This window comes from Emys orbicularis, chromosome 23 (assembly GCF_028017835.1).
Source record: "Emys orbicularis isolate rEmyOrb1 chromosome 23, rEmyOrb1.hap1, whole genome shotgun sequence".
NCBI classification, from domain to species: domain Eukaryota; kingdom Metazoa; phylum Chordata; order Testudines; family Emydidae; genus Emys; species Emys orbicularis.
The window spans coordinates 10,256,916-10,401,094 of record NC_088705.1 but is presented as its reverse complement, the minus strand read 5'-3'; the positions used below and the strand labels follow the sequence as shown (position 1 = coordinate 10,401,094).

At 46.3% G+C, this 144,179-nt stretch overlaps 3 protein-coding genes across 4 annotated transcripts; all 3 read right to left on the bottom strand.

Annotated features, from left to right (window-relative positions):
- Positions 1 to 62,031: 62,031 nt before the first annotated feature.
- Positions 62,032 to 66,833, bottom strand: HMGN2 (high mobility group nucleosomal binding domain 2). Its single transcript, XM_065421914.1, has 6 exons — positions 66,560 to 66,833; positions 65,243 to 65,287; positions 64,645 to 64,674; positions 64,243 to 64,293; positions 63,475 to 63,570; positions 62,032 to 62,954 (listed from the first exon to the last, which is right to left on the bottom strand). Exons 1-6 carry the CDS (start codon positions 66,572 to 66,574, stop codon positions 62,919 to 62,921), a joined length of 273 nt encoding a protein of 90 aa, XP_065277986.1. The 5' UTR covers positions 66,575 to 66,833; the 3' UTR covers positions 62,032 to 62,918.
- A 3,535-nt stretch (positions 66,834 to 70,368) lies between these two features.
- Positions 70,369 to 90,054, bottom strand: DHDDS (dehydrodolichyl diphosphate synthase subunit). Of its 2 annotated transcripts, none has more exons than XM_065421658.1 (9): positions 90,001 to 90,054; positions 88,541 to 88,667; positions 87,189 to 87,305; positions 84,581 to 84,723; positions 82,913 to 83,029; positions 82,617 to 82,718; positions 77,280 to 77,394; positions 74,798 to 74,905; positions 70,369 to 71,199 (listed from the first exon to the last, which is right to left on the bottom strand). In XM_065421658.1, the coding sequence occupies exons 2-9, from the start codon at positions 88,601 to 88,603 to the stop codon at positions 70,963 to 70,965; spliced, it is 1,002 nt and encodes a 333-aa protein (XP_065277730.1). In that variant the 5' UTR covers positions 88,604 to 88,667; positions 90,001 to 90,054; the 3' UTR covers positions 70,369 to 70,962. The 2 variants fall into 2 exon arrangements, with proteins under 2 accessions (XP_065277730.1, XP_065277731.1); XM_065421659.1 differs by having other exon boundaries at positions 88,541 to 88,620.
- Positions 90,055 to 99,029: 8,975 nt separating this feature from the next.
- LIN28A (lin-28 homolog A) lies at positions 99,030 to 134,017 on the bottom strand. Its single transcript, XM_065421822.1, has 4 exons — positions 133,987 to 134,017; positions 132,839 to 133,023; positions 101,850 to 102,034; positions 99,030 to 99,243 (listed from the first exon to the last, which is right to left on the bottom strand). The coding sequence occupies exons 1-4, from the start codon at positions 134,015 to 134,017 to the stop codon at positions 99,030 to 99,032; spliced, it is 615 nt and encodes a 204-aa protein (XP_065277894.1).
- Positions 134,018 to 144,179: the final 10,162 nt, after the last annotated feature.

Below are 144,179 nucleotides of genomic sequence, written 5' to 3'. Positions count from 1 at the left end.
CCCTGAGCCATACGATCGGCCATGTGCACACCCCGACCCAAGAGGGAGGCATCGGTAATGATAGTTATCTTGGGTGTCGGTGCAAGGAAAAGGATCCCTACCCAAACCTCTTCCGATTTTGTCCGCCAGACAAGAGAGACTAATACCTTGGGCAGAATTGGGACAGTCATTCTTGGTGCCCTTCTCTGGCAAGTACGCTGAGAGAAGCCAGGCTTGTAGGCATCATAGCTGTAGCCTGGTGACCGGCATCATGTGTGTGCAGGAAGCCACGTGGCCAAGGCGGGAAAGGCAAGTTCTGACTGACGCCCTGAGTCCGATAGTGACCTGGTGTATGAGTGCTCTCATGGCCTGAAGTCTTTTGAAAAGTAGATACATTCATGAGGGCCAACGAGGATGGATGCAGACACCTAGGAAAGGTAAAAGGCTGAACGGAACACTTGTTTAACTGATGTACTTCAAGAATTGGCCTCCATCCTCCATGGGAATCAAGAAGTAAAGAGAATAGAGTCCCTTCCCACAGTGTTAAGATAAAACCTTTTCTATGGCTCCCCAGAGGAGCAAGGAGAGTTCACCTCCTGTCATAAGATCTCCTCGTGAGAGTGGTCCCTGAAGAGAAACCAGGAAGGGGGTTTGTGGGATGGAGTTGTCAAACTATCAGATAGCCACCATGGATAATCTCTGATAACCATTTGTCTGTTGTTAAGGCCCCCCAGTTTCTAACCAATCAGGTAAGGCAGCCTCCAAACATCTGAATAGGGGAGTGAAGAGTCATCAGTAAAGAGAAGCAGGTCTTGACAGTCCCATTAAAAGAAACCCTTTGCCTGGGGTTTAGAGTACGAAGTGGCAGTGGATGTTGCAGAGGTTTGGTTCCTGGGTATATACATCCTCCATCTCTTGCATGATGGCTCCTGATCATAAAAAGGCTGAGGAGGGGGTCTTGCCTTATATCCCCATGACACTTCCTCATGGGGACAGGGGTATAAATGCCCAGTGAGCGAAGTGTTGTTCAAGTCTTTGAGGGAGTGGACAGACCCACCCTATTCCACAAGAAAACGGATGATAGTATCAAAGAGCAGAACTTGGAAAGATGCAAAGATGCATCTCCTCATGACAATGGGCATAGTCATCCCCCTTGATGCAGCATCTGCCATGTTCCATGGCATGGAGTGAAGTTTTGACCACCAATTTGCCATCATCCACTAAGGCTTGGAAGCCGGCTCTATCCTTCTCAATGAGATTGTCCTTAAACTCTAGAAATCTAGCATAATTGATAAATCATATTACCCAAGTGGGCCTGATAAAAAGAGATCCTGAACTGGAGGGAGGAGGAAGAGAGACCTTTCTTCCCAGAAGGTTGAATCTCTTGTGTCCCTTATCAGAGGGAGTAGCCTCTGAGAGCTGTTGCTTGAAATATTCTGTAGCCATCTGTGCCACCAGGGATTTTGGTGGAGGGTGAGAGAACAAGAACTCTCCCACCTTGGATGGGACAAAGTACTGCTTCTCAGCTCTCTTAGGGGTGAGAGCACAAGAAGCAGGGGTGTGTCAAACTGCCTTTGCTGGATCCATGATGGCCTTGTTGATGAGAAAGGCCACTCTACTGGGACTGGAGGGCTGCAAAATGTCTACTAAGCTGTGCTGTGGCTCCTGGATTTCCTCCAGCGGGATCTGTAGCTCTGCCACTACCCTGTGCATGAACTCTTGGCATTGTTTAAAGTCATTGGGTGGAGACGGAGAAGACGGAGTGACTGCCTGGTGACGATGACGAGGATTGCTCCTGGAACTGGCTCATCTTCCTCCACCAAATACTCCCATGGGTCAGGTTGCATATATCTGGGCAATGGCAAGTAGGACTTGCACCAATCCTGGGTGTCTGGGGTAGGGCTCCCACAGTCCCCAATGTTGACAATAAGATGGATCCACCACCGCAGGGGGACTGCATGGCAGTCTTGGCCAATTCTGTTTGGCTGGCGGTCGGAACCCTGACCTTCTAGATCTTCTGTCTGGGGCCTCCTCTCCTCTGTGCTGCAGCGACTCCTGCAGAGCCTTCAACTCAGCAGAAGAGAAGTCCGGATCCCTGATCACTGGTGAAACCAACTATAACCAATGGTTGAGCTTCAAGGCTGGGGGGTGGAATGAGGGAACGACTCTGTCTCCTTGCGATAGGCTCCTCCTCTGGTGTTACAACATCACAGAATATACACTGACCTGATTGGAGCAGTGAATGCGGATAGGGGAGAGCAAAGATGTCTTCCAGGAAGACATAGGTCTCCAACCATCCTGGAGTAACAGGAGAATCCATTGGCGAAGCCGGAGCCTCTCTGGTCACTGTGGCTGTCAGCTCCCTCTGGGGCCATGTCATTATTAATACTGCTTTGGTTCCCAAACTGGATGGAAGCACCAGGAGCGGTCTATCCTGCATCTTCACACTGGAACCGGTGTCAGAACCGTCAGATCGGTATCCTTGGGCGCCTCCTTCGCTTTTTAAGAAAATTTAGTCAGGCCTAAAACCTTAGCATCCGCACGCACTGGCTCTCCCAACTTCGACGGGGTCGGGGAGGGATCCCTTCTTTTCAGGACAGTCTTAGACATAGATGACTTGTCCTAATGTCTGTCAGAGTGCCCCTTACTTTCCTGTGAACCCTTCTCTTTAGGCTTAATAGACTTAGCCTCTGCTCCCAGGCTCATGCTCGGTGGCATGCTGCCTGCTTGTTGAGACTGATGTACCAGGGGAAGGGGGTGTTTCCCGGTCTGGATCCAACTGGGGCTTCATTGCCTTCTCCATGAGGTGTTTTTTGAGTCTCAGTTCCCAGCCCTCATGAGTTCTCGGGGTGGAAGAGCAGCAGATGGATGCTGCACTTGGCAGAAATGTGAGCTTCACCCAGGCAGTAGGTGCAGCAGCGACGTTTGTCACTCACAGAAAAGGAGCAAAGGCAAAATTCAGTTTTTGAACCCCACGACCCTGGGCATAATCCCAGACTTCTCTGGGGAAAAATCCCCAGGTGGGTTAAAAAAAAAAGCCCTATCTAAGCCATGCTATGCTATAAAAAAACTAACTAGATAAAAGTCTTACAGGAATGACGCAGTAGAAAGGAGCCGAGGACACCAAAGATTCTGACTCAGACCATGCGGTGGTAAGAAGGAACTGGGCAGGCATGGGCCTGCACTGCCTTTTATGTCCTGGAAGCACAAGGAGAGCTATGATGCATGTGGAGGCCAATGGACACTGCTCGCAAGACGTTCTGGACTCAGGCGCACACATGGGTGGTGGGTATAATAGGCCAGGGAAGGCGCCAACCTGCCGCCGGACAACTGGGCCGCGGTAGGCCCCCCCTTCCCCAAGACCCCCACTGCCTCCTCCACTCCACCCTCCACCCCCAAGGTCCCCGCTGCTCCCTGCGTCCCTCCTCCTCGGGACAGGGGAGTGAGGAGCGACGCGGGGAGCCAGTGGCCGGGGGAGTGAGGAGGCTCGGCTGAGCGCTGCTGGGGCCAGTGGCTTGGCGGGCGGGGAGGCCTTCAGGGGCGGGAGGAGCTGGCGCTCGGGGAGGCTGCCGGTGGCTCTCAGCCCAGCCCGACTGTGGCGGGGGGGAAGGCCGTCAGGGATGGGGGCACTCGGGGGGAGGGGAGTTTTGGGGCTCCAGCGTGTGGGAGTCAGAGCCTTGGGCAGAAGAGGCAGGGCCGGTGGGCTAGCCTCCCCAAAGCGGGGGTTCACCTGCTGCCCATGGGCGCATGTGGAATACACGTAGGGACCATCACTCGAAGAAGAACCATAGTCCCAGCCCATGTTGTGTCAAAGGAAATGAAGATAAAGGAAAAACGGAGGCCTCTCAAACGGCTTTGAAAATAAATGTTAACAGGCTGGTAGGGGGTGGCCTAGATGTAAGCGTTACTGACCTTATTCCATAAGCAATAAAAGGTCTGTGCCACTGATACAGAACAAGAAAGAAAAAGGCTCCTTCATTCAGTAACCCATAGGAGTCCTAGACAATTTATATAACTCCTTTGCCTGGGCAGTGTCCCTTATGTCCATCCTAAAGGCCAATAACAAATGCAGTGGGGCTTAGCAGGAATAGCAACACCAACAGTTTAAACTTTTACCCACATAATTTCCTTTTTCTAAAGCCTGCTTGGTTTAGGGTTGGATCCAAGTATTGTGGATCTGAACTAATGTTGTCTGACAATTAGACTGCAAGCTTCTTGGAGCCAGGGCAGTTCAAGTCTGTACAGTACTGGGCATGCCAACAGCACTCTGGTAAGCATGACTCTGCTTTGGGCTCATGCTCATTTATACTGTATATACGGGGTTTGTCTTCAGCCTGTGGGTTCCTTACAAGGAGGATCTGAAAGTTGGACTATTAGTTCAGATTTCTTTGCTTCTCCTGAAGAGAGTCACGCTGCCTTTCCCCAAGACTATTATGGAGTGCGAAGCAGGTCTGAACTCGGAAGTCAACAGACGTAACTCCTCCCACCCCCAGCGTCTGTTGCAGGCGCTGCCAAGGTGCTCACAGAGCAGGAGTGAGGAAGGATGCTTGCACAGACTTGCGACGGCAAGACTTTAATGGAGTCCCACCTTCAAGAACACAAGAAGAGTCATAATATGGTTCACTTCAGAACATAGGGCTCAATGCCAAGGACAGTGGAGTTACAATTACACTCATACAGTGCATCATTCCAACTGCATCGATCGGCGGCCCACTGGAAGAGACTGACTCACACCAGAGTGTGTCGAGGCTGGTCCCAATAAGGCTGTCAAGTGTACTCTCAAAATGCACATTACCCTACAACATCCACAATACCACTGTTGTACGTAGCAGCAGGTCTTAGCATAATGCTTTCATACAAGGATCACAAGAAACTTTGCAAGCAGTAACCCGCCCACGAATTATCCCCATTTTACAGATGGGGAACTAAGGCACAGTGACTTGCCCAAGACCACACAGCAAGTCAGTGCCAGAGCTGAGAATAGAACCCAGGAGCTCTGACTCCCAGCCTTGTCCACTAGCTTTTACTGTGATTCATGTCTGACAGCGAAGAGGGATCACATGCAATATCACACCACCAGAACAGTCCCTTATGAGAGTGGGAGGAAAACTACCTACTGGTAGCATAAGATTTATACAGAATCCAGTGAGGTCCCGATCTGGTTCTTTTAGATGGACATCAGCGGGTTCCTAGAGAGTGTACCTTCACTTATTGCACAACAAAAAGTACACATTTTGGCTACATAGAGTTTGTGGGGACAGAGGGAGTGGCGGGCTGCACTACATGTGGGTGCTGAGTAATCCTTGTTATCGGCTGATCTCACCGACGAAGGCTATTTTTAGGCGAGATCGCAGAATTAGGCTATGTCTAAGTAGCACTTGTCAGAATAACTTATGTCGCTAGGGGTGTGAAAAAAAACCACACCCATGAGCAACATAAGTTACCCTGTTTAATTATGTCGGTGGGAGAGCTCTCCCGTCGGCATAGAGCGGCGACAGCGGAGACCCGTCCAGTGGCACAGCTGCATCAGTACAGCTGTGCTGCTGTGAGGTGTCTGGTGTAGACGTGGCCTTAGTTGTAAGAGTGAATAAAACCCCCAAATAAAGTGTTTACTCTTACCACTATTCCAAACACAGCCACAGCAGATCAGAAAGGCATGCAACAGATGCAGAGGAATTTTTCTTAACCTAATTTTTCTTACTGACTGTAAAGGTGCAACCACCAGTTCTACAAATGCAGCAAGCAACTGCTGACAACCTGACCTCAAACTAACAGGTTCAGTGATCTGAAAACATGAAGCAAGATACCCTTGGAGATTTTTCTGCTGATATCCAGGCCTAGCACCCTGCCAGAATTGGTTGAGCTGGTTACAGGGTATTTCAGAGTTAGCCGTGCCATTTCAGAGGAAAGGGGTTTCAGTAGGGACTTCCTTTGCATGCGCTTCTGCTTGAAAACATCAGTTCTACTTTTTACAAGATAAATAAGGGGTTATTATCCCAAACAGATCTTTCACAAATTAAGTTACTGAAGCCCTGGATTGGGACGGGAAGGTTTTTGTTAGCAATGTGTAGTCGTTTATCATCAGTGTGACTGACACGGAGGCCATGGCAAATTCAGAAAGGCACAAAGAATAGTCACCCAGTGGCTTGAACAAGACAGTAGCCTTCAGGACTCCTGGGCTCCCTTCCCAGCTGCCACCAACTTGCTGTGAGCCCTTGAGCAAGTCACTTAACTTCACTCTGCCTCAGAGTCCCCCACTTGTAAAGTGGTAACATCTCTTAGCCTCATGAAGGGGGGGCTGACTTCATGATTAAGGTGCTTGCAGACCCTCTTGCAGACTGGATCAGAAGTCCCAAGCCTCACTTTCTATAGAGCGGAGTCTAAAGCAGGATCAGCTGGGTTGTCTTCCCATGTAAGATCACCATACTAAAAGAAATCCCAGATTTTTAAAGACTACTTGAGGTAGCAAGAGCTGCTGTCCTTCAGCGGCATTTACAGGAGAAGAGCTCAGTAACATGCTTGAAGATGAAAGAGGCAAGTCCCACAATGAGCCTCAGCAAGCCACTGGGAATCCAGTCAGAGGAGACACCACCTCTGTCAGGGAAGGACTCTAGCAACGCAAAGAACCAAGGGCCAGCTGTATTCTCAACACAGAGGGGTGCACATTATCACTGATCCTGAAAGGCCTGGTCCTGTGTCAGCATCAGGTTCTACATGCTACTTTTATGCCACTAAGATGACACCCCTAAGGCCTGGTCTACACTAGGCTTTTATGTCGAATTTAGCGCCGTTACATCGAATTAACCCTGCACCCGTCCACACCACGAAGCTATTTAGTTCGACATAGAGCTCTCTTAAATTCGACTTCTGTACTCCTCCAAAACGAGAGGAGTAGCGCTAAATTCGAAATGGCCATATCGAATTAGGCTAGGTGTGGATGGAAATCGACGGTAATAGCTCCGGGAGCTATCCCACAGTGCACCACTCTGTTGACGCTCTGGACAGCAGTCCGAGCTCGGATGCTCTGATCAGCCACACAGGAAAAGCCCCGGGAAAATTTGAATTCCTTTTCCTGTCTGGCCAGTTTGAATCTCATTCCCTGTTTGGACAGCGTGGCGAGCTCAGCAGCACTGGCAACGATGCAGAGCTCTCCAGCAGAGATGGTCATGCAATCTAATAGAAGGAGGGCCCCAGCATGGACTGATCGGGAAGTCTTGGATCTCATCGCTGTGTGGTGCGATGAGTCCGTGCTTTCAGAGCTGCGCTCCAAAAGACGGAATGCAAAGATCTACGAGAAGATCTCTAAAGCCATGGCAGAGAGAGGATACAGCCGGGATGCAACGCAGTGCCGCGTGAAAATCAAGGAGCTGAGACAAGGCTACCAAAAAACCAAAGAGGCAAACGGACGCTCCGGATCCCATCCCCACACATCCCGTTTCTACGAGGCACTGCATTCCATCCTAGGTGCGGCCGCCACCACTACCCCACCACTGACCGTGGACTCTGAGGATGGGATATTGTCCGCGGCAGGTTCCTCGTCGGACATGTTAGCGGACGGGGAAGATGAAGAAGGAGATGAGGAGGACGAGGCAGTCGACAGCGCTGGCACCGCTGATTTCCCCGACAGCCAGGAGCTCTTCATCACCCTTACCGAGATCCCCTACCAACCGTCCCCATCCCTTACCCCGGAGACAGAATCAGGGGAAGGATCAAGCAGTGAGTGCTTTAAATATCTAAACATTTATTTTTACAAGAACTAGAATATTTATAATATTAACAATGGCTGTTTATTAAAGTGCTTAAACATGTAAACAATTAACTGCAAAAAAACTGGAATATTTACAATCGTAACAAAGGGTTTTTCATGATTTGTCTGCCTTAGGCTCTTCACAATTTAGTCCCAAGTATTTAAAATTTTTTTTACAATGTCCGGTAAGTCATGATTATGCTGCCCAAGACGCTCCACTCTTTAGTCCCAGTGCACCTACGCGAAAATCCGGTCAATATGGCCGGGGATGGAGGCGAAATCCTCATAGGAGAACTCCTCGTAGGTCTCAAGAAGGTACATTTCCAGCCTGTTCATCAGGTTCCTGGGTAGGGCGATCTTATTGGGCCCTCCGTGGTAGGACACGTTACCGCGCCACGACACCATCAGATAGTCTGGTATCATTGCCCTGCAGAGCATAGCGGCAAACGGCCCTGGTTTCTGAAGGCTTTCTCGAAACATCCTTTCCCTCTGGGACTCCGAGATCCTCAGCAGGGTGATGTCGCTCATTACGCCCTGCTTTGAATTAGGGAGGGGAATGTTAGTATTGGGACTGCTTTACAGCCACGCGGTGGAGGGAGAGGGGCAGCATACAGGGATCTTTCCCTGGAACAGCCGCGAGGGGGTGGGACAGGGGCATAGTTCATGCTGTCCTGATTGCTGGCAGCAGAGACTGGCATTGCTTTCAATGTGAAAGGAGGCCAGTGCTACTAGTACAGTTTTAAGCAGCCAGAAGTCTACGGCTTACCATGATTGCACGCTACAGAAGTTCAGGTGTCCTGCCACGCTTCTCAGATAACTGCAAGACCACTGCAGGACCCCAGGCACTGAAGGCGATGGCCGAAAATTCGACCTTGTCCTGAGTGCGCATGTGAGAGGTGCAGTGCATGGTCTTGTTCACAGAGAAAGACTAGGTTCTTTGTACACAACTTCATTTATCTGTCTCAGGAATTCACTCCATTTTTCCCATTCACACAGACACATCTGCGACTGTCTCCCAACCCAGCCTGTCAGCACACTCCCAGAGGCTAGCGCAGATTAGGAGGAGGAAGAAGAAGACGCGGGAGGACATGTTCTCAGAACTAATGAGCTGTTCCCGAGCCCAGGCAGCCCAGCAGACACAGTGGAGGGAGAACTTGTCCCAAATGCACCGAGCAGTCATGGAACGGGAGGAGAGGTGGCGTCAGGAGGACCAGCAGGCTACTGAAAAGCTGCTTGGACTTCTGAGGGAGCAAACGGACACGCTCCGGCGCCTTGTGGATGTTCTGCAAGACCGGAGGCAGGAGGACAGAGCCCCGCTGCGGTCTATCTCTAACCGCCCTCCCCCGCCACCAAGTCCCACACCCCCCTCACCCAAAGTACAAAGAAGGAGGGGCGGCAAGGGCCGTTAAAACTTTCAGTCAACCCCTGCAGACTGCTCTAGCACTAGAAGGCTCTCATTCCCCAAAATTTTAAAAGTCCTTTCCTACACACCTCACAGAAGCCCCCGTGCAAGTTTCAACCCCCACGTTTCATGTGTGGTTCATAATAAAATATTCGTTTCTGTTAATTACTGTTTCCATGATTTTATTTTGGAGGAGAGTCTGTCTGAACGAGGGGAAGGGGCATGGTAATTGGACAGGACAGTCACCTTTACCAGGGTACAGAGGCGGGGTCAGGTCCAGGATCAGGACACATACCCAGTGCAGTGACTAGTGACCCTGTTCAATCTGGGAGGTGGTTTTCGTGTTCTGGGGGGGGGGGGGTTGCTCTGTGACTTTGTGGCGGGGGAGGGCAGTTACAGATCTAATGCATCACAGAGCCCCGCAGCAGGGGAGCTGTAACCCTCCTCCCCCTGCCAGACAGTCACATAGCCGACACATACACGCTGTCCCGCCCAGGAGGGCTGGCAGGCTCTGTTGAAACAACCAGTCCACCACTGCGGAACCCGTCATTCCTGGAGTTTAGAAGCATCATTTGCATCACAACAGTAAACCCGCACCCCGCCACAGTCTGCGTCCCAGGTTTAAAACATTCCCGCGAAAACAGTAATAAAGACAACGGTGTTCATTAACAAAACAGAACAGATTTTATTTTTTGGGAAGGGGGTGAAGGGGGTATGTAACTGGAGAGGATAGTCAACGGTAACTGGGTAAAGAAACGGTGGCAAGTTCAGGTTCTGAGTCCACAAACTTAAAATTCACTGGTGACCCTGCTCAGTCTGGAAACTGTCTTTCAAAGCCTCCCGGATGCACAGTGCGTCCCGCTGGGCTCTTCTAATCTCCCGGCTGTCTGGCTGGGAGTAATCAGCAGCCAGGCGATTTGCCTCAACCTCCCACCCCACCATAAAGGTCTCCCCCTTGCTCTCACAGAGATTGTGGAGCACACAGCAAGCTGCAATAACAATGGGGATATTGGTTTCGCTGAGATCACAGCGAGTCAGTAAGCTTCTCCATCTCCCCTTGAGACGGCCAAAAGCACACTCCACCACCATTCTGCACTTGCTGAGCCGGTAGTTGAACAGTTCTTTTTCTGTGTCCAGGGCGCCAGTATAGGGCTTCATGAGCCAGGGCATTAGCGGGTATGCTGGGTCCCCGAGGATCACTGTAGGCATCTCCACATCCCCAAGAGTTATTTTGTGGTCCGGGAAGTAAATACCTTCCTGCAGCCTTCTAAACAGACCAGAGTTCCTGAACACGCGAGCGTCATGAACCTTGCCCGGCCATCCAACGTTGATGTTAGTAAAACGTCCCTTATGGTCCACCAGTGCTTGCAGCACCATTGAAAAGTAGCCCTTTCGGTTGATGTACTGGCTGGCCTGGTGGTCCGGTCCCAGGATAGGGATGTGAGTCCCATCTATAGCCCCACCGCAGTTTGGGAATCCCATCGCGGCGAAGCCATCTATGATGGCCTGCGCGTTTCCCAGGGTCACTACCTTTGACAGCAGTACCTTCACGATTGCCTTGGCTACTTGCATGACAACAACCCCCACGGTAGACTTGCCCACGCCAAACTGGTTCGCGACTGACCGGTAGCTGTCCGGCGTTGCGAGCTTCCAGAGGGCTATGGCCACTCGCTTCTGGACAGTCAGGGCTGCTCGCATCCGGGTGTCCTTGCGCTTCAGGGCAGGGGACAGCAACTCACAAAGTTCGAGGAAAGTCCCCTTCCGCATGCGAAAGTTTCGCAGCCACTGGGATTCATCCCAGACCTGAAGCACTATGCGGTCCCACCAGTCCGTGCTTGTTTCACGGGCCCAGAATCGCCGTTCCACAGTATCCACAAGACCCATTGCCACCGTGATGTCCTCGGCACTGGGTGTCGTGGTTTCAGACAGGCGTGTGCTACTCTCGGAGTTCAGGTCCTGACCCCGGTGCCGTAGCCTCCTCGCCTGATTTCTCTCTATCTGCCTCAGTGAAAGGTCGATGATGAGCTGCGATGCGTTGACAACGGCCACAACTGCAGCGATGGTCACAGCGGGATCCATGCTCGCAGTGCTGTGGCGTCCGCGCTGTCACTGACCAGAAAAGTGCGCGAACTGATTTCCCGCCGGCGCTTTCAGGGAGGGAGGGCGGGAGTGACGGTTGGATGACGACAGTTACCCAAAAGCACCCTCGACACATTTTTTTACCCAGAAGGCAATGGCGGCTCGACCCAGAATTCCAATGGGCAGCGGGGACTGCGGGAACTGTGGGATAGCTGCCCACAGTGCACCGCTTCCAATGTCGACGCTTGCCCCGTTAGTGTGGACTGACAAAGTCGAATTACTGTCCTTAGTGTGGACACACACGTTCGACTTTGTAATATCGACTCCACATATTCGATTTAACTAAAATCGAACTACTCTCGTAGTGTAGACATACCCTAAGATCAGACTGGCAAGTTGAAGAACAGAGACCCAAAACAGTCAGGAATAAGTCAAGATACAAATGTGAATACTCGAAGTACTATACCCAGATGTACAGACACTCTTTTCTCAACCTATGTAATATATCATTTTTTAACATTAGCTTTCTGAAAAGCCAAGGCACAAGTCTGGAGAAGAGAATTGGCTTACAAGAATTGGTTCTTTCGGCATTAACCCCTAGAGAGGCAAGACAACTGCTATTCCATTTAAACTTCTTTAAATGGCACAAAATTAAATCTAAGGAAGTGGGAAACTCACTTACTGGAACACAATCAAAATCAACTTCCAGGGCCAGCAGAAAGGAAAGACAAATCCATGGAGCTGCAGGCTAAAATGCAGTGTCAGACTGAAAACTCCTCCGAGGATACACATCAGATATAGAGGGTGACTCCTGATTACGAGAGAACGTGTCGAATGAACTCTGATGGACAATCCATTCATCATGACTTGTGATAGGAGTTGCATATTCCACAATGCCTCTCTCCGCAGCCATAATATTAGCATATTGGAAAACTACATTTTAAATACTCATCTACCCATACTGAAGGGCTTATGGGACCCTGAAGGCAATCAGACAGCCATTCTTCTCCACTCCTCAGCATGAGCAACCTTGTGCAGCAGGTAGAGAAACAAGGCAGCAGCACTCGTGCAACTTAGGGTTAGACTAACAGCAAGTTGCAAGATGTCCCTGTTGGCTAAGAGGCAGAACATCAGTTTGAATCTCCTTTCTCCTACTGGATGCTAGTTCATCTCAGGGAAAACACATCCCTGAAATCAAATTCCTCAACACTATTCAGCTCACATTTAGACTAGAAAGGGCATTAGGCCTATAGAGCAGAAGGATGAGCCCCTGGTTAGCCTGAGAGGAGGTAAAATTCCCTCCTCTGTCCCTGACTTCCTGTGTGACCTTGGCAAATCCCAGCTGGTCTGTGCCTCAGTTCCCCATCTGTACAATGGGGATAATAGCACCTACCTTAGCCCTGCCTTGCAGGGGTCTGAAAACGAATGTAGAAATCACTAGTGTGTTGCAAGGATAAATAAATTAAAGACTGTGACGCACCCAGGTACAATGGTAATGGGGGCCATATACCGAAGAGATAAAGACTAGGTGTAGGGGGAAATACTTTGCACTTGGAGAACCTGAAGACAGTTGCACTGATGGTCAAGTTTCACAATATGCTTGTGGATTTCTATTAACCTTTCCAGAGATGGGGAAATGGAAGCAGAAAGGTAAAGAGACTTGCCCAAGGTCACAGGGCAAGTCAGTATCAGATCCACCAACCAATCCCAGGAGTCCGGACTGCTAGTCCTCTGCTCTAACCACTGAGCCCATCTTCAATGCATTTTGCAGCAGCTCCATTGGGAGGAGAGTGATTGAGAAGATTCAAGATGCTGGTTTGGTGAAATTGTACATGCAAGTCTAGGGGAAAGTGAGAGGGCAAGGACAGGGCATGACAGGGGCATTCAACCCTTCCCCTGCCTCCCACCCTTCCTCCCTCCCTCTACCCCGCCATCCCCAGTTAGCAACAGAGCAGCAGATTTTAAACCATCACCTCTCCATGCCCCATAAAATGAAGGATTACTCAGTTGGCTCTGGGAGAAAACCACACATAGCAGTGTAACGTACAGCGCAGATGAATGTTTCCGACTTGAAGATGCTACGTTTTTTTACCTTTGATGGATGTCTCCCGCCTTCTTCTGGTGCAACCTGCCCATTCTGCAAAATGCAAAGAAGAATCCATTGTTAGCAAATGCCAGGCACTATGAAAATGCCATTTTGGAGAGGGACAGTTAAGTTTACCCGAATAGACTTTTATACTAGGCTAGAAGATGATGAAACCTCCATAAATTGTGTGGGCCACATTTATAAGATACAGCACAATTGTGTCCTTTACACATCAGATATACATGACAAGTGGAGCTGGTCAAAAAAACCTGACATTTTAACCGAAAAAGACCTGGTATAAACAGCACCATTTTGGAACTCAGCCAAGTGAGCGTGATTTATGCACGCTTGCTGTTCTGTGAACATTGGCTGGTGAGGGCGTAGGTTAAAGGAGAGGCAGAGCTGCGTCAGCTTTACACTCTTGTATTAGCAGGAAAAGCTACACGCTGAGATGGATGCGTATGTTACACTTTTGCCTTACGAATCCCAGATCGGAAGTTAGTTTTACTGCTGATACCCATTTTAAAATGGGCTTATACTTGATATCATTTACATCACTGCTGACAGCGCCCCAGGAACTTCTGCACCAACTGCTTGGCTTGAGGCTGCATTTAGCCCTTTCCACTCAATAAATACTATCCTGCTAGCCAAACGTCTATTGCTGGAATCTGCAGTGAGGTCATGATAGGGGACTTATGCCTGTAATAACAAAGCGCTGGTCACACAGCCTGTTGCCCTGGGAATGAAAGCGGTGTCAAATTCAGCAAGATGGCAGCCCTGGAGGAGCAAGACGACTTGGGGATGAAGATGGGTGGGAGATATTTGCTTAGACACAGATATCTGATATTTAGCAGAGTGGCAAGAACACTCCGTAAAAATCCTTCCCCTGTAAAACTAATTTATCTGTGTTTTTATTAATAAACTTAGCTGAGAAGTGAAAGAATTTGAGAAATGTACTTGCCTCATCTCTGTTTATGCTCCTTTTTTTTTTTGCATCTCAACTTGAGCAACGAAAGGCAATGAAATTAAAACAACGAGGAGTCCGGTGGCAGCTTAAAGACTAACAGATTTATTTGGGCATAAGCTTTCGTGGGTAAAAAACCCACGTCACCCTCATGTTCTAAGCATTGTAATGTGAGTTTTAAACATTGTGGAGTTGGAGGGGCTTAAATCAACTTTTGTTAGGATTAAGTGTTTTTGTTTTTCCGAGATCGGTCTCAAGCTTTCATAACACTTTTAACAAGAAGTGATGTTTTGGCCCTGTTTAATTCATGCCCTTTTAAAACAAGGCAGAGAAAACTTGCATTTATTGACCCCTGGTATGACAGCTTTTGGAGTGTGACACTAACCAAGTCTCACTTTAACACTACAGGGATTCAGTTTCTACCATATCTTACTGGGGCTCCACATTTGTCATGAAATATACACACACACACACACACACACACACACACACACAATTAAATATAGTTTTGAACTTCATGCCTACCAGCTAGTGGCTAACTCATGATAAAGAGTTTAGCACAGGGAGGAGTTGGCAGACTCAGCTCTTCACATACAAGTCTAGTCTTCAAAGATAAGCGCAGGGAAAACAGCTGGTAGTCTCCAAGTTGTAGGTGATCCCCCTTTCTATGAGAGCTATGCCCCGAGCAATGTGTGAATTTAGAGCCACTCCAATTCACAGCATGGCCATGTCAGTTACAGAAGAGAGCAAATCCCTTCCTGCTAGACTGACATTAGCCCTGCAATATTTACACCTATAGGGCCCAATTCTGATCTCACACCAGTGTAGTTCCAGTTGCTTCCAGTTTACCCTAGGGAGAGATCAGTCTCAACCAGTTGCTTCTCTAAAGTGTGGACTTAAGCACATGCTTAAAAAGCTATTGACTTCAATGGGGAAAAATCAAGCACGTACCTAAGAGCTGCTGGGAACAGGGATTACTCAATTGGGGTTCGTGGAAATGACTTTAGCACCCTTGCCACATTCCTTGGCCAGAGCAGCTCAGGTAAGCAACATAAGAGAACACAAGAGCTGCCATACGGGTCAGACCATGCTCCATCTTGCCCACTATCCTGCGTGGGACAGTGGCCCGTACCAGGGCTTCAGGGAGTGGACAGACCAGGGCAATTACAGAGTGATCCACCCATCTTCCACTCCTGGTTTCTGGCAGTCGGAAGCTTAGGGTTGCCCTGAGCATGGGGTTGTTTCCCTGACCATCTTGGCTAATAGCCATTGAGGGACCTATCCGCCATGAATGTATCTAATTCTTTTTTGAACCCAGTTATACTTCTGGCCATTACAACACCCCATGGTAATGAGTTCCATGGGTTAGTTGTGCATTGTGTGAAAAAGTACTACTAGTTTGAATTAAACCTGCTGCTTGTTAATTTCATCAGGTGACCCCTGGTTTTTGTACTGTGTGAAATGCACCTCAATCTGGCCTATGCAGTCCAGTCTGGTAAAACTGGTTCCCCTAGGCTGCAGCCAGCTCAGTTGTCCTAGAGTGCTTCCTTTTGAATAGAAAACCATCCAAATGAATGACTCCCGGCTGCTTTACGCACAAGGATTTCTCTTGGCACCTCCTGGAAGCCCAGTTCAAGATGGAGGTAAAACACAACATGACAGCCCAGCACCATTTACAGTCAAAATGCCATTCACAGATGGAGTTTGTAGTTTGATACAGATACATGCAGACATATACTCTTCAGTCACATCCACCAGTTATTCATGCAGCACCCAAAAAGGCGTTGTTAGATGTGGTTTAAGGACTTAGGGCCAGATTTTCAAAGGTATCAGAGCTGCCTGTTCTAACTCAGCCACTTAGAAAGGCCCAAACCATGTTTTGTTTCCTCTCATACACTTGCGCAATTTAAAGAATCAGAAGTATTTTCAACCATAAGTGGCCAGAGAAAAATAACAGTACCACTACGGAACCAAACTAGCAGAAGAACTAACTGTTTCCAAGAGATTACAGATGTATTGTTTAGGAGAAGCTGTCAGTGGCTTTAGCCTACAAAGAATATTTAAGAAATTAAGTAAGATCTTTTCCTTGCATAGAGGAGAGTGCCTCCTTGCTATCACTAGCGTAGAAGGGTGCTCGTGTTTATTGGCTCAGCTGTTTCTGATAGACAATTCATAAGTCACTGTTCATTAAAATTCCAATTTTGTAAGGGTTGTTTATGTATTTAAAAAATAAGCCTGACAAGAGGTGGAATGCCCATTTTAAGTTGAGGAAGTTCACATTTAATGAGCAGCCACTCAGAGGCTACTAAAGGCACATGCCAGGAGAGTGAACCAAGCTTCACATGGGCCAAACTCTGCTTTCATTTGCACCCAGGCAACCCACAGTAACTGAAAATAGACTTTGGCCAACCTGAAACTCAGATGCCCTTAAATAGCCTCAGGAGGAGACACAAGGAGGTGAAGTGCAGTGGTTCTCAACAAGGGGTATGTGTACCCTTGGGGGTACACAGGGATCTTCCAGGGGGTACATCAACTCATCTAGATACCTGCCTACTTTTACAACAGGCTACATAAAAAGCAATAGCCAAGTCAGTACAAACTAAAATTTCATACAGACAATGACTTGTTTATACTACTCTATACAGTGAAATGTAAGTACAATATTTATATTCCAATTAATTTATTTGATAATTATATGGTAAAAATGAGAAAGTCAGCAATTTTTCAGTAAAAATGTGCTGTGACACTTTTGTATTTTTATGTCTGATTGTGTAAGCAAGTAGTTAGGTGAGGTGAAACTTGGGGTACGCAAGACAAATCAGACTCCCGAAAGGGGTACAGTAGCCTGGAAATGTTGAAAACCACTGACGTAGGGCACATGCGCTGCCCCCACAAGTACTGGTATACAAAGCTCTCCACAAGCTCACCTAAGTGGAACACACATCCACAACCACTCCGAGAAGAACATCTAAAAGGAGGAAAGCAAGAGAGTGTGGGTAAGGCATGTGACACCTGGGTTTGATACTCGGCTCTGCCAAAGAGTTCCTTGGGCTTTGCGATCTTTGGATGGAAGGGACTATTGAAGCACAAGGGTTCAAAGCACCGAGTGAGCTGTAACTGATAGAACCGTTAATTGAAAGGGAGTATTGTCTATCCCAGCAGCGTCTCCCCCTTTCACCCTATTGCCTCTTCCTAAGCATTTGGCATGTACCCTTAAGTACCACATTTCTGACTTCCTTCTGTCAAACAGCACGGGTTCTGCAGAAAGCTATTTGTGATGGACTGTAATCCTGCCTGGGAGTGGTAGGGATGCTGGGAGAAATCAAAACAAAGCACACATTCCAGGGGGTGCTTTGCACGCACACATGTGCTTCAACGGGGAACCAAATTCATCCAACAAATGAGTCACTTTTCAAAGTGCTGTACAACTTAGCTTTGCTGGAAGAAGCCTGCACATTTTGAGCCAAGACTCTTTCCCCCTCCCCCAAAAAAACCCTTTACCACCTCACCTGGTGGTTTCCATTTAGATCTCTGTCCTGACACGTAGAGTAGTCATCTCCCCAGGTAACATGCTGCAGTTTATTGCTTTATAAATACACCTGAACAAATGTATGGGTTTTTCAGCTTCATCTTTTTGTATTGTAAGAACCCTCTTTCAAGGCTCCATCCTACATACTATATACGTACACAGCTAACCAGCTATATGTGTGGCACAACCAAAGACAATCTAGGCAGCAAATTGTTCTCTTGTTTCCAAACATAAGGCTACATGACTGCCCCACCCCTAGGGTGACTCAGAAGAGAGCAATGCTGGTGAGAGTGTCATAGGTACTGACCAGGCAATGCCTGCTGCAAGAATTCCATTGTATGAAACTTGGCTCTTGAACTCTGAGTGTTGTGTATTAACAGGGGGCTGACACTGACTGGCCAGGAAGAGCAGTTCAAGCTACAGAAACTGCAGCTCACAGGCATCTCTGCTGGGAGTCAGCAGTCTGTTCACCCAACTTTTCCAGCAAGCGTTGCTCTGTGTCTGAGGAAAGTGCAGATTAAGAGGGTAATCTGACATACCACCTGTAGTGTTGACTTTAGTTGTCACTTGCTCCAGAAATAACCTAGTGCATCACTTTCAGAAACAAGCTTTGCAATTTGTGGCCCCTTTCATACATAGACTTTAACACCATAGGGATGTCAGTTCAATACAATCATCTATTAAGAAAGCAAATGTATATGGTTACATAACTCTCACCTAAGGCTGCACTTGGAGATGTTTATCTTAGGACATCTTGCTTTTTAAATCCCTTTAATTCCACATAATCCTTATTGCAGCCAGAAAGCAATTGCCAGAACTGAACACGGTAGCCATGGCTGCTCTGAATCAGAGAAGCAGGAAGAACTCCTCCCCTTTGGGTCATGAAAAATATGAAGTTCATTCTCTTATTGCCACTAAGACAATCAAGACATTTATTTCCTAACTAGAGTGTTCAGCAAAAGTAGAGCCTTGGACTACTGATAGATCTGTTTAGACACCCTGGTGCTATTTCTAAAGCTTTAAATTTCAACTGGTCACTATACAGATGGCCATAAAATATAACTAGACTAGGCAGAACTGGATTTTTTTAAAATAATTTCAATGGATAATATTGATTCTTTTAAAGCATTTTTGTCAGTTATTGATTTAAATTTGTACAGTTGCATAAATTTAGGGGGGGGGGGAGTCAGATGATAATTTGATGACAGTAGATGTTGAGATTCAAAAAGCAAAAGCTTTATAAGCATTAACTCACAAATTGTCAATATCACGTCAAAATATACCGAGTAAATATCCTTAAATCAAACTAAGTTCTCAAGAAGAATTTCTTACTTTGCCTAGTATAGTAATCTATATTTACAGCTATTGATGGAAATATTTTTTCATCCGTTTATGTTTGTATGGTGAAGTTAATGTTTATTGACATTTACCTATAAAAATCTAATCCTTCCATGCCTAAACATAACTAGAATATCACATATCCAGAAAGAAGCTTCCCCACTCACTTCCATGAATGGTGAAACATTAAGTGCTGATGTACAAAATCCCAACAGACTCTCTCTAAAGAGAATCAAACCCTTCCTTCAAAAGTCTTTGGTACTTTGATATGCAAACTGTTTTGTTGCTAATTTTCTTTTAAATGGAATTTGAGAGTCTTTGCTGATTGTGGTTCCAGAAAGGAAAACTCCACAAAATAAAAAGACACCCCACACAACACTGCATAGCCCAGGCGACAGACTGATGAATTAACTGTGTGACACTGGAGAAACGTATTAATAGAGATTGAGATCACATAGCTTCCTTCTTTATCTTCTGATCACTGCATAGAGCTCAGCTAAGATGTTCACAAGAGACAAGTTAGCCATGGAGAACTTTTGCTCAGTAGAGAGAGGACATGTATTTATAATGGGCAAAATAATTCCAGTTTGAAGTGACGGTCAGTTAGGTTGCTGTATGTTTGCTTAATGAAACAAGAGTTTAGCGAAAAGCATTGCCTAGAAGTTGCTTGTCATTACTATGACAATTAAGTCACGCAGATTCATTTTCTACTGCTTGCACTTTACTTCACCCACATTTCCTCATTATGTAAGCAATATTCTGATCAATGCAGAAAGCAGAAGAGGAACTGAAATATTTGTGAGGCTGAGTTAGGTGCCCAGGACTTAAGTGTTTCCCTACTTGCCTCCTGTAGTGCATTGGTCTCACACATGCTCCCATGCACACCCCACAAAGCAGCTCCACCTTCTTCACTTGAGCTGGCTGTGACAAACAGAACCAACTACGACCAGTCTCAAAAAAAAAAAAAAAAAAAGATTACTAATGCTCCTGGAGCATGAAAAAAACAATAGGTTTGATTCCTCCACGAACACTCCGATAACACCTCTGCTCCATGACTCAGAAAGCAAAGGTTTGCGGAAGCCCATTTAAAACCTTTGTGGCAAGAATCCCAGAGTAATTTACGTAACTGACGTTCCAGAAACGTCTCATTTCATAGCTACGTTAGCAGACCCTCACCCCCACTTTAATAACCTTTGAAGCCATGAGTCAGATTCGGTCTTTCAATCCTTCTCTACATTATACAGCTATATAGATATTCTGCCAGGTTAGGGGGACTGTATTGGCATCTAGCACAGAAGATGGCAGCCAGACTTAAAGGTGAAACAAAACTCCACCAACACTATCCATTTTATTACACGGGATCCAGTGCCCATGCACACAACTCCGCAATTAGTTGGGATATTAGCTCTGGGAGTTGGGTTCTACATAACACAATCACCCCAGAAGTTAAGGGACTAATTTTTAAAGGTGCTAAGAACCTGCTGGTCCCACTGATTTTATTTGGAGTTCTGGATGCTCAGCGCCCCAAAGGGGGGAGGGAAGGGGTGTATGTGTTTGGGGGGCGGGGGGCGATGACAGAAAAACAAACTAACAGGCCTTGAGACTTAAATTAGGCTACTAATGAGGGAGTAGGTGAGCACACATTAGTTTTTCTCATTCTCCCGTTGTTAGAAACAAACTTCATAGATAGGACTGATTTCCAAACATACCGGACACACGACCTCCACCACAAACAAAAAACCCCAAGACATCAGTTTCAGGTCAGCAGTATAACTCGAGTAATGTTGACACCGTCAGCAGCCGGGCATGCAACACACAAGTGCAGTCTGTCCACAGGATTAGGCAGTAAATCCCCATCCTGCCAGCAGCACTGCGTGTCATTGACACTGGCATTCATTTTTGCTCCTGTTAGAGTTTGCATTTAGTAATCAGGTATTATGAGGTCTTCCGATTCAAAAAGAAAAAAAAAAAAAAAAAGCAGACTCAAAGCACCGTGGTACTACGGCACTGTCATCTTTCAGATCTCAGTTACCTCACCGCAAAAGTCAGCCCTGAAAGCACAGCATGATAGCAGGCCTCTTGATCAAATCATTGTGGAACAAGTAACTCCCTCCTCTCCCACCCCTGTACGCGCACATGCGCTTTGATGACTCAAAACTTTACAACAGATGCTATTAGTTCACTTTGAGATGAACCCTCGGTCTATCCATGCACCCCAGATGTTCTAAGCCCACCGTAGATGGAGACCCTTAGCACTGCTGCTAACAGGCATGGTGAAGTATTGACCCAAAGCTTTGCAGGGCTTGGCTGGCAAAGAGAAGGGGCAGCTGTGACCAATGACATTCTCTCAACAGAACATTTGTTGTTATGGTCATTGCTCAGAGGTTTCTAGTCAAGTTTCTTTCTCTATCATGAAAGACCTATCAAGAGGCTAAGTGTTAGGGACTGGTCAGCTTTAGCAGGAGAACCTCAGCTTGTGCACCCCTGTGAGGTGGTGGGTAGGCAGAGAAAAAGACAAGCTGTAGAATAAAGGTGCTGGGTCTAGTTACCATTAGTAGGAGCTCAGTTTCATAGCACACAGCCATAGGTGATTCTTTAATATTCAGTTTAAATGCTCCCCAAACTTGCACCTTTCCTTTTAAAAATTTGTAGCATAAGCCTGCAACAATGCATGTTTATGGCACATGCAGTATCCTGTCCATCTAAACAAAGATTGAGTTACTGGGGGGTGGGGGTGAGGGAAGAGAGAGATTTAAGCAGGAAGGAAAGAAAAGTGTGTATGCGAGAAAGAAGTGTGTATACGTGATAGAACACCTGGGCATTTTAAATGTATGCCCATCCTAGCAAACTGGATTAGAGAAGTGTCAGTGTGCATGCTTTGAAGGGGAAGCAGTGTAGTACTCTGATGGGGACATTTCGACTTGGGACTTTGAAGCTGGAACTGCGTTTTCATCTATGTTTGGAACAATCCTAGCACACTTGCGGCACAACTGCAATCTAAATAACAAGGGATTCAGAGATAAGGTGAGAGTTCCGGACTTCATTCTGTACTTCAGAGCATTTGTTAGGTTTAATTAGGCCCTTAAATGTTGGATAGACTGCAAGCTAGATAAAAAAAAAAAAAAAAAAAAAAAAAAGAGATTAAGGGATGGAGAGTATCTAGGGTCAAATATAGCTTAAGGAGCGGTTAATACACTGATCTGACAGTTCATTACAATGCACTCAGTCTAGCAAGTATACTGGTGGATGATTTTCCTACAAATCCTCAGGAAATTTGATTAGTTGTGCATGTGTAACTTATGTATTACACACATGAGAGATACAGGGAAGAGACACTTTTTGGGGAAGTTAATTCCTCTCCAATATTGAGAAAGTAATACAGGCAAGACACTTCTAAAATGTGGTTTAAAAGATGACAGTTGTACAGTTTGTTGTTTTTATTTAAAACTTGGAGAACTCCCCCCTCACCCCTTGGCCCAAGGACTTGGTACAAAAGATTGCTTGAGGACTGATACTATTCAGCACTATGTTTTAGCCCAGGACTGGTTTGTACAGCCCAGCTGTACACCCACAAGGGGTCACCCCTGAGGGGCTCAGCAGCCTAAATATTGCAGTGCGATAGGCCAAATCAATGCAGCGGATTATGGATGGCAGCCTCAGGGCAGCACACAAAACCCACAGGATTACTGGGAATCTGCTTCTTTGCTTAAATAAAATAAATAAATAACTCCTGGCTGTTAGAACCATTGAAACCTGCTTGCAGACATGTTGATTGGATCAGGTGAGAAGTCCCTTCCTTCCCCTCTCCCCAAAAATGAATTTCTCAATTCCTTTAGCGCAGGGTTGGGGCAGAGAAGTGATCCGGAGCAGAGATCCTGGGTGCAGAATCCCTAATTGCATTCATCTGATCAATTTGGGGATTTTTATGTCTTTAATTAGTAGGCAAGCCTACAGCCAGGCTTAGCTGCCATACTCATCTGGGTGAGGTGGAGGAGGAGACCTGGGCACTTTCTTTGTTCAAAGGGAAACTTTGTGTGTGTGTGTCCCCACATACGAACACACACACACACACACACTCTTTCTCCTCAGCGCTGACCTCAGGGCTTTCAATGGGAGAGAAAAACATCCCTCCCACCAAACCTCTGGGATCTCGCCCAGCCTGGCCCTCCTGCCCTGGCTCAGACCCAGACCTACCGTGGGGCAGGCAGGCTCCCTTCAGCCCCTTCCCCGCAGTGCAGGCAGGAGTCCCGCTCCCCTTTCTGCCACGCAGGGGCTCCAAAGGCTTCCCCGGACCCCACCGTCCACTAGGGTGGGGGCTACCTCCCCCCTAGCCGGGCCCCCAGCACCCTACTGCAAGAGGGGCACGGGGGGACTGTATGCCCCTCCCCACAAATTCCCCGCCCGCATTCCATGCCCTGCGCCCCCTCCTCACCTCCGTGTCCAGCTGCACCAGCTCCATGTTGGGCCATGGATCTCCCAGCTGGGCGAGCGGCATCCTGGCGGCTTCTGGCCCCGGGAGCGGCAGGCAGGCAGGCGAGCGGGGCTGGCGCCTTCCCCTGGCGCTGCAGGTGGGTCAGGCGAGACCGCGCTGGGGCTCCAGCCCGAGCTACGCCGCCCTCCGCTCCTGAGCCAGCTCCGAACCGCCGGCACTCGGAGCGCCGCTCGCTGCCCCCATTGGGCACCGGCCTCTAGCGCCGGCCCCCTCCGCCCCATTGGCTGAGTGTCTCCGCGGGAGGGAGGGAGGTTCCGCCCGGGCCCGGGGCGCTGCATTCCCGCTGCTCCCGCGGGGAGTCGGGGCGCAGTCCCCGGACAGGGCGAGCCTGCTCCGAGAGGCCAACGCCCTGCCCAAGAGGGGTGCACTTAATCCGCAGCCCTCACAGATCCCCTCCTAGTGCTAGGGCAGGACCCCAGAGCCTCATCCTTAGGGGTACAAATTCTCGCTCCTTTCCAGGTGCTCCCCGAATCCCACTTCTATACCCCTGCTTCGGGTGCAACCAAAGTCTCATTCTTCCAAGGGGCACCTCAAAATCTGCCCCTCCCCGTGAAAATGTTCACCCCTTCCCAGGTGCCCCTCAAACGGCAGCATGGCCCAGAGACCCTCCACTTAGCTGCCTTCACAATACCCCACAATACAGAACAGCAGGGTTCGATGAATGGCAAGTTGGCAACCACGTGTCTCAAAGGAGGCTGGTGTCAGTGCAAAGCAGTTCAGTTACTATGTGTCATGCTGCTGCATCAGGAGTGGCTAAAAAAATCCAATTCCTGAGCAAAGGACACAACCTGACCCACCTCGTCTCTCCAATTCTCCAGCGACAGTCCTTGTCCCAGATAATGCAGGCGTAAAGCTCTGGGCCAGAAGATGAAGCCAGAGCAAGTCTACACTTGAGGTCTGTTGTGCTCTCCTCTCTCAACCATCTCTCTTCAACCTCTTTAACTCCTGATGCACCACAGCCCTCCATAGCCTCTTTCTAGCTGCATCTTCCCAGCTTGTGGGGTTGATGCTGAAAGTTTTTCAAGTCCCTCTTGTGAACATCCTTGAACCTGAGCCTAGGTTGGCCCAGTGGCCTTGAAGCATCCATACAGTACACACTTTGGGATGTGGCCCTTTGTCCACCTGGTGTGCAGATGAGTCTAACAGAGACATCTGAGTGTTTGAGAATAGCAATTGGACTCGGTAATTTTGTTTTCTCAAGTACTTTGGTGGCAAGAACATTGGATTCCCACTTGATGACAGTGAGTATGAAAGGTATTTAGCCTTCTCTCATGCCTGCTGTAGGCGGTCCAGGTCTCACCACAATACAGCAGTGTGCTCAAAATGTGTGTCTGATAGATCCGTATCTTGGTGTGCAGTGTCGGCCGAATGTGGTTGCTGTGCTCCGATAAAAGAATTAAATTTTTCATCTAGAGATAAGTTATCCGATACCGTCCAGGAGAGCCAAACCAGTGGTAGTAAGGCTGGGAAATGTAAAGAGCAAATGTCTACTGTCGACAAAGGCTACGTGGTTTACCCAAGGCCACCCAGCGAGTGAGTGTCAGAGTTAGGATTTGCATGTAGGAACTTGTGGCTCCCACTACCAAAGTCAGTCCACTAGACTAAGCTGCTTTGTTTACCAAGTTACAAAAAAGAGACTGAATAGTCCCTTTTTCATTTCCCCTTGACTTGCTCGATCAGAAGCTCCTCAAGGAGAAAACCAAGGGAGACTGTTTTCCTATCTGAATTATTTTTAAATTATATCTGTTTTTAATCAGGGCTGGGCTAAACAATTTTCTGATGTGGCGCCTGAGAACGAGTGATAAGAGGAGATGAAGTCAGAGTGATTAACTACTGGAATTTACTAAGGGATGTGGTAGATTCTCCCTCACCTGAAGTCTTTACATCAAGACTGGATGTTTTAAAAACAAAAACATCCTTGATCACAAGATTAAGCGCTTGATGCAGGAATTCCTGGTTAAAAATCTATGGTCCGTGTTATACAGGAGGTATCATCGGTCTAGATGATCATAATGGTGTCTTCTGGCCTTAAGAGCTATGAATTTACAGACTTAGATGTGGGAGGAAAAGGAGAAATCAAGGTCAAGGAATAAAGTTATTGAGAGTGGAGGCAAACAAAGGTCTAAATCAAAGAAGGAGATGGAGGATATATGAATATGCTTACCCAGGAAAATCGCTTCTGTTGTCTTTCAAGAATTAAGCAGAAGGAAGTGGAGATGAAGCCTCAAGATTTCTTGGCCAAAATAGGTAGAGGGAGGACAGATCGAATCAACCTGTCAGAAGATATGTATAGTTGAAGACATAAAACAGACCAGTATCTCAACATATGGTAACGTCTTTAAAGACAAAGCTCAGTGCATAGGCATTTACATGCATTGTTTGAAAAGTAACACTGGTCAGTGACAGGATCTTTCCTAATATATTCGAAAATAACTGAGCACATACAGAAGGTACCATATTCACAGGAGTCCCTGGATTCCTTACACCATAAAGCCAGTCGTGGTTTTGGATGGTTTTAAGTACTGTTTAAGTACCGTTATGTGTACATATTTCTACTGGTAAGGGAGATTTTCAAAGGCACAAAAGGCAGCTAGATGCTCACTCCCACTGCCCAATTGGAGTGAGGTGCCCAACTGCCATGTGTGCCATGGAAAATCTCCCCCCTAAGCGTTAAGCTGAGTTGTATGCTGCCTTCACTGTATATAGAACACTGGAAAATACCCCCACAAGAAGGGCATAGTGAGGTTAAATTGGTGGGAGGCAGTACAGGCTAGTGATTAGAGCAGGAGATGGACAGGCCAACAATCTGGGTTCTGTTTTCTGAGTCTGACATTAACTCACTGTTCAACCTTGTGCAAGTCGCATTCTTCAGTTTCTCCATAAACTAGGGACATTGATACATATCCAGCTTTGTAGGGTTTATAGAGAGAGACTCAGATGACAGGTGCTTTAGGAATGTGAAGTATTAATTATAAATTGCTATTCTTATCTGCTATCCCGCCCAGTAGAAAAATGTAACACTCTGCTCCTTCTGTCCACCTTCTGCAAAAAACATTTTTGTATTTCATTATAAAACTATTTATTAAATAAACAATTTTTTAAAAGATAGGTACAGCCAAGGGTCGAACATAATAATGTGGGAGCTAAAAGTATTTTCCTATCGTTTGTTAAGAACCAGCAATGTACAAAGCACAAAAATATAGTTTCTGCCCCAAGGAGCTAACAATCTAAGGTCCCGATGCTGCATTCTCATTGGCCTGGGCAATTGACTCAAGGGGATCAGAATTAGGTCAGCACCGATCACTTTTGAAAATCCCACTTTTAATCTTCACAACAGGCCAGTGAGGTGGGTCCATATTATCATCTGTTGTACAGAAACTGAAGCAGAGAATTCCCCAAGATCATTGAGAGACAGTGTCAGAGCCAAGCTTAAGATTTCCTGGCCCCCAGTCCTGTGCTTAGACCACACCTCAGTACTGTAAATCCACAAGCCTGAGATGAAAGTCTTGTGGAGTACAAAACAGCCAGAATAGTACTAGTGAATTCTTGTTATGGACAATTAGGCCCCATATCAATTACTGTGAGAGCAAGTTGAGATGAGTTTTGTCTAGGATAATTTCATTTAACTCCACAGCTTTCTAGGAGTGCTCCTTGTTGTTTGATATGCATAGGGCAGCATGGCTAGGATCATCCTCCAGCTGGTGCAGAATTAAACCTGCTTTAAATAGCATATTAAAGAGATAGCATCAATGCTGGAAGACCTAACATCTGACTTATTTTCCTTTCATTTGTTTGCAAAGTCCATGTAACTTTTAGTACTTCTTTATGTTCTTAAATTGTATCAGACTGACTTATATGATGAATGCAGACAGAAGCATGCATGGCATGGGGCTTTTGAGCAGGAGAGCAAAGTGGCTATTTCCAACCCTCTAAGATCAAATCTAGGCCCCATGAAGCTGACCTTTGGCAATTCCACCATGGTGGCACTGGCCTTGATTCCTCCACACTTTAGGAATCATCCAGCCCTGGTGTTAAACTGAAGTGATATATTTAAGGCATTAAGGGCAGAGAGGGCATTTCCCACCAGTTGGCATGCAGAACTCCTATTGACTTCAAAGAGGAGATCTGCCTGGAAGTCTTGCAAGAGCAGGTCTTTAACAATCATGTGGAGCAACTGAGGATATAACCTTGACCCAGCTGGCTATTAACTGCTGTGAATTTTCTGACCCAGAAATCAATATTGCTATTGTAAAGAGTGAAAATATGTTAAAAATAAAGTAGTTTCCTTTTGGTGCATTAAAAAGTTGGCATGCACATGGCCCCAGATGGGGTGTTCTGTTTGGTATTTTTCTAGCACTGAATAGTGGTACAGTAATCAGTAAGAATGCAAGACAATTTTCAAGATTATTGTGGGAGGTTAATGGCCACTATCCAGAGGGATTCTATTTGAAACGCAGAGCAAAGCGTGTTGGAATTCAAGTAGATAGGGAGAGAATTCACTACTGACTCCATCCCCCGATGACTCTACTGAGACGCTGAAATTTGCTCATATTTCACAGCAGAAAGATTTGCAAGTTGACCACATGCTTGACAAAAGACAGGAAATATTGAGCTTTATGGAAATGAAGATTTCTTTAATTTGAAGGGAACAGAAAGATCCACACCCAGGGATGCCAAAGAGTCTAGACAAAGTACCAAATCACACAAGCCACAGTTTCACAGTAAAACTGTAAATTCAAGATTTTTTTTTACTGAAAAATACACTGCATGAGTATTAGCACGATAGTGCTTGTGTTCTGTTTATTGTTTCATTTACACAAAGACCTCAAATAACTTTGCAAAGGTGGATATTTAGTATCCCCAAATTAGATTAGATAACTCTCATAGCAATTCAGTGGCGGATCTCAGCATAGAACGCAAGAATCCTGAACCCAAGTCTGCTGCTGTAACCAATAGGCCACACTGCCTCCTGCAGCAGACAACCCTGAAAGATACAGGAGATTGGTAACAGAATATGGAGCCTCATTATTAGGTTGCCAGGTGAGCCCAGGGCAAAGGTGACTGAAAGTGTTTTCTTGATAGGTGAAATGAGGTAGTGGTCTCAGCTCAATTAGTATTTCTCAGTTAAAAGGCTACCAAAGCAGGTGGCTCCAATGTTGGCACCCAAGAGAGCACAATGGCTAAATGAAGCTAAACAACCTTCTTCCTTTCCAAGTATTCTCTTCAGGTAAGTGCGGAGGTCTTTGTTTGGGGGCAGTGTTATGGCTTTGATGGAGACACACAGGTCTCCAAAGCTCTCAAATGGCCCCTTTCACAGTTCACTGAAAAACTCAAAATACTGCATTGCTGTTTGTTTTCTCCAGTTTCAAAATCCAAATCCTCTTCATTTACAGCAGGAGACATTTTAGCATCTGAAGCTGGCTGACTTTTGGTTTATAAATGTGTTCCCATTCAGAGTGATTGTGATGTATGTGAAAGTAACATCCACTGAAACAACAAACAACCAGCTTTCCCACAGGTACAGTTCTCCCCTTCGCATTAAAAGCTGTTTGATTTGCTGGCCCCTTTGTGATCCCTGTATAAGAATGCACAGACCACAGCTACTCAGCCTAGCTGCCTAGGAATAGTGATACCCTGAGTCACCTTATCTGTCCGCTTCTCCTTTCTGGAGCCAAGATGCAACAGGAACATCTTTTTAACTGTGTGTTGTACTAGATGATTGTATTGTAAGTTAGGAGGTGTACGGATAATGTGTACCTCTTTATTCTCCTGTATATTTCTATACTTTCTGAGACTCAGAATTGTATCCCTGTCTTCCTATATAATGTTTATCAGGCAGTCTCAGATCATTTTACAAACTTCAAGCCAGATCCCACCAGCCTTTACTCACACAAATAAATGTAATGGGATTGCAAGCACAAATTTTCAGGGTGAGTCCCATTACCAAGGTTATTATTTACTGAGCAAGATCAGTGTGGTCTGCAGTCTACATGCATTCAGACATTGTTAATTAAGCCTTACAACAACCCTGTGCAGTAGGTATTTATGTATTTTTGTTTTTAAAATGGGCTAATCTGAAATGATCTTCTAGTATATTGCTGTTATTCCTGTTGTGCAGATGGGGAAACTGAGGAACATGTCATGGAGCAAATCAGTGGCAGAGCCAGGATTAGAACTCAGGAGTCCCGTCATCCTCTCATAAGAGCAGAACATAAGAATGGCCATACTGGGTCAGACCAAAGGTCCATCTAGCCCAGTATCCTGTCTTCCAACAGTGGCCAATGCCAGGTGCTTCAGAGGGAATGAACAGAACAGGGAATCATCAAATGATCCATCCCCTGTCGCCCATTCCCAGCTTCTGGCAAATAGCCACTGATGGATCTATCCTCCAAAATTATCTAGTTCTTTTTTGAACCCTGTTATAGTCTTGGCCTTCACAACATCCTCTGGCAAAGAGTTCCACAGGTTGACTGTGCGTTGTGTGAAGAAATACTTCCTTTTGTTTGTTTTAAACCTCCTGCCTATTAATTTCATTTGGTGACCCCTAGTTCTTGTGTTATGAGAAGGAGTAAATAACACCTCCTTATTTACTTTCTCCACACCAGTCATGATTTTATAGACCTCAATCATAACTCCCCCTTAGTCATCTCTTTTCCAAGCTGAAAAGTCCCAGTCTCCCCTCCTCTTACCATCATAATGGGATAACATCTTGTTTTGATCCCAGAGACATTTTTCCTTTGCGTGGTGCAAGTGTCACTTTTTAGACATAAAACAGGCGCTCTGTAAATGAGAAACTTTGGCTGGCGTTTTTAATGACCGATTACTTTTTCCTTTTGTGGCGGATTTCTTTCCGTTGTTGTACTCACCGCCGTGTGTGATTACAGCTGCCTGAAATGCCACTGCTTTCCGAGGCAGGTCCAGGCAGCAGCCGGAATGCGGAAAACACATCACTGCAGATTATGGTACAGTGAGTTCCTTAGGGAACGTGATCAGTTCTCTAACTCTGATTCCCCTGGAAGAGAGTGTTCAATGTGTAGTGAGGGCCTATTAACAGGACAAATACCTGCATCTTCTGTAAACACAAACATGTGCCTCACACTCCCAACTGATGTTGCTCATGTGGCCAGGTCTTGCAAGAATTACGTCGTCTCATCTACTCAAACCAAGTTTCTTATGGCACCATTTACTGTATTTTCCTTTGAAGAAGGTTCCTGGTTCTGTGACGTGATTGTGGGATCACTGACCCCATCCAGTCCACTGCTTTCACATTAATTATTATTAGAAGTATCACAATAGCACCTAGGAGCTCTAGTCATGGACCAGAGTTTTAGACCTGAGCCCCAGAAATCTGAAGGAGGATTGTTTGGCATGGGCACATGCAGCCTAAGGTGGGTTTTGCTAAAAGAGCATGCATTGGTTAAACTGATGCCTAGGAGAGCCTCTTTTTATTTGGGAATTTGCCACCTGTGTCTCCAGAGCACCAAGTTGGAGACAATAGGTGTCCTGAGCAAAGGGACCCATTGGGGTTGGGAACACATCCTGGGAGGACATGGGAACCAATCAGGCACCAGCCATCTGGGCAGCAAGGCCATATCTGCTGGTTGTCATGGATACAATCTTTCCGTCAGTCTTCCCCAATATCAGTTACCTTCCGTTTCCTGGATGCAAAGAAATGAGCTGTGAGTCTAGTCTAATTTCCATGCAGAGCAGAACACTTGACATCCAAACAAAAAGAAAAATTATTTTTTCAAAGCTCAGACATCTCTTCCTAGCACGAACTGAACCCGGAGCTGAAGCTAACTTGCTTTTTGGTATTTCAACTATGTGAGCCTGCTAATGCTCTGACTAATTCCAGTTTGGTGCTGCTGTTACCTTCAAATATCTCATAGGACCTCAGAGGAGTTGTTTTCACTGCCTGTTCATATTTTTCTCTTGTTTAGCATTTTGGATCCAGGATAAGCCACTGTGGAGTCTCCTTATTGCCTGATTACTGCACAGACATGCAGCTTAATTTACTTCAACTGCTCATTAGAAAGTTCAAGCTAATAACATCAAGAAACTGGCTCAGCCTTTCAGATCCTAGCTGCTTTCAGCTCCCTGTGTGGATGAGACAATGGTGGGTCAAATGTGGCTTCAACGTTTTATAGAAGAGAAGCCCGTACAAAACCTAAAGCCAATTCCAATGGAAACAGCTGGTGGGGATAGCGACGTATTCACAGTGTATAGTTTATCTAATGAAGTTGGCAAATTTTGTTGAATCATTGGCACTCAGAGGTGTTCATCATACAGTCAGCTCTCACTGCAGCACCATGCCAGCCAGTGAGAATGTGAAAGGGAAAATGACTAGAAACTGTAAACAAAGAGTGAAACTGACAGATGTGCTTTCATTGTCCCCAGCTGGGGAGAATGCAGAGTAAACAGTACAAATCCAGGTGCCTGCGTCATGAGGCAGGTCTGCCAGGGATATTGGGGGACCTGGCAACGTAAAACAAAAGCACACTCCAGCAGAAGCACAATCTGAGTTAGCTGAAAATCTCAAATGAGCTATTAACCGTACAGTGCCTACAACGCACAACTGGGCAGTTCTCATCCCACTGTGTAGAGGGCACTGGTGTGCATTACATCCATTCATTCCAAATTAAACAATTTTACACTTTGGGAAATGCCACCCACCTCAACAGGTGGGAAACTTGAGAAGGCCTGCAGCGATTGGGGAAGAGAACACATGCTGGGGGGGGGGATGCAGGGTGGCCTCTCTGGCTCCTGAGCTACTCACTGGCCAGCTTGTGGAAGATGGCAGCTGATTAGTCCCTCATCCTCCTCTTTCATTTTAATTTAAACCCTAGCCCAGGTCATGTGGAGCTACTTTTTGCTATGTTTCAACAGACGCAGAGAAGTTAAGTCAGTTGTTCAAAGTCATGCAGTGAATCAGTTTCACAGCTGAGAAGAAAACCTAAAAGTCCTGACTCCGAGATCCTTGGCTCTAACCCCTAAGCCACACAAACCAAATAAACTACCCAGACTCATTGGAAATCCATGCCCTTAGCAACTATTCTTTCTCTCTGACTCTCCACTGTCTCCAAGAGGTGGCATTTTCACATAAGTGGCACTTCATTGCTTCTTGGCTGTTGGTGCTGCTACACAGCAGGGACTAAGCCAGTAGTGAAAAGCCATGTCACAACAATAAATGGAGTGGATTAATTAATAACTTAATAATTTGGCAGCTAATGAGATCTCAGAGCAAACATATTCCCTGATCAACAGAGCTTTGATTCTGCTCCCAACTGACTCCCATTAGCCACTCTTTCTGTGATCCTACTCCTCAAATCCCAGAAGTGATCCTGCTTGAGAAATTATTTGGGATGAGCAGCTCCCCCCCTACCCCCACGGATCCCCCCCAAATCACAGAACAGTATTATAGTGTGTGGGACTTGAGTCCTTTTACATACTTTATGAGCCCTCTAGTGGAACTAACTGTATTCTGTATTTTAGAAGCCGCCTGAAACTGTTCAGAGCTGCAGTATGTATGCAGCTACTAGGCCCGTGTATAGTTAGCAAATGCAATTATTTGGGACCCAGCTGTGCCCTGTGGCTTTTTCATATTTTGTTGTACAAAGAGTAAAAGACGTAACCAGTTTAAATATGCTGGGAAATGCATTTACTTGGCCAAAGGAAAAGTAATGCCTCACAAGCTTCAAAACAACAACAACAACACAAAACCACCTGAGTTTGTGGCACTCTTGCATATTTGGCAATGCTGCAGCTCAAAGGAGCATGTGTCACCACAAAGGTAAAGTGGCTGCAACAATATAAAGCTTGTACTGTGTTGCTTCTCTGCATATTTCATAATCTTTTTCCCCAGAGGGAATGGACCAAAGTATGAAGAAGTCTACAAAGGGACTTGGCAAGTGTTTGTTTTTTTTAATTGGACGTGTGCCCTTTTTTCCTCCCTCTTCTTTACGTTAGATAAACAAAGACCTGAGAGGGGGTTGGAAGTTTTTTGGTCTCTCAGCAGCTCCCTCCTCGCAAAAGGAATTTTTCCCCCCTATTTCTTTTTTACATTAGAAATCTCAGGAACATCCAGTCTGGCCTTCCCTGGGTCTGTCAGACTGATGTTTATTCTGGCTCTTGCACCTTGACCACAGGCAGGGGGAGGGCATCGAAGCTTTTACAAAAAATGTCCTAACTCAGTCATATTCACTAGATATCAAAATGAAATAGGTATTAACAAACCCAAGTGGTTTTACACTGTGTGACTGAAAATCCCTTCCCTGCTCAGCTTCCGCTCACAGCTCTTGGCATTTCACTAGTTCTCCAGGCACCATAGACTCTTCCAAGACAGATTCTGGTCTCCCATGTTTAAGAAGGATGAATTCAAACTGTGACAGGTACAGAGAAGGGCTACTAGGATGATCCGAAGAATGGAAAACCTGTCTTATGAAAGGAGACTCAAAGAGCTTAGCTTGTTTAGCCTAACCAAAAGAAGGCTGAGGGGTGATATGATTGCTCCCTATAAATACATCAGAGGGATAAATAACAGGGAGGGAGAGGAATTATTTAAACTCAGTACCAATGTGGACACAAGAACAAATGGATATAAACTGGCCATCAGGAAGTTTAGACTTGAAATTAGACGAAGGTTTCTAACCATCAGAGGAGAGAAGTTCTGGAACAGCCTTCCAAGGGGAGCAGTGGGGGCAAAAGACATATCTGGCTTCAAGACTAAGCTTGATAAGTTTATGGAGGGGATGGTATGATGGGACAGCCTAATTTTGGCAATTAATTGATCTTTGACTATTAGCGGTAAATATGCCCAATGGCCCGTGATGGGATGTTAGATGGGGTGGGATCTGAGTTATTAAAGAGAATTCTTTCCTGGGTGTCTGGCTCGTGAGTCTTGCCCACATGCTCAGGGTTTAGCTGATCCCCATATTTGGGGTCGGGAAGGAATTTTTCTCCAGGGCAGATTGGCAGAGGCTCTGGGGGGTTTTCGCCTTCCTCTGCAGCATGGGGCACGGGTCACTTGCTGGAGGATTCTCTGCACCTTGAAGTCTTTAAACCACGATTTGAGGACTTCAATAGCTCAGACATAGGTCAGGGGTTTGTTACAGGAGTGGGTGGGTGAGATTCTGTGGCCTGCGTTGTGCAGGAGGTCAGACTAGACGATCATAATGGTCCCTTCTGACCTTAACATTTATGACTCTATGAGATCTGAATTTCTAAGATTAAAAAAAAAAAAAAAAAAATCCTGCTTGTTTTCTAACAAAAGTTTTTAGGCCTCCTGCTCCATCATAATGAAGTTGAAAAGGGAATTGCCCATTTTCCCCCCTTTGCAGCTAACTTTGCATTTGAGCCTGTGCTCCCCCTCTCCATCGCTACAAGATGAGGACAATGATAATCATTTGCAAGGTTTTAATGCTGGTGAATTTAGCCAACAGACAATTTCTAATCTGCTATATATTTTTCATGTTAGAAAAATGAAAATGTGCCCTGAGAGGCTCATATTCAAAAATTTGTAAAATAAACACAGCATTTATAAAAAGATACAAGTGCAAAGAAATATCAAGGGTGCATGTGTGTTTTTTAATGAAAATAATGCATTGCACTTAAGTAGCACCTTTCATCTAATGATTTCAAAGTGCTTCATAAAGGTAGATATCGTTATGCCATTTAGAAGATGGGGAAACTGAGGTATAGAAGTAAAACTACTTACCCAAGGTCACAAAGCTCACAGCCAGTCAGTGGCAGACTCGAGACTAAAATCCATGTCTCCTGATTCCCAGTCCTGTGCTCATATGGCAATGTACATCTGGCCATTTGTTTTATGTCAGTTTGCAAAATATGAACTTCATGCATTTTGGCCCCTGGTGGATTAGATAAAAATCTTTATTGCACCTACTTTATATTGCAGCATAATATTATAAAGCCTGTGTCCATGGAAGTCAATGAGTTTTGCCATTGACTTCAGTGAGAGCAGGGATAGCAGGGCTTGCAAGGCAGGTAAATAAAGGTTTCTTTTTGCCTACTTTCCAACAGGAGCTCAGTGAGACACTTGCTCACAAATTAGCTTTTGAAGGCCCTGGCCAAAGTGTGGTGGTGGTTTGTCTCTTTCAAAGTCTGCACAGAATCGTTTCCCCCCCCCCTCATCCTTGCATGCCACTAACTAACATGCAAGATAAACATCCCACAGCAGCAGACCGGAATAAGATATAGTGGAAATGAGGTCAGTGTGTTGGAAACAGATAATAAATAATGTTACATCAGGTAATATTTCACTCAAAAATCCTATCTACTCAAACACCAGAGTACGGTAAGAATCCTTTAAAAGGCCACAAGATCCACTGGATATTGACAGCAATAATACATTAGTAGCTGGCTGAGGGCAACGGTAATAGGTCACAAGAAAACTGGTTACTCACCTTCTCGTAACTGACAGGTTTCAGAGTAGCAGCCGTGTTAGTCTGTATCCGCAAAAAGAACAGGAGTACCTGTGGCACCTTAGAGACTAACAAATTTATTTGAGCATAAGCTTTCTTGGGCTACAGCCCACTTCATTGGATGCCCGATGAAGTGGGCTGTAGCCCACGAAAGCTTATGCTCAAATAAATTTGTTGTCTCTAAGGTGCCACAAGTACTCCTGTTCTTCTCGTAACTGTTGTTCTTCGAGATGTGTTGTTCATGTCCATTCCAATCAGGTGTGTGCACACGCACATGCACAGTAGCTGGAAGATTTTCCCCCTAGCAGCATCCGTGGGGTCGACCTGGGCACCCTCTGGAGTCGCGCCTTCATAGCGCCCAATAAAGGGCCCTGCCGACCCACCACCCCCTCAGTTCCTTCTTGCCGGCTACTCCGACAGCGGGGAAGGAGGGTGGGTATTGGAATGGACATGAACAACACATCTCGAAGAACAGCAGTTATGGGAAAGTGAGTAACCGTTTTTTCTTCTTTGAGTGCTTGTTCATGTCACTTCCAATCAGGTGACTCACAAGCCCAAGTTCAGGAGGTGGGGTCGGAGTTGTTCACTGGTTGGAGCACTGCTCATCCGAAGGCCGCATCGTCTCTGGCCTGCTGGGTAATCACATAGTGCATGGCGAAAGTGTGTATGGAGGACCACATTGCCGCCCTGCAGATTTCCTGAGTGGGAACCTGAGCCAGGAACGCTGCTGATGAGGCTTGCGCCCTGGTGGAGTGCGCAGTGATTGGAGGTGCAGGAACCCCCGCCAGGTTGTAGCCACTCACGAATGCAGGACATGATCCATGACGAAATGCGTTGTGATGACACAGGCGGACCTTTCATTCTTTCCACCACTGCCATGAATAACTGGAACGATTTTCTGAATGGCTGCATTCTCTCAATGTAGAAGGCTAGCGCCCTACGGACATCCAGTGAGTGAAGACTCTGCTCCCTGCCACTGGAATGCGGCTTAGGGTACAATACCAGGAGGAAGATGTTCTGGCTGATGTGAAACTGCGACACAACCTTTGGGAGGAAAGCAGGGTGAGGTCTGAGCTGAACCTTGTCCTTATAGAACACGGTGTAAGGAGGCTTTGATGTTAGGGCCTTAAGTTCAGACACCCTCCTGGCTGAGGTTATCGCTACCAGGAACGCCACCTTGTAAGAGAGGTAAAGCAGGAAGCATGATGCCAAGGGTTCAAAGGGGGGCGATGCCATGAGCCTAGAAAGGACCAGGTTGAGGTCCCAAGCTGGGACAGGCTGCCGGACGTAAGGGTATAACCTGTAAAGACCTTTAAGAAACCGTCTGACCATCGGGTTAGCAAACACAGAGCGTCCCTCCGCGCCCAGGTGAAAGGCCGAGATGGCTGCCAAGTGAACCCTTATTGATGACATTGAAAGCCCCTGCTGCTTCAGATAGAGGAGGTAGTCCAGAATAAGCACTGAGGCTAGCGTTGGGAACGAATGGCGCTGTGCCAACCAGATTGAAAATCTCTTCCACTTGGCAAGGTAGGTGGCTCTCGTAGAAGGTTTCCTGTGGCCCTTGATCAGCCAGTTGTCAAGGTACGGAAACATCTGTACCTGGTGCCTGCGCAGGAACACAGCAACGAGTGCCATGCACTTGGTGAAGACTCGAGGTGCTGCTGACAGGCTGAACGGAAGGACTGTACATTGGTAGTGGTTATTGTTCATCACAAACCTGAGGTACTCCCTGTGGGGCTGAGTGATCGCAATATGAAAGTAAGTGTCCTTAAAGTCGGGGGCAGCATACCAGTCTGCTGGATCCAGTGAGGGGACGATGGAGGCCAATGAGACCATGCAGAACTTGAGTTTCTTCACAAACTTGTTGAGTTCTCGCAGGTCCAGGATGGGCCTGAGGCCGCCTTTGGCTTTTGGTATTAGGAAATATCAGGAATAAAAGCCCTTGCCCCTGTGCTCCTGAGGAACCTCCTCCACTGCCCCTACTGATAGGAGCAACGGAACCTCCTGGATAAGGAGTTGCTTGTGAGAAGAGTCCCTGAAGAGGGACAGGGAAGGGGGGCGGAAGGGTAGGAGGGCACAGAATTGGATGAAGTATCCCCTCTCTACCATGCGGAGCACCCAGCGGTCCGAGGTGATATGGGACCATGCACGGTAGAAAGAGGATAGTTGGGACGAGAAGGTAAGGCGGGGTGGATCCAGTCTTTAGTGTGGTACACCGTCCTCGACCGTGCCTTCAAAAGGTCAGTATGGGCCCTGAAGACGGCTTGGGTTGTCCCGAGCCCCGGCTAGAAGGTTGATGCGGCCTTCTCCTGCCTGTCCTGTTCCTCCTTCTGGACCCATCCTGGTGGTGCTGGTGACCAAACCGCTGAGGAGGCTGCAGACGAAAGTGTCTCCGCTGTGTTGACGGTGTGTAGAGGCCCAGGGACCTGAGGGTGGCTCTGGAGTCCTTTAGGCTGTTTAGCCTCTTGTCCGTTTTCTCCGAAAAAAGAGTCTCACCCTCAAAAGGCAGGTCTTGTATGGTCTGCTGGACCTCATAGGGGAGACCAGAAACCTGGAGCCATGAGCCCCTTCTCATGGCTACTCCTGTGGCCATAACCCCGGTGGCAGCATCTGCCCCATCAAGTGCTACCTGCAGGGACGCCCTGGAGATCAGTCTCCCCTCCTTGACCAAAGCCAAAAATTCGGCACGGGAGTCTGAGGGGAGCAACTCCGTGAAGTTAACCATCGCCAAGCAGGTATTGTAGGAGTATCTGCTGACGATGGCCTGCTGGTTAGATATTCGGAGCTGTAGTCCCCCCGTTGAGTACATCTTTCGCCCGAATAGGTCTAGTTTTTTAGCATCCCTATTCTTGGGGGAAGGGCCCTGAAAGCCTGGCCTCTCCCGCTGGTTAGTAGCATCTACCACCAGAGAGTCAGGCTGGGGGTGGGAATATAAATGTTCATAACCCCTGGAGGGCACAAAATACCGCGTTCGTTACGCTTGGCGGTGGGTGGGAGCGAGGCCGGGGTCTGCCACAGGGTCTTAGTCATGTCTGTAATTGTCTTTATAAACAGTAAGGCAATACGGGAAGGGCAAGAGGGGGCCAGGATGTCAACCATAGGGTCTGCATCATCTACCACTTCCTCCGCCTTAATGCCCAGACCCTAGGCGACCCCGCGCAGCAACTGCTGCAACATCCTGGAGTCTTCCAGAGCTGGGGTTACAGAAGTGCCTGCCAGCACCTCATCTGGTGAAGAGACAGAGGAGGCCACCAGAGGAGGTGGTTGCTCTCTACCATTCCCACCCGAGGGATCTCATGACTCGGGGGGACTGTGGTTGGTTGGCCCAGTCCCAGTGCCACGAGGCATTGGTGGGTATTGGTGCCGATGTCGGGTCCCGTGCCGGTGTAGACGCCTGGTGTAGCATCTGTGCCGGGGTCTTCATCGAAGGCGCAGCCAGCACTGTAGCAGCAATCTGAGCCGCCGACGCCTCCAGTGCCAAAGGCGTCAAGGGCGGCGCCGCGGTCGGTGCCAATGTTGGTGACGGTGCCGTGGCCGACGGCATTGATGCCAGAGGTAATGGCTTGGTCGCTGGTTGTGGCGGAACAAACGTTGCAGACGCCACTGATGCAGCTCTCGAGCAGGATCCTTGGCTCCGACCCTGGCCTTGATGGAAAGCTCACCGAATCCAAAAGGGCCACTGAGCTGGTTCTGCCATTGTGCGGGCCACTGCATTGGGCGGGACTCCTTATGTTGCCTTGAACTGGACCTTCTGCTTCTACTATAGTCAGAGCAGTACAAGTCCAACTCTGACTCTGATGTTTCAGAATAGGAGGACCAGGGCGGCGCTGCACCTCTTGACGTAGAGCATCGGGAGCCTGGGGACTGACTGCACTCCCTGGATGGAGGTGCTGGCGTTGGGGGGTGCCGAGGTGACGGGGATTGGCGTGACATCATTGCCGGCTTTCCCTTTGACTGAATGGGGTGCCAGGATGGAGCCTGTGGTGCTGGCGCATCCTCCTGCCTTGGGGGCGAGAACAGCACCGTGAGTCTCAGCAGGTCCTGCACTGCCTCCAAATACTCTGGGGTGGACTGGAGTGGTAGGTGCTCTGAGGGGTTCGGCAAGCACGAGGGGCCCGGACTAGACTGCCTCACTTGGGCAGGAGTCAACGTAGCCCCACTCTGAGCTTCGGAGCCGTGGCCCGACTGAGGTGCCACTGATGGCTGGTCCCTGGATCTTTCCAAGGGGGATCGGCCTCTTTCCATTCTCTTCTTCTTCTGCGCTGGTGATTGGGACCGGTGCTGAAGGCTGGAGTGCCCCTGGGAGGGCTCTATGACGGTGCCGAGCCTCCTTGGCAGTGTCTTTCTTCGACACCGGATCTCTCTAAAGACGGCGCCGGAGTGCTCCATGCCGAAGAAGACATACTGGGAGCGGGATCTCTGGCACCTGGGTCTGACTGAGGTCGGAGAGCTGCCTCCATGAGGAGGATTTTAAGCCGCTGCTCCCTCTCTTTAAGAGTTCTCTGTTGGAATTCCCAACAGATCTTGCGGTGGTCTTTTTGGTGACTCTCGCCCAGACACCATAAACAGGAGGTGTGGGGGTCACTTTTAGACATGTACTTCACGCAGTCCTAGCAAGTCCTGGGGATCGTGGCATGGCCCGGTGACAAATAAGGGGGGGGGAGAAAAACAAGGGGGGAGGGCCACCCATAACTGAAACTTATAAGTGAACGAACTACGCTATACTAACCAACTAGAACTAACTATCTACAGCGAAAACCGAAAGTACTGTTAAGCCGCTTGCCAAAGCAAGAGCAAGGGGAAGTTCCAGCTACCGTCACTGGTGGTAAGAAGGAACGGAGGTGGTGGCAGGTCGGTACGGCCCTTTATTGGGAGCCCAGGCCAACCCCACGGATGCTGATAGGGGAAAAATCTTCTGGCTACTGTGCACATGCGCGCGCGCGCGCACACACCTGATTGGAATTGACATGAACAAGCACTCGAAGAAGAACCTTTCACCACTGTGTGCCTGTACAAAGGTATCCAAGGTCAGCAGTGATTGGAAATAGTTATCTGACAGCCATTCAATGGCCCCTGTGAAATCAGGGGGTGGATCTCTTAGTTTCTAATGGACAAGTTCTGCTCGCAAAACCACCACCACTTTTGGCACTCCGACTTTGTCTACCCTGGAACTTCGTCGGCAACATTTTTGTTGTTCAGCGGTGTTAAAAAAACACACTCCTGAATGACAAAAGCTTTACTGATGAAAAGCACCAGTGTGAACAATGCTTTGTTGGCAGGAGCACTCTCCTACCAAAGCTACCATCACTCGTGGGGGGTGGAAGCTTTTTGTCGGCATGAGAGCTTTCTCCTGCCAACAAACAGCAGCTACACTGCGCACGGCTGTAGCGGCAGAGCCGTGTCACTAAAATCTGCATGGTGTAGACAAAACCTAATTAACCAATGGCAATCTCAGCAGAGGCAAAGGTGAGCATGGAAATAGGCATGCTTGGGCACTGCCACATATATAAGGCTGGCACTATACTAGGACTTTAGAAATTCACTTAATAAAAAAGATTAGTAATGGAAAGTGAACCCCAGGCAGGGTAAATCTCCAGTTTGAGACACATTGGTGGAATGGAGCAGTGGAAACTTGGATAAGTGAACCAAGATGGTCTCAGTCTTGCAGTCCGCACCATCACCCACTTCAACAGCTTGGGATCTGCCTTTGTGTGGGATGGGGATTGTATCTCAGATCGAGAAGAGTTGCAACAGGAATGCAGAACCAGAGTGTTTTCTGTGTGTGGGGATTGCTGATGGGGGATGTGCCCAGACCCAGTGGGCGTGACTGCACAGAAGCCCAGGGCAAAGAAGTATCTGTTCTGCCTGCATGTGTATCCGGTTGTGTAATGAAGTGAGCTACCTGTTCAGTCATCAGATTGCAATTGCTCCATATCTGGGCTGGAATCCAATGCCTTAGGGAATAAATCATCCCACTGTTCCCTGCTCCGGTGCACACAGGCAGAGTGCGCACAAACCTGGTGCTGAGCATAAACATTGTTTGGTAAGGAACTTGATGACATTGGGGCTTTTTACCTTCAAGATCTGGGTCCAGGCAACCCCTGTTGTTAGCAGGGCATTATGTAAGCCAGATCTATTTCAGTGCGTCATAACAGAAGCATTCATGTCATGGCCCCTGCGAATTCTGCTACACGTCTTGTCACTAACAACTTCAAATGAAGCATAGACTGAACAGGGACACTGGATTTACAGCTTATTACAACGATCTGTAACCCACTAACCCTGTCTTTTTGTGCTATGACTGCAGAGGCGTTAATGGGCCACTCTACCTTGAATAGTCCATTACAATATGTGCTAACTATTTATGCTAAACAATCTGTTCCACCTTGCATTTAGAGTACCTTTCCCAGACCTGAAGAGCTCTGTGTGGTTCAAAAGCTTGTCTCTCTCACCAACAAAAGTTGGTCCAATAAAAGATATTACTTCACCCATCTTGTCTCTATTTATTTTTCATTTAATTTTAACAGTTTATAAATTCACTGCAGTCTTGAAGACCTTCTAGGAGCCGAAATCCTAAAACAGCTTTCAGGAAATGGTCTGTTTTGAACTAGGCCATGCGGGATTGGCACATAGTTTAATTTTAATTGTAAGTGCCTGGGGGCAGAACTGCATTTTCTATTACACTTTGACTTTGCTTGGGGAAGAAGCTAGTTTTCAGGAAGTCCAAAGCAGATTGGTGCATACACACACAAAAGTAAGTTATATTTTCTGACAGACACTGAGTTTTAAATAGGCTTGGCAAAACTCCTTTATAAAATTTTCAATGAATAATATAAATGGTTATTTTAAAGCTTTTTAAAATACTTTTATGTATTTCAATTTTCACAGCTGTAGGAAATTAGGGGGGGGGGTCAGACAATAGTTATTTAATGATGGTAGACATTGAGATTAAAAAAATTAAAGCTGTATAACCCTTAAAACACAAATTGTCAACATTACATGTCAAAATATACAAAGTAAATATCCTTAAATCAAACTCTAGTAAGTTCTCAAGCAGCATTTTTCTTACTTTGCCTATCTATACATTTTGATTATTGATGGAAATATTTTTTCGTTGGTTTGTGTGTGTATGGTGAAATCAACATTTACTAACAAAAATCTAAGCCTTCCAAGTATCAGAAAACTTGATTCAATCAGAATGTAATGTGCTTTATGAACTGGGACAACATCCTAGATCCTGCAGTGCATTTATATTGTGAAAGAAACTGGAGAGAAAGCAAACGCACACAAAATATTTGGGATGGGGTGGTTGAGTAGAAAAGTGAAGGAACACAATAATAAGTGGAGGAAGCTTGCAGTGAAGTGAGGTTTAGATAATGTGATTTATACTATAACTTCAATTTCATGATTTAGCAGTACTGACAAAATAATTTTACACTAATAAAAGCGGGATAATATTAGGCTTGCGGATACCATTTTAAATTTGGCTCTGAAATAAGGAATCCCCTGCTAATTAAGGACAGATAAGGATGATAAGGGTTCTCAGGTTGGACCGAGATCTCTAGGATCGCTCTGATAGCAGCTGTAACAACTCTTCAAGAAGGTTGATCCAGTGCTTCAGGTTCTAGCTTAGGCCTTGGGAGACCTGGATTCAATTATTTACTCCACCACAGACTTCCTGTGTGAATTTACAAACCCGAACAAAGGTCTTGCACTTCCCTACTTCACATGTGTGTTGTGAGGATAAATTAAGATTATGAGGTGCTCAGATCTTGTGGCAATGAGAGCCATATAAGTACCTTAGATAGAGAGACCACCAGGCTTTTAAGGGAGCCTCATGTTGCTTAAGTGACCAGTTGCATGATTCTGCTCTTTTCAGGCTGGAAGAACATCAGCACAATGGGGAATATTAGAGCATTCCAGAGAATTCCCTTTCTCCATCCTAAAAGAACACACACGTTAGTTTTTGTTATTAAAATGGTTTGGAAACACCTGCTTGTTGACAGGCACAGACTATGTTACAGGTTGTCAGTGTCCCAGCTTGTGACACATACAGTAGTTCCAAATACAGTATTGATTTTATGTTTGCTGGTGGTGCCACCACATGGTGAAGTGGGGAATCATCTCTTAATCATAATACAACCCTGACTCCTGTGGGACTGTCCTGAGCTTGCCAAACACAGTGCTACCCTGGCAGTATGCTTCAAACCTGACTTGCAGGGATGCCCACACTTTTAGGGGTGAGTGGTGTTCACTGAGTCCCTATGGCCCATTCAATTCTGGGCCTCTGTGAAGAGGCTAAACAAGTGACAGGGACACTTGTGAATTAAGAACCAGGCTGAGACCCAACAAAATCATTTCACATAGGCCACTTAACAGCAAATACAATTTAAAAATCTTTGGTATTATCTCCACTTTAGAGAGGAAAAAATTGAGGTAGAGGTTAAATTAATTGCTGAAGGACACAAAGGCAGTTGGTGCTAGGGCTGGGTTTACAAGCCATGGGTTTAGCATCCTTATGCTTAGATCACATTCATCTGCACCAGCATTAAGCACCAAGAGATGCCATGTTTTTAGAATAATGGCCTCTCCTATATGCCTATCTCTTACTGTCTGTATTAGTGGAGCTAGACTAGCAATTCTTGCCTAGAGGTAACTGCTGTCTTGTCTCATCTGTGACCATTGTGCTGTATCCCTCTTGTACAAGAGGGGTACAGCACAGTGAAAATGACTAGAAGAATTTAGATCTGAAAACTGTTGCTCCAGGGAAAATTTCAGTTCAAAACCCAAAGATAAACTGAGTAAGATCAGTTGAATAATGGAAGATGCTGTAACAGTAAGTGACAAAATCATCATTTAGAAGGGGAAACCAGCCCTAAAGTCTGGTTTTGAAGGACTAGTCCAGATGGCGAAAAGTCTTCCTGAACTCCGACTTAGTAGAAGTTAGAGAAGGAAAAGACCTATTAGGTTACATTGATGCCATCCCCCAGCCATTGCAAGATTGTTTCTTACACTGTTTTCTAGTGCTTTCTCCAGTCTAATTTTAAGCATCCAAAATAATAAGGTTTCTACTATTTCCCTTGGGGAGACTATTCCATTTGAATAAATCTCACCAACAGGAAGTTTTTTGTCCTACTCAGCCTAATTTTTCTTCCTTATTCCATCATGTTGCTCCCAGTTATACCACTTTTGAGCACCCTAGATAATTCCTCATAGCCAGAAGTCAATAAAAGACAGCACCAGGCTCTCTTACTACCTTGCCCCTCAGTTCAGGCAAGAGACCTTCCACACTCATACTTACTAAAGTTTTTTTCCATATAGGCCCAGATCCACACAGGGGCTTAGGCACCTAAGTCTCAGTTTTAGGCACCACTGAGATCCACAAAACCTCTACTTGGCTGCTGCCTAACTCTCTAGGTGCCTAAATTCATTTGGAGCCTAAATTTCTGCTGTAAAAGTTCCATAGGCCCCTAAGTTTCTGCCTCTGGGCAAGTGCACTGCTGCCTCCCTCTAGGCATCTGGTCACTTAATCCCTAGTGCAGGGTAGTCAACAGGCAGACTGTGGGCCAAATCTGAACTGCCAGAGGCTTTTGACTGGACTGTGAAACTGCTGGGGGGCTGTGGGCAGTTAGTTCCGGGGTGGGGGAGGTCTAGTGCAAGTAGAGGAGTGACTGGCTGTGTCCTGGCGGGCTTGGGGGAGCTGGTGCCCGAGGCTGACTTATAATGGGGGGCGGGGGCGGGAAAAGTGTCCCCTCCTGCCCTCCCTAAATGGAACCATGCTGGGTGCACTGGGGCCTCAACCCCTGCTGGGCAAGCCGGGCAGGACTCCATTTAGGGAGGGCAGGACACTTGTCCCCCCACGAGTTGAGTCACCCTCAGGTGCCTGCCGTGGCTCCTGCTATGAGCCCCATGGGGGTGGGGCTCCATTTAGGGAGGGTGGGGAGGCACCTGCCACCCTGAGTTATGTGTCAGCCCTGGGCACCAGCTCCCCAAAACCCACCACCATGCAACCAGTCACTCCTCTACCTACATTAGTTGCCCCCACCCTCACCAGCTCTCCAGAGTTTCATGGTCCGGTCAAAAGCCTCTGACAGTCTGGATTTGGCCCATGGTTTGCCTATTGACTACTCCTGCAATAGGCCCTGGGTATATTACACAGCATTTTAGGTGTTTGTTGAACAGGGGCACTTGCGGTGTGAAAAATGTTTCTCTGCAGTCCGGACCTTGACTGTACCTTGATCAAGAAATTTGGACCTTGAGAAAAAATAATTGACTATCTCTGCCCTAGTGCGATCCACAGACCAGATGAAGATAGGCATTTCTCCACCTACATTTCTGTCTTATAGGCATGCTCAGAGCACATCTAACTCCACACAAAACAGTGACCACTGGACTATAGGATATTCTGATGTAGGTCTCCCTCAGTCTTTCTGTTGAAGCCATTCCACTTTAACTCTTATCAAATATTAAATTATTAAATATTAATTGCACCAGAGACAGAATCACTTTATAGCAGTGGTTCCCAAACTTTAACAACCTCTGAACCCCTTTCACTAAAATGTCAAGTCTCGTGAACCCCCTCTTGAATATTTCCAGGGATTTTCTCCTGTACCTGAGTATAAATTATAAAAGCAGTGATCTTGGAAATATAAAATTTGTTTTTGTGACATGTTTATTACACTATGTATTATTCATTATTATTTATCATTACAGTATTTTTATTGCATTATGAAAATGGCAACACTCTTCCAAGATCTCACTTTTGTAGCTTGTATCACTTTGAATAAGCCTGTTATAAGACAAGGCTCCTATGTTTCATCAAGGAGTATCAGATATGAAACAGCATGAAGGTATTTAAGAAGCCAACTCAGAGTTCCTCCTACACAAGCATTCAGGTCTTGAGCAGTCCAGGCAAACAACGCACGTTACAACAAAGCTTAAATTAGTTCTTCATAATAATTTTAAAAATAATACTAGCTGCCTATTTAATTTTAAAAACAGCAAAAAATATCCACCTCCCTTTCCATTTCTTATAAGGAGTCTTGAAGGTTAAGTCTCCTCAGTGTCCCATGCTGCCCAGGGGCCCTAAGGACAGCTCTGTCCGCCGTTAGGGAATTTTTCCCCGAGAACCCCCTGTAACATTTCGTGAACCCCCAGGGGTTCACGAACCCCGGTTTGGGAAACACTGCTTTATAGTCCAGTGGTGAGAGCACTCAGCTCCTTGCCAGGCAGAGGGGGAAATTGAACTGTCGCGGTAAAGTATCAATGAGGCAATGCAAGTGCCAATTAATGCAACCTAACTCTGTGGGGCAGGATTATCCACCCCTAGAGGCAGGAGCCGTTACATCTTTTGGACAGTTCAATTCTTGTCCTTTCTGCCACCAATGCAGCCACCACATATAGGGGGACTACCTGTGCTATTTGAAGGGGAGTTATTTGGTTGCCCAAGTAATGCATTCTGAATCTGTACAGAATGCTTTGTCCTGTATTTCATCAAATATTTGTATATTGTGATACTGTACAACTGAAACATTACAAAAGATGCTGGCCCTTTAAAAATAAACCGTCCCATATTTTTCATGCAGTAGTCGGTTTCCTTTAAACATAGGTGGTCCCTAATGTAATGTAATCATTTTAAAAAGGATTATGAGTGTTACCTGTCTACCCCCCTTATTCCATATAACATATAAAACTGGTGATTCAAGAGCCCATGGCATTTTGCATGATTAACTTTAACAGCAGTCCTAGACAAATCCAAATTAGGGTAAATGCATTCTGTTTAACTAAATTCCACTGCATTCTCAATTCAGTATAGTATTCTGAACTTCTGCCCTAAACTGGCATATTCCACCCAGAGCTGGCTGCAATTCCACAGTAGCCAAAGTGATTTTTGTATGTGTTATTTGTAAAGTGTTTTGGGATCTTTGAGGGGGGAAAAGATATTATAAATAAGATTTCCCCAGTATAAAGTTTTTTGGAGAAAATGCATTAAAGACTATTTAAACATGTAGAGTGGACTGCTTATTGGTTTTTCATTTTCCATTAACTTTCTTCCATCTCTTCAATTATTAGCATATCACATGGCATACATCCCTGTGCAAAGCACTCAATAGATGTAGCTGTGTTTTGCTAGAGATCGAGCCAGTAGAAAACTATAGGAAAACCAGGAAAAAAGTCGCAGACAATTTTCCTGATGTTTTGCAGGGACTTTGTTTTATAGTGTTACAACAGATGGGGACAGTCACTCACAAATGTCACACGGCTAATCATACCAGGAGATCCACAAATTGATGTCCAGTAGCCTTCTGACAAAGTTAATTGCGTTAATCGGTAACATCTAACAGGAGCACCATGTGAAGGTTTTCATCTTAGGTTCAGAAGAAGCTCTTTCTAAACATCCAAGAAAGACCCTCAACTTCACCGCTATCATCGCCATATACCATACAAGAAATAAACAAGGAACTTATGACCACTAAAAGTGGTAAAGCTGCTAGAAAGGATGACATTTGTCTTGAATTCCTCAAGAATTTGGGAACAAACGGACAAGCATGGTTGAGAGACCTATTTACTGCTATACATTCAATGGGAAAGATCCCCAAAAGCTGGTATGAGGTGAGAAGTCATTATACTCTTCAAATGATAATACCAGCTATTGCCCAATAGCACTCCTTTCACTGGCCGGTCTCAACCATATCTTTGAGGTTATCCTGCTGAAGGGCTGGTTTCAGACCAGGCCATAGTTGCTGTGACCAGGTTCTCACAATTACTATTCATATTGAGACTGGCTTCCAGGGGAATCTAAAAACCACAACAGCACTGATACATTTATCTGCCACTTACAATATGGTATGGAGATATGGGCTACTGCTCAAGGCATTTATGGGCATCTAGTGCTGTAGCACTATGCAACTTCTGGCCACAATGTGGTGCAACAGAAGATACCACGCTCTTCTGAATGGGCAGATCATCAAAAAACACACTCTTGGTGACAGTCTACATCAAGGATCCATGCTGACTCCTTTACTGTTCAACATCAACTTTAGTAACTGACCTGACACAATTTTGCATAAGTTTGTTTATGCAGATAACATCGCTCTTGCGGAACCAGGCAAAAGTCTCATCACCCTCTCCACTGATCTCAAGATAATGGCACAATATTTCAATACTGGAAGCTCCATCCCAACAGCCTTTCACCTAAACAACAAAGCCATCTAGAAACACTTAATGTCACCCTTTGCAGTCAGCAGGTCTGAAATGAGCTCTATCCAAAGAACTTGGGCAGAAGAGATTGACTTTTAAAGCCCATCTGGAAAAGATATGTGAAAAGGTAAAAGCAAGAACGAGCCATGTCTGAAAACTCCTGGGGTGCTGATGTGCACACACTTCAAACAGTGACTCTAGCATTGGCATACTCCACTGCTGAATACTGCACACCAGTCTGGGTGGGCAGCTCATGTGCCAAATCTCTAGCTTAATGCCATGATGAGAATTGTAACTGGAACATTCATTAAAATCAACGCCTGCACAAGGTTGCCCACTCTGGCACATGTACCCCCACCAAAATCCAGAGACACACATGCAGTTTGTGAGTACAGTTGAACCGTGGCCAACCTTAACTTGCCAATTCATGAGGACCTCCAGAACATTCCAAAGACACCTGAAATCTCATAAACCTTTCTGGGATTGGGCTAAAACTATTAAAATGTCCTCATTCAATCCTGAGGCAGAATGGAAAGAATTCTGGGATAATTCTGGGGTTATTTGTTCCAAACACACACCTGATTGCCAACCCCACAGAAGAATTTCTAGGCTACAATCCACTCTGAAACCAGTGGTCTGCACTGAACCATTTAACATTGCATGGCAGATGCTATCATCTCTTAAACTTTGGAAGATCAGAGACAATGCACAATGTGACTGCTGTTGACTACTCTTGGGGGAATTCTTTGCCAAAAAATTTAAAATTTTGTGCTCAATATTTTAAAATTCTGCAAAATTCTGCATATTTTATTTCTCAAAATAACACAATATAATCATGCCAATTTCAATTATTTTGGTAATTTATTTCAAAATACCTGTCAGCAAGTATGTCTGTAACAATACAGATCATAAAAAAAGATTCAGGAAATGTTTTTGTGACAAACAGATTCCTTACTAGGCATATTAATACAGAACTTTGAGTAATTCATTTAAACTATGATTCAGAAACGTATTTCTCGCACCCCTAAGAAGCAGTGCAAAGGCTTGGGGGAGTGAGGGGTAATGGAGGAGCTGAGGGAGATGGAAGGAGCCTGGAAGTGAATCTAGAGGGTTGTTGGGGGTGTGTGTGGGGATTGTTAGGGAGCCTCCCCCATGCAGACCCTGGCTGACTCTGAGCCTCCCCCATTCAGTCAGGCACATCTGTCCCTGTCCCTGTCTGTCTCTGCACCCTCCACCCCCATGTGACCCTGGAGTCCCTCTCCCATTCAGCCCCTGGCTCAATACTGTCATTCCACTAGCTCCTGAGCCTGTGCCCCAGGTCTGTCCCCTCACTAGCCCTTCTGAACCCAGTCTGTGAGCCCCCAGCAGCCCCATGTGCCCCACTCTGCCGCCTACCCTGGCTAAAGGAGCAGGCTGCTGTGATGAAGACAGCTGGCTGCTAGCCATTACTACCAGACAGCTGGCTGTTCTGGCGCCACAGCGGCCTCTGATGGACAAAAGGCAGAACTGCAGCACTTCATGTGTAGAATGTATTTTTTGTGGGGGGAAAAATTCAGCTCCGGACATGAATTCTCTGTGTGTGCAGTGGTGCAGAATTCCCCCAGTAGTAAATACCAGTCACAGTTTTATGGACCACACTGTAAAGCAGTGTCTGCTTGCCAGTAGCATCTCAAACTTACATCAAGCCACTCCAAAGCTACCCACTGGCTCTCTAATCTGGATTTATTTGAACATTGCTTTTTTCACCTCTCTTGCCATATGAAAGAAGTCACTGACATTTTGGATCACAGTTATATATATCTATCTATATCGATCACACAGCTGTAATGCTAATTGTTTAAGATTTCAGAAGCAGGTACAGATCTGTCGCATCTTACCCTGGGGTTACGTTCCACAGTCAGCGCGAAAAGCGAAAATCGCGTATAGTCAAAATTACATTGAGTGTAATGGCGGGCGGAATCGCCCGCACTACAGGTACGGTATTAAAATTGTTATTTTTCTCTCTCTTTTTTTTTTTTTGCCGACCGCGTAAAGCTGAAATCGCACATGTTAAATGTGCGTAAGATGCAACAGACCTGTACTTGCAAGCAAAAATCAACTCAGCAGCTAGAAGCCATTCTAAATATCATTAACAAAAATTAACAAGAAAGCTTGAAGATAGAACACAAGCCCAAAGTTTTTGCAAGGAGTCTTCTATACTTTTTTTTCTTAAACCACACTCTCCACTCCATTATCCAAGTCATTAACGAAAATATTAATACCAGACCCAAGACTCACCCTCTAAGTTTTCCCAGTTTGACAGCAAAGCAGTAACTACTCTTTGAGTACGATCTTTCAATCAGTAGTACACCTACCTTTAGTAATTTAACCCATATCACATTTCCCTAGTTTGCTTATGAGAATGTCAAGTGGGACTGTGTCAAAAGCCTTAGTAAAAATCAAGATAGATCACATCTACTGCTTCCCCTCATCCACTACAACAGTAACCCTGTCAATGAAGAAAATTAGATTGGTATGCCAAGATTTGTTCTTGAGAAATTCATGGCTAGCTATTCCTTATAAATCTATCCTCCAGGTGCATCAAAACCATTAATTTACCTGAAGAGAGAGAGTTGAGGCTCTCTTTCAAGAAACCCTAACATTCATGTTACATTTTTATTTGGTAATTATTCTTTTATTTCAGGGGTTCTTAAACTTTTCCATAGCATGGAGAACTTTCTAATATAGAGACTGTCTTAAGGATCAACTCCTGTCATTTATGATTGTGTGGACTACCTTCCCTTCCTTCCCATTTGCAATCATATGTGGCAATCACAATTATTTACATGGAACCATAGGAAATGATTTAATGCATTTTTAGCTTGTAATGAATTTTAGCAGTTGGAAAAAAGGTAGGGTACTTATTTCAATCACCAAGAATCCATGGATCATTGTGGGAACTTCTGAACTTTTATTATTCAATTTACAAAACTGATTAACTGGACAACCTCTAAGCACACAGACTTTAATAAAAACCACATGAATAATATCTTAGTAAACAGATATTAAGTTAACATCCTTTATGCCAGGAATGGGCAAACTTTTTGGCCTGAGGGCTGCATCTGGGTATGGAAATTGTATGGCGGGCTATGAATGCCCAGTGGGGGAGGGGGACTCTATGGGCTGTAGCATGGGGGGGGGGGGGGCTCTATAAGAGATGTTACCGAGGTGGGAGAAGGAACTCATGGAGTGTGGTGGTGGGGAGTTTGCAGGGGGGATACCGGGGACTCCTAAGGGCCTGCAGCAGTGACACCAAGGCGGCCGTACCAGGCACTGCCATGGGCAGAGGCACCCTAGCTGGGACGGGTGTGGCCCCTGGGTAGTTTCGAGGCTCTCGAGGGTGGGTCCATAGGAGACTGGGAGGGCATTGGGCACACTGCTGCATGGGGGGTTCTGATCCCGGAAACAGCATGGTGAAGTCGCGCCTGTGCAGCATGACTCTACGTGCCAGAAGATGCTGCTCATCAAGAGAATTGGGAGTCGGGGGCTGAGGAGCGCCGGGCAGCTGGAGTGGGGCAAGCCCCCGACCCCACTCCCCAGTGGGAGCTCGAGATCCGGATAAAAATGTCTGACAGGCCTGAAGCGGCCCACAGGCCGTAGTTTGCTCACCCCTGCTGTATGCAGTCCAATTCCCCTGTATGAATATATGAGCTTTACACCAAGACTCAACTGTAATGGGGAAAAGGAATTCCAATGTCAAGGACCCTCCACTGAGAATGCCCTAGTATCCAGAGCGCAGATGTTCAAATCTCCCAGCTATCTCAATTCCTGCAACACCATTAAGTGGGGAAGAGAGACAGTCAGGCTCTCAGATAGCGAGGATGTGGATCATTTAGGAAATTATAACAACTACTCACTAGCACCCAGTAAGAAGGACGACAGGGCAGAGAAGACTCCTAATCTCCTTCCAATGTAGGCAGTGACAAAGTACAAGGAATAAACAGCAAGCAAAGTCTAACCTGCAATGAAGGGGAACACAAAAATAAGAGCTTTGCAGCTGGAATCCATTTGAGTATCTGGTCCCTTCCAAATTCAGTCATGCTAAGGGGACCTAGTTATGCATTTGGCCTGACACAGATATAGTAAAGCGGCACTGTCTTGCAGTGCAGCTGGGACCCAACTGGGTATGTCTACATAGCAAAAAAACCCAAAACCACACAGCAGGAAGTCTCACAGCCCCGGCCTACAAACTTGGGTACACACTAGGGTGCTACAAATAGCCTGTGTAAACATTCAGGCTGGGGCTCAAGCCCAGGGAGAGGGGTAGGGGCTCTGAGTCGCTGCCGTGGGCTTTCCCCCCCCCCCAGCTGTGTAGACATACCCATGGAGTCTGCCACCACAGTTAAATTTGCAATGTATTAATATTTAAGTTATCAAAATTAAACTTTTATATTAGCCACCAATTAAAAGGGATTAGAGAAATCACTTTCCTGCTTGTCTAGAGCAGAGGTTCCCAAACTTTTCTTACTACAGACCCCCTTCCAGATCTACCAGCTGCTGCATACTCCAACCCTTCTCATCACTGATACTTTGTGTGCTTAATAGAACCTATATTTAGCCATCCATCCATATTTCACTGTTATGTACAGATACAGTTATAGTGCGACATATACAACCAAAATAACCCTCCTAAGTTTTGAGCTCAATTAGACTGGACAGTTGCTGGGCAACTGAACTGGTGATTGGAGGTGAGGGCTTGGTACATCAGTGTCTGTGTATTTGTGTTCTCACTGGTACATCTTAAATAAACTATCATATTTTATCAAATTCCTAGAGCTTTAAAGCCTATTAGGAAAATGCAATAAAATAAATAAAATCCACCATTACACAATTTCTTCCACATACCCCTCACAGTTTGGGAACTCCTGGTCTAGAGGAAACATTCCACAAGATAAGGTAGACATAGCAGAAGTATACCTGTTTAAATACTTTTTATATTGGAAAAGGCTATATAGTACACTGTCAAAGGTGTAAGTGTTGTTTAAGGAGCAAATACTTAGGCTTCATAGTTTTACCCTCATTTCTTTTTACAGAGATATAGCAACTCTGACCATGAAGAAATATCAGTTTTCCTCAGAAGGCCTAAGAAGTATTATGCACCTGGCTTAGCATTTGAGTAGACAGACATTACATTGAAAAAAGTCCCTTCTGCACTAAGAGCATCTGTGACTGGTTCTACTGAAAGCCTGCTCCAACTCTCCTTTGCTGGAAGGGAAAGTATAACAGGCTTTTATCAAGGGAGGAAGAGGCATTTCTACAAATATTTCAGGCTCTTTCTGTATTCTCTAGCATGTATCCCAGTTAATATTTATAACAGCTCCAGTAAAATGAGAGCTAGCTGTTATGGTAAAACTAATCTAAAAAACAGTAAAGACGTAGAATAGAACCAAATCAGAATTGTACAGCATGAACTGGATAGTGTGTGAATGTGAAATTCTGTTTTGCACATAGATCGTATAGTAAAAAAGAACAGGGAATGTAATACATTGGCAAACTGCAGTTCATTATTTGAGTGCTACCTAAAGCACATGGATGCATTTCTCTTACCATACACTATGTATTGCTGGTGTATATGGCCTGGTCTTTCCTTTTATTACTTAGACTATACAATTTTGTTAAATATATAGTAACAATGAGCAGTAACAGTTGACTAGAAGTAATTCACCCCTGCACTTTTCTAGTCCAAGTGACATCAAAAGGTAATACACCAGGTAGTTTGACTCCTACACCTCTCTCTCAACACTAAATGCCTGAGATAATAAAGTTGCTATACCATTCAAAAAAGTAAGGATTTCAAATAAAATATTAAGCTAGAATTTTCCTCTGGCCCTCCTAAGACACACAATCTCTGTAGATGCACCTTCTTGAGGCAGGTTTCAGAGTAGCAGCCGTGTTAGTCTGTATCCGCAAAAAGAACAGGAGTACTTGTGGCACCTTAGAGACTAACAAATTTATTAGAGCATAAGCTTTCGTGGGCTACAGCCAACTTCTTCGGATGCATATAGAGTGGAACATATATTGAGGAGATATATATACACACATACAGAAAGCATGAACAGGTGGGAGTTGTCTTACCAACTCTGAGAGGCCAATTAAGTAAGAGAAAAAAACTTTTGAAGTGATAATCAAGATAGCTCAGTACAGACAGTTTGATAAGAAGTGTGAGAATACTTACAAGGGGAGATAGATTCAATGTTTGTAATGGCTCAGCCATTCCCAGTCCTAATTCAATCCTGAGTTGATTGTATCTAGTTTGCATATCAATTCCAGCTCAGCAGTCTCTCCTTGGAGTCTGTTTTTGAAGTTTTTCTGTTGTAAGATAGCCACCCGCAGGTCTGTCATTGAATGGCCAGACAGGTTAAAGTGTTCTCCCACTGGTTTTTGAGTATTATGATTCCTGATGTCAGATTTGTGTCCATTAATTCTTTTGCGTAGAGACTGTCCGGTTTGGCCAGTGTACATGGCAGAGGGGCATTGCTGGCACATGATGGCATATATCACATTGGTAGATGTGCAGGTGAACGAGCCCCTGACATCTTCATCATCTGGACCCATGGAAAAGAAGCCCTTGAGGAATTCCACCATGATTTCAATAATTTCCATCCCACCATCAACCTCAGCCTAGATCAGTCCACACAAGCGGTCCATTTCCTGGACACTACTGTGCTAATAAGCGATGGTCACATAAATACCACCCTATACCGGAAACCTACTGACCGCTACACTTACCTACATGCCTCCAGCTTCCATCCAGGACACACCACACGATCCATTGTCTAAAGCCAAGCTCTAAGATATAACCGCATTTGCTCCAATCCCTCAGATAGAGACAAGCATCTACAAGATCTCTATCAAGCATTCTTAAAACTACAATACCCACCTGCTGAAGTGAAAAAACAGATTGACAGAGCCAGATGAGTACCCAGAAGTCACCTCCTACAAGACAGGCCCAACAAAGAAAATAACAGAACACCACTAGCTGTCACCTTCAGCCCCCAACTAAAACCTCTCCAGCGCATCATCAGAGATCTACAACCTATCCTGAAAGATGATCCTTTACTCTCACAGATCTTGGGAGACAGACCTGTCCTTGCTTACAGACAACCCCCCAACCTAAAGCAAATACTCACCAGCAACCACACATCACTGAACAAAAACACTGACCCAGGAACCTATCCTTGTAACAAAGCCCGATGCCAACTCTGTCCACATATCTATTCAAGTGACATCATCATAGGACCTAATCACATTAGCCATACCATCAGGGGCTCGTTCACCTGCACATCTACCAATGTGATATATGCCATCATGTGCCAGCAATGCCCCTCTGCCATGCACATTGGCCAAACCGGACAGTCTCTAAGCAAAAGAATTAATGGACACAAATCTGACATCAGGAATCATAATACTCAAAAACCAGTGGGAGAACACTTTAACCTGTCTGGCCATTCAATGACAGACCTGCGGGTGGCTATCTTACAACAGAAAAACTTCAAAAACAGACTCCAACGAGAGACTGCTGAGCTGGAATTGATATGCAAACTAGATACAATCAACTCAGGATTGAATAAGGACTGGGAATGGCTGAGCCATTACAAACATTGAATCTATCTCCCCTTGTAAGTATTCTCACACTTCTTATCAAACTGTCTGTACTGAGCTATCTTGATTATCACTTCAAAAGTTTTTTTCTCTTACTTAATTGGCCTCTCAGAGTTGGTAAGACAACTCCCACCTGTTCATGCTTTCTGTATGTGTATATATATATCTCCTCAATATATGTTCCACTCTATATGCATCCGAAGAAGTGGGCTGTAGCCCACGAAAGCTTATGCTCTAATAAATTTGTTAGTCTCTAAGGTGCCACAAGTACTCCTGTTCTTCTTGAGGCAGGAATCTTCCGTATAACGTCACTGCTCAAATATGACTATACAATATTACAGTACACAAACACGCCTCAGGAAAGTTTACAAAACACTGACTTTGCTCCACTAAAGTTACTGATGCAGACAGTAACTGAATGGAATACTAAGGGAAGACTAGGTTCAAGCTGACTTGGAGCACTTTAATTAAGCGGCACAATGCAAACAAACCCTTGTCTGATTTTAACCTTTTAAAATGCTACATTTACAATAACCACAGGAATTGTTAAGGGGACAGAGAGGCAGATATACCACTTAAAATTACATAAATTCATTGTTAAAAAGATTTAAACTAGGGCTGTCAAGCGATTAAAAAAATTAATTGCAATTAATCGCACTGTTAAACAATAGATTGCCATTTATTTAAATATTTTTGGATGTTTTCTACATTTTCAAATATATTGATTTCAATTATAATACAGAATACAAAATATACAGTGCTCACTTTATATTTATTTTGATTACAAATATTTGCACTGAACAAAAGAAATAGTATTTTTCAATTCACCTAAAACAAGTACTGTAGTGCAATCTCCTTATCATGAAAGTTGAACTTACAAATGTAGAATTATGTACAAAAAAACCCTGCATTCAAAAATAAAAATATAAAACTTTAGAGACTACAAGTCCATTCAGTCCTATTTCTTGTTCAGCCAATCACTCAAACAAGTTTGTTTACATTTGCAGGAGATAATGCTGCCTGCTTCTTGTTCACAATGTCACCTGAAAGTGAGAACAGGTGTTTGCATGGCACTTTTGTAGCCGGCGTCACAAGGTATTTACATGCCAGATGCGCTAAAGATTAATATGTCCCTTCATGCTTCAACCACCATTCCAGAGGACATGCATTCATGCTGATGACAGGTTCTGCTTGATAACAATCCAAAGCAGAGCAGACCAATGAATGTTTATTTTCATCATCTGATTCAGATACTACCAGCAGGTTTTCTTTTTTGGTTTGAGTTCTGTAGTTTCTACATCAGAGTGTTGCTCTTTTAAGACTTCTGAAAGCATGCTCCATACCTCATCCATCTCAGATTTCGGAAGGCACTTCAGATTCATATATCTTGGGTCAAGTGCTATAGTTATCTTTAGAAATCTCACATTGATACCTTCTTTGCATTTTGTCAAATCTGGAACAAAAGTGTTCTTAAAATGAACATGTGCTGAGTCATCATCTGAGACATGAAATATATGGTAGAATGTGGGTAAAATAGAGCCAGAGACACAATTCTCCCGCAAGGAGTTCAGTCAGAAATTTAATTAATGCATTATTTTTTTAACGAGCGTCATCAGCATGGAAGCATGTGCTCTGGAATGGTGGCCAAAGCATTAAGGGGCATATGAATGTTTAGCATATCTGGCCTGTAAATACCTTGCAATGCTGGCTACAAAAGTGTCATGCGAATGCCTGTTCTTACTTTCTGGTGACATTGTAAATAAGAAGTGGGCAGCATTATCTCCCATAAATGTAAACAAACTTATTTGTCTTAGCAATTGTCTGAACGAGAAGTAGGACTTAGTAGACTTGTAGGCTCTAAAGTTTTGCATTGTTTTATTTGAGTGCAGTTATGTAACAAAAAAAAAATCTACATTTGTAAGTTGCACTTTCACAATAGATTGCACTACAGTACATATGAGGTGAATTGAAAAATACTATTATCATTTTTACAGTGCAAATATTTGTAATAAAAAAATATAGTGAGCAGTGTACACTTTGTATTTTGTGTTGTAATTGAAACCAATATTTGAAAATGTAGAAAAACATCCAGAAATATGTAATAAGTGTCAGTTGGAATTCTACTGATTAACAGAGCGATTAAAACTGCAATTAATTTTTTTAAGTTAATCAAGTGAGTTAACTGCAATTAATCGACAACCCTAATTTAAAGTTGAATGTATCCTTTAAGTGTGGCTCTATTTGAGAAATGACTAAACAGAAGTGACACTTTCTTACTCAACAAATCTGCTTTCTGTGCATATTCAGTTCCTAACTTGGCAAAGTAAGCTTTTGATCTAGTTATCTCTGCAGCCAACAAAATTCAGCTGGCAAGTCTTTTGCAGAGCCCATTACAACATGCTAGTAGTGTTTTCACTGTAAAAATCTAGGTTAAAATATTAGTTCGCCCTATTCTAATTCAAGCACTCATTGTATGTTAGACCATGACATTGAGGGGAACTGTTAGTTTAGTATGTTCTTACAGAGGCCCAAAAATGCAGCCTGAAGCCACATGTAACCAAAAAAAACCCTGTAGTGGAACTACCCCCTCTATGTACCAGCCCAGAATGCAATCTGGGGCCAGATATGACCCAAACAACCATGCAGTGGAGCTAGCAGATGTACTTGTATTGTAAGGGCAAGGTGACTAAATACAGCTTTTGTTTTGTGAACAGACTACTCTATGAGAGAGTATATATGAGGGCTGTCAAGCAATTAATTGCAATTGAGCACGATTACAAAAATTAATCACACTGTTAAACAATAGAATACCATTTATTTTAAATGTTTACATTTTCAAATATATTAATTTCAATTACAACACAGAATACAAAGCGTACAGTGCTCACTATACACCTCTACCCCAATATAACGCGGTCCTCCGGAGCCAAAAAAATCTTACCACGCTATGAGACTGCGTTATATTGAACTTGCTTTGGCCCCCCTGCTCCTTGTCCCGACTACCTCCTCCAGAGACCCCTCTCCCTAATCACCACCCCCTACCCAATCCCCCTGCTCCGTCCCCTATCCACACCCCCTCACAGGCACTCACCGGCAGCAGTGGGAAGCGGAGCAGCCCGGCCCCAGCCCGCTCCACTCCGCCAGCTCCCTGCCGCGGCGCTCCACTTCCTGTGGCTGGTGAGTGTGGGGAGGTTGGGGAAAGGACGCCCCCCGTACTCACCTGCAGCGGGAAACAGAGCGCCGCGGCAGGGAGCTGGCGGAGTAGAGGGGCTGGGCTGCCCCGCTTCCGGTGAGTGCAGGAAGGTTGGGGAAAGGATGCCCCCCATACTAACCTGCGGCGGGAAGTGGAGCACCGCGGCCCCAGCCCACTCCGCTTTCCTTGCCCAGGCCCCAGCCATGGCGCTGAGGAGGGGGACAGGGCTGGGGAAAAGTCCCACACTCACTGGCAGTGGCAGAAGCAAAGCAGCCTGGCCCCAGCCCGCTCCACTCCGCCAGCTCCCAGCCACAGCGCTCTGCTTCTTGCCCCAGGTGAGTACAGGGGGCGTCCTTTCGCCATCCTCCCCGCACTAACTGGTGGCGGGAAGCGGAGCGCCACACCTGGGAGCGGACACACTGAGCCGCCGGAGCGCTGCTTTACCATGACCTATGTGAACCTGTGTTATATCAGGCTGGAGGTGTATTTATTACAAATATTCACTGTAAAAAAAATTTTTCAATTCACCTCATACAAGTACTGTAGTGCAATCTCTTTATCATGAAAGTTGAACTTACAAATATAGAATTATGTACCCAAAAATTGCATTCAAAAATAAAACATAAAACTTTCAAGCCTACAAGTACACTCTGTCCTACTTCTTGGTCAGCCAATCACTCAAACAAGGTTAGTTACAACTTCCAGGAGATAATGGTGCCTGCTTGTTTACAATGTAACCTGAAAGTGAGAACAGTCATTCGCATGGCACTGTTGTAGCTGGTGTTGCAAGAGCTTTGTGCCAGATGCGCTAAAGACTCATGTCCCTTCATGCTTCCACCACCATTCCAGAGGACATGCTTCCATGCTGATGATGGGTTCTGCTTGATAACAATCCAAAGCAGTGTGGACTGATGCATATTCGTTTTCATCATCTGAGTCAGATGCCACCAGCAGGCTGATTTTCTTTTTTGGTGGCTTAGGTTCTGTAGTTTCCGCATCAGAGAGTATTGCTCTTTTAAGACTTCTAAAAGCATGCTCCACACCTCATCCCTCTCAGATTTTGGAAGGCACTTCAGATTCATAGATCTTGGGTCAAGGGCTGTAGCTATTTTTAGAAATCCCCCAGTGGTACCTTCTTTGCGTTTTGTCAAATCTGCTGTGGAAGTGTTCTTAAAATGAACACCATGTACTGAGTCATCATCTGAGACTGCTATAACATGAAATATATGGCAGAACACAGGTAAAATAGAGCCAGAGACGTAGAAATTTAATTAAACACATTTTTTTTAACGAGCGTCATCAGCATGGAAGCATGTGCTCTGGAATGGTGGCCAAAGCATGAAGGGGACATGAATGTTAAGCATATCTGGCATGTAAATACCTTGCAATGCTGGCTATAAAAGTGTCATGCGAATGCCTGTTCTCACCTTCTGGTGACATAAATAAGCAGGCAGCATCTCCTGTCAGTGTAAACAAACTTGTCTGTCTTAGCGAGTGGCAGAAGCAGTAGGACTTGTAGGCTTACACGGTTTTGTTTTTGAGTGCAGCTATGTAACCAAAAAAAGTCTGCATTTGTAAGTTAGACTTTCACAAAAAGAGATTTCTCTTCAGTACTTGTTTGAGGTGAATTGAAAGATACAAATATGTGAAACTATAAAAGAAATAGTAATAAAAATAATATAAAGTGAGCACTGTGCATTTCGTATTCAGTGTTGTAATTGAAATTAATATTGAAAATGTAGAATAAATTTAAATTGGTATTCTGTTGTTATAAGTGCAATTGCACTTAATTTTTTTAATCATGATTACTTTGAGTTATCACATGAGTTAACTGTAATTGACAGCCCTAACAGATTGATTGACATATATCACTTTCTCCTTCAGACATGTTGCCATGTCAAAGGTGGGAAAGGCCAGAGAAAGCAGAAAAAGTATTAAGAACAGTCCAAGCCAAACCGTATCCAGCTTTATTAAAGGTACTTTTCATAAACAATCATGGTAATTCAGGCAGGACATGGGCTACAATCTGCAACATTTTACAACAACTTCAAACTCCCCTCCCTCCATGGACTATCAAAACGTAAAAGTTACTATATAAAACCATTGAAGAATCTTCATTTCATACTTGGACAGGGAAAAGTTTAGAGTGAGGGTGGACACTTTCACATTTAGCATGTTGTTTAACAACTTTTCACAAGCCTACCCTGACTTTTAGAGGAAAACAAAATTAAAACTGCAGAGTTTTTAATTTGAAGATCCACAATATAAAAGAGGAAATGTAGCTCCTTTTAGAGTCTGCACATCCCAATTTTGACACTGAAGTCTGGATTGCCTGACATTGATAATGCATTAGATTTTAGAGTGATAAGTCCCAAAATGCCTTTTGCCATATTTAAAGGAGTGATAAGCTATATGCAAATGACTACGGGAATGAGAAAAACAGAGGGAATTTAAAACTGGTTTGTAAATTGGCAAGCAGGCATGTTGGGACCTTCAATGTTCACTCCAATGCATTTCACAAACCTAAACTTATATGCAGCATCAGGGAATCCCTCCTCTTCATGTCCAGGAAGAGCCCTCTCCTAATAAAACAAAAAAAACCAAGGGGACATACTTTTTTTTTTTTTTTTAAAACTGGGTTCTGAGAAAGAGAGAGACATTTTTGCCCCTGTTGCTCCCCAAAAAACACAACAACGAAGCATTCTGTGTGCTAACAACATAGCTTAAAAAAAAGTAAAACAAAATTCTGCATTGTTATAAAACTTGATAAAAAATAGTATTTCAAACTGTACAGTCACCAGAAGTACACAGTTATCAAAAATTCACACAATTCACTTGGCATCACCAGCACCTTCAGCTTTCTGTGCCTGAAAGAAAAAGGAGAACTAGTCAGTGCACTGTGCAGATTTACACTCACTTCTCACTTTGCACAAAGCAATTCATAACAGAATCTGGGAAGAAACAAATTATAGCCCCCAACCATTGAGGATCTCAAAACTGTGCTTTGTTACAGTTATCAGCTCACAATATTCATCAAGTGACATGGAGAATTAGAGGAGCCTTAGAAGCAAGCCTGAAGTTATTTTAATGCTATTGGTGCATAGAAAAGTAACAGTGCATGACGTAAGTGACAATTTAGCGCTGCTGCTTTCAACTAGCACCAAACAACTTTCGTTTTAAGTACACATCATTTGAGAATGGTTGGAACAAACCAGCCCAGAGCAAACCCTTAAATGTAAGTGTGTACATGGCTTATGCCATAAACAAGTAGCCTAATCAAATCAAGTATCAATACTTCTTTTTACAGCACAGGTCTAGACCTGCCTTTACCTAATAACATGGAAAACCTCCGAGTTCATTAGAGTAACTGAGGCTACTAGACTATACCTGGTCTGTTTTGGCATCTCCATTTTCTGCAGGGTTGTTTCCATCCTTGCCAGCATCAGCTTTCCCCTTCTTTCCCTTGGGTAATTTTTCACCCTTCTGCCAAGTGGTGGGAAGATATTAATATTGTTAGAAGTACAAGCACCTTCTCAATACCCGACTATGTACCTGCAAGAGCCCCATAACTGGCATGATGGTGAAACTGTACACTATTTGGAATTTAGATGCAAGTAGGGGAATAGAGCAGTGGTTCTCAAACTTTTGTACTGGTGACCCCTTTCACATAGCAAGCCTCTGAGTGCGACCCCCCTAAAATATATTTAAAAGTGTTTTTTTAATTTAGAACACCATTATAAATGGAGGCAAAGTGGGGTTTGGGGGTGGAGGCTGACAGCTCACGACCCCTCAGGTAATAACCTGGCAACCCCCGAGGGGTCCCAACCCCCAGTTTGAGAACCCCTGGAATAGAGTAACACACACAAGCATTTAGTTTTCAGAGAACTAAATGTACAGCTTTAATGAGAGTACTGCCTTAAAGTACTTGATCAGATCTCACACAAATATTCTAAGTAATGAAAGTGACATCAACCCTTCCAAGGAGATTTAAGTAGACAAGCAATGTTTTTATTTAATGCATTGACATCGGAGCATTTAAGCCATGATTACCTGTTACCACCAGGCCATGTCTCAAACTAAATAGATCACAAATATACTTTGCATAGGACATTCATGATATTTTACATTAATTCGCTTCCCATGGTATCAACTTACCTTTGGAGCTACCTTTTTAGGTTTAGGCTCTGGCTTCGGAGGAGCAGGTTTCTAGAAGTGAGAAAAACAACTGAAGTGTAGAACCCACAAAAGCACAAAATGACAAGCACTTTAAACTCCTGCATTTTTTTCCCTGATGCCTTGCTTTACAGCAAAAGAAACTTGGGCTGTTTGCCCATGTGGGTGTGTTTCTGTCTCAGCTACCACCCCATTCCTCTAGCTTGTAATATAGCACAATAGTCACACCAGGCAACCTTCTCCCAAGTGACCTACTAATGAGCATTCTAGAATAACACCTGATGTTACCTCCAGCAGATCTTCCGTGTTTAATATTCAAGACCAATATTTTAAAAAGAAGTGTTTATCATGCAACATATGTCATCCCAATAAGAAAATACTTACAGCAGATAACCTTGCTGATCTCCGTTGTGGCTATCAAAAAGAAAAAAGGAAGAAAACAAATTAATGTAACTATCAGAATAGCTGAAAAGTATAAATTAATTATCTAATTTAAAGACCTCAAAATAAGTTTGATTCAAGAGTGTAAAAGAGATTAACACTGGAACATTTGACCTGCTTTCTTCACACTACCATGATGAACAGAACACACTGCTTAGATCAGTGGTTCTCAAACTTCTGTACTTTTACACAGCAAGCCTTAGTGCGACCCCCTCCCCTCCTTATAAATTAACACATTTCCTGCTTGAGGTGAAGTGGGGTTTGGAGTGGAGGCTGACAGCTTGCAAACCCCCCCCCCCATGTAATAACCTCACTACCCCAATTTGAGAGCCCCTGGCTTAGATGATGGGCAATATGGGGATACAACTATTAGCTAGGTTGACAAAGGCTAAGATTAAAAGACTTACAACCAAAGTCTTTCAAAGGTTGTATAAATGAAGAATGATTTGCTCCTTACAATTCACCAAGATAAAATCAAAACTGTAATTTTGAAATTCAAACATTTAATGTATAAACTTCCTCAGAAGATAAGTCTTCTTACCTCATCCTTAACTTTGGCCTTATCGCCCTTGGAATCTCCTTCAGCCTACAATGAAAAGTACTAGTTACACCAAGAAATTAACAGTACTGAACTAAAAGGGCTGAATGAAAGATAAAACTATCGGTCCCAAGACACTGTGTTAGGATGCAATTTTTGTCTGTTAGGTTCAGGTAGTTAGATCAAGCAAATACATTTATTTGAACTCTCACTAGGAGGGGGAAAAATATGGCCTGAACTATACTGTTTCACCTGAGAGAGTCAAGTCCCAGGAGTGCTTCCCATCCTCTCTCAAGCTTGTATGTTTCACTTATTCCACCCAGCTATTGGATTGTTAGCCCTATACACTGTGTGGTGTGGCTACATGCTATTTAAGATCAGCATTGACACCTGGCATCCCTAGACTTGCTAAACCGAGCTGGAACAGCAGTAATTGCCATGCCACAAGAGATTTGGGCAGAGATGAGGGAGCGGCACCATGCGCCTGGACTCAGTGGCAGCACATCTCCTGGATCCTGCAGAGAGGTGGTACCTCACTTGCCCCTGGGTGTAATGGGAGCCTCACTATTATAAAGGAGAACTTAAAAGCACTCACTGACTCTCTCCCTCCACTCTACCCGCCAGAGTTGAGGGAAGGGGATGTATAAGGGTGACCTCCCTCTCCTCATCCGCCTCCAGGTTAGGCGGCTAGCCCCCACCGGAGGTGGGGAATTATCTCCCCCAGGCTCAGCGCCTGGGCTGCCCCAAGGAGACGCTGCTCCCACTGAAGGGCCCAACCAGAGCCCTAGTTTTGGCGGCAACTCGGCCCCAGAACCAGAGCGCGGCCGCTTCCCGCCCTTTCCCGCGCGCTCTCGCCTACTTGAGGGAGGGGGCGAGCCCGCACATCCTCCCCCCCCCGCGCGCGCTCCCTAGCTACGCGCGGGCACGTGCATCCAGCCGCCCTCCCGCCAAAACCAACCGGATCGAGCCGGCTCCACTCGGCCGCCCATTAATCCGACCAGGCCCAGCCGCCACCCTGTTCATTCGAGCTTCCCCCTTCCCCGACTCAGGCTGCTTCGCCCAAGGCCATTAACCGCGCGCGACGGGTAACGGTCACGAAGTGACTCGCGCTGCCCCGCCCCTCCCCCGCGACCGTTGGGGCCTCTCCCGCGCGCCGCCTCACAACCGTTACCGCCCCAAAGGGGGGGGAGGGGAGAATGAGCGGTTAGTCCCGCCCCCCTCAGCAACGGCGCGGGGGGGAGGGAGAGCAGTTTGGGCCTAGGGCCTTAGCCCCGCAAACGGGAGCGGGTGAAGTGGCTGCCCTTCGGCCGCGCCACGTACCTTTCTCTTGGGCATGTCTCCGGGCGGTGCGTGAGGAGCTCGGCTGGGCGGAGTGAGAGGGTCTCGCTAGGTCCGGGCTGGGTGGTGTGGGCAGGGGAGGCTCACGTAGATCGGACGGTATGGCAGGCGTTGGCGTTAGGTTCCCTGGTCTCTCTCCCGACCCCACTAATTTGAATCGGGTGTTTATAAAGTTTTATATAGAGCCGGACGCGGCCCAACCGGTTCCAGCCGGATCCCCACCGCCCCGCCCGCCCATTGGCCAGCACGGGTCACGTGGGGGAAGGGCCAAACTGGGCGGGGGAGGAGAAAGAAAAGAGGAGGTGGCGCGCGCAGCTCTGCCCTCTTCTCCCGTCCCCGCCATGCCAACGCTCGCGCTGCGCCCGCCTCGCGCCTCCCAACTGCTCCGTGCAAACCTGCTGCTAAGGCCCCCCTTTTCCCCGCCGAGCAAGCCGGGGCCTGGCTGTTCACACCCCCAAGGCACCTAGGAAGGAGGGAGGGGCTGCAAAACCCACTTTCTGCCCCAATGGCGGACAGCGCGTAGCTAATACCTGTCAAATATCCGGGAGGGGGGGGAAGAGGAGAGGGAAGCTTCACTATTCCCGCCCTCCAAATCAACGGGGGGTGGGGGAGAGAGGAGAGGGCTGTACATAATTATACTGGGGGGAGGCGCTGTGCATCGCCCTACGCCGGTGTAAGGAGGCCCCCGCGGGTCACTAGGGGGTAAGATGGAGCGTAGAGCTAAGGTAGACTAAGGCGATCGCACACTGGGGGAAAGGAGAGACCCCTGCGAACCTGCCAGGGCCCAGCCCGGGGGCTGTGGGAACCTTCCCCCAGCTGGAGCCGAGAGGGTGCAGACAGGCCCCTGCAACAGCTGCTCAGCTGAGGAGGGGGGCTGCGGGCCGGCGGATCGCGGCCACTGGGCCCAGCGGCCTCCCTCCGCCTAGGCTTGGCGCTGCCGCCGCCAATTAGCCGGCGGGGAGGCAGGTGGGAATGAGCTCCGCGCGGGCGGGCGGTCGCCCCTGCACCGCACATGCACGGTGGGGGCTTTACTACCTCGAGCCAGCCCCCCACGCCCTCGCCTCGTTGTCTGCTGGGGGCTAGTGGGCAGGTTAAGGAGCTGTCCCTTCAGCACCCGCCGGCCCTCCTAGCGTATCCCCCCACACCAGGCACAATCGTGCATGCCGGCGGGACCACCATTAGGACGTGGGTGACTCCATGCCCCAGCGCCCGCTGCTCCTCTAGACCCGCCAGCCCCCACCAAGCCACGTGCGACGGGGGGTTGCTAGCGCCTCGCACGGGGAACAAAGCTCTGCTCGCGGGAGGAGCGCCGGCCCAGCCAGCCAAAGCCCACGCGCACAAAGGCAGAGCGCGCGCCCCAGGTTCACGCCACACCCGCAGGGATCGCTCCTTAGTTTTAAACGCCCATCCAGCCCAGGCTTCAAGGGGAAGATGAATCTAAGAAGTTATTTTTTTGAATTGCAAAATGAAATCACTCAAAATGGCAACTAAAACGTTGAGAGAGAAATAGCCAAGTCAATGACCAGAGGAAGGAGCAGGCGTTAATCAATGAAGGACAGGGATTTAGTTAAAGCAAGAGGGTGGAACTGGGTGCTTTAGGACGTGCTTTTGGCAATAGGGAAACAGATCAACACTAGGCTGATAACAGAAACTGATTCGAAGCTTCTCTACACGGAGGATAAAACATCTCCCCCACCCTCAACCTGTAAAAATTCCAGGTTTTCCAACAGAAATAGGGGAACTGATCTTTTAGTTTGAAAAGCCCAGAAAAAATAGATTAGGGACTATTAAACAACTCAAAAAGGTGAAAGTCTGAGTGCTGGTAACCATTATGGATTGTAAATGACTTGTAGAGTCTGCCCCTTTCCACAGGAAGACACAGTTAGAGAAAGAGACCCCATAGTCTATTTCTCCATGTACATTTGCTACACTTTATGTCTGATTGTTAGGTACACAAGTTTTACCTGTGTCAAGCTTGTCCTTTTAGCTATACCTTCTCTAGAAGAATAGCACCCCACAGCTTTTTGGGTTGTAACAGGGCTCTTCAACTACACAGCAAGCCTTCCCAGAAAACTTTCCAGTGATAATTATCCATATTATATCCACCTTCCCTCAAGGCTTTTACACCATTCTAAATTACAGAAATTGGACTCTCCCTTGAAAAGGCTTGCAACTTTCTTCCTGTAGCTTTAACTCAAAAACTTCAGTGGAAAGACCTATTCCTAAAAAGGTATATATGTACAAGCTCTGCATGCTGTTTTTCACAACCTTTTTCCACCAATTCCTTATTTAAAAAAAAAAAAAAAAAAAAAAAAAAAAAAAAAAACATACCACTGCAGGTCAGGCTGTCCTGGTTTTCATCTTACTCCTGAAAATATAATTTTATTTGACCAAAACCAGGTTATTGCACAGAACCTATTCTCTAGTCCCTGAAGGGTACAGTGGAACAGGGCTCCCAAGTCCTCTGCTAGGACTCTACGTACCCTGTAAAATTTAGACTACAGAGAAATCCAGCTCTTTAAAGGATAAGAGAACAGGGAACTTAAGAACTATTTCCACAGAAGACCTCTTGAAAGGTAAAGAAAGGATTAAATGAAATGCAGGTAGATAAACACTATAAAATTGACAGCCTTCATCACCCATAGATCTCACAATGCATTATTTGGGAGGTAGCATTAGCTATTTACACAAGAGGATGCACTGGAAGGTGGTTTATTCAGCCAATGTCTCAGGCTTCCAGCACATCACCCAAACAGAATAAATCAGAAAATCTGCTAATTCACTCCATCTCAACAGGCATAAAGTGGGGAGTCACACATTGGTTAAGGAACAACATTACACCTGGGCATCGTCTTCATTAAATCTTTAAAAAGCAGCTTCCTATAGTTTTAAATTTTCAGCTTATTTTAAAAATGTTTTGTAGTAAAATGCTTTATTCATGTTTGACATTTTAATGATCCTCTTCACAATAATTTTCAGGGTGCTGTTTGCAGCACTTAAGTCTTTCAAATCTGCATTTTTTTTTTATCTGGAGGTAAAAGGAACACTTTAAAAACAGCAAAAGCTGATGTTGCATTTGAATGTGCCTCAGAAAAAAAATTGTGGAGACATATTCAGTTGGTTTTGGCCATACAAAAGCACATAAATCAGAGATGGAAAAAACTAGAATGTCAGCTAGTCCATCTCCCTGCCAGTAGGGAATTCAAAACAGGTAGTACAGTGCCAATTTGAGTCTTTCCCATCATCAAATTACTCCACAGCCACACAAACCATCCCTGTTAAGAGCCTCTACAGGTCATCTTTAAACCATATTGAGTAGGAAACATGGATTCATCTCAGTCCCCATGTTCTTGAGCTAAGGCCATCCCAATACTCTGAAGCAGAAGGGGAAAGCTGTACATGTGGATTGAGTCTTACACTCATTTAGTAGATCATAACGTAGCTGGCTTTAGCTAAGTTATCTCCCTGCCTCAGACAAGTTCTTTTTAACAAGGTATTTGATTCACAGCCAGTTCTTTCTCCACACCTCCTCCAAAATAATAATAATAAATAAATAAATACAAGTATTGTGCCTGATATTGGAAAAAGACACCTGTGCCCTTCCTTCTTTCAATACTGTAGAGAGGATAATGGAACAAGAATGCAAGTACAAGATGATATTAAGGGCCAGTAACAACTTCTTCCTCTATACAGCATGGCTGAGAGTCTATATTTTGCTACAGCTCTTTGAAAGCCAGCAGCAGATGTATCAAAACCTGGAACAAAAAGGCAAGGAGGGCAAAGAAGGAAAAATTCGACAAGAAAATGATTTATGGAGAATATTTTTTGCCACAGCTCATAGCATGTCACCACCATAAACAATTCTTTCCACAAAGAATGGGAATAGCATGCTTCTTTGGAAGAGCTGACCACCCATGTTGTTATAATAAACAAATCTCACTGAAAATGGCAGTAGGAATTGAAGCACAGGGTCCCAAGGCAGATTTAAGAGAGAATTGGGTTGCTTTGCCTCAGCTGACTCACAAGGGGACTTAACCACATTGGAAGTTCATTCTAGTCAATTGCTGGTCACAAAAATACCCAGAGATGCAAAGTGTCAGGCAGCAGAGAAGAGAGGGGGCATTGCATTCCTTTCTCCATTTTTAGTGGCAGGAGGCAAGACCATCCTGACACGTTACCTTCCCCAGTGGCATTTACAGAAGTAGTACTTAGTACTCAGCCTCTGCCCTTTGGATAGTGCCACTTTGGATATAAAATCTTGTACCAGTCTTGCATCGCCAGTGTGGAACCCCCCACCCCCACCGCCCACATAGTGAATTCCTCTGGCCTAGCAGTAGTGTTATTTCTAACACTGCTCATATTCACCGTCTCAAGGCCTATCCAGGTCATGCAGACACTGTACACAATCTTTCAAGGAAGTCCACTCTTTTGTGCTCTAGGGCCTGCAGAAAGCCCTGGATTCTCTCTTCCCGCAGGGCAGTGTATTTCTGCAATAGTGTCCGTCGGCGCTGAGAGTCTCCATGGGATGCAGACCCTTCCTGTTGCAGCTTGTTTGTTACATAAGCCTGATCACTTTCCAGCTGCTGCCGCTTCAGTTCCTCCATGTGCAAATCTCTGGCCTTCTGAAGTGAAAAGCAATAGAGTATTAGCGTTTTACTGGCTCTTTCCGCTCATTTCTCTTTCTGTGGTGCTGATACATGGCAGAACAGGCTGCAGCAAAAATAAGTCTCTGCTTACTTAGCTATCAATCTGTAGATTAAACCTAAAATAGGCCCTGTGTGAATCTCCTGTACTGTTAGGCAGCTGTTTGATTGGCTGGAGAGGGTACAGGGAAATCCTTGAGGAACCCTTCACTGAGACCTAGGTCTGGTCACATAGACTAATTTTTAAAATGGAAAAAAGGCTGTGACTGCCAGCGGAAAAACCTCAAGTATCTGAATCAGAGCTAAAGAAACTAGTTTACAACAGAGCTCTCAAACCACAAACCCATGTATACGAAACAGTCCCTGTCAAAGCCATCCCAGAATCCTTGGAACCGGTTCTCAAAGCAGTTCAAAGGTGGCGTTATAGGAATCAGCACAATGGTTTATGGGGCAAGTCTACCATCTGATGACCAGCTGTCTGAAGTAATCTGCTTCAGCAGAAAGTGAGAGCAGGCTCAACACCACCCAGATGACACTTTGGACTTAATAATGCACTGATTTAAGACACAGTATGGGGGCTATAGAAAGGTAACAGATTTAAGTATTGAAATTTTCTAGTACAAAAATAGTTTGATTTCTCTCCACATCACATTTTGAAGTCTGCAGTCATGTAGCTTTGAATACTAGAAATCTACATGAATGGAGACTGTTTTTTTTTTAAATGGATTTAGGAGTCTCCACAACGCTTTCCACAAAAATAAGCTTTGTTCTAAAAATATTTCTAACTCTAGGGTTGACGCAACAAAATGGCAAACATACCAAGGTAGTGCTGTCCTTTCAAGTAAGCAACAAGACAAACAGTAGCCGTAAAAAGTGGGAATGACCCCCAACTCACTCCAGTGAGGAAGTCTATAGGAGAGATTTTTAGATGCCAGTTTAACTCTCTTGCTGCTAGTAGTGTGAGCAGAAGCACTCCTTATGTGCTTGGATGAGCCATTCAATTGAGGTATGTTCCACAGGCATAGTGTTGCCTGTTTGAAATACAAGATAACTGAACTCTTCTACATAGGATTTCTGCCTCTGGACAGAGTGCCAGTTTACCAGGAGGGACTTGATGTCTTCATTTCAATGGAAGTGGCTTACTGACCAATCTCTCCTTAATCATTTCCACTACCCTCCTCCCCATCACAGAGCAACTCAGATTACAGCTGCCTCACTATTACACACCAGTGCCATGTACCAAACTCCTAGTCTCTCTACTGAATTGTGGGCCCACTGTAGAGCAATTAATGGGGTGCTCAAAAGCCTGAAGTTGTATGATCTGGGATTAGAAGGCCCCAGCCTCTATGTTGCACAACCTATGCTGCAGAATGGCAGATGGCACAGTGAGGCAGTTTGGGTCCCAACAGAGGCCGAAGGGGAGGAAGGTAACTCTCCAATACTCCCACACAGCGATAAACGCCTTCGACATGTCCCTTCTGCTAGCTTTCAAACCCTCAACCGTACCAGCCCTTCCGGGCTCCCCCAGTCTCCAAAAACTGTCCTGACAGTGCAGAAATCCCCTCCTAAAATAAACCTCCTCAACTGATAAAATTCACTGTCATCTAGCAGCAGAAGTCAAGCCACCAAAACCCTATCATATCTTCATTGACATACTTCCTTCTCTTCACAATTCATCCCACACCTATGCGGACCCTCCTTGGCCTTGGATGGGACTTTCTTCATGTGCCTTCATCCCAGCTCCTTCTGAAGCTTCAGTGGTTATTTTAAAGCAGTGATACTCTGACCTCAGTGGCTCAAGAGCTAAATTAGTGATCAACATCACCCAAAAGAGCCACAGTAGTTTGAATTCATTGCTTCATTTACTATTTTGATACATTATTCTCACAGCGAAATGACTGACCAAGTATTCTACAATTGGTTAATAACATAGTAAAAGTATCCTGATTAGTAAATAATTAAATCACAGTGTTTTAATATCATACGCTGCAAAGAGCTGCAAGAGACACATTAAAGAGCCACTTGTGGCTCCTAAGCACCAGTCTGAGTATCACTGCTTTAGAGTGACAAGGAGCTCTCCTCCCACAAAGCCTAAATGCACTCCCAGTAGCATGTACAACCCCTGATGCTCTAGAGAGAGAACGGGCCTGGAAATCTGACTCAATTTTCATGTACCAATGTGGAGCACTATCCAAAGTGTAAGGCTGCCCAAGTAATCTTGGTTATTCATTTAATTAAGGCACTAGCAACTCTTCTTAAATGAGGATACGAGTGACAGTGCTAGTAACTGGAAAATGCGGAGTTCCTATAAAATTTGGTCTAGCAGCAGTAACTTTTTTTTTTTTTAAATAAATCCTTGTATTTGACTGTATTCGTTAGTAATACATGGGAACACAAGTACCAAATAAAGCCAAAAACAAAATTAGAAATTCAAACAAGTTTTGGCTAGGATCTTTAACCAACTTCTGCAGAGACACCCTCAACTGATTTCCGGTTGCCACGAGATAGCTGGCCTAATCTCAGTATGTATGGGGCTAACAGCTTTGAAGCTATTATGACAGCTAGCCACAGTCAGTTTCACTTTTGGCTGTTTTAGTAACCCATACTTAATAAGCCGTAGCACCGATGGAGAAATTCCTCCTTACCTAGTTAAAATCAATCTAGGTCAGAAAGAAAACTAAATGGAAAGCAGAGAATATTAAATGAATAGAATTGCAGTAAAAACATTAATTTGCTTATTTTTCAACAATTTGCATGTTTGAAAGGGATAGGATAAGAACGCTCCCAGAGAGTTGGGAATTTACATGTTAATACCTTGAAGTTGGGGTTAACTACATTTAGGTAACATTTTAACCAGGCTCATTGTAATTAAACACTATTATACCCTCAAAATAAATGAGAGCATTAAAGCAATCAAGTGAGATTAGGGGAATTTGTTTACATTTTATGTGTTTTCACACTGAGGTGCAACCCAAATTACATGATCAATGACAAGCCTATAAGAAGTCTGAAGCATTTGGGGGGCTTTTCACCTTCTCATTACTTATGGAAGAAGTAGTGGTATTTCAGTGCTGCCCAGAATCCCAAAGTGTCTGGCTATTTCTATTAAAATGATCATCAGTCGAGGAGTTAATTGTATTACAATGCATCATTATGCTTCAGAATGAACACTCTAATGAGATGAACAGGGGAGGATCCCAGCTGTCAGAGCTGTTTCTTTTATCTGCAAACTCAGGCAAACGGTATTGAATCAGGTCAGATCAGCATTGGCTCAGATTTTCTAAGCCATCATTATTATAAAGGCTAGAAATAGTTTTGTGAAACATTCTGCAGAAGCCACCAGACAAGTGCTGATATGGTGCATCCTTGTACTCACCCCACTACTGAACATCTGCTGTAGGCCACTATCGAAACAGTGTCTGACTAGACATATCATTAGTTTATCCAAACATGGTTAATTGCAATGTTTCTAATACTTACTAGGCTACGTTACACACATGCTCTCCTGGCCTCCAGCATATTACTGTTTTGTGTAGACAATATATTGTCTTGGGCTCTTCCTCGCTAGTGCTCTTACCTGTAAAGCGCTGTGGTTCATCTGGAACCGAAGGATAGCCTCACACAAGTTCCAGAAGGAATATTCCGGCCACAGCACAGACTGAAAGACCAAGCATGAGTGGGATGTCTGCAGAAAGCAAGATCACCAAGAATTTAATAACCTAGGGATGAAAATCATCAAGAAGTGGCTTTGTCAGTCACAAGCCATGCCAGAGCTTCCCAGGCAGGGGCTCTCATAGGATTTGTTTATCAGGTCCTGCCTGCATGCGTACATGAGGCTGTCCAATACAGTATTCCAAGAATTACAACACAGCCTGATTTATCAGACTGGTTGTGTGAAATTTTAATAGGAAAAGGCTGGGAAGTGTTGAGCAACAATCATCCCTCTGAGGGATGATAACATGCCATTTGGATGAAGGGGGTTTAAATTAAAACCACAACAGCCAGGAAATTCAGAGTCAGCTCAACACTGTTCTATTTCCACCTGTTTGTTTCTACTGTTGGGACTGCAAGGGCCTTCCATCCTTAGTACAATATGCAGGCAGGGTTAGACTGCTACATCAGTCTTAAGAGAATCTATTGCTAGTAAATTAAGCATCAAAACTAAAACAGCATCACATGACTGTTGGAGCCTGTGTCAGGAATGGATGACAGGTTCATATTAGTGATCAGAACAAGACCTCTGGACCACCATTTATCATAGGACATCTTATATGATTCCTTTTTGCCCCCTCTTAATGTCATTGTAACTGCACATTGGATTTGAGACACAGTGGTGACATCATAGGACTGGGAGCCAGGAGCTTTCCACTTAAATCTTGGTTTTGCCATCAACTCCTTCTAAAGACTTGGGAAAGTTATGTAATTCTTCTGCTAGGGTTTCTGCAAGATGTGGATAATGCTTTACCTTCCAGGGACATTGCACGGACTGCTCTTGTCTGTATAGTTCTTTGAAGATTTAAAAATCGCTATATAAGAGTCTAAAGAATTTTAAGTTCTCATTTTGTTGCAGATAAATATAACAATTAAGACATTCCCTTCAATATTTCAAATTAGCTTCATCAGCATCAGAATAACTCCTGTTTCAGGGCTGTCATGTTGTATAGGACACACTTCCAGTGTCACCACTGCAGTACACACAACCCTCACACCATTTAGTAACTTCTCCAGAACGTCTGATCCATTTCTTGGCTACTTCCTCCCATTCTCCAATGTAGACTAGAAGTTGAACAAACTTATTTTACCAACGCAGATACATGGCATAAAGGTATTTGTCAGACATATATTTTTGGGTGACAGCTGTTGTGCCCTTCTCTGTGTTGCCATTCAGTTTGTTATAGGTCTACATTACAGGATCACACTATGAGGAGAAGCAAGAACGAAGGAAAGCAGGGATTCAGCTCGTCAGAACCTCCACCTCTAATATTATTAGAAACTGCTATTGTGGAAACTGTGCTGATGAAGAATGCCAGACTGACAGAATGAAGAACTCCATTTATAACAAGTGCTGTAGGAATGTACATTTCCGACTAATGCCCTGTCAAGTTGGCTCAGGCACTACGTGGAGGGACCCTTAATGACGTAGTTCATTCTTCAAGGCCATTAATCCTTTACCTCACTGGTGAGTTGATGAATGAAAGTAGTGACAGCAACATTCGCTTATGATGTTCGTATCTGCCCAGAGTACACGTGTACCCCAAACTTTTGGAGGGGAAGGGCAGGACAATTTAGAAGCAAGTCACAACTCAGATTAGAGAACATCTGCAAACTTGTCATCTGCAGAGCTGGTAACTGAGACATGATCAGTGATTGTTTAAAGGCAGCAGGTAATTTAGGGTCCAAACAAGTTTTTTTCCCCCCCCCCCCTCTCTCTAATTTAACTGAAAAGCAGTTTGATTCCAACATGTTTCTGCATTGTTTGCAGCCCAAACTTTACAGCACTGCTCTAGCGCACAAGAAATAGAAAAGGAAATAAACAGAAATAAAGTGCATATTGACAAGCTAGTCTTAAATCTATTATTTTTAAACCTGATAATGTCCTTTTAAACCTTTCCCTCTGAACATTCACAGCTAAGAGTGGATGCTCATCACACATTCCTTCCATCACATCCCAGGGGTATATGTTGCCAGACTGGTTAGTTCCCAGTTTCAGATAATCTAAAACTTGGACTGACATGAGTGAGAGAATGAACAAGGAAGGTACAAATCAGTTTCTTCACCAACTTGTGAACTAGACTCTGATTTCTTATTTTAAGTGTTTTCAGGACAATTACAATCTCCAGTTTGTTACACTGGAGTGCATTAGAGCACCGTGAAGTCAGGAGAGATGGAAAAAGCTCATATTGAGATTTTCCCTGGGATTTAGATCATCCAGTGAATTGCTGGTCCCAAGACATGACTGGTTTCTGAAGAGGTTCTCTCACTTCAGCTGACTCCTGGGCTCAGAAGAAAGGCCTGTTATGCAAATACGGAAAATTTTCAGGACAAGACAGAGGTTTTACCTGCCAGAGCAAGAAGTCACTAAGCCGGACCTCTCCAGAGGTTCGTATCAGGAGGTCTGGGTTGGGGGAGTTGTTGGTGTAGAGACATTTATTGAGCAATGACTCTGACACATCGCTGAGAGAAAGAGAGACAGACAGAGAGACCTCCCATTAATAAGATCACTTTCATAACCTGACAGTGACGACACCATGAAATCAGAGTTACTAGGCCTACTTACAAAGGTATGAGTTTGCGGTTCTGGACAGAGAACACCAGAGATTGAAGAGATCTACAGCACAGACAGTGGCAGTGCAAGCGCCTTCCCCTCTCCTGACCATCTCAACTCTATCCCCGCTCCAGCATGTAGAGGGGAGTTCAGTCTCTATAATCCATTTGTTACTTGACCTCACAACTGAGACTGCCAGCAAGGAAGCCAACTGTCAAGGCATCTTTTATGCCATAAACACTGGAACTGAATTGAGACCCTCCAGCTCACTTTTGTTCCATTCAGGTTCTTGTACCGTACTCATCACCATGTTACCTAAGGCCAGATAGTAATTTTCAGTCACTATAAACTAGTCTGATTGGAATCAGTGAATGCCTAAGGGCCAGTAGGGAAAATATGACAAAATATCAGGTGAAATTTTTAAGGAATCATCCTGTTTTTACAATACATTAACTGACGGACTACATAACTTACCAAATCAAGGTGCTGTGGTGTTACTGTCTCTTTAAAATGGCATTTATGGGTGTATTGGGACCAAAAAGAAAGTTGTGTAGCTATCAAAACCTGTAAAGTGAGGGCCTATATACCCTACGGGTTACCACATGTTTGCTCCCTAAACTAGTTACAACACAGTTCAAATTTACAGCATAGGTGAGATCTTAGAATTCCTGCTGGGTGTATCCAAAGCTTTAGCTTCGTTGAGAGACATAGTTAAGATCCCACACACTACAATTGGAAGCGGGGTGGAACCAGTTTAAGACAACTGCATTGTAACATGGTCTCCTACATGTCTGTACTCGTAGCATAGACGGGTTATCTGAAACAAGGACTCAGTTCAAGACTGGACATTGCAAAGCAACCTGCTGAACATCCAGGGGAAAGTACTGGCCTGGTCACTTCACAGCACCAGTGTGTCCTGGGCACACCTCCTCTCTGTCCCCCCGTGCCAGGAAATTGTGGAGAAGGCAGTGCAGGAGCTGGCTATGCCAGCTCCACAGCTGTTGGGACTTCTCTATGCTGGGGGATCCCCTTATAAAAGGGCTAGGGCCCATAGCACAAAGGGGATGGAAAGGGGCATCTCAATATTAAGGTATTTGATATAATTGTGGTTGGTTTTTTTATGCAGTCCAGCAGCTGAAAATAAGGAGAGGCCAGCATCATATGACTAACCAGCTCTCTGTGAGCCACAAGCAAGCACTCCAGGGACCAGTTTTGGAATCACATCCAGCACCCTTTTAAAGAGCAACTCATTATCCTGTCAAGTGTGGTTAGCAGTGGTGGAGAGAGAGGATTGACTATTCACTGAAAGACCTTGTGAACCCATCACCCCTGAATTCTTTATCACCACATATAGAACATTCCACATTGAAGTCTTTTGATCAAAAGCAGTCTTGCTCTCCCAGTTATTTTTATCCACCCTGGAAAAAAGTAAATGATTAAATAAAAAAAAAAAAAAAATCGGATTTTTTTTTTAAAAGTCGGATTTTTTTTGATAAAATGCTTTTTGAGGAAAAAACCTATCTAAAGATAGTTTTAATTAAGAAACATTATAGCTCAAAGATATCTCATCATGGAATAGGGACTATAAATTCTAATTCTATAGTATGAGACAATATAGTCATGTAATGTTTAAGAAAAGTTTTATAAACGAGTTCCAAAAATTAATGGATTAGGGACCTAATCTTGTGAGGTTCCAGGGGTTTCGTTATAGATTATTTAGGTTAATCTTTATCTACCCAAAGGGACTCAATACTCAGTCTAGAAGATACCATCAGAAATGTTTAGTTAAGCAGTTCTCAAACTGTGGATTTGTGTCTCCAGAGATAACAGCAAAAATGTTTTTAAATAAATAAATAAATAAATAAATAGGAGGTGAGAAATTACAGACCTCAACCCTATTGTCCCTCTGCAAATTTGTGTACACACAGTCAATCCCTTACCTCTCTCTAAAAGTGCAAAGTTTCAAAAAGTTCAATGAATAGAAGATTGTTGGGGGGCAGAATAGATCTGGACAAGGAGAAGAAGTCTGGAGATAAATGTGAGAAGGGAGGGACAGGCAGTAGAAACAAAAGTGAAACTATTGGAGCAGCATATTCAAGAAATCTTGAGGTCTTTTTGAGTGTAGCCTTCATTGATTTGAGATCTACCATACCATTCTCTCACTAGAAGGGAAAACCTATAATGGCAGCAGGCCGTAAGAGAGACCCAGTTTGGGAATATTTTAATTAAGTTCCTCTACCTGTAGGTAAGAGAGGCATGCATGCAAAATGCAAACAGTGCAACAAAGAAATGCAAGGCCTGTTTGCCCGGATGAAACAACATCATGAGAAGTGTTCCTTCTCAGGAGGAAGCTGCGTTGAAGATGATGAAAGGAACATGTCTGAACATGCAGGATCTTCAGGTTGGTAAGCTTTTTTATTTCATACTTCTTTCTTAAGGACTGCCTGTCTTCCTTATGGACTATTCTTGAATTCTCATGTTTGAGCAAAAAATATAGTTGTTACTCTATGGTACTATCATTTTAGATGCAGTTGTGATAAAAAAAATAAATAGCTGAAATAGGCAGATCTTCCTTTTACAATTTCACCTTTAAAGTAGTACTGAGTGTCAGTGAATACAATGAGTAATACTAAATGAGCAGTATGGTAATAATAATTAAATAACTGCATTGACTTATTTTGTTTAGGAGAATTCATCCTCAACATACAGGATTCTGAAGACTATCCACTTTCAAGATCACCATCATTTTCTATAGTTTCAGAGTTATCTGCCAGTGATAGTGTTTCAGTCACATCATGTATGTCACATAGCCACAGTATATCAGCTGTAGCAAAAAGGAAAAAGAACAAAAAAAAACCACCCATCTCCATCATCCAGAAACAACTATAGATAAGTTTGTGATAGGAACCAGCAGATTACAAAAAGAGGTAATTGATGAAAAAATTGCCCGGTTTGTTTATGCAACAAACTCTCCTTTCCGTATGATTTAGAACCCACATTTAATTAACATGGTTCAGTCATTAAGACCAGGATACAGTCCACCCAACAGAGCAGATGTCGCAGGCAAATTGCTGGATAAAGTGTATGAAAGAGAAATTGAGCAATGTGCAAAAGGTCTAGAGGGTAAAATTGTTAACCTGAGTCTTGATGGTGGAGCAATCTCCACAATGATCCTGTTGTATGTGCTTGTGTGACAACAGAAGAAGAGAAGGTTTTCCTTACAGAAACACTTGATACTTCAGGAAATGCACACACAGCAGGATACTTACAAGAAGTAGCAGTAAAAGCTATAACAAACCGTGAAAAAAAATTCAAATGTCTATTACACAGCTTGGTCACAGACAATGCTGCAAATGTATCCAAGATGAGAAGAAACTTAGAAGAGAGTCCCAAGCTAATAACATATGGTTGCAGTGCTCATTTGAAGCACATCCTAGCCAAAGACTTCAGTGTTCCAGAAATAAAGGCTAATGTTGTTGAAATTGCAAAATACTTCTGTAATAACCACTTTGCAGCAGCTGCTCTGAAAAAAGTGGGAGGAACCAAGCTAACTTTCCCACAAGACGTGCGATGGAACTCAGCAGTGGACTGTTTTGAGCACTATATCAAGAACTGGCCTAATCTGATGACAGTTTGTGAACAAAATTATGAAAAATAGATGGCACTGTCACAGCCAAAGTTCTCAACATTGGGCTTAAGAGAAAATATTGAACACATGCTGAGTACCCTGAAGCCTATTTCTGTAGCCTTGAACAAAATGCAGGGAAATAGCTGTTTTATTGCTGACGCTGTTGAAATTTGAAAGGAACGGAGTGAGATCTTAAAAAGAGAAATATGCAATGACAGAGTTAAATTACAAGCATTAAAAAAAATGAATGGGACAAGCACTATCTCCAGCTCATTTTCTTGCAAGTATTCTCAATACTCGGTACCATGGTCAAACCTTAACTGCTGAAGAAGAGGAGTTGGCTATGACGTGGACATCCAGCAATCATCCCTCCATAATGCCAACTATAACAACTTCTGAGCTAAGGGTGAACCATTCAAGAAATATATGTTTGCTGATGATGTTTTAAAGAAAGTCACACCAGTGAACTTGTGGAAGTCACTTAAGCACTTGGATTCAGAGACTGTTGAAGTAATAATCTCACTTTTAACAGCAGTAGCTTCTTCTGCCTGTATAGAAAGAATATTTTCTTCCTTTGGACTAATTCATTCCAAATTGAGAAATCATTTGGGACCTGAAAAAGCAGGAAAGCTTGTTTTTCTTTTCCAGATTATGAACAAACAGGAAAATGAAGGTGAAGACGACTGAGTTAGCTGCAGAAGCCAATATTTTAAGTTTCTCATGTTGACCTGGCTGACATAGTCTATTTAACTTTTTTTTTTTTTAATATTTAATTTAACTATTTTAGTTAAAACAATTTTAACAAAAATAAACCTGATTTTAAAAAACTTGAATGTTTAACAATTCAAAAATTCATATGCTTGTTTTGTTAAAATAGTATATGTTTGCTGTTGAAGAAAACAATCCAGAATACATAATGTTGTTGTTTTAGTTAAATAAAACAATTTAAATGTCTGTCTGGTGATGTTCCCCTCCTAATACAGCATGGCAAGAAAATCCTCCAAATATTAATGATTAACCTGTTGAACTGGAGATAGTTCACCTCCCAATGACTTCATAAATATCTGCTTCAGTTATCTTTGGTAAATGAAATAACCAAACAATCATTCGTTTTCTGATATAGCTGTAAAACTAAATCTGAAAAGTTTTCAAAGTAAATCACTTTAAAAATGTATAGTGTGTACCTTCTAAAATGAAACCTACATCTGTGAGTTGTGAAGAATACGTATTAAGGTTATAACAACCAACAAGAATGCACTTTTATGTAGAAATCCACGATTAAATAGAGTATTCCTGACTAGTGATTTAAATCAATTTGATTTAAATCAAATCCACCCTGCTTTATTTCATGCCACCATCCTAATGGTGACATCCAGAAACAGACTGGATTTTAAAGCAATGGCTCTTATGTTGTTGCACCTATGGAAGACTGCACAGTAATCCCAGAAGCTGTGAGGGGGATGTGGGTAGACTAGGGTCATTAGAGCAAGACACATGAGTTACCTAGGTTCAAGTAGTCCTTGTTCCACTCCCCAGGCCATCTCTCTCACTGCATTGCTGATTTCATGTCTTGACGTGTATGCAAAGCAGACATTCAGGAAACATCTGAAAAATGTGAAAGAAACTAACTCAAGGAAGGACCCAGCAGGTAACAGAGAGAAGAATCTATCTAGAACACTGATGCATGCTTATGGGGAAAAAGGCAGAAAGGGACAATGTGCAGTGTCTGTTGAACCTCCACTTCCAAGGGCATGGGATGGATACAGTATCTCTGCAACTTTGAATTGTGTATTACTCACTTGTTGTAGTTCCTGGTTGCCAGCACAGCCTGGGCAATCAATTCCTGAATATCCAGTGGCAGAAGTGGCAGGTCCCCAAGGACACGGATACGCACACCATGCTTCTTCAAATTCTCCCTACACAGAACAACAAAGGCTGAGGAGAGCAGCTGGGCTCTGATCAACAGCAGGCATGCCATAGCCCTACCAAATTCACAGTCCATTTTCATAAGTTTCATGGTCATAGCATTTTAAAAATCTTAAATTTCACAGTGTTGTAAGAAAGCATGAATATGTATTTAAAACCAGCAATATAAACATGTAAAGCCCACAACAACCTCCCCCAAAGAGTGATGAACCCCCCTCCCCAATGCCACCCTTACTTTTGTGCTGCTGCTGATAATGTCACTGCCTTCAGAGCTGGAGACTCAGCCAGCAGCTGCGGCTCTCTGGTCGCCCAGCTCTGAAGGCAGTGCAGAAGTATCGGTTGCAATACCATGACCCCCCCTACAATAGCCTTGCAACCCCCTTTTGGGTCAGGACCCTCAGTTTGAGAAATATTGCTATAGGGTAAAAGTATACAAAAGACCAGTTTTCACGGTCCGTGATGCGTTTTTCATGGCTGTGAATTTGGTAGGGCCTACCTATTGCCTGTAAGTCACATCTGGCATTCCTAACATCTATTATGGAAGAGGGTCATGACATCACAGGTGAAATGAAGACCTGATGTAACTGGTAGTGCGGCCTGTAGTGTTGAAATGGTTTACAGGCAGCCTGAATTTGACCATCACTAGAGCTCGAGCCATTTCTTCAAGGGAAATTTAAAAATAAAAATAACCCAGTTTCCCGACACACAGAAATAGTTCAGTAATTGTCCAAAAAAGAACCAAGGTAAGGATCATAGTTGTGGGATTGTGCATTGTTTGCCATACTTAGAGGCTATTAAATTCATCACAAGAAAGATTTTTATACAAGTGATTATTTTCCTGCGTTTTACTAAGCAGAAATTAAGAGGGGTACGGGCAACTAGAATTAGTAGTGGCTATTCACCCATCACTAATTTCCAATTGGAGGGGAGACTAGTGCATCAACAATGGAAAAACAATGCCGACAGGAAACGTGCTCATTATATAGTTATTTTGGACAGAAGAGACACTCTCCTAGTAGCGCTATCCTGAAATCCACAACCACCTTTGTATTCCAGTACCAGCTCCTGAGTGGAGAATGACAGTGCTGGCTCGAGTCCAGTACAGTGCAAACCAGTGCTATACAAGTTTTCAGCCTACCTCAGTCCTGACGTACAGCACCACTCCAATATTCCAGCCCCTCTCTACCTTTACCAATTCACCTAAAAACCGAACTACGCTAACCCAGCCCCCTTTATTCTAACCCTGTCCCCTGACAGTTCTTCTGATGTCACAAAAGTCAGGGCTTTCATTCTTTTTGTCGCACGTTGCACGCAGACACAAATAAATGTGCCAAGTTGTTGAACATTAAATTGCCTCTCTGTGGTCATCTAAATCCACACTGAATCCAGGTCTCCAGCTGGAGACATATACAGCTGCTTTCACTGAGTTAATGCAGATTAACATATCACATCACAACATCACTTTAACATCCCTTACTGCCATTTCTCCCTTTGCCCCAAATTTATTTTGCCCTCTCGGCGTGGGCTTGAGAGGATCTTACTGTTCTTCCAGCAGGCGGCTAAATTTTTGCCTCGCCAGCTCCATCAGCCCATCCACCTCCTCCTCGGAGCGTTTAAAGTTCTCAATGCTAAATGCATAGACCGTGACCTCCCGGATATCCAGATTCAAGCACCACCGCAGTGTCTGCAAGAGGAAAAATGTAGTCACGCAGAGCAGTGACTCAAAACCTTTACAGACTACTGTACCCCTTTCAGAGTCCGATTTGTCTTGTGTACCCCCAAGTTTCAACTCAATTAAACATTACTTGCTTACAAAATCAGACATAAAAATACAAGTGTAACAGCACACTCTTACTGAAAAATTCCTGACTTTCTCATTTCTACCATACAATTATAAAATAAGTCAATTGGAATATAAATATTGTACTTACATTTCAGTGTATAATATATAGAGCAGTATAAACAAGTCATTGTCTGTGTGAAATTTTAGTTTGTACTGTCTTTGGTAGTGCTTTTTATGCAGCCTGTTGTAAAACTAGGCAAATATCTAAATGAGCTGATGTACCCCGTGGAAGACCTCTGTGTACCCCACTGACTCACAGCACCAGATCTCAGCAAGTGTGTGAACTTCATCACTACACTAACAATGACTGGGACAAAAAGAAAAGAAAAGAAAAAAGAAGAGTCTACCATGGCCCTAGTCCTATAAAGATTCCAGGTTCACCTCAAAGGACTCTGGAAAATAATCTTGGCTTGAACAAATATAACCTTTCTTTACCCCTGCTCAGAACCTAAACACTGAGTGTAACTGTAGGGCCTGTTACAGGGTAGATTACAGTGTGTTCTAAGAACAGCCAGTAAAACAGAAGGAGTATTTAGGAACATAGGAATTGCCGTAATGGGTCAGACCAGAGATTCATCTAGTTCAGCATCCTGTTTCCAAAAGTGTACAGCGACAGATGCTTCAGAAGAAACTTACAGTAGGCAGATGTGGGACAGCCCAACTTCCATGAAAGTCTCATCCTAACCCCTAATAGTTAGAGATTGGCATAAACCCTGATTCATGAGGTTTTATATCCCTTCCAGAACCTTAAACACACACCACCAAAAAAAACCCAAAACCAAAAACAACCTTCCCTTCCCCCCGCCCCCCAAACTATCAACCGTTAGAACTCTGATATTCTTGTTATCCATATAAATGTCCAAATCTTATTTGAATCTCGCAAAGTTCCTGGCCTCAACAACGTCATATGGCAATGGAGTTTCACAGTCTAATTACGCACTGTGTGGAAAAAGTATTTCTTTGCATCAGTTTTGAATTTGTCACCTTTCCATTTCATTAACGTTCCAATCTGAGCACCTTCAGTGCAGAGTTACACCAACACTTCCTACAGTCACTTATTATGGCCAGGTACTCTTTGTAGCCACAGAAGTTATAACAATGCGCAGAATCTTGGAAGCCTAGGTAGAGGGAGTAGGGATGAGCCACTTTCGTGAAATAAACATCTAGCAGAAGGCTCACAGAGGGCTGAAAACATTTACAGTATTTAAGCCAGAGAGGTCAATTCCAGAACAGACCGAGTACTAACCCATCCAAGGAAACCACTTCTTGTAGCATACAAGAGAAAAGATTAATACATAATATAATACTGCATGTGTCAGTTCATGGCAAGTGCACTTGTACTTCTCCTTAGTGGTCCAGCTAGGGCACTGACTTTCAGGCTTCCAGCCCCCCCCATCTCTCTCCCTTCTGACCAGGATTTCTAGGCTAAACAGTTCCCTGCCTTCACTGTGTTATTCCCAGCAAAAAAGACAGATTGCCTAAATGAGCCTGCTTGCTTTCTTTCTCCTCACAGAGGAAACATATTCAAAAACAATAAAAGAACCTAAATGCTTGCTAATAATCTTGGAGATTACCCCCCCCAATCTCCACAAGTCTAGTCGGTGTCAGTCCGTCCAATCCTTCCTTAAGGACTGGAGACCTCCACGGACTGGGGGTCTTGTCTGTTTGCTGGATCAGAATCAAAAGCTCTGAGTCTGTTTAAAAACAGGCTATTTATCCCAAAATCCTTTTTTTGGATGTTCGTCCCTAGAGAACAGAGTTTGAACTAGTATATATGAGCCTCTCTGGGGGGGGGACTTCAAAGGGCTGATAACTGGAGGAATTACATTAGCACCGCAACCCCCTCCCCCCGAGAAGTTACAAACAATCTCACAATAACACAAACAATTGCATATTTAATCCAATCCCAAAGGTATTGGACTCAGTTCAGTAAGGTTTGTCCAGGATATTGTCATATCTATCACACTGTATACTTTGCAATCTTTCACTAAAGGATCTGAAAGTGCTTTATAAACATTAGGCCTCATGATCTGTGAGGTAGGTATTATATCCCTGTTTTACAGATGAGTAAATAGGAGAGATTAAGTGACTCTCCCAAGGCCACAGGGGTCAATGGTAGATCTGAGAACAGAACCCCAGAATTCTGACTCCCAGCCCCAGGGTCTAAATACCAGATTCCACTCCCTTTAAGAAAGGGGACAATTGTGCATGCACTAAGAAAGAAAATGCTGAGGAAAACTGGAACCAGGGATCCAACATCCAAACCGCTGTCACCCAGAAGCACCTATACAGAAGGTCCTCCCCACCTGTGCCAGTTTGTCGAAGCCCTCTGAATGCCCCTGCTGCCTCTTCACGTGGCACTTCTGAGCATAACGGCGATTCCCATCCATGATGAATGCGACATGCTTGGGCATTGGACCTGCCTAGATGGCAAGAAAAAGAAAGGCTAAACAGACTAGAAAGCTAACAACCAACTTGGAGTCCCACCTCAATTAGCTTAACCCATCCAGCTCCTAGCAGTGCCTCCCCTTTAGTATAGAATCCATCTAATGGACTCCCTGTAAAGTTCGGGGGCGAAGGGGAGTCAAGATAGCGAAAGACAGAAGAACACAGGCTACTAGATGTACATATGGCTCTTTGGTAACCCTAGCTTAGAGTACATTTGAAGCACTATGACCATGGCACTCACCATTAACTGCCTTTGGCTCTCCTTTACTCTGTTGTGCAACAGAGAACTGACCATATTTAGGATACAAGAGAGCCTGGAATAGCACTATGAAGTGATTACCACCTTCTGTCAATGAAGACTCAGCAGGTATTCCGAGTCCCACCGTGCCAGTATTGTAAGCATTTACAATTTCAGCATTCAAGAGAAACTACAGACCCAACTCATTTACATGGAGAAAAATCTGACTTTCACCCCTAAAATGGATATTTCCTCCCCTTAATTTCACTAGGCATCTACAGCTCTTTTTGAGCATGGAAACAGAGATGCTTATGTCAGCAACAGCATAAGTTTCTCGAGACTTGCTTGCAGAGGGTATGGCAGACAGTTTTCTAGAACTATTGGGATGTATTACATTCAATATAAATATTTTTTTAAAAGAAGAATTGGAATTATATGAATCTAAAATATTCTGTCTGCATCCTTCCCACCCCCTCTTCAATTCTCATATGATTTTAACAGCCATTATTTCTCAAACCACTCGACAGACATAAACACGTAATACCATTTGAAAACTAGGGTTTCCATCTGCTTTTAGATTGTAAAATAATTTCTAGCTCTAGTGATTCTTATGATGCTGGTTATCAGAAATGAAATGAGAGAAAGGGCAAGAGGATGACAAGATAATGAATCTTAAAATAATGTATCTCTTGATCAGACAGCGCTACAAATATTAGAAATCTGGGAATCCCAGCTTGCTACTGATGAGCATCAATTATGGCTCTGCTCATCCACAAGATTCAAGCCAGTGTAATTTTCCATCCCTGAATACAATTTAGGAATGTACATTCAGTACTAGTGTTAACATGTGTTCCTGTACAATGGCATTTTTTTTTACATAAGCAGTCACAGTGATAGTTCTTTTCTCTAATATGGAGAAGCAATCTTGAAAATGCTTGGTTGTCACAGGTAGCACTGAGGTTTATGTCTTACCTTTATAATGTTGGCACAAAATCTCTCTATGATGGTCAACTCTCCTTCTTTGATCCATGACATGGCCTTACCCACAGCCTCTTTTTGAGGGGCAAGATGAGAAGAGAGACAAATAAATCAGGAGGATCTGTTTGGGCCCAAAGCAGTAAGAACAGTCACTTTGGAAAAGTAAGCTTTAGTCAGTCACCTTCTAAGAGCTTTTTTTTTTTTTTAAACTAACTTATACTAAAGGTAGAAAAACACAGTATGCAAGCCCAGGGCTGGATAGCTTAGAAATGGGATATGGAGTTTGTCAGCTTTATATTGCCAGCACTGGGTGGCAATAAGAAAAAACAGATACCACCTGATAACTGTTCAATGGCCTGTGTGAAAAGACTTGTTGGGTCTCAGCACAGTTTTCAGAGAATAAGCACACACATTACAAAAGTTACCACCATGATTGTCATTAACTGGTCATCAGCGAAGACAAGGGATAATTGATCTTGGAGACTGCACTCCCCTGTCACCCACAGAAGTGCTTGCTCCAATTTAGGGGCAATATACACTGGCAGGAGCTGACAGCCTGCCCTGCTGCCGCTCATGCTATTTCTGTTCTGTAGAAAAAGAGGGCTTCAGCCTCCAGTCATCAAGGCAGAATCTTCCACCAGCACTAAACTCACACCAAATGTGGATAGGTCCCATGTACGTTTGGCTCATTGATCATGCCTGTGGCAATTTGCTGAGCTCCCAGAGAATCCTTTACTTTCTTCCAACTAGGGTTCCGAGCTATTCACCTTCAGCTAAGGGCAGGCAACGCAATGATGGAGAGAGAGCCTGGGGGTGGGGGAGGATAGTCCACCTCTAGCTGTTTAATACACACCAATCCGGGCCTTGTTTTGAATCTATCATGGGCCCTAGGTGAATAGATGGGAGGGTTTCTTCACCCACTCTCACTTAGAGTCCCTCCCCTTTCTCCTCCAGAGAGGAAGTCTGGCCAGGGACTCAGGGCAGCTCAGCCACCTCCCAGAACTTGGGCTTTATTACCAGAACTTTCCCACCCCCCTCTCAATAGGAGACTCTGGCTCCCGAGACCTTGGCCTTCCTCCCTAGCCACTAACAATACTACCCAGCTCTCATACAGCCCGTGTCATCCGTAGGTCTCAAGGCGCTTTACCAAGGATCATTATCACTGTGCTACAGATGGGGAAACTGAGGCACATGGCAGGGAAGTGACTGGCCCAAGGCCACCCAGCGGACTAGTGGCAGAGCCGGGAGTACAGCCCAGTTCTCCTGAGTCCCAGCCTAGTACTCTGACCACTAGGCCATGCTGCCTCCGCACCCCGGGGCTTTCCCCAGCCGCGTCAGGTACCCCCCTCCCACCACAGGCTCTCCCCAGACCCTCCCGCAGCTGGGAGTGGGGGAAATCCCCCCCCTCTCGCAATGGGAGCACCCCCAGCGCCTCTCCCCACTCCCAGCAATACCTCTCCCTCCGGCGCCCAGCCTCTCAGCAGCTTCCCGAGCAGGGTGACGTGTTCTTCCGCATATGTCATCATCACGCGCGGACGGCACTCCTCGCGCATGCGCCATGGGCACACTGAAGCTGCTGCGTTTAAGTGTCCCGCCCTTTCATCTTCCCGCCAATTCGGTCCGGGGGGGAGGCGGGACCCGGCGGGGGGGTTAACAGGAAATGGGAACAGCCCGTACATGGACACAGCTGTAGTGGTGGGCAGGTGTCTGAGGGTAGAGTGGGTCCCTTAGGAGAGGCGGATAAGCCCCGTCTCTAAGCACAGGCCCGCCCTCCCACGAGGGGTGCCCTGTGCCCCTGCCCTGGGGAGATGCTTTGGGTGCCACACCCCGAACTGACTGGCACTGTGTTCAAAGCCCGCCCTGCTGGGCTGGGACGTTTATGGGCACAGCCCCCATTTCTCCCTCTCTTCACATGCAAGCTTCGTAACAGCCCATCAAAATCCTACCCGTGGCCACCCACATAGTGCAGGCCTGTCAGTTCCTGCCCCACCTCCATGGGTGTAGTTTAGGGAGAATATAGAAATCAGACTATGCCTATGCCCACATCCCCAGGCACAGCACCATGTGTCGGCTGTTGCAATTCACACACCAGTCAGGTGACATTTTAAAATGGGGCTTGGTTATTACTCTGATTTTTTTTGGCCACAGCCACACAGGGTGACCAGATGTCCTGATTTTATAGGGACAGTCCCAATATTTGGGGCTTTTTCTTATATAGGCTCCTATTACCCCCCACTCCCTGTCCCAATTTTTCACACTTGCTGTCTGGTCACCCTACAGCCACACAAATGGAGAGAACACCATTTCACACACACCATCCTTTTGTCAGCGTGGGCTAGCCACATTATTTTGCTCCTCACTGCACCAGGTAGCTCCTGTCTCTGTTTGTCTCCAGCTGTGGGTGAAACAGGTAACAATTAGGTTAGGACGCCTAGCAGGCTTTGCTGCTCCATGTGCCACGGAGCAGCAAAAATGGTTGAAGAACATGGTCTAATGATGTGGTAAAAGCCATTAGAGTTTATTAGGAGAGCTCACTTATAAAGCAAGATGATCACTTATAAAACACTTACAGGGCCAGGAAGATAGGGCTTAAGAGCTTAAATCTGATAATAGTGAGAGGAAGCTCACAAAGGGGTGGGAGTTAGCGACAAGAGAAGGGTTTAGTAGCAATATTTTGGACAGTCTGGAATGGGAGAGGGCAACACAGAAAGGGTACAACCCGTTGGGGCTTTATGAGATGGTTTTGAGTCGGGGGAGTAAGCAATGGTGGGTACAAGCCTAAGATGTTTGCTGCTAGAAGGTACGGACTGGGAAGCGAGGTGTTGTGTGTGGGAGACTGCTGCTTCCAGTGGAACAGGAAAGAGCACCTCCTCTGCACAGCAGGTCCTTACAGTTGAGCTTTCCTTACACAGAGGGGCTCAAAAGGAGCGCTGCTTGGCTCACCAGAGGAACGCCCTGCTGTGCTCCATGGGGCAACAAACTGAAGTCCTCTACCTATGCATGCTACTGGTTGACGTGCTTCTATGTGGAGTTTGTTGGAGTTGGACCTGAGTTTCCCTTCGTACACAGGGGTATCCTCCTCCGGTTTGCAAGTAGCATGACTCATAAAAAGAGGTTACTAGCTTCTGATTGCTCTTGCCTGGGAGGTTTATATTTGCAGGCACACTTGCTCACCTTACTTCTGAAAACAGTATGAGACTTTGCTTTTTAATAGCTGCTGCTACCAAGCCCTCTTAATCTTTTTGCACAGTACAGAACCTTGGGATGTTTAGAGTGGAAGATGACCTCTACGTGATTAGACTGTATACCATTAAGGCTGGGTGTCAGGGCAAAAAATATTTATTTAAAAAAGGAGGAAAATTGCAAACAGATTCCCCACATTAAATAGCAATTGAGAATAGTCTAAGATAGCAAACAGTTAAAAAGGGCCCTGTGTATCGAAATTAAGAGTCTTGCTTAGTTTGCAGCAGACCAGGTTGAAAACGGTCCCTACCCAAATAAGTCACCAATTGTGCAATCAAAATTATGGCTACAAATAGTCAAACGCCGATGGAATCTGTGGACAGATTGCTGCACCCACATTGACTTCTGGATTGGGGCCTTATCAACTATAAGAAACGGGGTAGTGTTCTGAGAACATTATAAAGATAAAAGGAAAATATATTTTCATGGACTATTTCCCTCCTAGCTGCTCCAAGCATTTAATCTACAAACCACTGGAGGGGGGGGGGGGGGGGTTCTATGGATGGTAATGAGACCACTGTTATAGTACCTTTCATCCAAAAACACTTCACACAGCCTCTGATTGGGGCACTAAAATGCAGCCACCTCTGGGGTGGAGGGCAGCAGACAGCACTGAGCCCCCCCCCAGGAACTTTTATTCTTACCAAACCTACCAGGCAGGGCAGATAGGCCCTTGAATATTTTTTAAAACTCTGATGGGAAAGAGACATAATTTAAAGTTCTGTACTGCATAATGGAAAGAGAAAGGCTGAGCTGATGCTGTTAGGACTCAAACCTGTGGGTAAACAGTCTATTTTGTGCCTGATGACTGTCTACATTACATGCAACCAGCAGAGGATCACATCCTGATGCAAGTGGGTGATTAGTACATAAGAATTAAAAGCCCTTGTACTTTCTCAATGTAACTGCATATCATACTCTTATTTAAAAAGTTTAGATACAAAGTTTAGTAGATGGTAAAGTTAATTGGAAAATAATTAAAATGATTAAGAGGGGACCAAACCAAAATCTCTCAATGCTGGGAAGTATTCAGATTTGGAGTCAGTCAAATTGTGGATGGGAGTGATGCTTAGAGCTTGCGCAAGAAGGATGATTAGTGGACAGGACAGACCTGTTCAGTTCAGTTCCTGGCTCACATTTTCTGAGCTGCTTTGGGAAAGTCACTTAATCTAATGTGCCCTTCTGTTTCTTATCTGTAAAATGGGTTAACGTTTCCTTCCTTCAGAGGGCATTGGGAGGATAAGAGCAATACTAGCACTTTTGTCGGTAAAACTTTTGTTGGTCAGGGGCGTGGGGAAAAAACAACACACCCCTGACCGACAAAAGTTTTGCTGACAAAAGTGCCGGTGTGGGCAGCGCTATGTTGGTGGGAGATGCTCTCCCGCTGGCATGGAGTGGCTTCATGGGAGACGCAGCTCCTGTAAACATAGCCTCAGTGCTCAAATATCACAGTGATGAGGGCCATATAAGTGACTACGTCACTGTGGAACAGAACCAAGAATTCCTGAGTCCCAGGCCTCTGCTTCTGGACTCTTGGAACCAGTTATCATTCAGGTAGTGTCTGTAGCTTTGGGAACATGCTTCTCAATATGACAGATCTCTGGTAATGAAAGGAAAAACACCAGCCGCCATTACCCATATTCTTTATTTTGCAGAAAAGAATCAAACATTTTGCATGATTGGTACAAAAATGAAAAGGAGAAAAAAATGCAGTGAGAATTTTTGATCTCATTGCAGACATTTCAGCAGGAAATCTGCTCTCCAGAAAGCACAGTCCTGCAGTTCAGACAACCCCCAAAATCGTACACATTCACCCTTACTCCCTCCCTCCCACCCCTTCCCGCTTCATAAAAATTCAAGAGTTTGACACAAACAAGCTTTGGTTGCTAGCAGTAAACATGGAGTTACATTCTTCCGTCTGACAGTAGACAATCTTGTAGCCACTTTACTCCCAAGTTTTTGCACCAGGGGACAATCATTCCTCCAGGGATATTTTATCCCCCTAACATTCTAATGCTCCTATATTTTTGGATAGGACTAATACTTAGAGCTTCTGTAAGAAGGATGATTAGTGAACAGGACAGACCTGGGTTAAGTTCCTAGCTCAGAGAAAGCCTGGCATAGTCTACCTGCTGTCCCATAATGCATAGCGTCCATTGCCTGCAAACCGTGCACGAGCAGAGGAGGTGATGACAGTAAGTCTCTTGCAGCAATTTATCTGCAAGATCATCAAGGAATGGAAAAAGCCACAACAAAGATCTTCAGTCTGCAGATGGAGGTACATAGAGTATTGTAGTGTACGTGGCAAAGGATACTGCAAACCACAGAAAAAAGAAGATGATGCAGTTGAATACTGAAAAATTCCATCTTCTCTAGCGTGGCTTCCCCTTACAAATCAATCACTGTTTTCTTGGGAGGCAATTTGCTCTATTGACAGCAGAAAACCTGAGGGCTTTAGGATTCATTTTCTCACCAGAGCCCAGGATGGGGCTGGTTACCTAAGTCACCTCCCTGCACAGGCAGAGCATACAGAGAGGATCCCATCTCCCTGGTCCAAAAATCCATCAGATGCTTTGGCTATTTTTTTTTTAAGTTTGTAAACAATAATCAAGGAGAATATTGAAAGAAAGTGGGAGAGATTTACATAGATATTTACACATACTAGACACCTAGCAAATCACCAAACTGATTACTTGGAAAAGTTCTACACAATTCTTCAAGACAGATACAAAACTAGAAGGGGCAGCATTTACCCATTGGCATACCTAAGGTGCCAAAGGATGGTCAACAGTTTCCTCTGTGGGTGGCACAGGGGTACTGGAACCCAGGGTTAGAGGCACACAACCCAATGCATTCTATTGCATTTACCCCGTTCAGACAGAGAAGTTATCCTGAGGTAGATTTGTATAGATCCCATAGCTATTTAAAAAACAAACTTCCTTTTTTTCCCCTCAAAAGGGCCATCACCACTTCACCACACCCACTACTGCAGCAGGGCAGAAAGCCAGCATGAGAGCTTCCCTCCAGCCACCAAGCCTAGCTACAGGCAACATCGGAGACTGGCATCTCATCTAGGCGGCTCTCGTGCGTACCAGGGTTATAACAGTGTGTGTTAAGGAGCCTTGCGAGGCTAACTGTTCATTATCACAATAAATATCTGACTTGCTAAAGGCAGGCAAGTACATTTTCTGACCAGGCTAGTCACTTTTCACAATGATTTAGCAGGGCAGTGTGTTACAAACACAATGCTTCCTAGCCCCTCTTTTTCATTTGGGCCCTGATTCCAGGGCCGGCTCCAGGCACCAGCTTGTCAAGCAGGTGCTTGGGGCGGCCGCTCTGGAGAGGGGCGGCACGTCCAGGTATTCGGCGGCAATTCGGCAGACAGTCCCTCACTCTGCCTGGGAGCGAAGGACCTCCCGCCGAATTGCCGCCGCAGATCGCGATCGCGGCTTTTTTGTTTGTTTGTTTGTTTTTGTTTTGGCTGCTTGGGGCGGCCAAAACCCTGGAGCCGGCCCTGCCTGATTCATCTCCCTTAGAAGGGAAGTTTTGCCATCAACTTAAATGGGAGCTGGATCAGCCCCTTGGATAGCAGCTCCCAGAGTTCTGAGAGGTGAGCATTTCACTCCAACCGTTTTAAGCGCTCCTGCTCTCCAAATTCATATCCCTGCGGCAGAGGGAAGCCTCGGAGGGGGAAACGCTTAAGCAGTGCCTCTGATTCCCCCTAATTTCCACCTGGTGCCTGTTTGGAAGATTAGAGATCTCTCTTTCTTGACATTTCCTGCCCTGATCTAAATCTATTCTATTATTACCTAAAACTTATAGTGGAAACTGCACACACATTCTGAAACATACCACCATGTCAGCATTATCCCGTACCGGGGAGGGGCGGTACGGCCAGGCCCTTTGGCTGCAGAGCGCACAGGAATGTAACCGTTCCTGGCTCGAGGACAGGACTCCATTGTCCCACCCAGCAATTGTTGGCTAGCATTTGTGGAAAGTGGAGAGGGGAGAAGCAGGGGGGCAGGGAAGAGAAAAGGGGAGCAATTGTATCTGAATCTGCTACAAATTTGGATGATAGGGCTGGCTTTGGGAACTCTTGCAGCATACATTACGTGCCCAGCTCCATTCACATCCCCCAAGGAGGTGCTGGAGTCAAAGCACATTAGCACTAGGTAGAGCTGGTTGGACCAGAAGGGCCTCCTCTTGTGGAGAGTTAGCATTGTAACATTTATTCTGGTTATACTGCAGGTTTCCTAGAAATGCAAACAGTCCAGGTGGGGGGGTAAGGAGGCGAGAACCTCACAGCCAACATTTCACAACCGTGCAGAGAAAAAGGAATTTTTAAAGAAGGTATTTATGTTATAGCCCATTTAGGACTTTAATATATGCACTGAAAGGCTCTTGCTCTCTCAGAGAGAGGAATAACCAGGTGCAAGGGCAGCAGGCTTCCTTATGCCTCCAATCCAGATTAACCCCCCACTTCCAGGGCTGGAGTGACATCCAATCAGTCATTGTCCCCCATTTCTGATGTGAAGTCGGGCACTGAGCTAGGTCACTGGGGATCTATACAGAAGGAAGTCACCAGCAGAACAATGAGTGATGGTAGTCATCAAAAATTGGATTGGGACAAAAACTAGGGAGACAGGAATGTTTCCAGCCAGTGAGCGGAATTGAGAATGGACAGGAATGAGGAGGGGAGATGGAAACATGGCCAGGCTGGGAGGGAATTTGGAGTTCGGTACCAAAATACAGATACAGGCGGCTGTACCCTCCTCTGCCACATTGACTGACTTCTCTTTAACCACCCGCGGACACAAAGTCCCAAATTTCATGTAAATACAGTGAGAGGGAGAAGAGAATCTATTAAAAAATACAGTTTTAAAAATAATCAGTCCACCTGACGAACATCCAGCGAGGTAGACCTACAGTTTAAAATACAAACTTTGTTCTATCTTTGTGCTGTTAAAAAACAAAAAACAAAATTCCACTCCGTCCAGCACTGGAGCTGCAGAGGCTGTTCATCCCTGAGATTGCTCAAATACCTGAGAATAAGTTGCAGTAGTTATGTCCTCTCTCTCTCTCTCTCTCTTTAAGATTAAAATATACAAAAATACAAAAAAACAGAATATTTATATTAAAAAAAAAAACAAAGACGACAAACAAACCCAAAGATACGTCATACGCGCACGTCCTAGTGCAGGTTTCACATCACGTCGGCTTCAGCATGGATGGGGTGGGGGGGCCTTGCATTGCAAGGGCAGCTGTCCACGGGAACAAATAAATAAAGGCAGAATAGAGGGGGTGGGGGAAGGCAAAGTGGGGAGAGAAGGCAGCAGCTTTTAACTGACAGAAGGTCACCCTGTTCCTACAGGAAAGGAAAGGACCGAGCCTGCAGCCCTTATGCTCTAAAAAGGGCATTACAGATGTATATGGACTGGAGGATTGGGCCCTAATAAAGGGAGGAACAGAAGCAAATTGTATACAGTATAGGTCTGATTCAAAATCTATTGAAGTCAATGGGAAGACTCCCACTGATTCGGCCCCTATAGGCACAGGGCGACATTAAATATATTCCACTGTAGGTGCTCTCACCTGTCACGGCTTTAAAAACAGTGTGTGTGTGGGAATATGGCTTCTTCCTCTGTCGGACCCTGCATTGCAGCCCCTGGGCAATGAGGACCCACCATGATCGATTCCAAGACACGTGCTTCCATGCCTGCTGCCCCTGAGGCAATGCCGCCGCTCGTGTGCCGCATGCACGCTGACAGACAGCGAGTGGCAGACCAGGACAGCAGATTCTGTCAAGGCTGGAAGAACTCCTCCCCCAAATTTTACATCTGCCCCATTTGTTACAGTTTTAATGTCGCCATGGTTTCCTTCCAACTAGGCCATGTGTTGCTTTGATCTGTCTCTTGCTAATATAGCTAGACATTTTAAAAAGTCAGCATTACATTACAATGGCTTTCAATTAAAGAAACCCCGAGCCTAGTTAAATGCTAGAAGCCAAGGTCCGAGCTCACTGAAATCATTTTAGAAGGCCCAGGATTGGCCCCTAGAAAAAGGCCTTTTCATGCTAATTTGGGGGCATAAAAAGCCCAACTTCTACCATCAACTCCTTCCCCTCCCCCACAAACTGGGAGAGGTGAGGGATATGAAGTCTGGGTGGCTCTGAAACGAAGGGCCTTCAGAGAGGAGCAGGTCCCAGCAAGGCTACAAAACCCTCAGTCCAGCATGGAAAGCCTTAAATAAATAAAGAGGCTCTTCCCAATTATTTCAGGGCCAGCTAACCCTTAATTCAAGAGAGGTATGCTGTTCCACCATTCCCCTGCAGGGGGCGTGCTGTTCCACCATTCCCCTGCAGGTGGACAGTGGATATTCCTGGGCAAGCAGCAATCCTGGGCGAGGTCCATTTGGCTCGCCTGTGTCTAGCAAGAACAGATTGCTCACTAGTTTCTAGCTTGCCATTGAGAACCGGTCTCTGTTCTCCTGCTAGGATGGAGGCACCGGTCCTGCTCCACCCAAAATGACCCCAGGGGTTCACAAACACTACTGGGAAGGTTTGTTTAAAAACGTAAAAATCACCAAACACGGGGAAAGAAAATAGAGCGGCATGTGGCTTTCGGTTGGAGGAAGTGGTTAGGTACAGGGTTACGGGGCTGCTCCCTCTCCCACTTTTGGAGCTGGGCATCTGGACAGATGGGTAACCGGGTTCTCCCCACTCAAAGGGCTGGTCTACACTGGGGCGGGGGGGGATCAATCTAAGATATGCAACTTCAGCTACGAGAATAGCGTAGCTGAAGTCGACGTATCTTAGATCGACTTGCCTCATGGCGCGGGATCGATGGCCGCGACTCCCCCGTCGACTCCGCTTCCGCCTCTCGCGCTGGTGGAGTTCCAGAGTTGACGGGGAGCGCGTTCGGGGATCGATTGCTACCCGCCGATCCGGTGGGTAGTGAAGACGTACCCAAAGTGTGTGTGTGGGGGGGGATGAGATCTGTGCTGGGATTTTGTAACCAACATACAACCATCCCAGTCCCTCTGTCCGGATACCAGCGCCGTAGCCTGGCAGGTTGTATCCTACAGTTTGAGCTGCCACCCTCCCTCCCATCCCTTCTTTACACCAACCCCCCTACATCATGACGGCAGAGACTGCTCGCTGCTCCCCCTTTGCTGACCGATCCCTTGCTGAAGCCTTTTGATCCTGATGGAAATCTCTCCCCCACCCCCCAATCCCCCACCATCATTCTCTGGTTTCAGGAAGAAGGGACGAGCTGTGCATTTCTTCTTCCTCCCGGAAGTAGGCGGGCTTTCCCTGAGAGCTGGGCGATTGCTGTGCTTTGAGGGGGCAGCTGGCAACCATGTGGGTGATGCTCTGGCAGAAGTGGCATTTCTTTGGCTGCGGCGGCAGCTTGCATTCTTTGGCATGATGGTCCAGCCCACCACAGTTGTAGCATCTAGGAAGAGGAAGGGGAGAGACGGAGATCCGGGGAGAGAAATCAGTGGGTCAGGGTATGGTCATTCCGACTGCCAGTGCTGCTTAAAGTTGGCCAGTTGCCTCACCTTGTTACGCCCTGAGCATGAGCTGCAGCACATGGGACCCGCAGGTGGGGAGAACCAGCTGGTTTCCCAGCCCTGACTGGTGTCCCCGTGACTGCGGTAACGAATCTATGGAGACGTTGTGGTCATCAGACTGGGACAGAACTCACATCCTCCTGCTCCAAAAGTGGAGGAAAATCTCTATAGAGCCTGAGAGAGACAGCTGACTAGCTCTGATTCCATCCAGGAGAGTTACTGGGGGGGTGGGGGGGATGTTTCCAAGTGATTGCCCGCCCGCAGAAAATAGCTAAGTCACCAGGGGTGGGGGCAGGGGGGGAGGAACCAGGGGTGCAGTTTGGGGGGATTGCCCCCCCAAGCAGAGATGGGGCATGGGGGCACACAGGGTTACGTGCCGCTGCCCCCTCCCCCCCCATTTCTACAAGTGCTCACTGAAGCTGAACACTGCCTCCTGGGTCCTAGTGCCAGTCGTTCTCCCTTTCTGTGTACTAGGAGCCTTCCTGTTTTCTGTGAAAGAGGGGGGTGGGGGAAATGAGGGAAGGAGAGGTGAGGGAGTGGGGAAGAGGCAGTGCAGAAGGAAGGGGGTATATAGGAGTGAGGGGACAGGGATGGAGAAGAAAAGAGGATGGGGAATTGCAGGGGGAAGGGGGAGCCTGGCATGCGGCGTCCCCTTGGCAGCAGCTGGGGCTCCCCCGTTAAGCAGGCCCATCAAACCCTCACCCTGACAAGCCCTACCCTCCTACACCTGGACCCCTTCAATGAGCCCCCCACACCCAGACCCAGGGCCGCCGAGAGCGGGTTCGGGCCCCAGTGAAAATTTTTTTGGGGGCCCCCCAGCAAGGGCAGACTGGCTAAACAGGGCCAACGATGGGGGGGGAAGCCGGGCCCCGGGCCCTCTTCCAGACTGCCGGGCCCCGGTAATTTGTACCGGCTTCCCCCCCTCTCGTCGGCCCTGCCCAGACCCCCATCCCACTGATCCCCAAGCAGGGGCACCTAGACCTCCACCCTATCAACCCCATTCCCCCAGAACCTGGAGCCCCCCGCATCCAGACCCCTTCTGCCGATATTGTCCACTGAAATTATAAAAAGATACTAATCAAATTCTGCCAAGCCTACTTTCAGTGTATTTTTCTGGCTTTTGTCCACATTTTCATTTTAAGTCCTGCATCTCTATGATCAAATTACCAAAGCCAAGAAAAAAAAACCAAAACAAAACAAAAACAAAAAAGGCCCCAAATGGATTTAAATCTCCTTGCAGAAGCCACTCATCAGAAATGGATGGCTGCAAACAGGCTGTGCTTTTCACAGCCTGTGAAATATACTTCAAAATACCACCAGGGGGCAGCACTTTCATGCAGCCGTGCTGATGCCTGCCTAGGATGTAAGGAATGTCCCTGAGGAACCCCCTTGCAAACTCGGGGTGGGAGGGGAAGGCTACACGGGGCTAACAAGAGCCTCGCCTCTGGGCTGCAAAGCTGCTGTGGGAGACTCTGCTCGGCTGTCTGGCCATTTCCTGAGCAGTCACCGATCTCACAACGCTGGGCTTTTACGAGAGAAAATTACCCCTTCCCTCCCCCAATTTGCTGTGTGGCTACAGCACCATCCTGAACACACGCAAACAGAAAGGGAGCATTGGTCCATGCCATTCAGCCCTGGGTGTTTTTGACCTCTGGCCTTTCACTTCTGGTTTTCTGCCTTTTCCCCAGAAATCTGCATCTGACACTCATTAAAAGCTGAAGGAAGCATCTTTCAGGGGAAGGGCCACTGCCTCTCCTACCCCCAGGAGCCCTGTGGCAAGAACCCTCCTGTTCCCAGTGGCGCTGTGATATTCAGCCTCATGCCTTCCCAGCTGTGTCCCAAAGGCCCAGCAGCCAGATGGGGTCTCCCCAGCCCAGCGCCTTTTTATCAGCCCCTTTAATATCAGTAACGTCCAGCCCCACTAACAGTTCAGTGTCTGTCCTGCAGAGCTCCCCCACAGGGTCACAGCAGACACACATATGAGGTGTCTGTCCACTGGGGCCTTGTGTAGAAGCTACACTGGTGGTCTCCACTGGTTGCCACCGGTATAGAACTGGGGTTACCTTGGTGACCTCCTCAGAAGCAGAGTGGCAACGACCTGCACTTCTCCGACAGGGAAATTTCCTTGCACAAATGGATGCCTTTGGATCTTGGATAAACTCCAGAATCTTAGCCCGGGCCCCAAAGGAGGCAGAAGATTCTGGGGCATGTTTGGAAATGAAGAGGTGCCAAGTGACCGGGCACAGAACAAGTGTTTCAGAGGAAGGAATGATACAAACAGAGTGGATGGCAGATGGGTGGGGAGGGTGTTACCACATCAGAACATAGTCCACAAATCAGTCTTGACTATGTGTCTCCTCCCATCCTGGCCTCCCCCATGAAGCTCTCCCCCATATGGCTCAGGTCAGGTGCTAGGCTGATCACAAAGCCCTTGGAGATCAGGTGCTGCTGTCTGATCACCGTGCATCCCTTGCCCTGCTGCCCTTACCGGTCTCCTTTCGATCTGCGTTTCTGGAGGTTCTTCCCCTTTGGTCTCCTCTCGCTCCCAATGCAGAACACGCCCCCGGGGCCAGTCACTCGGATGGACTCCAAGCCTTTGGATGACTTCTTGAAGGTGAACTCGACTGCCTCGCCTTCTTTCAGGCTGCGGAATCCCTCCATGTGGAGCTTGCTCTAGGAGGCCAGAGAAGGGAACAAAGGTTAGACATTGCGAGAAGACCCAGTTTCCTGTGGCACGGCGAGAAAAGAACCACATTCCCCAGGTTGCAGTCTCACTGGAACAAGGATGTTCTCTTTCCACCATGGAGCTTGACAAAGGATGGACAGACAGACACAAGGATTCCCGAGTGCTTACTTCCCCAGAGACACTTCTGGAAGATGCGCTGACCTGAAAGGGTTGCTTCATAGACCAGTGGCTCTCAACCTTTCCAGACTACTGTACCCCTTTCAGAGTCTGATTTGTCTTGTGTACCTTCAAGTTTCATCTCAATTAAAAATTACTTGCTTTCAAAATCAGGACATAAAAATACAAATGTGTCACAGCACATTATTACTGAAAAAAATCACGGACTTTCTCATTTTTACCATATAATCATAAAATAAATTGATTAGAATATTAATATTGTACTTCTATTTCAGTGTATAGTACATAGAGCACTATAAAGAAGTCATTGTCTGTATGAAATTTTAGCTTGTAGTGACTTTCCTAGTGCTTTTTATGTAGCCTGTTGTAAAACTAGGCAAATATCTAGATGAGTTGATGTACCCCCTGGTTAAGAACCAGGGCTGTCAAGCAATTAAAAAAATTAACTGCGATTAATTGCGCTGTTAAACAATAATAGATTACCATTTATTTAAATATTTTTGGATGTTTTCTACATTTTCAAATATATTCATTTCAATTACAACACAGAATGCAAAGTGTACAGTGCTGGCTTTATATTTATTTTTGATTACAAATATTTGCTCTGTAAAAAACAAAAGAAATAGTATTTTTCAATTCACCTCATACAAGTACTGTAGTGCAATCTCTTTATCGTGAAAGTTGACCCTACAAATGTAGAATTATATACAAAAAAAAACCTGCATTCAAAAATAAAACAATGTAAAACTTTAGGGCCTACAAGTCCAATTAGTCCTACTTCTTGTTTAGCTAATCGCTGAGACAAACAAGTTTGTTTACATTTGCAGGAGATAATGCTGCCTGCTTCTTGTTCACAATGTCACCCGAAAGTGAGAACAGGCGTTCGCATGGCACTGTTGTAGCTGGTCTTGCAAGATATTTACATGTCAGATGCGCTAAAGGTTCATATGTCCATGGGCGGCGGGTATAATAGGCCAGGGGAGGCTCTTCCTCCCCCGGCATGGCCACGGCCGCCGGACCTCTGGTTGCAGGGTTTGGCGGCGAAGTCTTTGCTTTATTATGCCCCATGCAGGTTCTGGGACGGCGGAGGAGGCATATCAAACCTGCCTGGGGCATATCAAAAAGTGTCTTCTACAGACGCTTTTCTCCTGGGCAGTGGGCTGGTTGGGTTTGGGGAGGGGAGGCGAGGCATGGCTGTGGCCAGCCTTGGGCTCCAGGTGGAGGCAGGCTCGGCTCGGGGCTCCTCTGGGTGGGGCGGGAAGGCTCGGGGCTTTGGCCAGCCTGGCTGGGGCTCCTCCAGACGGGGGGGAGGGGAAGAGGGGGCGCTCCGGGCTGTGGCTGGCCCAGGGCCCCTCCGGGCAGGTGGAGGGGGGGTGCTCAGGGCAGGGGTGGGGGGCTCGTGGCTCTGGCTGCAGGGTGTGTGTGCAAGGGGTCTCGTGGCTCCGGCCATGGGGAGGGCGTGGGCGGAAGGGGCAGAGCTGGGGACTAACCTCCCCAGAGTGGGGCTCCACCCGCCACCCATGCATATGTCCCTTGATGCTTCAACCACCATCCCAGAGGACATGCGTCCATGCTGATGACTGGTTCTGCTCGATAACGATCCAAACCAGTGTGGACCGACGCATCTTCATTTTCATCATCAGAGTCAGATGCCACCAGCAGAAGGCTGATTTTATTCTTTGGTGGTTTGGGTTCTGTAGTTTCTGCATCAGAGTGTTGCTCTTTTAAGACTTCTGAAAGCACGCTCCACACCTCGTCCCTGTCAGATTTTGGAAGGCACTTTAGAGTCTTAAACCTTGGGTTGAGTGCTGTAGCTATCTTTAGAAATTTCACATGGGTATCTTCTTTGCGTTTTGTCAGATTTGCAGTGACAGTGTTCTTAAAATGAACAACATGTGCTGGGTTCTCATCTGAGACTGCTATAACATGAAATATATGCAGAATGCGGGTAAAACAGAGCAGGAGACATACAATTCTCCCCCAAGGAGTTCAGTCACAAATTTAATTAACTAATGCATTATTTTTTTAACAAGTATTATCAGCATGGAAGCATGTCCTCAGGAACAATGGCCGAAGCATGAAGAGACATATGAAACTTTAGCGCATCTGGCATGTAAATATCTTGTGATGCCGGCTACAACAGTGCCATGCGAACGCCTGTTCTCACTTTCAGGTGACATTGTAAATAAGAAGCAGGCAGCGGTATCTCCCGTAAATGTAAACAAACTTGTTTCTCTTAGCGATTGGCTGAACAAGAAGTAGGACTGAGTGGACTTGTAAGCTCTAAAGTTTTACATTATTTTGTTTTTGAATGCAGTTACGTAACAAAAACACAACATTTGTAAGTAGCACTTATGAAAGATTGCACTACAGTACTTGTATGAGGTGAATTGAAAAATACTCTTGCTTATCATTTTACAGTGCAAATATTTGTAATAAAAATAATATAAAGTGATCACTGTACACTTTGTATTCGGTGTTGCAATTGAAATTGATATATTTGAAAATGTAGAAAAACATCCAGAAACATTTAATAAATTTCAATTGTCATTCTATTGTTTAACAGTGCGATTAATCACAATTAATTTTTTGAGATAATCGCCTGAGTTAATAGGGCGGTCGATTAATCGCAGTTAAGAACCACTGTCGTAGACAACTAAGAACACACAGTTCATCAGGTGGTGAGTATTCACCCACGAAAGCTTATGCTCCAAAACGTCTGTTAGTCTATAAGGTGCCACAGGACTCTTGTCGCTTTTTACAGATCCAGACTAACGTGGCTACCCCTCTGATACTTAAGAACACACAGTGTGTTGGATGGCTCCCCCTGCTGGCAGTCTCAACAGAGCAGGGAGGAGTCAATAGGTCACGTAGATTGAACAGCTATTTTCCCCCCCGGAGGAGGTCCCTTTAGGATCAGAACTGAGACACAGACGTCGTGACGGGAGACCGGCACTGCCCAGACTATACCTGTTCTTGGGTTTTAGTTTCCACAGCTCTGTTTAATAACCTGGAGCCTTTGATGAATGCAGATACACACAGAGCCACAGAGGATTTATCGGTTTGGTAGATACATAGCCAACAAAGCCAAGACGAGAGCGGAATTCAGATAGATTTGTTGCCAATACTAGTCAATCGTGCCATAAAAGTGATTATAGACCCCTTCCCCCAGACCCTTGCTTGATTTCACCTGCTGCTCTCCATTTGGGGAATTAAGGTGGCAATCCTGCAAGGTTCCCAGATGTCAGCTAGAATCATGGGTTTCCAGCAGCTTGCAGGATCTGACCCTCCATTGTAAAACAGAGTCCTGCACTGAACTGCCCAATTGCAGGTTTCGAAGGGGTGTACTTGCTAATGTTTCCACGAGCAGTTTCTCAGTGGAACGGAGCAATAAAAGAAAACTTTCCCTGGGGCCGTGTGTGGCCGCACGCAGCCACAGTTTTCCAATATGACATGACAGGGATGATGCAAAAGGAATTTTATTTATGAATTCAGCTTGTCCCAGTTCTGCGATCCTTTTCATCCAAGGGTTTTACAGAAAGATGCTCCACTGGAATGAGATTGCTGGCCAGGAGCACAGCTGAACCCAAATTATATATGTCATTTTCACCACAGTTCTGTAGTCAGTTTAACAAGTAGCCCACAATAAACATACAACTGTTAGGGTGAGGATGATCTATGCTAGTTGATAATCTCAGCCTGCTTTCTTCCTACTGAATCAGCAATCAGTCGGACAAGACTGGTTTCATTGTCAGCTCAGTGAAACCAAATTCAAGAATCTGATGAGAGACTTAATTTCAGCTGTTTGCGTAATGGTGAAGAAAACCATTAATGGTATGAAAATAATTCATCCTCCTAGGTTTCATCCATTCTAGGAAAGCAAGATCATGAGGAGTTCTAGTGGTAGGAATTTAGGCATTTGTACTGTTTTCACTACTAATAATATCTGAGCCCCTTGGACAAGACTGTCAAGTATCAGGGGGTAGCCGTGTTAGTCTGTATCTACAAAAACAACAAGGAGTCTGGTGGCACCTTAAAGACTAACAGATTTATCTGGGCATAAGCTTTCGTGGGTAAAAACCTCACTTTTAAAAACCTCATGCATCCGAAGAAGTGAGGTTTTTACCCACGAAAGCTTATGCCCAAATAAATCTGTTAGTCTTTAAGGTGCCACCAGACTCCTTGTTGTTTTTGGACAAGACTGACACCCTCAGCCATACACCACCACCCCCAGCTGGTCCATGCCAGAGGGGCCACCAGCTGACGCAAGGCTATTGATACCAGTCTGTATGGGCCAAGGAGATATTTACCGGCTCATATGGAAATGTCTGCTTTTGGGGAGGGGGAGGGGTGAGTAAAGAGTTAATTTGCAATTTGTTTGGGGGAAGTGGGGGGGTTAAAATAACGTTCCCAGCATTTTAGCAACTCCACCTATCCTGCAACAGCCCTGTGGCTAGCAATCCCCAGGTCCTGTTCAGGCAGTTCCCCTTTCCCTCCAGCAGCCTTGCTCTCAGCTCCCTGCCCATCTGGTCCTCACGCTGCTCTTTGGAATCAGGATTTTTTTTTTTTTTTTATGAATGGAGCATTCCCACCATTCATGTGTTACTCAGTAACCCAGGTCATGTGATCTCCCACAGCCCATTCTTTGCAGATTGTAGGAAAATGCCCCACATTTAGACTTAAACACACCCTAAGGGGAGAGAATTCACATCTTGCCCTCTCCCTGTCCTCACAGGGAAACACGTCGCCCTCACAGCCATCGCCCCACTCTCTCAGCACATGATGGCAAGGACCTGAATATGGAAAAAATACTAAAATCAGGAAGAAGAGAGGTTTTTTTAAGATAGATCTTTACTGCTATTCAGGCCAGGACGAGGGTGTTTGTGGGGGGCAATGGGAAAGGGAAAGTTTACATTGGGGTGGGGTTTGGACAAAGCTGGAGGAAGGACCCTCCAAGTTCAAAGGAAAATTTACTCTTTTCCTCTGGGCTTTTTATCTCCCCAACCCCAGCCCTGCCACTTCTTCCCCAAGGCTTTTTCCCCATCTTGCCCGTTCTCCAGATCTCCCTGCCACTGCACCATTCCAGGGCTGACTCTGGGAAACCCTCATGGCAATAAACAAGGCCCTATACATGAACAGAGCCATCCTCAAGGCCACAGAAACAGGCTTTAGGAGGGGGAAGAGAACCACTTGTGGCCTCAGGCTGGCTCACCAGGACAGGAATTCACAGCAGCCTGTGTGTTGAGGCGAGGGGTTTGACAAGTGGGCGAGGTCCCCTTTAAATGGAACAAAGGTTTCTCGCCAGATCCAATTCATGGCATCACCATCTTAAAGGGGAGACCCAAGAAGCAGGGACCAGAGCTGCAAGCCACTCAGGTGACTTGTTACTCCAGGAAGGGGCGCACACCGTTTGCTGATCCTGGCCAGCATCTGTACACTTAATGCTTAGCTGGAAAAGGAAATTAACGTCCCTCCCTGGTGGCATCGAGCGAACCCCGAGTCAGCTTTCCCTGCAGCATAAAGAGGCTTCCAAGCTGCACTCGTACAGACCCAGAGTCCACAGTAAAGTAACAAATTCCCTCCCACAAACTTGGAACACTTTTTTATATTGGGGAGCTGCGCCCCCCCTTATCCCTGTCCACACCCCCCGCTGTTCCCTAGAGCTGGGGCTGAAAGCAGGGCCATGGCTCGGGGTGAGGGAGAGGGGGAGGGAATGCAGCCAGGGGTAAGGGGGCTGAGGCTGGAGCCACAGCTGGGCCGGGCGCGGAGCCCCAGGCGTGAGGCCGGTGGCTGGGAGCGGAGCCTGCAGCCGGGATCCCGCGTGCGGGGCTGGCAGCTGGAGCCCTGCGTAAAACCTGGGGGTGCTGCAGCACCCCCTGCAACCGTAGTTCCCACGCCTATGCGCCCAGCTCCTTCTGAGCGTACTGCTCACTGAGCCTGGCTCGGAAGACGTGTGACCCTCGCCTCATGGTGTCAGGATCTGGAGCGAGCGCCCGCTCTCACATTCCCTCCCTATGCTGCCAGCTCCAGGCTGCCAAGGAAGAGGAGTGCAGACTGCCATGGGCAGATTGTGCCTTGCCTTCATGGCAGGGCTCAAAGCAGCTCATTTAAGCCTGACAGGGTTTCATTTTTCTCCTGCCAGGCCACCCCACCCCCCCTTCTTAAAATGCCTCCTCACAAGGCACTGCCTTTCCCTTTGGATGAATAGGGAGCAGCTCCTCAGAGCAGAGACCCAAACAAGATGATGAATCAGCAAGACTTCCCTTCAGGGCATTCTTAGGGCCAAGAAGGTGCCCAGCGGGTAACCCGCCAGTCCCAGCAATCATTCACGTCCCCTGCCTGTGCAGTGGGCATCTCACAGAGAATTACCTCCACAAGGTTAAAGATCATTCTCGATTCCACCTCCTTCTTTGTAAGAGTTGGGATGTTCCCCCCCAGACTCTAATTAGGGCAATTGCATCCTGCCTCCCTAAATTCCCCTTGAAGCATCATTGAGGAAATGATGCCCTTTACTTCCTGCCCAAAAATGCGTGGTGCCGCTGTTGAACAGATGCTGAGTTTCACTCGAGAAGTGGATGTGTTTCAGTAAATGTGTTTCAGTAATAGGTGAAGGGAACCTTTGCCTATCAGGACCCTTTGAGATGAAAGCTGATGCAAATGCAAGATCTTTATCATTAGATGTTTATATGAACAGGAGCAGCAGCTGTGTTTACACTGGCAAAGAGGAAAATCCTCAGGACTCTGAATCTTCATGCTTCCGGGCAGAAACTGATCGACAGCTGGGTCAGGAAGGAACTTCACTACACAGCAAGTTGCATTGTTTATTTGTGTGAGTTGCCCTGTTCTTTGGATCCCTTCCACCCGAAGGCATCAAAGTCGATCATAATTATCAATTTTGGCCTCATAGCACCCTTTGGAGCTGGGTTTTATCCCCTTTTTACGGGTGGGGAAACCGAGGCAGAGAGGCAAAGTAACTCGCACAAGGCTACACAGCAAGGACTGGCAGAGCTGGGAACCCAGGTTTCCCCACAACTTGCTGATCCTTCAGCTAGACCTTTAGAAAACCAGCTGCTCTGGCTCCATCGCTCTTCTTATAATGAGGGCTTGTCTCTGTGTCCTTGGGCACAATGTCTTTCCTCTGCCATGTTGCGCTGGGCACTGCCCTCCATGTCCCAGAGATGGCTGCATTTCACCAGCCCCACGTGGGCACAGAACAAGGAGGAAGAGCCACCCAAAACATGACATAGCCCTGCTTATTTTCCAGGAGAGCTACAGATAAACCACAACCCCCCAACAAAAGGCGAAGGAAACCCCCTCTCCCTGGGGAGGGGAAAGAAACAACAGGGCAGGCGGGCACGGCCTCACCCCCTCCCCGCTTGGGCCTTTTGAAGTGATCTGCTGAGAGGCTGGTGGTCCTCAGAGCATCCTCCCCTCCCCCCTTCCCAAAACACACACATTGTTCAAATTCCTCTGTTATCAGATAGGTAATCAAAGTGAAGCCCATTGAATTAGCTGCATACCTCCTGCATCTGAAAGGAAGGGGCCCAAAGCCCCCTCCTCCTCCTCTCAGCCTGCCCCACACCACACACAAAGCAGGAACATTCCCAGGCCTCGTCCACTCCCCCCCCACCCAAAAAAAAAAAAAAAGGGTGGGGGGGAGGAGTAGGAGCCTAGAGAGATACTGGAAGGGGGGAGGGGACGGGCTCTGCTTTTAGTCACCAAGGCTGGACCCAGAGAACAAAGAGCTGTCCCTGTCCACTGCTCCCGCTGGTCAAATTCCAGGAGTTCCAGGGTCTCCATGGGGGGAGGGAAGCTGAAGTGGACACTGAGAATCCGCAGGCTAAAGGCAGAGCTCTGTGTGTGTGCGAGCGTGAGTGCGAGCATGTGCGAACGTCAGCTTGAGACCATGATCCCTTCCACTTCCTCTCAAATAGCCCCATATTCACTGCTCTCTCCTCCCCGCCAGCCCCCTACCTCTGTCTGCCCCCCCTCGCCCCACCACATACACAGCCCAGCCCAGCCAGGAACGGTTTCACGTTCATAGATGATGGACTCGCTGGAACACTGGGCCTATGCTAACTGTCTGCTCTCCGGGTTTCCCCAGCAGAGCCCCAGAGCCACAGCTGACAGACCCTACCCTTCCTCCCCGTACCCCACAGCAGCCTCCTTTCCTGGGTCCTTTGGCAAACGGGTCACTAGGCAAATAAGGAACCCAAACAACACTGCTGCAGTACATCTTGCCAACAGTTTCTCACCAAGATGCCTGGGCTAAGATTTCCTCTCCTACCCATGATGTGCTCTGTTCTTTTTATTGGCCTGGTGTCTTCAGAAGGTCAGATAGGAATAAGAGAAGTAATGGGGCTCTCCCAAACTCCGCCCACTCGTGAGGTCAAAATGAGAGGTCACGCTCAGATTGTGCAGTCTCCCTGCGGGCAATAGGGGAATACCCCAATTTCACAGTACGCTTCACTCCGGAGTCAAATAGGGAAGGTTGACATTTAAAGAATCATTGTTACACTTCAGAGTCAACATGCAATGCAGTTAATAGGGGCAGCGGCTAACGCGGCTCAGAGCTGTTCTTCCAGGTTCTCTGAAGACTCAGGTAGAAGTCACTGCATCACTTTCCCAAACCCCCATAAAGGTTAGAAAATTGGGGGTGGGGTGCTGTTTGTAATGACCACCAGGATTCAAGGGTTCAAGGCACAGCTACCGGGACAGGGTATCAGCACACTGACCTGGTGCAACTGGCCCAATCCAAGTCCTTGGTGCCTTCAGCAATATTGACTACTCTCCTCCTGGCTCTCCCTTCCTAGCTGACAGCATTCTCAGAGCGGCCTTTGCCCCCCTCCTCCCTTATCTGTTGGGGTCCTTTAAGCTTCTCTCCTCAGACTCCTCCCTCATCTGCTCCCACAATTTCAGCCACCACCTCAGTGCAGATAATTCCCAGATCTACCTGACCTCCTCCCCCATCCAACTCCTTGCTAAGACATAGCTCTACCTAGGCATCTGCTGCACTCACCCCCCATGGGATCGGAGAACCTTCCTGGGCAAGGTCGCCGACATTTGGCCTTTCCTCACTATCCCACCCATCACGTAGCCAATAACCTTCTTCCCCTCCCCCTGCCCACTTTCCCCTTAGCATCAAGTTCAAGCACTTTATCCTTATCTCTATATTTCCCCCCTCCCCTTACATCTGTCCTCATCCTCCCTCCTCTTGCTCCTCAAACACCTCCCAATCCCCTCCCTGTGCCTCCAGTTCTTGTCCACCCAGGACCTGCCCTCTCCCCCTTAACATGCCAGGAAACGGATTCTCCTTGTAATCACGGCACACGCTCCCTTTCCTGAGCAACATGAGAGGCCAGGCCAAGAGGACCTCGTGCTCTGCAGGAGAGAGGACGTGTCCTACTCATGTTTTGTAGAGTGCCGAGGACCGTTTTAGCGTTGTACAAGTTAATAATTTCAACAGCTGACACTAAGTCATTTTAAAGTCCTTCTCTTTTGGGAAGGAATTTCTACAGGTCCTGCTCATGTTGACATGCTAAGACATTCTGGTTGGCTGAACACCCATCCCTGCTTTTCCTCCCCAACACCAGGGAGTTCTCTGTCCCTGAAGTTTCCTCACCTCCAAATGCCACCATCACCATTCTTCCAAGGAGAGTTGAACTCTACTGGGAGGGAGGCCCTGCTACATGTTGACAGTCACTCCACTCTGTGTAACTTCCAGTGTAGGAAGAAGATCACACCCAGGTTTCCCACCATGGCAGAGCGAGAAACAGAATTACCCAACAACAACTGCTTTAAAATAACAGTTTAGAGTCATGGTAGAATCACTCGTAAGGATGAGAAGAGGGAGCGTCAGTGGAAGAGAACATTGTCCTGCTGCTCCACAAAGCATTTAGGTTCTCATCCAAGGAGGAGACAGTTTATCCTGTGACAATCCTCCATCACAGTATTCACTGATTCACTCAGTGAGTTGCATACAGATTATGGGAGGGAAAGTCACTCACTTGGCCACTGCGGAAGGCTGAATTCTGATGGAACCTGTTTGGAGAGCCTGCCAGAGAAAGATAACCACCTGAGTGCAGCTTAGAGTCTCAAAGAACATGCTGCACTCACACAGTACAAAGCACATCTTTACAGAGAGAAAATGTTTGCACTAATTCATAGCCGCCTAGAACAGCAGCAGGATGCTATCTTTAGGCCATGTCTACTTGTAACTTCAGGATGCAGCAGGGATAGAAATCAAATCCTCGTGCTCCAAAAGCACAGGCCACTGCCACTTGAGCTAAAAGGAGAATCTCCATTAACTATTAGCTGTGCAGGGCCTATGCCACACACAATTGATCAGCTCTGAGTCCATCCAGAAGGAATCAGCAGCGTGTGCAGCTTGTTACAATACACAGAGTGAGAGCCTAAGAGGCACAGGCAAGCGAAGACGGGAGTTTTCAGGGGAGCCAGAGACACTCAGGGAGGCTGTTCTACCCAGCAGGAGCATCTCCTCCAGGAGGGTGGGACTGCATGGAGGAGTGGTCAGTGCTAGGATGAACAGGGAAGGGAAGGCAAAGAGGGCCATGAGGCCATCAGGAGAAAAGGCCACTTCAGGTTTAAAAAGCCAAAAATGGCAAATTTTGAAGTGGATCCTGAAATGAACAGGGAATCAGTGCAACTATGTGGCTAGCAAAGGGTTTAATAGTCCTCCCAACCCTCTGATTGGCATCACGGTGTTATACAAAGATGTACCATGGGATTTAAACTGATATTTTAACACAGGGATTAAGGGGCTCAGTCAACTCTCCCGCCAAAACCCCCAACTGCATGGGAAGTCTGAGCGTTCCCTTACTATTGGATGCGTTGGCTGGTGATCAAGAGCCCTCAACTCACAGAAGCACTTCCTATTATACTGCATTAGCACCCAGCGATGGGCCAGGGCCCCGTGGCGCTCGGTGCTGTACAAACACAAAACAAAAAAGACCACCCCTGCCCTGAAGAGTTCACAGTCTAATCTACAAAAGCAGCTCTCTGCTCACTGTTGATTCCCTACTGGCCGCTAAGGAGAGGTCATTTCCCCTCTATTAAAACCAAGGTGCTTTCTTCATTTAAAAAACAAAACAAAAAACAAAACAAAAAAACTTTTAAAATTACTTTATAGAGTCCCGCTGCAGTGGAAACAAACAGCGGCCTGTGCTTCTATTGCTTCTTTGGCTGGAGGATCTCAGAGCACCTTACAAACACTAATCCTCACAGCATCCCTGAGAGGCAAGATTTGTTCCCACTTCACAAAGGAGGTGCAGAGAGGGTAAGTGACTTGCCCCAGACTGCAGAGCATGGCAGTGGCAGAGGTGGCAATTTGTCTCAGAAGTCCAGTCCTGGGCTCTAATCCAACCATTTATCATCAATTGACATGCATTCAAGAGGTGCCTTTTAATGCTAGAGGGTCATCTTTGTTCACAGCCTTACAACAGTACAGTCATCCCCCAAGGGCATGGAGTCAACTCGACACAAGGAGACATTCTTGGGAGCACAGTGCTGAGAACCTTTCAGCTAATCAGGACATCATTAGCCCGGCCATGTGGGGGCCTCCAGCAAAGAAGTCAATTGCACAACTTATCTACACAAGAAAATTGCATCAGTTCAACTTAAGATTGGTTAAACCCATGCAAAACCCGTTCTAGACACTTGGGCCACATCTATATGTACAGCACTGCACAGTGGTGAAGATGCTCTGTGCCAACGGGACAGCATCATAAAACCACCTCCGCCAGCCGCACAAGCTATGTTGGCGGGAGAAGCTCTCCTGCCGAGATAGTGCTGTGCACATGACCGCTTCTGTAGGTGTAACTTATCAGGGGGTAGCCATGTTAGTCTGTATCCACAAAAACAACAAGGAGTCCGGTGGCACCTTAAAGACGAACAGATTTATTTGGGCATAAGCTTTTGTGGGTAAAAAACCCGCTTCTTCAGATGCAAGAAGAAGAAGAAGAGGGTTTTTTACCCACAAAGGCTTATGCCCAAATAAATCTGTTAGTCTTTAAGGTGCCACCAGACTCCTTGTTGTTTTAGTGTAACTTATGTTGCTCAGGTGGTGGGTGTGGTGGTGAGCAACGTAAGTTCTGCCGACATTGGCTGTAGTGTAAACATAGCCAACGTTAAGGGTGGCTCATGAAATCAATTGAAGCTAAATTGAGATAAGCCTCTGCACCTTCACAAGACTTTGCGTAGATTGAGTACATCACTTTAAGAAACACCCTTTAGTTAAAGCAGAGCAAGGGCTGGTCCACACTGGGGCGGGGGATCGATCTAGGAAACGCAACTTCAGCTACGAGAATAGCGTAGCTGAAGTCGACGTTTCCTAGATCGAACTAAGTTTACTTACAAGCTCCCCTGTCGACAGTGCTTCTTCCTCTCGGCGAGCAGGAGTTCCGCAGTTGACGGGAGAGCGCTTCTGGGATCGATTTATCGCGTCCAGATGAGACGCGATAAATCGATCCCAGAAGATCGATCTCTACCCGCCAAATCAGGCGGGTAGTGTGGACTTAGCCCAAGTCTGCAGACAAGGCCAAACTCTTCCACCTACCATGACACTGAAGAGGTGCAAGCGCATAACTCCAATGAGGAAAAATAGTTTTTTCTCGTTTCATTGCTTTTCAACATAGGAGACACAATCCCTTTGGTCATAGCGCCAGGACATAAGGGTGCATCTTAGCTGAGGCCAATGGCAGAACTCCCACTGTGCTTCCACTCCCATTGAATTCAGGATTCCTGGAGCTGGGATGTGCCTTTTTATCGATAGAGCATTATGCGTTATTTATACCCACCTAAAGCAGTGGGGAGAATACAAAATCCCAGACCTTGCACTGCTCAGGAACCCCCCCTCCTTCTCTCCTACCCTAGAACATCCCAAACCTTCCCTCCCCACTACCCGAATCAAGCTCTTCAGAATTCTCCTGCCTACATCGCTCTACAGGGTTTGCAGGGATTCACACGCCCAGCACTCACCCACTCCCTGAACAGTCTTTGCTGGCCTGGCCACTTCTCAGCCCATCTCCCCCCTGCAATGAACACCCACAGGACTGTCCAGCACCCAGGCTGCTCAGCTAAGCATAGCTCTATTAGACAAGCATTCTCACACCATGCTATGCATCCAAGAAAAAGGTGAGGCCTTGGGAATAAAGGAGTCCATGCCCTCAGGGGATGAAAGCTGCCTCCTGGCTGGTACAACTATAAGCAAAGAAGCTTCTAATACTGCAAGGCAGGCATATATTAAACCATCTGTCAATCAGAGCGTAGGACTGGGAATCAGCCAGTTGGGCTCTGTTCTTGGCTTTCCACTGACTTGCCGCATGACACGGGGCCCTCAGTTTACCGACTGAAGATAATCCTTCCCTATTTCATGTGGAAGGGCTGACAGGCTTCGGATTAAATGGGCCTGTATAAATCCAGATTATAGATACAATAATCAACCGCTTAAAATCCTTAAATAAAAAAAAATAAATATGGAGCAAACGAGAGCGCGCGCGCATGTGTGCAAAGCAGGGCTCTTTATCTAGCATAGGTATGTCTAAGGTTACGTGAGAGTTTATGGCATGCAATTTTTTGATGCCATTTTGCTCCCGCCCCATTGGAAAATGCCAATTTCAGAACCTGGCCCACGGGAGAGGTTGGTTTCGGTGATTTTTTTCAACTCAAAAAAAGATTTTGGAAAAAAGAACTGAAATTGTCAAAATGTTTTGCTTCGCCAGAACAAAAAAAATTCCAGTTTTCTGGTTCAAAAGAACTTTTCATTTCAAAATAAGCGAATTATAGTAAAGATCAAAATGTAAACAAAACATTTTGATTCATAGATTCATAGATTCTAGGACTGGAAGGGACCTCGAGAGGTCATCGAGTCCAGTCCCCTGCCCGCATGGCAGGACCAAATACTGTCTAGACCATCCCTGATAGACATTTATCTAACCTACTCTTAAATATCTCCAGAGATGGAGATTCCACAACCTCCCTAGGCAATTTATTCCAGTGTTTAACCACCCTGACAGTTAGGAACTTTTTCCTAATGTCCAACCTAGACCTCCCTTGCTGCAGTTTAAGCCCATTGCTTCTTGTTCTATCCTCAGAGGCTAAGGTGAACAAGTTTTCTCCCTCCTCCTTATGACACCCTTTTAGATACCTGAAAACTGCTATCATGTCCCCTCTCAGTCTTCTCTTTTCCAAACTAAACAAACCCAATTCTTTCAGCCTTCCTTCATAGGTCATGTTCTCAAGACCTTTAATCATTCTTGTTGCTCTTCTCTGGACCCTTTCCAATTTCTCCACATCTTTCTTGAAATGCGGTGCCCAGAACTGGACACAATACTCCAGCTGAGGCCTAACCAGAGCAGAGTAGAGCAGAAGAATGACTTCTCGTGTCTTGCTCACAACACACCTGTTAATACATCCCAGAATCATGTTTGCTTTTTTTGCAACAGCATCACACTGTTGACTCATATTTAGCTTGTGGTCCACTATAACCCCTAGATCCCTTTCTGCCGTACTCCTTCCTAGACAGTCTCTTCCCATTCTGTATGTGTGAAACTGATTTTTTCTTCCTAAGTGGAGCACTTTGCATTTGTCTTTGTTAAACTTCATCCTGTTTAACTCAGACCATTTCTCCAATTTGTCCATATCATTTTGAATTATGACCCTGTCCTCCAAAGCAGTTGCAATCCCTCCCAGTTTGGTATCATCCGCAAACTTAATAAGCGTACTTTCTATGCCAATATCTAAGTCGTTAATGAAGATATTGAACAGAGCCGGTCCCAAAACAGACCTCTGCGGAACCCCACTCATTATGCCTTTCCAGCAGGATTGGGAACCATTAATAACAACTCTCTGAGTACGGTTATCCAGCCAGTTATGCACCCACCTTATAGTAGCCCCATCTAAATTGTATTTGCCTAGTTTGTCGATAAGAATATCATGCGAGACCGTATCAAATGCCTTACTAAAGTCTAGGTATACCACATCCACAGCTTCTCCCTTATCCACAAGACTCGTTATCCTATCGAAGAAAGCTATCAGATTGGTTTGACATGATTTGTTCTTTACAAATCCATGCTGGCTGTTCCCTATCACCTTACCACCTTCCAAGTGTTTGCAGATGATTTCCTTAATTATTTGCTCCATTATCTTCCCTGGCACAGAAGTTAAACTAACTGGTCTGTAGTTTCCTGGGTTGTTTTTATTTCCCTTTTTATAGATGGGCACTATATTTGCCCTTTTCCAGTCTTCTGGAATCTCTCCCGTCTCCCATGATTTTCCAAAGATAATAGCTAGAGGCTCAGATACCTCCTCTATTAGCTCCTTGAGTATTCTAGGATGCATTTCATCAGGCCCTGGTGACTTGCAGGCATCTAACTTTTCTAAGTGATTTTTAACTTGTTCTTTTTTTATTTTATCTGCTAAACCTACCCCCTTCCCATTAGCATTCACTATGTTAGGCATTCCTTCAGACTTCTCGGTGAAGACTGAAACAAAGAAGTCATTAAGCATCTCTGCCATTTCCAAGTTTCCTGTTACTGTTTCTCCCTCTTCACTAAGCAGTGGGCCTACCCTGTCTTTGGTCTTCCTCTTGCTTCTAATGTATTGATAAAAAGTCTTCTTGTTCCCCTTTATTCCCGTAGCTAGTTTGAGCTCATTTTGTGCCTTTGCCTTTCTAATCTTGCCCCTGCATTCCTGTGTTGTTTGCCTATATTCATCCTTTGTAATCTGTCCTAGTTTCCATTTTTTGTATGACTCCTTTTTATTTTTTAGATCATGCAAGATCTCGTGGTTAAGCCAAGATTGACCCAACCTGAAGGATTTCCCCCCCTAGATTTTTGGTTGGTGACAGTTTGCAATTGACTCTTTGGCCCCATTCAGGACACAAAAATTTTTGGAATCTTGAAAGTTTTCACGTAACAAGAAAAGTCCTTCCCCACCCACAACTCTACATCAGCCTCGTCTTCCTTCTGTCCCCCACCACCACTGGTAGTCACGTTCTGTCCAAATTTCTATCACAAACTCTGCAGGGACCCGTTCTTATTGGTCTATCAAGGGCCAAGCACACTTACAGCGCTCTGTACACAGTGCCAATCATTTACTGAACGCTCTTATGGGGATGGGAGGGAGAGAAACGAGCAGAGAACCTCTTGACAGCTTTGGTAAGCTCCACTGGCTTGGCCAGAATCCCAGAGCCCAGTCTCAGCCCTCCTTATTCCTTCTAAAACAGGGTTCCAGAATCATTGTAGACAGGGTCCCACCACTGCCTCTGAGCCCCAGCTTAGAGCACAATGATATGAGCTAGAGGCAGCATGCACAGTCCTGCAGATGGAGGCGGAAGGGGAGCTGCACTCAGGGCAAATACAGCTCAGTCTTGGCAGGCTCCCACGGGAGCTTTTCAACGGCTCCCCCCCAGCCAGGAACCCTGTGGGCGAGCAGATGTGACGCAGGGGATCTGTAAGTTGTCAGCGGGGCCTTGGATTACCCAGTCCCATTTCCACCCACCCTGCAGGGAGGGGAGAGAAATAGGAAGAGACCTAAGAGAGGAAGGAGGCTTTCATAAGAATTGTGCCAGTTGTGAGCCCTAAATGCCTTCCCATCTCCTGCTACTCAATCACCGGGGTAAGGAACAGAGACAAGTGAGGGACAGCGCTCCAGCTCTTGTGGACAGCCAAGATTCCTACCTACCTCTCCCCATTTCTTACAAGACACCCAAACCCTGGTTGGGGGCAGGGAGGGGAGGCAGAAAGACCCTTCAATCTGGGGGTGAGGCAGGGCCATTTCCCCTACGCAGCCCTGGTTCATGCTCGAGGGAAATGTACACAAAAGCTGTGTCAGATCAGGGTTCAGGCTGGTTTGGAACAGCCTGGCCCTGCCTATGCTGGTGCCCAGACTGTACCAAGACCGGCTCAGGGAGGGAGGCTGTGCTTGTATGGCAATCTGAAGAGGAGATGGGCTCAGACTAATGATCCAGCTCTAGAAACCCAGCCTGCTCCCATGCTTAAAGTTCAGATCAAAGTCCCCACTTTGCAACTGGCCCTTGGGCTCAGCCTAGGACAGCGGATACATGATGATAAATACCAGAAATGGCTTTCAGACACAGCCCCCTCTCTAGTGTCAGCAGCAACTAAGGATGCAGCCGATTTTCTGACAAGGACGTTCAGAAAGCCACAGGAGAGACCCCCGGGGCCACGGCCGGCCCAGCTTCATCACTCAGTGCAGGATTGTTCCCTGGTGGGGGGAAAATGGCGGCCCGAGCCTGCTCGAGTCAGAGCGGCACAGCCCCTCGAAAGCTCGCCTTCTTGTGGCGCCTGGGCACACACCACATTCTTGATCTCAGAACCAGAAGGTAGCGCCTCCTTTCCTCGAACGTGTTCATCACCTGGCTTGGGGTGGGTAAACTGAAGAGGGGCTTGTTTCTTTACCACATCCCCTGTTGTAACTTATTCCACTTATCCAGTCGTTCTCAAACTTTTGTACTGGTGACCCCTTTCACAGAGCAAGCCTCGGCGTGTGATTCCCCTTATAAATTAAAAACACATTCTAATATAGTGAACACCATTATTAAGTGCTGGAGGCAAAGTGGGGTTTAGGGTGGAGGCTCACAGCTCGCGACCCCCCCCCCCCGTAATAACCTCGTGACCCTCTGAGGGGTCCTGACCCCCGGTTTGAGAACCCCTGCACTTATCACATATTTGTGGAGTTCATACTTTGCACCAAGAGCGTGCCCGGGTGCCCCTCCCCTGCAATAAAACATCTGGCCCACGTCAGCTGACTCAGGCTCACGAGGCTCGGGCTGCTGGGCTATAAAATTGCAGCTTAGACGTTCAGGCTCGGGCTGGAGCCCAGGCTCTGGGACCCTCCCCCAGCATCATGAGCCCGAACGTCTATACTGCAGTTGTATAGCCCTGCAGCCTGCGTCAGCTGACGCGGGTCAGCTGTGGGTGTTTTACTGCAGCACAGACCTACCCTGTGAGTCCAGATCAACTCGCACAGGTTTGTTCGTTTTAGGATTAGTCACCTCAACGGTGGGCTATGGAATTTGCACTGCTTGGGCTAGCAGGACAGTGACAGCAGCCCACGCTGATCTGACTTAGTGTTGCCAGTGTTAGCTCAAGTCTTGTGAAATGTGTGTTTTCCTTAAAGCTCCAGCTCCTGGAGTCAGGAGATTACGTGACAATTTCAGATTTAATTTATGTCAGGTAAGTTTCCCACCCTCCTGGCTGTGGAGAAACGTTTGAAAACGTGAGCCCTACAGGCTGAAGAAACAGAAGGCAAATAAAAAGCACCCCAAATATATTTTAAAAATCATGACAATTTGGGGATCTGACTCATGAATTTCCGTGGGGCCGGTGGTAGGGTTAACCCTTTAACATAGCATAGGCTACATAGCACAACTGGTACCACCACTGACAGATGTGCTTGTGTGCATATAGAACCAAGTTACAGTCACACTAGGAAGAAAACAAGCAATGTTAACCACAGTCTGCCTAGCCTAGATCAAACCTGTGTGTAAGATCAAACCATTCAACGCAACACACTTGTATTTTCAGCCCCGGCACTCGGTACTGAAATGTTGCCACCGATTCTCTTCCATGGCTAAGGAATGATTTGGGTGTTTTCCCGCTACCCAAGTCAGTTTGTCAACCAGACTAATTGATTAGGGTATGGATCATAGAATATCAGGGTTGGAAGGGACCTCAGGAGGTATCTAGTCCAACCCCCTGCTCAAAGCAGGACCAATCCCCAACTAAATCATCCCAGCCAGGGCTTTGTCAAGCCTGACCTTAAAAACCTCTAAGGAAGGAGATTCCACCACCTCCCTAGGTAACCCATTCCAGTGCTTCACCACCCTCCTAGTGAAAAAGTTTCTCCTAATATCCAATCTAAACCTCCCCCACTGCAGCTTGAGACCATTACTCCTTGTTCTGTCATCTGGTACCACTGAGAGTACCACAGTCTAGATCCATCTTCTTTGGAACCCCCTTTCAGGTAGTTAAAAGCAGCTATCAAATCCCCCCTCATTCTTCTCTTCTGCAGACTAAACAATCAGTTTGATCTGTTGGTTAGAAGTGGGAGGAGAGAAAACTTTGCATCCAGGAGCTGGGTCTTGCTGGCAATGACACTTGTAGAAAAAGGTTTGAATTTGCATGCATGCAGATGGAGGGATCATTTATGTGAATAGGATTTTTAATGTCTCCCCTGAATCACTTGGAAAATTTTCCATTGCCTGAGGGAATATAGAGTTAGAGCAGTGGCTCTCAAACTTTTTTACTGGTGATCCCTTCCACACAGCAAGCCTCTGAGTGCGACCCCCCCTTATAAATTAAAAAAACACTTTTTTATATATTTAACACCATTATAAATGCTGGATGCAAAGCAGGGTTTGGGGTGGAGGTTGACAGCTCACGACCCCCCATGTAATAACCTTGTGACCCCCTGTGGGGTCCTGACCCCCAGTTTGAGAACCCCTGAGCTAGAGAGAGAGAGAGAGAGAGAGAGAAAGAAAGAGAGAGAGAGAGAGAGAAGTGGCTTCTTTCTAAGGGCTTGTCTACACACAGACTCAGACAGAAATAAGTACAACACCACTTTCAGTTCACATCTTTAGCTATTTTGGTGCACGTTGTGTGTCAAACACTTTTATTTTGGAGTAAGCACCTTATTCTGAGTAACCCAAGGGCTTGTCCGAATGGGGAAATTGACCAGAATACGGGTCCACATGGGGAATTTTTCCGGAATAGCTACAATATTTAAATTCACATCTTTCCTTATTCCAAAATAGCTTCCCCATATGGACAAGCCCTACACCAAATTTTTTTTATTTTTAACTGATTGAAGTTAAATGAAGATAGGGCGGCTTTGTTTCGAAAGAAGAACGTCCACACAAATACAGTTATGTTGGTGTGTGTTACCGCCGATCGACTTATTCCTGTTCCAGTTTGGGTGCCGACCTGGCTGACTTTTAAGGCAGGGTTTGGGAGTGTGTTAATGGAGGCATTAGCATAGGGCAGGGGTTCTCAAACTGTGGGTCGGGACCCCGTTTTTATGGGATTGCCAAGGCTGGCTTAGAATTGTTGGGGCCCAGGTCCAAAGCCCGAGCCTCGTTGCCGAAACCCTTGGGTTTAAGCCCTGGGCAGTGGGGCTCAGGTTACAGGCCCCCGGCTGGGGCTGAAGCCCTTGGGATTGCCCTCCCACCAGGGATGGTGGGGCTCGGGTTTTGGTCCCTCCCCATGGGGTGGCAGGGCTCAGGCTTCAGTCCCCACTCCTGGGGTTGTGCTGTAAGTTTTGTTGTCAGAAGGGGATCACGGTGCAATGAAGTTTGAGAATCCTTGACCTAGGGGGACCTGGACTTTATGACCCAAGAAGTCCATTCCAGATCTCAAACACATCCAGACTTTTCTAGGTTTGATTTGAGCCTTGCTCTTAAAAAAAAGGCGTGAAGAGATTCCATTTGCTTGGAGTCATTTTATCTTGGAGAACATTTAAGGGCGTTTTCTCTCCCCCACCCCCTGGGGGTTTGAGAGTTTGTGGTGGGGGAAGGGAGATGCCTCTAGTGATCAATTTAAAATTTAGACAGAGACAGGAGCTCAGAGCTCTTTTAGAAATGGGACAAGTCTGCTCTTTTTGGATAGTAAATATCAGACACTGTATTTCACTGGATCCAGACTGGAGCCCAGGCACATGAATCACACAACACGCTGCCTTATTAATCCCAGCAATACTTTACAAACAAAATAGAGAGGTACAAAGGTGCATTTTCCCATTCAGAATAGTTTGGATATCAGCAGATTCCCTTACAAGGACTCCAAAGCTAATTTGGCACATTGCAGGATCAGCCTCCAAGATGCCAGCAAACACCTAGTTCACTCCCTTGTAGAGTCCCATTGTGCTCAGTGGCAATCTCTACACCCCATAATTCCCAGTGGATGCAGCTCCACCAGCGGCAGACAAAGTTCGGACAATCACATCACTGCCTTCTCTAACCCTGCTCCGGTTGAGAACCACTGCCCCAAATGTTCACGGAAGGGGAACACAAAAGGGTCACAACACAGCCAAATGGAAATTCACTTCAGAATTCAAATGCCTATTTGGGAATCATTTCTCCCTATTCGCGAGCTCTAACCAGGAGTTAAGATCACAAGCTGTTCTTTACCAGTCGCTAGACATTAGCAATTTCCAGATCTTTTTTAAGCACCAGGAGACTGTAGAGTCAGTAGCTGGGGCCAACAAAACACAAAATCAGCTGTTGAAAAATCGGTCTTGGTCAGATGCCCCTTGTTAATTCTGGGCGTGATCCCTGCCAGGTTATTTACACTGAATAGTGTAGGTGTGGGCAAAATACAGCCCGCGGGCTGGATCCGGCCCATCTAACGTTTCTGTCCCGCCTGCCAGGTTCTTTGGCTGCCCCCTTGCAATCTCTGGGCCGCTAAAAGTCCCGTGGCGCAGCGGGGTGCTCAGGCAGGCTGCCTGCCATGGCCCCCGTCGCTCTCGGAAGTGGCCAGCTGCTGCTGGCATGTCTCTGTGCGCCCCTGGTGAGGGGGTGCGCGGGGGGGGGGGTAGGGTTTTTTTTCAATCCCTTGCTTTTCCAAGGCTCCCTGTGGGACCATGAGTGAGTCAATTTCTGTGCCTCATTTCCCCCCCCCCCCCATCTGTAAAATGGGAATAATATTCCTGTGTTTCACTGGTCTATTTCGTGCCTGGCATAATGGGGCTCTGATCTCAGCTGCAGCTTTTAGGTGCTATTGTAATACAAAAGATGTGAGCCTCACCTACACTACAGCTTCCACTAGCAGAGCTGTATCTATTGGGAATTACAAGGCTAATAGGACTACTCACTGAAGTAAAGTTACTCAGGTGTGTAAGAGCTTGCATGGTCACTGGCTTCAGACTCATGGAAAGTTAAGCACAGAGTAGCTGCAGGCTGGACTTTATGTGAAATGTAGGGCCCCCCAGATCAGGGACCCAATGTGCTAGGCGGTTCCTGCTGTGGCACTGGTTTTACTATTGGACCAACCTGGTGGCTTGCTAGAAAGAATGGAGGTTTTCCAAGCCAGCAGTGAAGAATATCTGCATACTGGGTAAGGGACCGTGCACATCACAACAGGAGCAACTTGCGCCTGCCATGACTGGAGGCAGCAGGTTCTAACACAGATGTGATTGTGAGAATGGCTGGGACAGCATATTCCACAACTGGGTCAGGAAACGATGCTCCAATCAAAGCGTAATAGAGCGGCGCGGTTCTGTCCGATTCAGAGCAAGAATGGGCAATACCATGGTAAAGACACCTGAACCCTGTCTACACTACAAGTGCTATTAGTGGACCACTACAGGCCTCAGTTTTCCTGCTACAGATCCACCCATCTACACCAAGGGTTATCAGGTCTGTTGCACTTCCACGGTTTGTACCAATGGTGGAAGTGCTAGAGCAGACAGGACTCAGACATTTGTATCACTGTGCTGTCTAGGAACGCATGGAGTAAGAGTATCAGAGGGGTAGCCGTGTTAGTCTGGATCTGTAAAAAGTGACAAAGAGTCCTGTGACACCTTATAGACTAACAGAGTAAGAGTAGATGACATGATTGTACAAGACACAGCAGCTGGTATACACCAGTGCTCCCATTGCTAGCACCGAGGAGCTCCTCTTGTGCAACGTTTTCATCAAAACCCTGACGTTAGACCCTGCCGGTGTCTATAGCACTACAACTGTCCACAAGTAACATCAGCTGTAATTTAGAACAAAGACCAAAAAAGAAGGCAGATCTATTTGTTCAGTCTGAATAGCGTAAACTGCTCCTGTGTTGGTCTTGTGGTAAAGGCGCTGGGCTGGAACTCTGAGCTGACAGCTCAGCCTTGGTCTCCTGTCATGGACTTCCCCTGTGATCACGGTCAATTGACAATCTTGCTGAGCCTCAATTCCCCCATCTATAAAATGGGGATAACAGAGCTACCTTTCTCCCGCCATTTATCTGTCTTGTCTGTATAGACTGCAAGCTCTCTGGGGCAGGGAGTGTCTCTTTCTACGTGTCTGTACAGTGCCTCGCACAAATGGACCCCAGGATCAGCAGGGGTCTCCAGATGCTACCATACCATACAGTTCTTTTTCAATTAATAAATACTTTGCCCTCCTGTGGCACATCTTACACAGATCCTCAATGCTCTCAGAGAGCGAGAAATTGGCAGAATGAAAAATGGAACCCAGGAGTCCCGACTCGCAGTTCCCCATTGCTCTAATTATTATACAACACTGCCTCCTTTCCAAAGGACATGCCTGTCTAACCCATGATCTGAACTGCAGGGAAAAACTGCCATTCCTGGAACCATAGGAATGGGATTCAGATGCCCGCATGATACAGTATCACAAGTTCTCTGGAGGTTTAAAAATAAATAAATAAACAAACAGCCTAAGTGCTATCCTTATTAGATAGCAAGAACCAAAGTCTTTTTAAATTCTTATCACTTGAGTTTCTCTGGATACGCATTAGCATTCCCCTTGGATAAACATGCTGAGAGGTTCTTCCACTTCATTGTAGCTTCTCAACACTCGTGTAACCTTGACCAACGGGCTTTCATTTTTCCACAGTAACGCCGCTAATCCAATGCATGTATTTTCCACTCTTCCCACAACAGCAGTATTCAGGGGAGGGACTATTTTCCCCAGAAGTGGAAGAACATCTTTGGCACAAAGCTGCGATAAATCCAGCACTGATAACAATAGGCCCTGTGTTTAAGGGCCTGAACTGGTTCCCATAGTAAGTTCTTTGGGTGGGGACCACATCTTCATGTGTATACGGTGCCCAGTACAACGGGCCCAGGATCCTGGCTGGGCCTCTGCACTCTACTGTAATACCAGCATTAAATAAATCAGTCTGAGTTTCGCTATTGATTTTTCAGGACATGATCCTGCTCCCATTCAAGGCTGAGCCTTAGAAAGCCACGTCAGCCTAGAAATCAGCAACCCGAAGAGGCTCCGGATTAATTCTCCATGGGATCCACCACCCTACACACTCACATTTGAGCTTTTAAATTAAAGTTCAGCCTCGACATGGAGCCTCGAGATCAGGGGAGGTGGGAATTGCTTTATACGGAGTACAACATGCGGCACTTCAAACCCCGTTACCAGTCACACCGTGTGCTGGGAAGCTGAAGGTCCCCAGAGAGCTGCAGAGTCGCGACTCTTTGGCTAATAGGGGCCCCCCGGTATCAGATCAGTAACACTAAGGTACATAAAATACCAGGGGATTATTAATCCTTGTGATTTCCTTGGGAAACGCGACTCTGAGATGGGGAGGTTAGGGACCAGGACGATTTTCCTAATGCGGCTGTTTTAAGGGACGCACAAAACGTTAATCATTCGGGTTAGTTTAATTTTTTTCCCCCAGAGTTAACTATTCCCTTTCTGTTCTCTCCTTTTGGGAATTTAATTCGGGGCTTCCAGACATTCCTCAGGCTTTTCTCTGAGCCCGTTTTTTAAACAGCTTTATGTTTTCAGACTCGAGTGGGTTTGTTTTTATAGTACACCGAGCTTACTTTCACTAGTTTTATCTGAGGCTCTCAAAGCTCTTCCCAAATATTAAGCCTCACCGCATCCTAAGAGGCAGGCAGACAGTCAGACACCCTGGCAACAGATGGGATATAAAATCCTGCAAGAGAACAGTTCTCTGTTTTTACAGATGGAGAAACTGAGGCACAGAGGAGGGAAATGACTGGCCCGAGCTCACCGAGCCAGTCAGAGACAAAGGCAGGAGAGGAGCTCGGGACTCCCGGTTCCCTATTGCAGCTAGGGTGCCACACTGACAGCCTGGAGACAGAAATCTTTAGCCCCCACACAAGAAGGGCAGCAGTGCCAGCCCCCCCAGCGCCCTGCCAATGTGCCTCAGTCCTGTGCTATGAGGACTATTTTGTGACTTGGGAAAGGAGTTCAGTCTCCATGGCCCATTCAGTCCTCGGCCTCTCAGCTGAGGCTGCGAACCATGGTACCAATTAGAGCATTTGCCTTTAATGTGTTTCAATTCCCCTTCTGCTGGTAACTCTTGCTGCCTTGGGGGCTAGCGGGGACTACCCTGGGCGTACACCCACTTCAAGTGCCATGTGTTTGTGTTTTATTCTTTGCCCCAGGAGGGTATTTCATGGGTTCCTTTCTCTTCTGGGCTTGAATTGTCTTGCCAGATGGACCCAACCCACGGCTTCTGGGGGGAGTGCTAGCCACCGCTGGGGATGCACCACCCTAGTCGCCTTTCAAAATAAAACTCACGAACTAAAACCAGCTGTTGAGACTCTACAGCCGGTCGGGGTCCCCATGAGCAGCTCTCTCATCAGCGGGTGTAAATCAGTGCAGCTCCGTTGTCTTCAATGGAGTCTGCTGATTTGCACCAGCGGAGGAATGGACCCAGCATTTCAGTTCTTGGCATCCTGGTTGAAGATCAACTCTGCTCCTATGTGCTTCTTCCCCCTGCCTCCTCAGAGGCCCCCAAATGAATCCATCTCCAGCGCCTGGGGAAGGCTCGGAGATTTAACCTGAATGCCTTATTTTAAGCTCACAAGGCAGCCCTGGAGGAGCCCTGTTAGTCTCCTGTCCTGCAGAGATTTTAATCTCTTTGTGATCAGATAAAGGGGGAGAGAGAGAGGGAGACTCACCCCCTGCCGGGAAGGGCCATTCAAACCTGGTTCCTGTAATAAAGTGATTTAATAGATCTAAAGAGGCCAATTCCCTTCTTTCTCCCACAGTTACTTCCTGTGGGTCATCATTCACATATGTAAATGAAGAGGGGAAGGAGTGGGTTATCAAGGACACTGCAGCCGGTTAAGCTGGTTTTAGGGCATTGTGCAGGTACCCCATGGCAGACTGATACCACCCCTATTCTCAACACCTCCCCAGACACCTCATTCCTTGGATTTATCCATTTGTCTATTCTCCTCTGGATACTTTGGATTATGGCCCATCACTGACTTGACTCCCACACCATTCCTTGGAGTGAAGGTCTCGAAATACACAGCTGTGTAGTGCTCAAGAAAGGTGCTGGGTTAACAGCCCCAACGTCTTCTATTACTGGCACAGCATACACAGTGGAAGTAGGAGTTTCCTTTATGCTTCTGAAATGTGCCTCAACCTTGTCCCAAGGGAGGACTCCTGGGAATGAGAGGAGACGTTCATTCTCCATGCAGCCCTTGGCTTCTCTGCTGGGGCTGCCAACAAAGGGTCCCAATTTGTGCCATCCTGGTGGTGTTTTGGGGGAAGCCAGACAACTGGATCGAGATCCAGATTAAATTCACACAGGCCAAGCAGCCACCGGCTAGCAATGACCTTCAATTGCTACCAACCTGGGGCTGGATTTGAACCAGTGACCTTGAGATGAACGGCTCTATAGACCTTCATCAGGCGGAAGCCATCTAGTTGCCCCACAGGCACAACTCCTTCACCTCAAAGGCTAACCTAGAAGTGTCTCGTTCCCTTTAATGCTAACACACAATTAAAGCAGGAAGCACAGGAGCTGAGGAGTAGCCGTTTGGGCATCAAAGTTACCTTTGACCCCATTTCTTCCTTCCACCCCCCACCCCCCCAGAAATAATCCACTCAGTCACTTACATCAGTTTCTTGAACATACCAGCTCTCCACCAACTCCTTCTAAGTTTATGGCTACATTAGAGAACTTGCCGCTGCACCACTGTAAGCTCACCTTAATGAATCCACCTCCATCAGAGGCAGTAGCTAGTCAGTGCCAGAAGCTCTCCCACCAACCTAGCGCTGTCCACACCAGCACTTAGGTTGATGTAACTTATGTCGCTCAGGGGGGAGTGGCTTATTCATACCCCTGAGTGACATAAGTTACACTGACATAAATGGTAGTGTAGACATAGCCTAAGTCTGCGAACGTCACAGGAACTGCTCAGATCAGAGGTTCTCAACCCACGGCCCAATCAGCACACAGCTGTGGCCTATGTGACATCCTCAGGGCCATACAGGTAGTATATATATTGTGTGGATGCGGCCTGCATAACAAAGAGAGGGCCCACGGTGCTAAATAGGTTGAGAACCACTGGCTCAGATGCGCTGGTGCCTGGGGCGGCCATTGAAGAGGGGCGGCACTCCCGGCTCTTCGGCGGCGGGTCCCTCAGTCCCTCTCAGAGGGAAGGACCTGCCGCCGAATTGCCGCCAAAGAATGAAGCAGTGTGGTGGAACTGCCGCTGAAGTGTCGCCGATCGCAGTTTTTTTCTTTTTTTCCCCCCCCCGCCACTTGGGGCGGCAAAAACCCTGGAGCCGGCCCTGCTCAGATTAAGGGCTCCCCAGACCCCATCCTAGGTGATTTAAGGAAATTTGTGGCCTTTTCCTAGACAGTGGGTTGTGAGAGATACAACAGGCAGACCCACCCTGGCGAATTCTTTTTTGTGCAGGAATGTTAGTGACTGCAATCAGAAACTAGACTGTCTGGGGGCAATAAATGCTGGGGAGAATAGAACATTCCTACCCAGACTCCATTAGCCAGGGGTCACGATGAATCTCTCTCTCTCTCACAGACAAAAGATCCAGTCGCTTGTTCTAACAGAGAACTTGGCACTGTCTTTTGCTGGATCTAGTGACCAGTCCCGGGAACTGGGTTTTCCCTCCCAATCTGAATCCATCTCCTCCAAACTCAAGCAAATTATTTATGCATCTAAAGGGCTGTGTAATCAGAGCAAAAGCAGTTTCCTTTCTGTTCTACACCATGCCACATCCCTGACTGCATTCTCCCAGGCTAAGAGAATTCAGTTTTCCATGTTCATTCACTTTGGGATTTGCCATATCATTCCATCAGCCGTGACCACAGGAGCCACTCTCTCCTGGAGCAGAAGGTGAAAGAGAATCCAGACCCCACCTCCGTTCAATCTTGTGGTTCCAACACACAACTTCCTCAACAGCAGGGATAGGTTATAACCAAAACCCTGTATCTGAAACACCCTGAACTAACTCTGGGAAAGCTCTGTTCTGAACTCTTTAAACAATGGCACTCAGCCTACCCCTGGAAGGGGTCTCATGACATTCAAGAGTAGGGTGACCAGATGTCCCGATTTTATAGGGACAGTCCCGATTTTTGGGTCTTTTTCTTATATAGGCTCCTATTACCACCCATCCCCGTCCCGATTTTTCACATTTGCTGTCTGGTCACCCTATTCAGGAGCCACCAGTATGTCCATTTCTAAGTCCCGCTCTTTCAGTGGTTTTCACATGATCGTTTAATGTACATTAAATGATCAACTCCATTGCAGGATATTACACTACAGGCACCACACCAACTTTTAAATGAAGCAATCAAGCATAAGTTTCTTTGGTGCTATCTAGGAATAAATAGCAAACGTTGTTTACAACAACAAAAAACAATCCATGTTCAATTACCCTTCAGCCCTACTATTAACCAGCTATATTATGTCCATACTGGCTGGGCAGACGGTGTTTAACCTGTGTCAGCCTGAATCCCAGGGTAGCTAAGGCCTTTGAAAGATACAGAACCAGAACAGAGATCACGCAGACAGTCAACATCTCTAAGGATCCGTCTACACTGCAAGTGAAGGTGGATTGCAGCATGGGTAGTCGTCCCTGCGCTAGCTTTAATCTAGCTGGCATGGGTAACAATTGCAGTGTAGACATGATGGCACAGGCTAGCATCCAGAGTATAAACTGATTGAGGACCCTGGGTATGTACCCTGGTTGTTAGCCCAGGTGCATTGTCTGTACTACTACTGTTACCCATGATCGCTAGATTAAAGCTAGCTGGGGTGCGCCTGCCTACCCATGTAACAATCACACCTTCACTTGCAGTGTAGATGCACCTTAAGAAAAGCAGAACCAGGCGTCAGGGTGTTCCCAGAGACCACCTATGCTGCGGTGTGAGGCCCAGACTCAGCAAAGCACTTGAGTCTCATTGGCTTCAATGGGATTTAAGCACATGCTTTAAAGTGCTTCCCTGAATCAGGGCTTAAGCCATGCTAGCTGCACCAAGGCTCAGAAATGGTTGCGGGCCGGGGGGCTGGAACAATTTGTACAGTGGGGGTGCTGAGAGCCATTAAACCGAACTGGAAACCCTGGATATCATGGAAACCACTTCAAACCAGGGGGTGCGGCAGCACCTATGGTTGAGGCTAGCAGAGTCCCTCCCCGTCAGACAGGGATATTTTAAAAGCTGGTTCCCCAGAAGATGCTCACGAGGATTTCCCTAGGTTGGCATTCACCCAGATAGCAGGTTTCATAAGCCCGTCATATGCAGATGCAAACCGAGACCCGGCCTGCACTACAAAAACTGTTTTCACCCCATTCCCTCTGTAGCATGGCTGAGGACTTTTTGGGGGGTGGGGGTTGTTAGTTTTTTCTGCCTCTTTAGACCACAGAGAAACGAGAACCCATCACCTCATGCAAAGAAACTGCCTCAGCCTCGGTAGTGCCAGGGTCAGAACGGGTCTCTGACAGGCTTCGATTTTTGTCTCCAAACCCATTTTACAGCACATGAAGGACACAGCTGTGTTACACCAGAGGGGTCAAAAGGTGGATTATTTGTAACTTCAGTGTGGACACAGTCAATGTTCACAGCCACAGCACGGGGGCTGGGTTGAACCAGGGGTTTCTAAAAACGTGGTTCTCTCCTGGATGGGACCTAATCATACCAGGGTCAGAGCACTAAGTGCTTTAACACTGTGCCCTGTAGCACGGAGTGTGTGTGAGATTAAATCATTTTCACATGGGGAATGGGGTGGGAAGCCTATTCTAATACACTCTATTGCCTCCCCCCTCAGCACACTTCTTCCTCCATCCGCTCCCCCTCCCACAATCCATGCAGGCCCCGGGACATTATTTCTACTGCCAGTACCCGGAGGGTAGCACTTTTCACCCCACTTTAAGCAGGAGGGTGCCTGCCTACAAACCCCTCTCCATTCATCCATCCATCTCCCACCCCTAGCCTCTCCCGCCTATAGCAGCTCCCTGCCCAGCTTTATGGGCTCCCACACCAGCCATTGTGGACAGAAAATGGGATCAAGCCGGTATCCCTTTCTACACACGCTGCAGGGGGGCTGGCTCCCTGGAGGTACTCCGGAGGGGAACCTCGCCCTGGCTAACCAGTCCCCCGGTCCCCACGGGGCTGAGAAAGTGGGAAGGGAGAGAGGAGGCGAAAACAATCACAAGGAACCAGCGCTAATCCCAAAGCTCCCGGGGAAAGGCCGCAAGCCCTGCAGGCCCAGCGTGGCATGGGTATCCCCTTCCTCGCCCCCCACTCGTGGGGCTGATGAAGCTGTCCTGAGATGGGGGGGGGCGCTCAGAAACAGGCTGGAGCTACCCCCTCTTCAAGAGGTTTCACAAAGCAGGAGCCCAATGCAGGGGGCTCCCCCGTGTCCAAACGCACCTCCCCGACCGCTGCATTTCCCCCCTCCCCAGCACCGGGGGCGGGAATGCCCCCTGCCGCCCCACAGGGCTCTGCCTGGGCTGAAATCTCTGCTAGCGCCTCCTGCACCCCAGCCCCAGCCTCCTAGGCCTTAAACCGCCCAGCCCAGCCCCACCGCCCTGCCTAGGGACCGGCGGAGGAGGCTGAAAAGCCCCTGGACCCACGCTGGCCTCGGAGGAACCCCCCCGCCAGTCTTACCTGGTGCACAAAGACATCCACGGGGGAGTCCAGGGCCATGCCCTCCTTGCTGGTCATGGAGAGGAAACCGAAGCCCATCCTGACGTTGAACCATTTGCAGATCCCGGAGCCGTGGAGGGGCTGGGGTTCCTCGTCTGGCTTCGGGGAGTCTCCCGCGGGCTCCTCGCCCGTCTTCGCACAGCCACCTGGAAACATACAAGCCAGACCCACTGAGCTAGGGGAGAAGGAACCAGGAGAGCCGCCTTCGCCATAGCGCGGAGTTGGGGACCAGCATCCGGGGCGCCCATGGGAGCATGATCGAGCTTCCCTCTGCAGCCCCTGCCCTTCCCCCCACCCCGGAGAGACCCCCCACTACTGAGACCCCCGTTTCCCTAGGAATCTCCCTGGCTGCTGCTACTGTCTCCAACCCAGCTGCGCGCACCAAGCCAGGCAGCTCCACTCTAGCCTTAGAGAAACCGCCAGAGCCTTTGCTCCTTTGGGGCGGGGGAGCCTCTCTCGCCCCAAATCTAAAGCAAATGCACCGCAGTAGGGAGTAAATAAAACACCGACCCCCCCCCACCCCGACATGAAGTACGGGTCACCCACGTCTGATGGCAAAGGGGGCCCGGGGGAATCAATCTCCCATCTCAAGAAGGATTATTTTGTTATGCTGATCGAAGCCAGTTGCAATTAACCTCGATTAGATCCAAGAGACAGAGGGGCCGAACCCCCACATTCCCGTTCCCCTCCTCCCCAACATGGTGCGAAATCAAAGAGAAATCCCCCCGAAAAGTTTTTTTGCCTCTCGAATTCAGCTGACTGCACATTTTAAAAGCCACTCTCGCCACTCCCGCCCCCCACTCCCAGCTACTAGATTAGCCAAGTCTTCACAAAATCAAAAAAAAAAAAAATGCCCACAACTTCCCAACTCTCACCCCAGAGGAAAGCACATGTTGCAGTAACGCACTGATTTCATTTAATACCTCCCCCCCGCCGAAAAAAAAAGGGGGGGAGCAACCATTCGTTTAGTGAGTTGCTAAATCTAATGCACCCAAGGGTAGATTCTTTCCCCAAAGCTGAAACAAACAAAACACCACCGATCATTCTGGGGAGCTGTGAATTCCACCCCTCTCCAAATCAACCCAGTCTGGAATAAGGCAGCACCGAACCTGCAAACTGCTGGTTGGAAACAGAACCCATCCTGCACCCCCTTGGCAAAATCCTGAGCTGTGGACGGAATCCCCTCCACTCCTCGCTGCAGCCAGCCTGGAGGGTGTCACCGCAGCCCAGCCCCCAAAAAAAGATTCAAACCCGAGAGGAGGGGGGAAGAGAAAGGTTTGCTACATCTTCACTCCAACAATAGAGGTGGGAGGGCCCCAGGGCTTTCAAAGGATCCCAAATTCTAAGAGACAATAGCAACCCCTAAAGCCATGCCCCCTCCTTCTCTCCCGCCTCGACAACACCCCTGAGCTCTCCCCCCTCCCAGAGGTGGGGAGGGGAGGGGGAGTCACCTTCTGCCATGCTGCCTGCTGCGGGACAGCCCTGGTTAATTTCACTTTCCCCCTTTTCCTACTTCATCACGCCTGCTGGCTCCAGGGTTTGGGGGGTGGGGGAGGAGCCCGCCTTGCCTGGCATCCCTGGCTCTGTTTTATCATAGTGTGGGTTTCACATGTCCCCTTCCTTCCCCTCCCCCACATGACTCAGTTACTTTCCCCCCTTGCTAATAATTATACATTCCAAGAGGGATTTTTGTTTTAAGGGAGGGGGAGGCTGCCTGCGAGTGCAAACCCCACAGCGGGCCAATCACGGATAGAAACCACCTGTCAAGACAAAAAAAAATGGATGACCCCCCCAACCCCCCTTTGCACTCCACTCCACCCCCTTCAGGACACTATTAACTGCTGTACCCTCCCTCCCCCGCCTATAGTCAGTTTGGCTGGGAGATGATCAGCAGGACTTTAGCTGACCTGTTTAAAATGAGAGCTCTCCCGCTTCATTCCTGCTTGGCATGTTAAAGCTTTCTCGGACAATTCCCTCCTCCCTGAAAGGAGAGAGCAGTTTGTCCTACTATTAGGGGTAGAGGAAGGGAATCGCGAGGGACCCGCTCCAAAAATACTCAGTCATGGGCATTGGCTCCTAGGAGGATCTGAAATGAATGGTAGAGGGAGGGCTTTGATTGTTTCCCCGTTTATTGCTCTCTGGTGATGTATTAATTTTAAACCACCTGCGATTGGAGTCATCTGGCTTCCCAAACTTCGGATTCGAGCAAATTGAAATGACCCAACCCTGCTTTTGAACAACAAAAGTTATTTATTCAATGCTCGGCTTTAGTTAAAAATTTCCCAGGAAGATTTCTTTAAAAACAAACAAACAAACAAAGGCTTGGGGGGGGGGAGAAGAAAGAAAACACAAAGGGATGTTTTATGCAGGGGGGAGCAAACAGATTTTTTTGCTCGATGCATCACGTGGAAAACGAATGAAGAGATTTCCTCCCCTCCCCCCCGTTCGTTGGTTCAAAATCAAAGGCCGGTGGGAACAATTTGGGGAGGTCCGCTCAGTTTTGTAAATTTCATTTTTGCACGCGGGATATATTTCATCCTAATGAGAGCGTTAAAACGCCAGGAGATAAAAGCCACGTTCCCCACCCGGAGAAAAACACGGATGTTAAAATGAAAGTCCCCCAAATCGAATCCCCTTGAAACGGTTCTTTTGGCCCCACTCAGAGTTGTTTTTGGAAGCGTTGCATAACAACCTGGGAATTAAATCGACTCCAATCACCCTTTTAATAAAGTCTTTTCAGATCTCACCCCTTCCAAAGAAGTTAGGCAGGGCACGAGTATCTTTGTCCCCCATACATGTAAAGTTGAGTGATATAATTTCCATCCTCGCGACAGCCGGGCCTCTGGGGTGGGCAGGGGGAATAAAAGGCAATCGGATCAATTGAGATGCGATCAATGCTTCATTGGGGCTGATGGATGGGATGGGAGACCCCCGGGGGTGGGGGTTCCCGGGCGCACAGCAGAGGAGAGACCCCTAAGGAAGGGGGTTCTTGGCTGGGAAATCCACTTGCTCCCCGTGAAATGCTGGGTCCCGGGCTTCATTCCCCTTGCCCCGGAAGGGGGGCGCTTTCTCTGGCTCTTTGAACTCTAGGATTTCTCTGGCCAGCATATTTGGCATTACATATTTGGAGCGGAAACGACCCATTTGGCTATTCAGGGAGGGGGGGCGCGCTTTCTTCCCTCCACTGATATTGGCTTGGGGGAGGGGCTGGCTGGGGGGGGGGGGCTGCATTTGGAACCGAGGGTCCCGATTTGCATGGCCTGAAGGGGTGGGGGCTGGAGGGAGCTGAGCTTTCGCAGGGGTGGGTGGCTCCAAGCTCCCCCCTCCTCCTCGGGAGAGAGATTTCATGGCTGGCCCAGGACAATGGCTGAGTGACCAGGGCAGGCTCCCAGGCTCCATTTCCGGCGCTCAGTTCAAACTGGACAATGCCAGCGAGCGATTCCCCCGGAGCAAGGCTGAACTTTTAAAGGGACAGCGCCTCATATCCCAGCTCCGGGCAAGCCCACCCCAGCCGTCCGGTCCGCGCCTCTTTTATTCGTAAAGGGACTCCTCGTTCCTGGAGACAATGTAGGTGATCTCCTAGCGGTTCCTTTCAAGCCCGCGAGCAGGGGCAAAAGATTTTGCCCCCGTCCCGATTTCCTGGGGGACACCCCCAGACCGCGGAAACCGGTGTCTCTCTCTAACCCCCACCCCATAACAAACCTGCCACACCTGGCTCTCAAATGGGGTTCCTTCGGCTATAGGCCGCTTCCAATGCACAGAGGTGCCCGTGGAACATGATAAGGTCTATATAGGGATTGCTCACAGAAAACAGGCTGGCTCTCTCCATCCATCCCCAGCCCTCTCTCTGGTTCTACCCACACTCCGTCCCCCGGCTTCTCTGGTCCCCTTCCCTTGCTTGTTTTGGGGGTAGGAGGCGGGACTCCCAAACTAGAATTAGCATTTTCCCTTCCCCCCAATAAAAAAAAATAATAATTGCAAATTAAAAACGATTGGCACCGATGAATGATCATTCCTGGCGGCCAGGAAAACCAAACTCTGGCCAGGTCACTTTTATGGGGATTGTTATTTTTAATTTTCCAAGGGCGAGGAGACGGGCTGGCTGGAGATTTTCCATGTTTGTTCATTCATTAAAACCAGCCGCGTGGGAAATGGGCGCTAAGCGGAGACTCGCCGACCCGCAGAGTGTCTCTGCTTTAAGGCAGCAGCGGTTAGCAGCTGCAGGGGGGTAAGAGAAAAGCCAATCCCGCCCCCGGGCACTGATGAACGCAGAGCCATTGGCCTGTGATCTGTGCAGGGAACGGGATCGGGGGAACCTCCACCTGCCCTTCCCTGCCTGAAAGGGGTCCCAAAGCGCCGGCTGAGAAGAGAGATCAGACCCAAAGTGGGAGCTGGCCGGAGGCCCAGCCGCGGGGTTTGAACCGGGCGCTGTCGGCCCCCAAGCGCTGAGCGCTCCCACGGGAGTTAAAGGGGAGAACTGCGGGGGGACGGACAAGAGGCGAGAATCTCACCCCCGTTTCGGAGGGGCCGGGACACCCCGCAACTGACACCCTCAGAGCCTCGGGCTGGGTCTCCTAGGCTAGCGCCGGGCAGTGCCTGGCCGAGCGCTCCCCGCTCCTCCCTCTGCCCAGGCTGGAGGGACTCCCCGGGAAGGGGGACTCAGAGAGCCCCGCTAACCCCTGCTGGGCCGGGCAGCCCCACAGCCTTGAGTTACTCGCTTCATTGAGCGGTCAGGACTCGCCACCCCGGTTCCTGGGGGTTTCTCCTCTCGCCCACGTCACTCGAACTGTTGGGTTTGGTGCTGGTTCTGAAGCTGGTTCCTCCCTTTCCTTTCCCGAAGGGATCCTGCCGGAGAGCTGGCGAGTTTGGCCAAGACAACATTTGACGTCTCTCCGGGCTCTGCAATCACTCGATTCCTGCCTAGCCTCGGGTTCACATTCAACATTCACCGATTTGCCAATTGCTTTCTGAGCCTACCCTCGCCCTGCTGGAAGGGAAAAGTGGGGAGCCTTTAAATCCGTGCTTCTCGCTCAGTACCTTATCTGTCTGTGGGCTAACAACCCCCCCGGTAGCCCCCTTCACCGGGGGGGGGCAGCAAAGCGCGTCCAATTTAGACTAGGATGGGGGGAGAAAGAGAATTCAGGATCAAACTGGAAGGTCTATGCTCTGTCCAGGGTGCTGACTTGCTGGGTCAGGGCTGCCTGTCGTTGTCCCTGGTGCTGAAAGGCAGATCGGCCTCACTCTGTCCAGGGTTCTGAGTGGGGATTTCATTTTCTAAACAAACCCAGAAACACACACGAAAAATAATTCAGTTTTTTTTTCTTAAACTGAATCTAACTTGTTAAACATTCCATGCCCCGCCCCTCTTTTATCTAGCATGTCCATAATTTTGAGGGAAACCACAATTCAGTTGCGTTGCTATAATCTCACATTGAATCTATTTCCCCATGTTAAGTATCCTCACACCTTCTTGTCATTATCACTGCAAAAGTTTGTTTTCTCTTGCTGATAATTGCTCATCTTAATTAATTAGCCTTTTAGAGTTGGTAGGGCAACTCCCACCTTTTCATGTTCTCTGTATGTGTATATATATCTCCTTACTATATGTTCCATTCTATGCATCCGATGAAGTGGGCTGTAGCCCACGAAAGCTTATGCTCAAATAAATTTGTTAATCTCTAAAGTGCCACAAGTACTCCTCGTTCTTTAATCTCAACGTAGTTATCTTTCAATCTTGCCTTGATTGTTATTTCTAATACAGTAGTTCCATTTTTTGCAGCCAATGCAAAGCTTTCTTTAGGTGTTAACTGGTGTCTTTGTTTTTAGGCAGTGGCTGGAGTCTGTGGAGTGTATTTTGGTCATCGAAAAACTACTGGTACTGCTCAATATTTCTGAGACACAATCTAAAATGGAAGAAAGGCCTAAATAATCCCCCATTTCCCCCTTATCTTCACTTTTTGGATTGAATATCATGTAATGTGACTCGAGATATCTGAACAAGTGTTATTATTTTAAATAATTGTTCTGTTGCATCACTGTTGTAATATTTTAATAATCTGGGTTATTAATCATTATTACCAATTAATGGATACCTATTTAGGCATGATTTAGTAAGAGGTGTCTTTAGTTTGCAGGACACACAAGGCATGTTCATAAGAACCAGCACCACCTGTCTCACCTTGCAACTGTTGCAAACTTTCAGATGCATCTTCCCAGAGCAGATAAGCAGGTAGGGAAATGCTGGTCTAGGGAACTGATCAAACCTTCCCAGCAGTGATTCAGGAGGGTGCTTTTATGACAGTAGATTTCTGAGGCAATAAAACTTCTAGAGGGGAAAAATGCCTGTGACTCTTTTGATTTGTCCAGGGTCTAGTTAGGGGGGAAATATGCCCCTTGACACTATGATCAGAAGGACCCATTGTTCAGTGTGAAAATGAAGGACCATTCAGAAATAGCTCTCAAAGTGAATGGATTTAGGCAGGAATGGTTCTGACCCTTATGTTCTCTTCTCTCATTCCCCCATCACTATCAGGAATACATGTATCCCAGATACAGGGAGAGGTTGGCACCAGCTACATAAGCTATAGGCGTCTTGCTCCTTGGCATGTTGTTGCGTTTGTAAGTTGTAGCTGACACGGATCAAGGAAGGATAGCCACAGTGATTGGGAGAGAAACTATAAAGTCCAAGGGGATCTACTGACCTGCCATGGGGAGGCGACACCTGATAGTCAGAGCACTCATCCTCCTAGCGTGGGGGAGATGGGCCAATCTGTGCAGGACAAAAATATATAAACATATATCAGAGTGAAGGCTGGCTCAGTGACTGCCCAATAAATCAGTGCTGGAGGCTGGGCAGGGCCTCATTCTTTACCAACAGCTTCCATTGCTCATCTTGGAAGCCAGGCCAAGCCTTCTTGTGATGGGGCCTGGACAGCAACACACTGCATCAGACCACAGAGTACAACTCAGCAGGAGGATTGCTGAAACCTTCCAGGCAGTGCTTAATTTGTCAGGGCTTGGCAGTTCATAGCCCCGGCACCTCTGGGCTTACTGCACAAGTTATGAATGTAAAAAAAATTGCTTGAGCCTGGCACCTCTTTCGTTACAAATTAAGCACTGCCTCCGGGTCCCCCCCCCTTTCCATCTAAACTGATGCCAGGGGGCTCGGCATCACTCCAGACATGACAGCTAATGGACTAGACATTGGGGGAAGGGGTCTGTACATCTGATGGGTTGCCACTGAGTGGGGAACTCTCTGCTTGTCTGTCATATCCCTTTGTCTGTCAGTCTCTTTGCTTAGATTGTCACTAACTCTGTATCTGAACAGTGCCAAGTCCAATGGGGCTGGGATCTTGGGTAGCCTCTAGACACTACTGTAATAAACATAATCAATAATTAAATGAAGAGCAACTTAGCCTGAACCTAAGCTTAGTGCTCACATCAGGGTGATGGACGTCAACATAGGGACTTACATAGATAAGATAGTGTAGATAAATCTCTGATCATTTTCATATGACTTTACATTGTGCCTCTTCATATAACCTTGTAATGGGTCTACCCACGTGTGACCTCTGTTTTCATGAAACTTTGTATCAAAGCCGCATATAGAAACCTTGTATTGATGAGCCTTGGTATATGGAAACTTTGTATCAAAGCCTCATGTAGAAACTTTGCATTGCCCTTGGTATAATGTTATAGCCCCTAAGGATAGAATAAGATAGAAGAAAAATGTCTTTTTGCTAGCAGTAGAACAAGATCTCGCCCCCCCCCCCCCCGACTCTTAATCAATTGCCCTGTTGAATGAATGAGGTGTGGATGAGCAAGGCATGGAAGGCAGCACCTCCAGACAGCCTCAACCGTTGGAGAGGGGCTGGGAGCCAGACCCAAGGACAATAAAACGTGTCAAGTGGGCTCATTAAAGACAAGCAGACATACTGACGCCTCAGGGTTAGAAGCAAGCACCTTCTTTTGGAAACACCCTCTTTGCAGCATTGGGACAACACCCAGAAGAAAGCAGCACAAAGGACCAATGGACACAGACACAGATTTTGAATCTGGTATAGATTTGCATAAGAGGGAAGCTGCTATAAATGTGAGGTGTCTTGCAGAGGACCCCGGGTCTCGTCTTGTCAACATGGGAGCATCGATCCGGATCGGCAGAAGCCCGGCTCCACCCCTCCCCCATCTAACTCACGTGGCCAGTGCAGTTAAGGGGAGCAACTAATTGGTAACAACCAGAAGATGGAGTGTGCTTGTGTGTGTGAGTGTACTATATATATATAGCATATGCATATGATACAGTGTTAATGAATACATGTATTACTAATAAATGTGGCATTTTGCCTTATTCCCCCGAAAAGATCCTGTGCAGTACTTTAAGTACAACAGGGGTCAGCAACCTTTCAGAAGTGATGTGCCGAGCCTTCATTTATTCACTCTAATTCAGTGGTTCCCAAACTGGGGTTCGTGAACCCCTGGGGGTTCACAAAATGTTACAGGGGGTTCTTGGGAAAAAATTCCCTAATGGCGGACAGAGCTGTCCCTAGGGACCCCGGACAGCACGGGGCCAGCAGCCTGGAGACCCTGGACTTCCAAGAGCTAAGCAGATCAAAGCAAGGTTGTCTATCATACTGAGGAGATTTAAACTTCAAGACTCCTTATAAGAAATGGAAAGGGAGGTGGATATTTTTTGCTGTTTTTAAAATGAAATCGGTAGCTAGTATTGTTTTTTAAATTATTATGAAGAACAAGTTTAAGCTTTGTTATAATGTGCGTTGTTTGCCTGGACTGCTCAAGACCTGAATGCTTGTGTAGGAGGAACTCTTTGAGTTGGCTTCTTAAATACCTTCCTGCTATTTCACATCTGATACTCCTTGATGAAACATAGGAGCCTTGTCTTATAACAGGCTTATTCAAAGTGATACAAGCTACGAAAGTGAGATCTTGGAAGAGCGTTGCTGTTTTCATAATGTAATAATACTGTAATGATAAATATTAATAATAAATAATGTGTAATAAGCATGTCATAAAAACAAAGTGTATTTCCAAGATCACTGCTTTTATAATTTATACTCAGGTAAAGGAGAAAATCCCTGGAAATATTCATTTTTAGGAGGGGGTTCGCGAGACTTGACATTTTCGTGAAAGGGGTTCACAGGTTGTTAAAGTTTGGGAACGACTGCTCTAATTTAAGGTTTCGCCTGCCAGTAATACATTTTAACGTTTTTAGAAGGTCTCTTTCTATAAGTCTATAATATATAACTAAACTATTGTTGTATGTAAAGTAAATAAGGTTTTTAAAATGTTTAAGAAGCTTCATTTAAAATTAAATTAACATGCAGAGCCCCCCGGACCGGTGGCCAGGACCCGGACAGTGTGAGTGCCACTGAAAATCAGCTTGCGTGCCGCCTTCGGCACATGTGCCATAGGTTGCCTACTCCTGAAGTACAACAATAGAACCGGCTCTCTCAGAAGCTCCTGAAGAAATGGCTCACTGGTACTGTATACTGTTTGTGTAACCCCTTCCTTTTCATAGCCCCCTTTTGTCTCTACTAGAAAGCGACCTTGAATATAAATATACATTCATTAACCTTTCTAATGATCAAACACGTTAGTCCCGCCTATGACTTAATCTTGCATAATGCCCAGTGCTCGGACTTAGCTCCAACAAAGCGCTTTAAGCATGTGCTTAACTTTAACCTTAACATTGACTTCAAAGGAACCACTCGCATGCTTAAGGGAAGGGCCGGTAAAGGGGCTAGGGAGCTCAGCCCCTGGCAGGATCCAGCCTCCACATTCTAACCTTGGAACTTAATTTCCCCTTCCCTGGTGCCTCGTATACCATTATCCTTGTACCTGGCTTGCCTCTGTGTCTGTCTGCCTTGTAACTGTTAGGTAAAGACTTTGTAATGTCTTGAGAGAAACCTCTCTCTCGACAGTAAATATTTTGTAATTTGCTTATTCTGGTTTCATTTACATGATATACATTCAAAGTAACTCCACTGACATCAGCTGAGTGACACCTGATTTGTACAGGTGTTAATGAGATCAGAATATGGCTCAGCAGATTTCTGTAAGAGCTCTGAACACTAGCTTCCCAATGACACCTAAGCCACCCCCAAACAGCATGGCTTTACTGCTTGTGGAAAGTGGCAGATGAAAAGCCTTGGAAGATGAGGTCCTCTTTGTATCTATAAAATAGGCCCCACAAGCAGATGGGGCAATTTTCCTTTGCATCCCCCACTCCCTGTCCTATCCCCAACATGGAACCCAAATGAGCCAAGCACACGCTGAGGGGAAGCATATGCTTAAGTGCTTTTGTTGAATCAGGGCCGTGAGGTACATCTCTAGGCGCAAGAAGATTTGTCTCCACACCAATTCAATCCTCAGCCTCTCTGCTGTCACTACCAACAAGGATAACAATTAGTGCCAATTGGGATGAGTATTGTTGTGTGTGTGTGTGTGATGTGCATGCTTGTCCACTGGGAACTCAAATGAGCCTCACAATTCATTTCACATAGTCCACTGAACAGCTATCAGATGGTAATGACTTTTGGTTACTACTGACCTAGGCTCAGTATGAACCTGCGACCTAGAGGTGAAAGGCTCCATCTCTCATTAGCAATCTCCTGAACCAGGCTGTCCTGATGTAACTATTCCTGATGAATTCTTCGCTTCCACCTAGGATACAGTAGAATAAACTATACCAACAATTTGCCTTTAAAAATATAAAAACCGCAAGAGACCTCAACAACAATATAATCAGTTAATTTCCTCTCATTAATTTCAGTTTAATTATCAAGCCATCCCCCACAGCTTCAATTTAGCTCCTCAGCCGCTGGAATGATACGTGCGTTCAACAATTACTGACCTTCTCAATATATAACCTAAGGTAATAAGTATACTTAGCACCTAGGGCCAGATCTTGCAGCTGTTGAATTCAATCGGCATTTTATAATTTACTTCAGTGGGAGAGGGAATAGGACTCTATATAGCACTTCTTTCCTTCAAAGCACTGTATGGACATTATCTCACCAGTAACCATAAGTGATCCCTGTAATGCAGGTTAATATTATTTCCCTCATTTTGTAGCTGGGGAGAACCAAGGCACAGACACGTTAAACTATTTGCTTAAGTTCACATAGCGAGTCAGTGGAAGAACTGGAAAGAGAACACAAGAGTTCCTAGCTCTTAGACCGGTGCACAATCTATTAGACCAGATCTCATCTGGGATCTAAATTCTGCTCTTAGTTACACTGGAGTAAATTCAGAATAAGTCCATTGACTTCAATGGAGTCACCCA

Bases quoted from the DNA above. Each gene is read 5' to 3' on its own strand.
- HMGN2 (XM_065421914.1), bottom strand. The intron at 64,294-64,644 runs GTAAGTATTTTC...TCTCACTTCTAG, and splicing joins GATCAGCAAGGTTATCTGCT to AAACCTGCTCCTCCGAAGCC. The intron at 62,955-63,474 runs GTATAGTCTAGT...TTTTTCTTTCAG, and splicing joins GAGATGCCAAAACAGACCAG to GCACAGAAAGCTGAAGGTGC.
- LIN28A (XM_065421822.1), bottom strand. From the start codon at position 134,017: ATGGGTTCTGTTTCCAACCAGCAGTTTGCAG. The intron at 102,035-132,838 runs GTAAGACTGGCG...CTGGCCTCCTAG, and splicing joins TGGATGTCTTTGTGCACCAG to AGCAAGCTCCACATGGAGGG. The intron at 99,244-101,849 runs GTAAGGGCAGCA...TCCTCTTCCTAG, and splicing joins CGCAGATCGAAAGGAGACCG to ATGCTACAACTGTGGTGGGC.
- DHDDS (XM_065421658.1), bottom strand. From the start codon at position 88,603: ATGTCATGGATCAAAGAAGGAGAGTTGACCATCATAGAGAGATTTTGT. The intron at 87,306-88,540 runs GTAAGACATAAA...CTTGCCATCTAG, and splicing joins TTTGTGCCAACATTATAAAG to GCAGGTCCAATGCCCAAGCA. The intron at 82,719-82,912 runs GTGAGTAATACA...CACATTTTTCAG, and splicing joins GCAACCAGGAACTACAACAA to ATGTTTCCTGAATGTCTGCT.